Here is a 144,179-nt window from a genome sequence, read left to right on the forward strand (position 1 = left end):
AAGGTTGTCATTAGATTTGGGGTGGGTTCGCAAGAATTTCTGTGGGGGGGGGGGGTCCCCAGAAATTCTTGAGGAAAAAATGGTGTCTCTACAAGAAAAAGTATGATTAGCAAAACAATGTCAACCACCATATCTCCCCTGCTTTTGACTGAATCTTCATGGTGCTCGTGCATTCCCTCCAAGGAAGAATGACGAGTCAATATGGAAAAGGACCATTAATGTCACAGTGCTCTGCTAAACGTGTCTGTCTCTTTGTAAGGTACAATCAGATTGTTTCTGCAGTGATATCAACGTACAATCTTTCCATCTTCTCTTTACTGGAGTCCCTTTGACGCATAAACGTGATCTCTACACTACTGTTTATCAGTGATACTACGTAAGCCCCCAGTTGCCATAAGCTTTGGCTTTTGATATGGTGATAATTCAGTGCAGTAATGTTTGCTGAGACAACAGATCATGTTAAGTGCACTTCAGAAATGCACACCCAAGCTCCTATGCTTTGAGCCACAGTCAGTTCAACTGTTGTATTATCACTAATTGCATTCTTTATTGAACACAACAGAAATCTGCCCCCAGCTATGTTGGACTGTCTGCAACATACCGCTGAAAAATCCTAACATACTTGTTCGGGGATAAGGGTCTGTCAGTGGTCTGTCAATGGTTGGTACTTTCTTGACCAGTTGCAGCATTTACAGTGCCTTCAGAAAGTATTCAGGCACCTTGACTTTTTCCACATTCTGTTATGTTACAGCCTTATTCTAAAATGTATTAAATTGTCCCCCCCCTCATCAATTGGCACATATTACCAAAGCAAAATCAGTGTCTATATATATATATTTTTTTGCAAATGTATGAAATACAGAAATTTTACATTAGTATTCAGACCCTTTACTCAGTACTTTGTTGAAGCACCTTTGGTAGCGATTACAGCCTCAAGTCTTCTTGGGTATGACGCTGCAAGCTTGGCACACCTGTATTTGGGGGAGTTTTCCCATTCTTCTCTGCAGATCCTCTCAAGCTCTGTCAGGTTGGATGGGTAGCATCGCTTGCACAGCTATTTTCAGGTCTCTCCAGAGATGTTCAATCGGGTTCAAGTCTGGGCACTGGCTGGGCCACAACGACATTCAGAGACTTGTCCCGAAGCCACTCTTTCATTGTCTTGGCTGTGCGCTTAGGGTCGTTGTCCTGTTGGAACGTGAACTTCCGCCCCAGTCTGAGGTCCTGAGCGCTATGGAGCAGGTTTTCATCAAGGATCTCTCTGTACTTTGCTCTGTTCATCTTTCCCTTGATCCTGACTAGTCTACCTGTCCCTGCCATTGAAAAACATCCCCACAGCATGATGCTGTCAGCACCATGCTTCACCATAGGGATGGAATTGGCCAGTTGATGAGAGGTGCCTGGTTTCCTCCAGACGTGACTCTTGGCATTCAGGCCAAAGAGTTCAGTCTTGGTTTCATCAGACCAAAGAATCTTGTTTCTCATAATCTGAGAGTCCTTTAGGTGCCTTTTGGCAACTCTGTTACAGTTGAAGTCAGAAGTTTACATACACCTTAGCCAAATTACATTTAACCTCAGTTTTTCACAATTCCTGACATTTAATTTTAGTAAAAATTCCCTGTCTTAGGTCAGTTAGGATCACCACTTTATTTTAAGAATAATAGTAGAGAGTGATTTATTTAAGCTTTTATTGATTTATTTCATCACATTCCCAGTGGGTCAGAAGTTTACATACACTCAATTAGTATTTGGTAGCATTGCCTTTAAATTGTTTAACTTGGGTCAAACGTTTTGGGTAGCCTTCCACAAGCTTCCCACAATAAGTTGGGTGAATTTTGGCCCATTCCTCCTGACAGAGCTGGTGTAACCGAGTCAGGTCTGTAGGCCTCCTTGCTCGCACACGCTTTTTCAGTTTTGCCCACAAATTCTATATAGGACTGAGGTCAGGGCTCCAATACATTGACTTTGTTTTCCTTAAGCCATTTTGCCACAACTTTGGAGGTATGCTTGGGGACATTGTCCATTTGGAAGACCCATTTGCGACCAAGCTTTAACTTCCTGACTGATGTCTTGAGATGTTGCTTCAATATATCCACATAATTTTCCTCCCTCATGATTCCATCTATTTTGTGAAGTGCACCAGGCCCTCCTGCAGCAAAGCACCTCCATAACATGATGCTGCCACCCCTGTGCTTCACGGTTGGGATGGTATTCTTTGGCTTGCAAGCCTCATCCTTTTTCCTCCAAACATAACTATGGTCATTATAGCCAAACAGTTCTATTTTTGTTTCATCAGACCAGAGGACATTTCTCCAAAAAGTACGATCTTTGGTCCCATGTACAGTTGCAAACCATAGTCTGGCTTTTTTATGGCTGTTTTGGAGCAGTGTCTTCTTTCTTGCTGAGCGGCCTTTCATGTTATTTTGGTATAGAACTCGTTTTATTATGGATATAGATACTTTTGTACCTGTTTCCTTCAGCATCTTCATAAGGTCCTTTGCTGTTGTTCTGGGATTGATTTGCACTTTTCGCACCAAAGTACATTCATCTCTATGAGACAGAACTCGTCTCCTTCCTGAGCGGTATGATGGCTGCGTGGTGTTTATACTTGCGTACTATTGTTTGTACAGATAAAAGTGGTACCTTCAGGCATTTGGAAATTGCTCCCAAGGATGAACCAGACTTGTGGAGTTCTACCATTTTTGGCAGATATTTTTGATTTTCCCATGATGTCAAGCAAAGAGGCACTGAGTTTGAAGGTAGGCCTTGAAATACATCCACAGGTACACTTCCAATTGACTCAAATAATGTCAATTAGCCAATCAGAAGCTTCTAAAGCCATGACATCATTTTCTGTAATTTCCCAAGCTGTTTAAAGGCACAGTCAACTTAGTGTATGCAAACTTCTGACCCACTGGAATTATGATACAGTGAATTATAAGTGAAATAATCTGTCTGTAAACAATTTTTGGAAAAATTACTTGTATCATGCACAAAGTAGATGTCCTTAACTGACTTGCCAAAACTATAGTTTGTTAACAAGAAATGTGTGGGGTGGTTGAAACACTTAGGTTGAAAGTCATTAAAACTAGTTTATGTAAACTTCCGACTTCAACTGTATGTGCCTTTTACTGAGGAGTGGCTTTCGTTTGGTCACTCTACCATAAAGACCTGATTGGTGGAGTGCAGCAGAGATGCACACAATCCTGTCCCGGAGCTCTATGGACAATTCCTTCGACCTCATGGCTTGGTTTTTTCTCTGACATGCACTGTGGGACTTGATATAGACAGATGTGTGCCTATCCAAATCATATCTAATCAATTGAATTTACCACAAGTGAACTCCAATCAAGTTGTAGAACCAAGGATAATCAATGCAAACAGGATGCACCCGAGCTCAATTTTGAGTATCACAGCAAAGGCTCTGAATACTTACATAAATAAGGTATTTCTGTTATTTAAAAACAAAAAAAGATTGCAAACATTTCTAAAAACCTGTTTTCGGGGTATTGTGTGTACATTGAGGATTTTTCAAATTCATTTAATATTTTAGAATAAGGCTGTAACGTAACAAAATGTGGAAAAAGTGATGCGGTCTGAAAAATTTCGTAATGCAATGTAGTCCGTTCTGTATTATAGTCATGTGTGTCTGCTTTGAATACTCTCGCCTATAATCTGCAATCCATTCTGTACAGTTCTGATATTTGTCTAAATTAATAGTATGGTCTATAGTATATTCTGTTATAAACAGGTACCATATCAAAAACGTGTGACATTAAAGAAATATGTGTTATGGGCCATTGGCAATATGTAAATACACATTTATTTGTGGGAAGAAAAAAAACTGTATTTGTGTTTGTTCATAATTTCATATAATAATAATAATTATTATTGTATGTTTTTTTACTTTGGAACTGGAGAGATTTCATTCAACTGTATCTTCTGAATCCTATATCCCCGCTCACTCTGCTTTCCTATCGGATGGAAGGACCATATAGGTTATGACTGAGTGATGCTGTATGTCTGTGAGAAGGCCATAGACTCTTGGTCACCTGGAACGTCAAAGGACCAAATCCAGTAACCAGGTGACCCAATGGGGACAGAGGCCATATTTCCAACCCCCCAACCACTCGTCTCTATCTCTGACTGTAGCTTATTTTTGGTGTTCCTTCAGATGAATAACTGTGACTTTGCATCATGAATAGTGTATCATTTTGAATGTAATCTAGAAGGGATGGGACCTTTTTGAATGTAATCTATTTTGGGATGGGAGGAGTGTCAATGATTTATTTTGTAAATAGGAAAAAGCATAATAGATTTTTTTTCATCTCTGTGCAGATGACGTTTTACCTGCTGTCTGAATGATGTCGCGTGAGAGTCCGAGTGTATGCGTGCATTTGTATGTGATACCCCTGAGCTGCGGTGTGTGTGTTTTTCTTCTCCCGACGGATTCAATCCCACTGCTTAAGTATTAGTCGATTCTATCAATCAATTCTATGCTTTGTGCATCATAAGAGTAGCTTCTCTGCAGTTAATGGAAATGCTCCTTGTAATACTGTGCATTTAATAAAGGTGGTATGTCTTACAATATGTTGTCTCCTTTCAGAATGTCACTTTGAGTTATGCTTTAGAATACCAATCTCATACATTATCTTCTGTACATCTTATTCATAGAACCCCAAGCTGATTGAATTACATCTGAGATTTGGGCCTCCTTGAGCAGCTGTTCATTTGTTAGCTAATCATATGAAATCATATACCGGCTACAGGTATATGCCGATTTAATTTCAAATCAATTTACATGATTTATTGCATGTAGGCTACCAACCTGCAGCAGAATTTCAATACCGCGCTTCCAATCTCTCATAGAATTGCTGTCAGAGGTCATTTGTCATTGTACCCCAGTAGCCACGAGATAATGGACTCATCTGATCCACGTACCTTATAACTCGCAATGATTTACTGCTCCAGTGCCACCATCAGGGTTGCGTTAATTCAGGCACACCATACCAAAACGTTTTGCAACAGAAAACGAGTATTCCTTATTAAACAAGTTCAGATTTTCAGTCCGTTTTATTAAGTTTGGTACCTAATGAACATAACCCAGCTTTCTATTCGGCATCTGATAGGCAGAGTATCTGAACACTGTGTTGGGATGTCCATTGATACTTGACATGTAAACCCGCCATTGCTTCTGGTGGCTATTTTATAGAACCAGCCCTTGCAGTGTCGTGAAAGGCATCCCGAAGGGCAACTTTGGGATCTAAAAATAAACCCACAGTTAAGTGACAATGGCAGCTGGCCCGTAACAAAGACCCTGATACGCAGACAAACCAATACCAGTAATGCTTGCTGAGCAGGAAGTGGTCCCTAGGCCAAGGCCCTATCCACAAAGCATCTCAGAACAGAATCCTGTTAACCTGTGAAAAGTGAATCCTGTTAACCTGTTTTAAGACAAAAGAATCCCAGCTCAGAGTAGGTTTTAGAATGATCTTCAGGCAAACTCTGAGCTAGGAATGAAATCAACTCATACAAGTTTCTCAGCTGGTAATCACGACAGTTTGCAGTACCGCAAAGGAATGATGGTGATGACGCCATGACGCTTATTTACAGTGTTGCAAATGGGGAATAACCAACCACGGTGAGTCATTGCCATTCGCCAGCTGTGAGCTCTAGTCTATAGCACGCTTCAGACAACCACTGTGAGAGTGAAGAGGTCTTCACGGATCAACCTGGACCCTATCCGTGACCCGAGTGGGTCCAGATCCAAATTTCTAAATCAGGTCACGGGTCTGGTTCAGATCTGATATGATTTTCACAGGTCTCGGGTCTGTGTCATTTTAACTGACTTATCCGGAAGGACCCGTACAGTTCCGACCCCAACTGCTGCAGGAGAGAAAAATAAAGAGAAATTGTACAATTTACTGTATGCTGCTGCTCTTTTGGAGAGTGGTGTGTGGTACGTGTAGCTTGCTGTTGTGGGATAATAAGGATATATCTAATCAATGGAAGATGGAATTCAAATGATGTAACTATAAGGTAAAGGAGAAGGATAGGTTACAATGACCAAGAGCCATTTATTTGTAACTGTAGGGCGAGAAAGCGCATCCAGCCACAACTAGCCTAGCTAGCTAGCTAAACTAGCTTCTCCAGGTTTGAAGCAGTCAAGACAGGTACAACGTAGTCATATTGCATGATAAACAAACTAGCTATGGCAGCTGTCAGGGGCCATGCAAGATGGCGACGAGGGCAGCAGCATCCATGTGAACTCTGGGACAGTTATCGAGTACCACATTGATTTCCACTGATTTATTGAACCGCAAACCTATCTCCATTATGAAAGGAATTTAACAGTATGTCTTTTGAACCAAAATCAAGAAGATCTGCCTGTTAGTTGAGACCCAAAAAGGAACTTTCTCTGTGCACCTGTTGGCTATCCAGCCAGGTTCACTAGTTAGATAGCTAACTTTTTTTTTATAGCAATTGTTTAGCTGTCTGGCGAGTGACAGTACTGCAAAGGCCATGACTATGTTTACATAACTGTCTTTGATTTGTGACCAGTTGTTGGTATCAGGCACTTGATGGTTTTTGAACCCAAATGAAAAAGACTTCACTTGGAGCAATGCTAACAGAACTTTTCGTTTGCAGTTTCAGAAATCTCACACCATTGAGCACCTTTATCTAATCATAAGATGATAGTCCTTAGTCTTGTTGGTTCTAAAGAAAAGAGTAAAAGTATTTGTGGTTACTGGAAATTGAATAATAATTTATTACTAGATGAGTTATTCATTGACACTATTAAACCAGCTGCTAAGGAGATTCTTTGGGAACAAGCAAATGGTTTATGTACAAAGATACACATTAAGTTTAAAGTCACAGAATTGGCAATAAAGCATAGTAAGACACTCTTGACACCTATCCCAAATGGGAACTACGAATGTGGCTCATGCGCACAGTGCAATAGCACTATTAAAAACGTCTTTCTTCAGACCCCCACATACAGGTCGAAGAATCCCTGTTAGAGGTATCATCTCATGTAAGACCAAGGGAGTAATCCATCTCATCACCTGTTCATGTGGAAAAGCCTACGTATTACAAACGAAAAGACAATTAAAACAATGCATAACTGAACACCGCAGCTGAATCAGGTGTAAGAACATTGACTATCCAGTAGCAGCTCACTTTGTTGAAGCTAACCATTCAATCTCCTCCCTCAAATACACAGGCATTGAGCATGTTGCTCTACCAAGGAGAGGAGGTAACCATCGAGATCCAACTACTGCAAAGTGAGGCTTACAGGATATCCTACCTCAAAACATTGACCCCTAGTGGTCTGAATGTTGACTTTGATCTCAGGCCCTTCTTATGAACACATTTTTATTTTATGAACAAGTCTTAGAAATTGCCAATATGCCATGAAAAAATAGTTTAACAAGTTTCACTAATTCATTTGAATTAACTTAATCATTATGACACACCCCTCACTATTTTCATTGGTTGCACTAATTGCACTGTTTGTCTACATAACCTGGTTCAAGTATTCATGATATTACCCTGAGAAAGGCACAGTGGTGCCGAAACGTTGGTAAATACCCATTAAATTGCTGGGAGTTTATACATGGAGTATGTGACTTTATTTTGATAGAATTAAGCATAGTAAAATATTTTACTCAGCCAAGGAAGATAAAATCATGGAAAATCTGAATGATTTGCTTATAAAAGCTCATCTTACAGTAGAAGAAGACATAACACTTAATACATCTGCTGTAAATGCATGTTGACATGGCTAAATGTGCCTTTATAAGTTCAAGAGCCAAATGCCTGGAAGAAGGTGAAAATACTACTAGTTACTCGTTTGCCTTAGAAAAAAGGAATCAGAAAATAAACTGTTCTGTTCAGCTCTTAAGATAAATGACGATCTTAACACTAATCCTGTAGAAGTATCAGAGCATGTGAATTTATTTTATGGTAATTTGAACAATTCAAATTTCAATCTCAAGGGTTGTGACAGGTTTGCTGAAAAGGTCAAGGGCTTTATTCCAACAATTTCAGAACCATTCAAATTGGACTGTGAGGAAGATATCTTGAGTTATCTTGAGAGGTCTAACACAACTGAAGAAAAATATTCCGATTTTTTTTTCTTCTTGAAACTTCTTTATCGGAAATGTTTAAATAATGTATGGATAGAAAGAAAATGCCTACCACAATGAAAATAATTATTACCCCTTTTTCTCCACAATTTTGTGATATCCAATTGTTAGTCTTGTCCCATAGCTGCAACTCCTGTACAGACTCGGGAGAGGCCAAGGTTGAGAGCCATGCATCCCCTGAAACACACACTGCTTCTTGATAAGTGGACATCCCTTCAAATTAGTGGATTCGACTATTTCAGCCACACACATTGCTGACAGGTGTATAAAATCTAGCACACAGCCATGCAATCTCCATAGTCAAACATTGGCAGTAGAATGGCCCGTACTGAAGAGCTCAGTGATTTCAACATGGCACCGTCATAGGATGCCACCTTTCCAACAAGTCAGTTTGTCAAATTTCTGCCCTGCTAGAGCTTCCCTGGTCAACTGTAAGTGCTGTTATTGTGAAGTGGAAACGTCTAGGAGCAACAACGGCTCAGCCGCGAAGTGTTAGTCCACACAAGCTCACAGAATAGGACCGGCGATTGCGGAAGCGCATAGCGTATACAAATCCTATGTCCTCGGATGCAACACTCACTACCGAGTTCCAAACTGTCTCTGGAAGCAACGTCAGCACAATAAGTGTTCGTTGTGAGCTTAATATAATGGGTTTCCATGGCCTAGAAGCCACACAAGACTAAGATCACCATGCGCAATGCCAAGCGTCGGCTGGAGTGGTGTAAAGCTCACCGCCATTGGAATCTGGAGCAGTGGAAACGTTCTCTGTAGTGCTGAATCACGCTTCACCATCTGGCACCATCTGGCAGTCCGTCGGATGCCAGGAGAACACTACCTACCCGAATGCATAGTGCCAACTCTAAAGTTTGGTGGAGGAGGAATAATGGTCTGGAGCTGTTTTTCATGGTTCGGGCTTCATGGTTCCAGTGAAGGGATATCTTAACGTTACAGCATACAATGACATTGTAGACAATTCTATGCTTAAAACTTTGTGGCAACAGTTTGGGGAAGACCCTTTCCTGTTTCAGCATGACAAATTCCCAGTGCACAGAGGTCCATTCAGAAATGGTGTGTCGAGATCGGAGTGGAAGGACTTGACTGGCCTGCACAGAGCCCTGACCTCAAACCCGTGGATCAGCTGGTGATGAATTGGAACGCCGACTGCGAGCCAGGCCTAATCGCCCAACATCAGTGCCCGACATCCCTAATGCTCTTGTGGCTGAATGGGAGCAAGTCCCCGCAGCAATGTTCCAACATCTAGTGGAAAGCCTTCCCATAAGAGTGGAGACTGTTATAGAAGCAAAGGGGGGACCAACTCCAAATTAATTCTCATGATTTTAGAATGAGATGTTTGATGAGCAAGTGTGTCCACATACTTTTGGCCATGTAGTGTACTTTGTACATAAAGTATATGTTAAGATCAAAATAAATATGATAGCAAAGGACAGGTATAAAGTTAAGAGGAAAACCCGCCATGAAAACCTAACCTAGTGATAGTTTTATTTTTCACAATTACACAAATTCTAATGCCAAAGACACATCAGTGGTGTTGAGTGTCCCTGAATGGTCTAGTAGTCTCAGTCCTGACCACATTTTTGATATTGCCAATACATTTTTGATAATGCTAATACATTTTTGATATTGATAATTACATTTTTAACATTGATAAATCCTTTTTTTATTGAAAAAAAACAACAATTATTTACATTAATAATTACATTTATATATGTTAAAACAGCTTTCCATAGTTGGCCTGTATAACCTTTTTTTTAACCAAATCTGATGGTCGTTTAAAAGCAGAATTTTAGCCTCCCGGGTGGCGCAGTGGTTAAGGGTGCTGTACTGCAGCGCCAGCTGTGCCATCAGAGTCCCAGGGTTTGCGCCCAGGCTCGTAACCGGCTGCGACCGGGAGGCGTGGGGTGACGTCCGGGTTAGGGAGGGCTTGGTCGGTAGGGATGTCCTTGTCTCATCGTGCACCAGCGACTCCTGTGGCGGGCTGGGCGCAGTGCAAGCTGACCAAGGTTGCCAGGTGCACGGTGTATCCTCCGACACATTGGTGCGGCTGGCTTCCGGGTTGAATGCGCGCTGTGTGCGAAGCAGTGCGGCTGGTTGGGTTGTGTATCGGAGGACGCATGACTTTCAACCTTCGTCTCTACCGAGCCCATACGGGAGTTGTAGCGATGAGACAAGATAGTAGCTACTACAACAATTGGATACCATGAAAAAGGGGTAAAAAAAATAAAAGCAGAATTTTTACAATATTACTTTTACATCGTCACTCTTGTTTAATAACTCTTCATTGCTTTTGCATATGCATATTGTCTTGCCGACAATATTCCATACAATGTTGCTAGAAAGGTCTGTCATTTTCATCAACACAATTAAGGTTAACAAAAGCCCTAGATGCCTCCCATTGGCCAAATTTAGGAATGCGCTCCAAATGGATAACTTGAAATAACATGTTGTAGGTAATTAAATAATCGCAAGAAAAACCAATGTATTAGCCTAGTGGCTTGAAGTATTTAAGCATATCATGTGAAATAGGCCTTGTGATATCGTTGGGGATACTGTTGCATGTAGGTCAAGATTATTTATGGAGTGATCATATAAACTCAGCAAGAAAAGAAAAGTTATTTCACTGTCAACTGCGTTTTTTTTCAGTAAACTTAACATGTGTAGATATTTGTATGAACATAACAAGATTCAACAACTGAGACATAAACTGAACAAGTTCCACAGACATGTGACTAACAGAAATTGAATAATGTGTCAATGAACAAGGGGGGGTCAAAATAAAAAGTAACAGTCAGTATCTGGTGTGGCCACCAGCTGCATTTAGTACTGCAGTGCATCTCCTCCTCATGGACTGCACCAGATTTTCCAGTTCTTGCTGTGAGATGTTACCCCACTCTTCCACCAAGGCACCTGCGTGTTCCCGGACATTTCTGGGGAATGGCCCTAGCCCTCACCCTCCGATCCAACAGGTCCCAGACGTGCTCAATGGGATTGAGATCTGGGCTCTTCGCTGGCATGGCAGAACACTGACATTCCTGTCTTGCAGGAAATCATGCACAGAACGAGCAGTGTATGTCTGGTGGCATTGTCATGCTGGAGGGTCATGTCAGGATGAGCCTGCAGGAAGAGTATCACATGAGGGAGGAGGATGTCTTCCCTGTAACGCACAGCATTGAGATTGCCTGCAATGACAACAAGCTCAGTCCGATGATGCTGTGACCCACCACCCCAGACCAAATCAATCCCGCTCCAGAGTACAGGCCTCGGTTTAACGCTCATTCCTTTGACGATAAATGCAAATCCGGCCATCACCCCTGGTGAGACAAAATCGTGACTCGTCAGTGAAGAGCACTTTTTGCCAGTCCTGTCTGGTTCAGCGACGGTGGGTTTGTGCCCATTGGCGACGTTGTTGCCGGTGATGTCTGCTGAGGACAAATTTTTACGAATTATTTTTAATGACAGGGTCCTGAAAAAAGGACATTTCTTTTTTTGCTGAGTTTAGAAATATCAAAACATTTTAACAACCCCAAAGCAATTGCATGTGGCAATGGAACCACTGACTCACTGCATTTTTTCTATTCTCAAGACACCTGCTGACAACTCTTAACTGGTTAGGACATCTCATGAGATGCCCTAAATATCTGTCGACTAGGTGTGACTCTTATGACTGAAGAGGCTTCATGCATAGCTAGAATTGTTTTTTCATAAGAGTAGGAGTAAAATGTCTCTATTCTCAGCACTTATGACAAATGTTCTATTCTGAGATGGTTTATGGATACAGAACCAGTTCTTACATCTTATTGCACGATGGTGCAGCTGTAGAACATTTTGAGGATCCATGCCAAATCTTTTCAGTCTCCTGAGAGGGAATAAATTTTGTCATGCCCTCTTCACGACTGTCTTGGTGTGCTTGGACCATGTTAGTTTGTTGGTGGTATGGACACCAAGGAACTTGAAGCTCTCAACCTGCTCCACTACAGCCCCGTCGATGAGAATGGGGGCGTACTCTGTCCTCCTTTTCCTGTAAGTCCACAATCATCTCCTTCGTCTTGATCACGTTGAGGGAGAGGTTTTTGTCCTTGCACCACATGGTCAGGTCTCTGAACTCCTCCCCATTGGCCAGGGGTGGGAAACACCAGTCCTTGAGGGACTGATTGGAGAAAAAGTGACACACTATCCCTAGCAAACACAGCTAATTAATCTAATTGCATTCTAAACTGAAGATCATGATTAGGTGATTATTGGAGTCAGGTGTGTTAACTGGGGCAAAACTGTGACATCAATCAGGCCCTCGAGGTCTGGAATCGCCCACCCCTGCTATATGCGGCCTCATTGTTGTCGGTGATCAGTTCTACCACTGTTGTGTTGTCGGCAAACTTAATGGTGTTGGAGTCGTGTTTGGCCGTGCAGTCGTGGGCGAACAGGGAACACAGGAGGGGACTAAGCACGCAACCCTGAGGGGCCTCCGTGTTGAGGATCAGCATGGCAGATGTGTTGTTGCCTACTCTTACCACCTGGGGGCGTCCCATCAGGAAATCCAGGATCCAGTTGCAGAGGGAGGTGTTTAGTCCCAGGATCCTTAGTTTAGTGATGAGCTTGAAGGGCACTATGGTGTTGAACGTGTTCCTTTTGTCTCAGTGGGAAAGGGCAGTGTGGAGTGCAATTACCAAACCTGGTTGATGTGTCAACAAGCATCTGCAAGTTATGAGCAATCAGCTGTTCACACACCAAAATGTTGGGAAGACAGGCAACACTTAATAAAATAGGTGGCCCTAGCTCGCAAAAAGAAAGTACTAGACAACAGATATACAAAAATTATACTTATCACTCCTGGAGATATCAGCTGTCCTCCAGCTATAGAATAAGTACAGTGTTGCCCACTGCTGTCATACTGGTAGTAGAAAAAGGGAAGCCATTGCAGTGCATAGATAGAGGCAAGAGCTTAAAGGGATACTTTGAGAGTTTGGCAATGAGGCCCTTTATCTACTTCCCCAGAGTCAGATGAACTCGTGGATTCCATTTTCATGTCTGTGTCCGGTTTGAAGGAAATTAGCACTAGCGCAGTTGCTAACTAGTTAGTGCAATAACTGGAAGTCTATGGGTATCTGCAGTCATTACGCTAACACTAGTTAGCATTGGCTTGCAAAATAAACTAACTTCCTTCATACTGGACAGAGACATAAAAATAGTATCCACAAGGCAATCTGTCTTGTAAAAAGTGTTGGTCCCATGTTTCATGAGCTGAAATAAAAGATCAAATGTTCCATACCACCATCACCTCATGTTTCAGCATGATAACGCACGGCCCCATGTCACAAGGGTCTGTATACAATTCCTGGAAGCTGAAAATGTCCCAGTTCTTCCATGGCCTGCGTACTCAGACACGTCATCCATTGAGCATGTTTGGGATGCTCTGGATCAATGTGTACGACAGCGTGTTCCAACTTTGCACAGCCATTGAAGAGGAGTGGGACAATGTTCCACAGGCCAGCACGATCAACTCTATGCAAAGGAGAGGTGTCACGCTGCATGAGGCAAATGGTCACACCAGATACTGACTGGTTTTCTGATCCATACCCCAACCTTCTCTGACCAACAGATGCATATCTGTATTCCCAGTCGTGATATCCATAGATTAGTAGCTAATTTATTTCAATTCACTTTAACTCAAAATCTGACATCGTTGCATTTATCTACACTGAACAAAAATATTAAAGGGCCTCATTGTCAAAATCCCAAAGTATCCCTTAAAAGTGCACAGGGTCCAGTGGCGTCCGGGGTCCAGTGGTCTTTAGGTCCAGGGAAGTTGGTGCTGCACTAGAGTATTTTATTGAGCCTTGTACACACCCAGTTAGATAAAATATCTTATTATAGCCTTGAACATTGCGACACATACAGTTGAAGTCGGAAGTTTGCATACAATTAGGTTGGAGTCATTAAAACTAGTTTTTTAACCACTCCACAAATTTCTTGTTAACAAACTATAGTTTTGGCAAGTCGGTTAGGACATCTACTTTGTGCATGACAAGTAATTTTTCTTACAACTGTTTACAGATTATTTCACTTAAAATTCATTATATCACAATTCCAGTGGGTCAGAAGTTTACATACACTAAGTTGACTGTGCCTTTAAACAGCTTGGAAAATTCCAGAAAATGATGCCATGATTTTAGAAGCTTCTGATAGGCTAATTTACATAATTTGAGTCAATTGGGACTGTACCTGTGGATGTATTTCAAGGCCGACCTTCAAACTCTGTGCCTCTTTGCTTGACATCATGGGATAATCCAAATAAATCAGCCTAGACCCCAGAAAAAAATTGTAGACCTCCACAAATCAATCCCAGAACAACAGCAAAGGACCTTGTGAAGTTGCTGGAGGAAACAGGTACAAACGTATCTATATCCACAGTAAAACGAGTCCTATATCGACATAACCTGAAAGGCCGCTCAGTAAGGAAGAAGCCACTGCTCCAACACCTCCATAAAAAAGCCAGACTACGGTTTGACACTGCACATGGGGACAAAGATAGTAATTTTTGGAGAAATGTCCTCCTGTCTGAATAGAACTGTTTGGCCATAATGACCATCCTTATGTTTGGAGGAAAGAGTGGGAGGCTTGCAAGCCAAAGAACTTCATCACATCCGTGAAGCACGGGGGTGGCAGCATCATGTTGTGGGGGTGCTTTGCTGCAGGAGGGAATGGTGCACTTTACAGAATAGATGGCATCATGAGGGAGGAAAATGTAGATATTTTGAAGCAACATCTCAAGACATCAGTCAGGAAGTTAAAGCTTGGTCGCAAATGGGTCTTCCAAATGGGCAATGACCCAAAGCATACTTCCAAAGTTGTGGCAAAATGGCATAAAGGACAACAAAGTCAAGGTATTGGAATGGCCATCACAAAGCCCTGGCCTCAATCCTATAGAAAATGTGTGGGTAGAACTGAAAAAGCGTGTGTAGCAAGGAGGCCTGCAAACCTGACTCAGTTACACCAGCTCTGTCAGGAGGAATCGGCCAAAATTCACCCATCTTATTGTGGGAAGCTTGTGGAAGGCCACCCGATACGTTTGACCCAAGTTAAACAATTTAAAGACAATGCTACCAAATACTAATTGAGTGTATGTAAACTTCTGACCCACTGGGAATGTGATGAAAGAAATAAAAGCAGAAATAAATAACCCCCTCCACTATTATTCTGACATTTCCCATTTTTTAAATAAAGTGGTGATCCTAACTGACCTAAGACAGGGAATTTTTACTAGGATTAAAAGTCAGGAATTGTGAAAAACTGAGCTTAAATGTATTTGGCTAAGGTGTATGTAAACTTCTGACTTTAACTATATACCCATTTCACAATTATGTGCAGACCATAACCAAACTGTACTGGGTAAGGGTTTATTTTTATTTTTCCACATTGCCCTTTCCAGCACGGTTCCGGGGACTATGGTGGATGCACAACCAGTACAGCTTGGTACAGCTCAGCAGTGTGAAAAGCCCTATACAGTAGCCGAATAACACGCCATCATACAGATAAAGAGGGAGGTGCTTTGTTTCATCAAAAGCTGTGCGCAGTTTATTGTAGTATTCTAAATTTACATTAAAAAAAATAATTAAAAAAAAAAGTCTGCCCATGTCCTAGAACCATTATGAAAGTTAACGCACAAATTCAATATACATCTCATTGTATTTTACATAGAGTATAAGAGTATAGGCATGGAGGTGGCATGATTCATTACAAGGCTTTAAAGAATAAGAGAAAAAAAAAGGGAATAAATAGAAGGTGCTATCTTCAGCTGAAAAACAAAATCTGAACGTAATAAGTCGAACAAAAAACAATGGCTGCAATGTGGAGTCCCGAGCTCCCCTTCCTCAACAAAGAGAAGAAATACAACTGAATGCAGGCAGGGAGTCTGGGCCTACAGAAGCAGAGCAGAGTTGAGTGCGATTGATGAGAATGGGAGAGACTAGTTCTTCTGTACAGGTGCATAAATTAGAAACTACATCTGGTGGTTACACACTGCTTATCACTAAAACATCAACATCTAGGAAAAATGTCAGAGGCAAGATCTTGTTTTTCTGCTCCTAGTACTGTATTATTTTATCATCTGCTAAGTAGACGCAGACGTCTTGAGTTGACATTAGTGCCGCAAGTTGTTATATACAGACGATGGTGTCACAGAGAGGGAAGGACAAACCGGAGCTGAGAGACAAACACATTGCATTGTTTTCTTTTTAAAAGCTACAACAGATTCCAATAGGTTGCTTTTTTCGATTAATTTTTTTTTTTTTAAAGTTGTAAAAGTTCCTAAACTTTTCAGCGTGTCAGTTTTTTTTGGGTGATATTCAATTTTTCAGAAAAACTCAAATCATGTAACCCTTTTAAAATGGTTGAAGATAAAAAAGCATGGGGATTTATTTTATTTTTTGAGCTTTTTAATGACGATAAGGTCATTAAAAGTCATGCACGCTGCAAAGAACCTCATGCAGTAGTTATGGTAAACCATTCAAGCACTTTATTAGTTAAGTCATAAATACACACAGCAGCTTCATCAGAGGGTGTCTGATTCCTCTTCAGTTTTTGAATGTGGAGTATTTATAAAGGAGCCTTTTGCATGAGAACAGGAAGCAGAGGTCTGCCACGACTACCTAATGCTGACCTGCTAAAGAAAAATTATGTGATTATCAACTTTTTAATATATATTTATTTATTTTCTCTTCATCGCTCGCTCGGCGCTGCGCACTCATCCACTTGCACTTTCCCCAATCGCTCCCGCTCTCCTTTTTTATGGTTGTACACAATGTAACAAAGGTGACAGACCTGAAATTACAATCACCAAAAAACAAACCAAAATACAGCCTGCTGCACCGCCCGCCCATCACTGGCAGTGGCAGCACAGAGGACAAAGTCTGCGTGGTGCTGGGATATCATCAAAGAGGAGGCGGTGGAGGCTCCTTAGAGCTCCTCGAGCTGCTGCCGTAGCTGCCTGTACCGCTCTCCTTGAGGTTGAGATTCTCCAGGGCCACGTCTAAAGGCATGATATCCACGCAGCCCATGGCCCCAAAGCTGGCAAAATCTCGCCGCTCGTCCTCGTCCGAGGAAGAGCTCTCCTCGCGCATCAGCGTGCTCAGCAGCAGCTCCTGAACGAACAGGCTGCGGTCGGCGCGCTCGCCCTCCAGCACCTGCCGCTCCACCTCCGACATCTTGGGCTCGTTTAACCTTTAGCAGGACAAAGAAGAGGGGAACTGGTTAGCACCGAGCAGAGGCAGGGACTACTGCAGTAGTGTTGTCATAACAGAATTTAGACTTTGATACCAGGGTTAACATCACGATACTCGACCACACGGCAAAAAAGAAAGCGGGGAGAATGACAGATTTTTACACACTTCTTATTTTATTTTTTAAATAGAAAACAAAATTGAATGTTCTAAGTCCACAATGCTTTTTAGGTCTAGGAAAAAATCTAGCAACAACACGCACCACATGGACCGAGGTGATGGAAGACTGATTGATGGAGCTGTGGAGAGAACGTGGCTGCCTTTTCAAATGGGCAAGTTAGTTTTACATGGCCCAGTTTGCTCATTTTAGACCTTTCCATTGGTCCATAGATTAAATCTCCATGCAAAACATACTCCACCAATATTACATCTGCGAACTACTGACAGAAACCAAAAAGATAATATGAAATTAAGCCCATATTCTGTCCTCCGTAAATTTGTTGACGTTTCTGCAAATAATAATTTGCACACTAATAAAGCAGCTCAATGTTTGCGTGTCAGCATCCCCCCCCGACAACAATCGAGAAACGCAAGGCAGGATTAACTAAGGAATCATTGTGTAATGTGATCCCCCACATCCTGCGGTTGAGGGTAGACGGAATGAAACATTTAGGACAAGGAAATCAGAAAATGTGAGCACGTCCAAGTTGTTAGCATTTTAAAAGTCGTTTAGTGTATGCCCTGCATTACTTGTGGACTCGCAATGCTCCGCAGTGGTGGACAACTTGACTTTGAGCCAATCAAAGAGCATGAAACTCCACGTGGGAGAGCCGACAGGAGTGACAAGAAAAAGAAAAGAAAAAAAAGAGGGCACTTTACCCAGTGTAATCCACTCCCAGTTCATCAGAATTGTTTTAACTAAAAACAAAGCTACATAATGCACCTTTTTTCTAGAGCAAGTCTTTACATATTTTTTAAAACCAAGCTAGCTATCTAGCATGATGAATAAATAATCATTCTCCATTATCTCATACTGTCAGTGCCAGTTCGCTTACTAGCTAATGTTAGCTTAACGGTTAGCGTCGCCATATGCAATAGCACAACATAGCTAGCTCGCTTCTACACTGACTATTGGCTGCTTTCTAAAAAATGTATCCACTGAACAAAAATAAACGCAACATGCTACAATTTCAAAAATGAGTTACAGTTCATAGAAGGAAATCAGTCAATTGAAATAAACATTAGGCCCTAATCTATGGATTTCACACGACTGGGCAAGGGGGCAGCCATGAGCCTGGTCCACCGAACTGGGGAGCCAGGCCCAGGTAATCAGAATGAGTTTTCCCCCACAAAAGGGCTTTATTACAGACAGAAGTAGTCCTGACTACCCCCCTCCCCCTCCTCCGACTATCCCGCAGGTGAAGAAGCCAGATGTGTGGAGGTCCTGGGCTGGCGGGGTTACACGTTGTCGGCAGTTGTGAGGCCGGTTGGACGTACTGCCAAATTCACAAAAATAACATTGTTAGAAAAATTTAAATGGGACCAATACTTTGTTGCGTTTATATTTTTGTTCAGTATAGTTGTTGATACTAGCCAGATTGCCACAAGGGCTTACTAACAATTCTAGCTAACTAGCAAAAACATTTGCACAGCTTGCAATTTAGCTATCTGTTTTCTAATGCTGGCAAAATACAAAACAAGCTGCCACCACCTTGTGGTCTGGAGTATTTATTTGATCTGTGGTTAAACGGTTGTGTGAACAACAAAATGTTAACTGCCAACACTGGGTAGGGGTGCTAAGTACCTATAGATATTTAGATTTCTTGGTGTGTCTCTGACCCTTTAGAGGCATCGTCCTACTTGAGATGTAGAATTTTCCCTCAAAATGACATACTTCAGAAAAAAATGTATAATTAATATGCAATTCTGAAGAGTAATGACTTGCATTTCTAAATGATATTACACCGCATTTTAAAATACATATAGCCTATTAATAGCTGAATATAGAGAGAAGCATGCTAACCTATAGGCCAGGGGTGTCAAACTCATTCCACGGAGGGCCAAGTGTCTGCAGGTTTTTGTTTTTTCCTTTCAATTAAGACCTAGACAACCAGGTGAGTGAAGTTCCTTACTAATTAGTGAGCTTAATTCATCTATCAAGTGGAGTGGAGTGAAAACAGGCAGACACTCGGCCCTCAGTGGAAGGAGTTTGACACATGCTATATGCCCTGCATGATTTTTAAAAATGTTATATAAATTTTATTTTAAATCACACCACATCCGGGCCATTAGAAATTCTGTTCTGGCCATTAGATTTCTTGGCCTGTGAGAAAAAAAAGTTTGCGTTTGATCCTGTGATGGAGTTTGCAGAACAAATGGCCACAGGATTGATGCAAATAATCATGATTTTGCTAGGTAGGCACAGGCTACTTTGTAGTTAACTTTTAATTGAGAATGTTGTTGGGAAAGCCTTTCCATCTACCTGAAGACAGTTATCATTAGCATCGCTAATGGTAGTCCCAATTGTGTACACTCATTTACATAGAAAAAAAACTAAAAAGTCTCGCCTGTATACAAATATTGAATACATTTATATTTGAACTTACTCTGCCGATTGTCTGTGGGGTTGGGCCATCAGTGGGTTAAAAATTTGAGACAAATTTCCCACAAAAAAAGTATTATTAAACTGACTTCAAAACACAGGTCTCCAGATGAGTTTGCTTGTGACCTAAAACGTGTGCACAAGACAAAGTACAGTGCATTCGGGAAAGTATTCAGACCCCTTAACTTTTTCCACATTGTAACGTTCCAGCCTTATTCTAAAATGGATTAAATTGTTTTCCCCCTCATAAATCCACCCACAATACCCCATAATGACCAAGCAAAAACAGGTTTAGACGTTAGTTACTGCAAATGTATTAAATAAACCTGTGTTTTTTCCAAATCACATTTACATAAGTATTCAGAGCTTTTCCTCAGTACTTTGTTGAAGCACCTTTGGTAGCGATTACAACCTCGAGTCCTCTTGGGTATGACGCTACGAGCTTAACACACCTGTATTTGGGGAGTTTCTCCCATTCCTCTCTGCAGATCCTCTCAAGCTCTGTCAGGTTGGAGGGGAGCGTCGCTGCCCAGCTATTTTCAGGTGTCTCCAGAGATGTTCGGTCGGGTTCAAGTCCAGGCTCTGGCTGGGCCACTCAAGGACATTCAGAGACTTGTCCTGAAGCCACTCTTGCATTGTCTTGGCTGTGTGCTTAGGGTTGTTATCCTAATGGAAGGTGAACCTTCGCCCCAGTCTAAGGTCCTGAGAGCTCTGGAGCAGGTTTTCGTCAAGGATCTCTGTACTTTGCTCTGTTCATTTTTCCCTCAATCCCGACTAGTCTCCCAGTCCCTGCTGCTGAAAAACATCCCCACAGCATGATGCTGCCACCAACATGCTTCACCATAGGGATCGTGCCAGGTTTCCTCCAGAAGTGACACTTGCCATTCAGGCCAAACAGTTCAATGTTGGTTTCATCAGACCAAAGAATCTTGTTTCTCATGATTTGAGTGTCTTTAGGTGCCTTTTGTCAAACTCCAAGCGGGCTGTTATGTGCCTTCTACTGAGGAGTGGCTTCCGTCTGGCCACTCTACCAAAAAGGCCTGATTGGTGGAGTGCTGCAAAGATGGTTGTCCTTCTGGAAGGTTCTCCCATCTCCACAGAGGACCTCTGGAGCTCTCTAAGTGACTACTGGGCTCTTGGGTCACCTCCCTGACCAAGGCCCTTCTCCCCCAATTGGTCAGTTTGGCCCGGGTGGCCAGCTCTAGGAAGAGTCTTGGTGGTTACAAACTTCTTCCATTTAAGAATCAGAGGCCACTGTGTTCTTGGGGACCTTCAATGCTGCCGACATTTGTTGGTACCTTTCCCAGATCTGTGCCTCGACACAATCCTGTCTTGGAGCTCTATGGACAATTCCGACCTCATGGCTTGTTTTTTTTTTTTTCATTTTTAATATTCAATACATTAGCAAAAATGTATAAAACCCTGTTTCCTCTGTCATTATGGGGTGTTGTGTGTAGATTGAGGATTTTAAAGTAATAAAATGTGAATATTTTCCAAATACACTGTATATGCGATGCATGCATACAAACCGAAGTCTTGGAGGTGTTTACTAGGGCTGGGAATTGGCAGGGACCTCACAATACGATATTATCATGATACTTAGGTATGTATTGCAATTTTCACGATTCGATATGTATTGCAGTTCGACACTGCAAATTTATTGCGATTGACGTTCCAAACATATCGCACATTTTAGGTTTGCTGCAGAGAGACAAAGAGCATGAAAAAACAAGTTTGATCAGTCAGAGAAATAAGAGCTGAAAACATGTTGACTCACTATTTAAAAAGATGTAGAACAAGCTATCCATTTATAATATAGTCAAATATTGATATAATTTTGTCCCAAAACTTCCATCGATTTTCTTCACTATCGATCACTAGTGTTTACATGGCTTTGCACACGTGCCAGGTTTTCAAATTACGGCAGTACCGGCGCTCTAAAAAGTCGAATAATACATTCCTGTGGATATTTTGTCTCAAATTTCGACCCACTGAAGGACCAACACAGAATCTGTAGAGTAAGTTCAAATTGTATTTTATTCAACATTTTGGCTTGTAAGGACACTTTCGAAGTTGTTGCAGGCGTTATACCAAGAATTGGTATCACAGTCCGATTTATTAGGCAACACTAACGGATACACAAAGTGGTGAACACGCGCACCACACACAGACGGGTATTCCCATGCCGTTGCCTCTTCAGAAAGTTGCAGGGAATATGAATCACTGATGTATTCTGTTCATGCCTTATGATAAACAATTAGTTGATTTCCAAACGTGAGACATTTGATAAGAGGAACAAAAACAAACAAAATTCTAGTACCAAACTGTTTTTCACGTTGTGGTATCGAAAAAGGGTAGTAGGAGAGGAGACCTGTGAGTCTATGGGTGGGGAGAGAACAAGAGGAGGGAGACACCATGCAAGGGGGAGGGGGGGGCAGAGCAGATCCTACCACTCGGGGCATTCAACACCTGGAGCCTGATAGCAGTAACAGCGAACAGTGTGTGTGTACAGAGCCTTCCATTTATAATATAGTCAAGTTAAAAAAAAAATTTTTAAAGGCTCTGTTCACATGTACACCTCAGAGGGATCGACCAACTCACCGTGTGAGCAGGAACTGGGAGCTGTGGGAGGCCATGGGGTTGCTCTCGGCCACGCCGGCCGAGTTGGCGACGGCGCTGGGCGGGGGGATGGTGGCGCTGATGTTGCCGCCGGGGTTGGAGCGTCGCGTGGTGTTCCTGGCCGTCTCCAGCTGTTGCCGGGCCGCCTGGGCCTGCTGGCGCTCCAGCTGCAACTGCATCTGTAACTGCTGCAGCTGAGATGCGGACGGGCCCGACGAGTTGAGCTGGCCGCCCGCCGAGCGCCGCACGCCCGACAGCTGAGACAACAGCTCTGTGGGAGGAGAGATGAAGAAGTGTGTTCCGAGTTTCTTCTAGCGAGATGAATAGTTTCAAACTAGGCTCCAGTAGAGACAGGTGAATGTGACATACAGTAAGACTGTCACAGAAAAGAGGCACAGCACTAGGACTGCGGGTTATACTTCATACGAGATTCAGAGCCAGAGCCAGAGCCATTACATCTCACGGAAAGATAACCACTGAAGTCAACATTCAAGTGACTCCAGTGCAGACTGGTGAATAAAATATAGCAGAAGTGAACACAGATCAGGGAGTAAAGAGCAGACAACCAGATTCTCTATCCATCTCAATGGGAAAGACCCTGCTTGTCATTGACTACACAGACAGAGGCTGGTCAGACCAGGTGCACTGCTCACCTGCTATGGGGTCCATGGCTTCCCTGTTACTGGGTGAGTACGAGGAGCTCTGTGAGGAGGAGAGCCCCCCGGTGGAGCTGCTAGTAAAGTGCATGTTGGTCCTGCGTGCCCTGGGACCGCCCAGCCCGCGACCAGGGTGGAACATCCGACGCACGTGCCGGACGCCGCTGGACTCATCGTAAACCAGGCAGGTTAAGGAGCAGAGTTGAAAGGGTTTGCAAGTACTTGGAATAATCAGAAACAATACACACCCTGCCCACAATGGTGTACACACACGCGCAGAAGCAGACACACGCAGACAGAGAAGAGCTGCATTGAAAAGATATTAAATCTCTAGGTGCTCTGTGTTCAAGTGTGAGATGAGCAGCAAAGTCGTCGGTCACATGATTGGGGTCCCCGCCCGGCAACGCAGCACATATTGGACAGATCTGAAATAAAGCAAGCAGTAAACACCCTCTGGATATATTCAACTGACCACTCAAGTTATTTTAAGTTATTAACAAGCGTCAGTTGTAAAATAACCATTTGAGAATTGTGTTAATGCGTCCATGAGCCCTGGAATCTAATCTAACCATTCTTATAGGAGGACGTAAACGCCAAAAACATCCTATTTGAAACCAATGGAGGACTTTTTTTTTTTTTTAAGCAAAAGGGCAACAGAGCTAGACTGGGGGAACGGTCTTTCCCATCTTAGTAAAGCTAGATGAAACACTAGGATGATGTGTCCACTCACCACCTCTGTGGAGGTCTCTGTATGCTCGGAGGCGACATGCTCCTGTAGGGATGTCTCTGTGTATCCCATTTTACCACAGTAAGGACAAGAAAAGCTCTGGGGCTGCTCTACTGAGAACGCCTCACCGCCGTAATACAGGTCTGCAAAGAAAACAATCCGTCTTTAGAGTCGCTGTTATCATCATCATCATCATAATAACACAAACATTTTATATACCATACAATTAGGGCAAAGTGTTTTTTTCCTGACCACATGACCGGACCAAGAAGAACTCCAAGCCCAGTTTGGGCCCACGTGGTCAGGAAAAAAAACTCCTGTTATAAATGTCTAATCTACGCAGCAAATGTCCTTACCAAAGTCTACCCTGGTTAATATACACTGCATGGCGTGTTCTGTCGTGTGTCTCGTTGTGGTGGCGCCGCTCTCGTAGCACGACGCGCACAGGTCGTAGTCGTAGCAAATTAAACACTTGTACCGGCGCCCTCTGAAGTTCCCTTTTAAACACGCGTCACAGCTCACACCTGCAAAACAAGGGTGAGGACTGAATGTCAATGTATAGGCTAATTGCATACATCCAGAGAGAGAGAGGGAGAGAGAAAGTACAGTCTGCTCCGAGGCTGGCTGACACTCATCAGCCAGTCTTTGGCACTGACACTAATCCACAAATGTCAACCGAGAAGACAATCCACCTAAAAGTCAGTAGCGAGTCATTAAGGAATGCCAGTGTGTGTGCCTGGCTGGCACTGAATAATAATGCCCCATCTTATCGGCTCTTATGCATTTGTACGTATTCTTTTCCCATTTGTTGCCCGGGCTTTATATTACATAATAAACTAAGCAGGCCTAAAGAGAGACAAAAGAGATGATCTGGAGAACATAAACGGAGCACGTAGACAGTGAAAATAAAAATAACCATTTGAAAAAGGCACCCCATTGTCCGCTTCCTGTCCCTTTGTGCCCTTTCTTTGTCATCTCACGATGACGCCTGTCTGAAGGAGGACATTATCTAAACTACTATAACCACCACCTTCACTTTGTTGCTGCTGCTTTTATCAGACAATTTCACCACTGTTATAAAGCCAAGGCATTTATCACATAGCCCTTATCACTCCTTAGGCAACTGACAAAACGGATACAAAGTGTAGGAACTGAAAAAGGAAAAGGCTAGGCTGCTGTTCCTTGCTCACATACAGTCAAACATTTATGAGAACTGAAAACTTTGGTCATTCAATTGTCTGGATTCTCAACATTTTCAATTTGAGAATATGCCGTTGCTCTGTGATGATGACAACAGCAGCTGACTTCCCATCCTTTGATGACAACCAAGCACTAATGGGAAATGGTACCAAATGAATTACACCCCTTGCTACACTACTCAGAGGCCAGGGGCCTCATTTATAACCATTGCACACATTTTATACTAAATACCTGCAGGCGCTATTCCTGAAATGACTACATATGTTTCCCGTTATAAATCAGACCTGCCGTAAAAGTGTGCCCACGTGAACGAGCATAACACCGCCTGAATAAAGCCCATCATTCACCTTTCCAAGTTACAATAATCCCCCTTTTTGCTGAATACTTTGAAAGTACTGGAATTGGGCCAAGACAGAATTTTTATTTATTTGTCTTTTTTATTTTACCTTTAACTAGGCAAGTCAGTTAAGAACAAATTCTTATTTTCAATGACGGCATAGTGGGTTTAACTACCTATTCAGGCGCAGAACGACAGATTTGTACCTTGTCAGCTCGGGGGTTTGAACTTGCAACCTTCCGGTTACTAGTCCAACGCTCTAACCACTAGGCTACCCTGCCGAATATCTAAAGGAAATATCAATAGCGAACTTGATTAAATGTGTTGGCAGATTTTTATTTTTATTTTTTTTGCAGTGACATTTGCTGTTTCGGAAATACGAAAACAATTGCAAATTGCTGTGAACCTGTAAACATATAATTGAATTCAATCATGTTTTGGTATTTACTTTCTCCTGAACCTTAAATATGCTGCACTGCCCACGAATTCTTAAATATTGTCCACTCTGGAAACCTTTTTTTACTATAGTAGGTCTATTTACAGTTGTGGCCTACAATTTAATGCAAAAAAATATCAACTGTCTGTTCACCAGTTAAATTACACCATATGTTATAAATCCCTTTCAGGTGAAAAGAGGCTATTATCATTGAATGTTTTTTCTCCTATCTAATGGGCCCAATTAAAATGAGAGACGAGCATGCCAATCTGTTGTAGGGCTACTCCGAACATGCACTCATCGCGGCTAGAAAAGGTGCAATGGTCATGATATATTTATGTTTATAAATGAAAGTGTCTTGTCTGAATACTGTAATGTCAAATTTCTCATGTAGACGTGGTCTACAAAATGTCAAAGGAAAAGGAGAACCATCTGCTCTACCGTTAAACTGTGTTTAGGATCGCATAGAGCAAAATACTTTAAATACCGGTAGCTTATCTATTTACTGCTGTGAAGTGGGTCCAAATTACATGAGCGATGTTAGAATAGGCTACCATTCGTCCCCTGTTGCAGGCCTATAGGCTATTTCACGAGTATGAAACCATCACAGTCAGAAAAGGTGAGAATGTAATTATTTTAGAATGAATGTAAAGATAAAATAGTTTCTCACAAACAGCAAATTATTGCATCTTGATATTATATTTAGCTACCTGTTTTTTTATGTATAAGTCATCATTTATTCCCCATTTGCACTCATTTGCCTTCTTGCAAAGCAATACTTCAACCACTAGGAACTGTACGTACGCATGACCTAAAGTTTGTGGGAGGATAACCACATTCTCACATCAAGTTCAGTTTTTATAAATGCCAACTTTTGCGTGAAAACTGGTGCATGCATGTTCTGAGGCATATTTTGTACGTACGCAATCGTTTATAAATGAGGCCCGTTGCAAAACGTTTCTTAAACTGAAGCAAACGAAACGGGGAGGGACCTACCTGAATTTGCCCAATAGAAAATCTTGTTATACTTGCAAAACGGTGTCTTTCACACCACAGAATGACGGTTTGTGCCAAACTTTGATTCTGCACTGTTCCAAGTAAATGTTAAAGTTATTGGCATTTTTTCAAACTGACATTTTTGGTTTCAGTGTCACTCCTGTGGAATTGCCCCTATGCAATGCTTGTCTGGACTGTGGATAAAAGTAGCCTGGGTACCAGTCTTTTTAGCTAACGTTCCACTCCTGTCATTTGCCAAAGAGACTGCTGGCCTTTCGGCAATCTCAATACGCAGCCAAATTTATGGCACAGTTGCTGATTGGTAGACGGAAACATTAATATTTTCCATGACAATGTTATGAGACATGGGGTGCGCGCAAATTTGGTGCAATATAGAATTTGTAGAACAAACAGTCGCAGTCGGTATTCCCATAAGGAATTCCCCTCGACCACGCCCACAAATTGGGGGAAAACTAAATTATTTCCAATTGATCCCCATTATAAAAGTTTTTTTGTTGTAGAGAAATAACATGCCCGAAAAGCTGCTGTGTTGTTCAATGTACATGTAGCCAAGTAAAAATATCCCAACCTAAGGTTTGTAATACTCCCAAGTAGGGAAATAGAGCCTGCGAGAAGAGCCCTGTGGATTCAGACTATTCTGTGTGGGAAATGTGGGGATGCCGTGTTCAGGTAGGCTACACATAGCTATGTGTGTGGTAAACATATCACAGCTAAGACATTTAACGCCACTTACTACTTGTAGCTGTAAAGTCCATTTGTGTTGTTGGTCTAGGCTAACTTATCGTTCCGGTCTGTAGCCCTACAATATTACATTTTTCTAGGTCGTAAGAACGCTAGGGAGCAGGACATTTTCAAAAGTAATCTTTAGACATGTTGTACATTTCTTAAAATGTAGTTTTGTAATTGACTAAAACAAATGGATTACAAGAAAGCTTAACTTTTTAAAATGAAATTTTGGGCTGTGAGCCAATGGGGTAATCTAAGTAACGGGTTGATTTCCCCACTGGTAGGTAGGGCTGAAACATTCTAATACCGACTGTGTGAATACCGTTACAAACCTGCTGCAGTCATTCCCTTGTGAGAAGGTAGTGTCAATGCAAGATCATGTTGTTCAAAGTGGCTAGAGAGGACTCCGTAATGAGAGAGAAACGATGATACAAAAAATATTAGCCTACAAGATTAAAATCGAGCTATGTTTGCTTCAGTTGCATCCCGTACATTTTTTAAAATTCAATTTATTTAATTAGACAAGTCAGTTAAGAACAAATTCTTATTTACAATGACGGCCTACCCCGGACGACACTGGGCCAATTGAGCGCCACCCTATGGGACACCCCATTACAGCCGGATGTGATTCAGCCTGGAGTCGAACCAGGGATTGTAGTGACGCCTCTTGCACAGAAAGGCCTTAGACTGCTGTGCCACTAGGCAGCCCATTAATGGGGAAAGTAATGTAACTGGCACCTGTCGTCATTCCTCGCAAATATGCTGATTATCATGACTCCTCTCTTATTAAAAAGTGGAATTGACCGCATTTTAGCAACATGAAATCTTATTAACATCTGTTCAGTCACCCCCCAGGAAGAATTACACTTGTTCCTTCTTCTGACAAGCAAGCACTTACATAAGGTCATTTTCATAAATTCATGGAATGTTTGGGAATGAAGTATAGTAAGGCATTTACGAAAATTCCATAGCCATATAAAATGGGAAAGCGGCCGTGTGTTTTAACAATTAATAGACACTGCAGTAAATAAAACTGCAACTGAAGTGGACTTAACCTATGCGACGCATCAGTCTAATTTCATAAAGACTGTTGACTCATTTATATTCGCTTCTGTGTCCTATTCAGCCCGCGGGCCTGGTGTTTGACGGTGCTTCCCGAATGGGTGGCAGCAGCAAACAATGTACCAGGTCAGCTGATATCAATAGTTTGGGACTACCAAGACATGTATTAGTGAATTTTATACAATGGGTGGGTCTAATCCTGGACGCTGATTGCATAGCCGGAAGTCTATTTCACAAGTTACCACCGGCTAAAGCTATGACGTTGAAATGCCAATTTACTCTGTTCCATCTCACTGCAGAATCCACGGTTTCCTCAGCCCAGCCAGACAATTTATAAACTTGATCTCCACTGTAAAAAAGTATCTAGACATATTTCCCCATTTATTTTAGACTACCAGTTGGTTTTCAATAGTGAAGATGTGTATAAACCTTGTTGTTAGTCTCTGACATTTGCAACATTGTTTCAATACCATAGCAATGAATGTGTAGGGGTCGGGACAATGAAAACAGGCAGGCAGCTTTTCTCAGCCAATCGAAATCATTCATCAGCATAACCTTTATGGATATATACAAAGACATGTCAGTAGAAAATAGGTCAAATGAAATGAAATGCAGCTAGTTTGCAGTCTTTCCATCTTCAGTTTGAAGTTAGCTGTATTTTTGGCTAGCTCCTCTGAACAAGTGTCCTGAGGAGAGACCACATTTTCTATGCCAGGTGAAAACACGCATCATTAGCTCATTGTTATGGATAGGGTTGCAAAGGGTCGGAAACTTTCCGGGAAATTTCTGGGATTTTTCCATGGGAAGTTAAGCCTGGGAATTTGGGCAATTTTGCTTAAGTTCATCAAAAAGGTTAGCTTATAACAGTGAATCTTTTTTGTGGGATACACAAGGCAATTCTAGGTCTTATGGCATATTTTGGTTAAACTATCCCCAATTAGAATTGCAACCCTCTGCATGCACAGTGCATTCTTCCATCACATGTGCAGTGCACTCTTCCATCACATGTACAGCTGATTCTCAAGATCTTGCACACTAATGAGATGCTATTAAGCCCACAAAACTACACTGTCTGAGCCAAGGACTACATGCTTTCTGGTAAGTTTTGATTACAATACTGAGTGGGGTGAATAGTTATGACATACATGATTTCTTGTTAACTAGTAAATAGTAGCCTACAGCAAAGTGTTTTTAAATTATTTCTAACTATTTCTGCTACCATGTGGGTTTTTAGCTTACTTAATACCTCTTAGGGAGGCTGCGAATTTTCGCAGCTTTTTGTTAAAAATCGCGCAACATTTCAGCGTCCTGCTACTCATGCCAGGAATATAGTATATGCATATGATAAGTGTGTGTGTATAGAAAACACTCTGAAGTCTCTAAAACTGGTTAAATCGTGTCTGTGGCTATAACAGAACATGTTTAGGAGTCAAAATCCTTCGAAAAACTGGTCACCAAAAACACAAAAATAATATCCATCCGCCAGTCAATGTATTGTCTAAGGCGAAAGAAAATACTTATCAAGCCCCTGTAAACGCCTACAGCTTCCACACGATGTCGCCAATGCTGTCATTTTGTGCCTGGTTTATCCTTGGTTTGGTGACGTATAAGCACTTCCTTTCATCGAGTACACCACAGGATGTTATGAAACTGAAAACATGGACGATGATTTCAAGACTTGCTGCTATCGAATACAGATCGCCCCGTGATCAATCTAATAGACTATTAACGTTTATTAATACATAAAGTTGGTTTAGAAAAGTAATTTGAAGTGATTTGTAAAAGTATATAGGTAACTTTTGTAATTTTAAAAAGTGACGTTGCGTCATGTAAAGGGGCATTTTTCTGGATCAGACCGGTCGTCAGCAAATCACATTTTGGGTATACAATTACGGATTTAAATCGGGAAAAAGACCCAATTGTGATGTTTATGTGACATATAGGAGTGCCAAGAAAGAAGCTCGTCAAAGGTAATGAATGTTTTATATTTTATTTCTGCGTTTTGGGTAGCGCCGGCTACCGCTAAATCTGTTGTTTTGTTGACGGTCTGGTATTCGGGGGGTTGCATGCTATCAGATATTCGCTTCTCATGCTTTCGCCGAAAAGCATTTTACAAATCTGACTTGGTGGCTAGATTCACAACGAGTGTAGCTTTAATTCACTACCTTGCATTTGTGTTTTAATGAAAGTTTGAGTTTTATCGAAAACAATAAGTGGCGCTCTAAAATATCCGCTGATTTGATCCCGCCAGAGGGACATCCTAACTGAGTGTTAATTCACCCGTTTCCATAAATGTTTCATTTAAAAATATTTATTTTACAAAGTAGTTGTTTAATCTAACCTCTTCACTATTTATCTGTACATGGAATTGTATTTGGATTTTTTTCTAATCTTTACAAGAAAATGCCACGGGCACTATCTAATGTGTGGAGACATTTCACTGCAGCTAATGTAGAAGGAAAAACTGTGTACATTTGCAAATACTGTGCCAAATCATATGTGAATAATGCAACAAAGATGCAGAATCATCTGGCAAAGTGCATAAAGTTCCCTCAGCGCTCACAACAAGCAACCTCTGACAAAAGTCCCTTTACTTCTATTTGAGGTGAAAATGACGAATCAGACACCTTATCGATAGCAACAGCTCATGGTCCTCCTGGAATGAGAAGTTTATTTTGACTCAATGGAGGAACGTAGTCAGAAATGCTGATGAATGTCTTGCTCGAGCTGTGTATACAACTGATTCACCTCTGATGCTCACAGGCAATGTGTATTGGAAGAGATTTCTGAATGGTCTTTGCCCAGCATACACCACTCCAACCAGACATGCTTTATCTACTAATTTGCTGGATGCAGAGTTCAAGTGAAGGTCAAGCAAATTATAGAGAAAACAGACTGTATTGCAATCATCTCTGGTGGGTGGTCGAATGTTCGTGGGCAAGGAATAATGAACTACATCATCTCCACCCCTCAACCAGTAGTCTACAAGTCCACAGACACAAGGGACAACAGACACACCGGTCTCTACAATGCAGATGAGCTGAAGGCAGTCATGAATGACCTTGGACCACAGAAGGTATTTGCACTGGTGACAGACAATGCTCTGAACATGAAGGCTGCTTGGTCTAAAGTGGAGGAGTCCTACCTTCACATCACACCCATTGGCTGTGCTGGCATGCATTGAATCTGCTCCTCAATGACATCATGGCACTGAAAACAATGGATACACACTACAAGAGAGTCAAGGAAATGGTTAAGTATGTGAAGAGTCATCAAGTTATAGCAGCAATCTACCTCACCGAGCAAAGTGAGAAGAATAAGAGCACCACAATGAAGCTGCCCAGCAACACCCGTTAGGGAGGGGCAGGAGTCTCACCAAGAAATGGCCATATCACAGTCTGCCGATATGGACAGCCCCATCAAGAGGATCCTCCTGGATGATGTATTTTGGGAGAGAGTGGTAAGGAGCCTGAAACTCCTGTAACCTATAGCAGAAGCCATTGCATGGATTGAGGGAGACAATGCCAACCTGTCTGATGTTAAGACTCTGCTTACAGATGTAAGAGAAGAAATCCGTACTGCCCTGCCCACTTCACTGTTGCACCAAGCAGAGGAAACTGCAGTTCTGAAATACATCAGAAAGCGTGAAGACTTCTGCCTGAAGCCCCTACACACTGCAGCGTACATGTTGGACTCCAAGTATGCTGGCAAGAGCATCCTGCCTGGTGCAGAGATCAACAAGGTCTATGATGTCATCACAACCGTGTCTCGCCACCTTGGCCTGGATGAGGGCACGGTTCTTGGCAGTCTGGTGCAGTACACTTCCAAGCAAGGGCTTTGGGATGGAGATGCAATATGGCAGTCGTGCCAAAATTGTACAGATGTATGTTGAACATTTTTTGGGAGATGTGATGGATCATTGGGGATCATTCAATATTCCCTTTTGTTGTTCAGTGAAATCATCCCATGTGAAGAGTCAACTCATTTAATTAAAGTTCAATTTGTAACTACATTGTTTTTGTTTTATTGGAAGGATGTAATAATTTGCAATTATGTCTACTTATGATAAGGTAAAAGGTTTATGTTTCTGTCTCCATATGATACAGTAAATGGATCCAATGCAAAAAACATCTACATTTAAATGGCATTAATTTGCATATATTTCCATTAATTCCCATATATTCCTGTTAATTCCCATGGAAAGTTTCCACCTCTGTATATTCCCCAAAATGTGCAACCCTAGTTATGGATGTATCGAAATAAGCTGTTTTCTAGTGACATTTAAACAAATGCAAATGCAGCTACTTAGCTGTTATTCTGGCTGCACTGTTTGACATGACTAAGTTGGCAAGTTGGCCGTAGTTGACTAGCTAGCAAGCAAGCAAGCAATGGATAAGAAGGTTGCCAGCCGGTATGGCAATATAACATTTAGAACGAATGACTGGGTTGCGTTCATAGACACAGAACAAATAGACTTAATAACTGGGTCGTGTGTCTCTGGCAACCAAACCGATATACATCTTGTGGATGGATGAAATAGTATGAATAAAGTTTTGAATTAAAATATGTCAATCATTATTTGAACATTTTGGTAACCCGTTGTATAATGTGATAATGCCCTCGAAGTCTGTTCTCGACTTCCTTCTTGGGCCTAACAACACCCGTGCCATCATATCATTCAAACACCGGCTTCTCTGGCATCATCACTTAAATATTTATGTTTAACTGCATCCATCTATTCTGCCAACAATGCCTTACTGTATGTCATGAGTCAAATAAAACCTATTTTTAAAACCTCTTAAAGGTGGTTTTGAAGCATAAACTGGTCATTTATATTTTTTGACTTATATGATTGCAGATATGAAACAGACAACGTAGTTAAAACACTGAGGAAATCAAGTGACATATAGGGATATTATTTAACTATTTATTTTATTGTTTTGACAATATCGCAATATTATTTTTCCGCTAGTTGGCTGTACCTGCACGAAAACTCCAGTATTTTTCCCTCATAGCTTGTTCTCCATCTTTTTAAAATAGGGAGTCAATTTGTTTTCCTCACTTATTTCCATTACTGCTCAAATCTCGTTCTCTCATAGGTCTCTCGTCCCTCCGCAGCAGACATATTGAGAAATATGTTTGGACCATGGAATCGCAATAAAATCACAGTATTGAAATTGCAATACATATATAATCTAAATACATATCATATTGGCACCTAAGTATTGTGACAATATCATATTGCGAGTTCCCTGGCAATTCACTTATTTTGAGCAACTAAAAAATATAAACCTACTTGAGAGAAGAAAAAAGCACCTTGCAGGATATAAAATAGGCGATTCACAGTGAACTGGAGGAGAAGTTTGAACGCCGAGAGCTTCTGTGGTGATCACATTTGTAAAAATGCAATAAACAGGAATGCTGTTCTCCCAGCAACAAGAATGCCCAATGTTTGAATGTTTCCAATCAAATATATGAATTAAGTTGGAACGTTTTCCTATCAACCTAATTTGCATAAACATTGTGATTGGATGATAGCTGTGAGGGTTATCAAATTTGTATTAAATCCTCTGATCTCCTAGAGCTCATTAATGATAGAATGTTCATATTTGAAGATTTCCCGAAAGGCCAGTCTCTTTTACTAATGACAAGAGTGGACACGAGTGGAATGTAATAGATTAACAGAGCACAACCAGGCTAGGGATAAAAGGTGTGCTGCCTAGAAAAATATCCTATTTGGAACCTGTATGTCATTTTGACATAGCTAGCCAATGCACCAATTCACCGACTTCATAACAGGCCTTCATAATATTCGCACAGATCCTCTGCAGCAGCCCAGCTAAAATGAATTATTCTCCAAACCTCACCAGAAACGTGTCTAAAGTGAAAAATTGTGATCCTTAGTTAGCTACAACGTTAACTTCATTGGGGGGGGGAAAAGCCTGACCTGGCTGGTCATCCAGACCTAATATGGCACAAGTGAACAAATGTGTCTAGCAAGCCAGATAGAGAAGGCTAGCTATCAAACTGGTTGTTCTCCAAATCCGTGCTCTAACAGAGTTAACTTGGCTAACTTCACTCTGCTTACAGTTACCTAGTTTGCTGGTATACGGTACTCTTCTGCTCCGATAACCCTAACTAGCTAGCTAACGTTAATGAATTGAATTAGAATAGTAGGTAGCTAACGTTAGACTAGCTAGCTAGTTAGATACATGCCTAGGTTTGGCCCACTGTGACGGAGGGCCTCAAACTAACGATACCTTGATGACAGTGCATTCAATGACCAAAACCTTGGTGACTGAGTATTTCAGCACGAAGTCCAGTTAACTAACTAGCTCTGAAAACAATCTGTGGCCATGCCCAAATATACCACGCATTCACCCTTCCATTCACCAAAGTCTGGAGACTTCAAACTAGCTACTACTACTACCGTGTACAGCGTTGAAGAACGCTAGTTAGCTAGCTAGTTAACGACCTAGCTAACTAGTTAGCAACCGTCGGACCATCATCAGTTTAGCTAGCGTTAGCACGCTAATTAGCATTAGCTAACTCGCTATAAGAAAATGCCCCTGACTAGACCTATGACTTATTTGAAACATGACCGTTAATGAATTCGGAGACTGTCGTTAAAGAAAAACTGCCTGGTTCCACCCAGTTATCAGGAGGTTGGGAAAAGGTTGAAAATTCATGGTGGCCGCCATCATGAGCCCTGTCCAATGCATTGCAATACAAAACATGGCATGTTAGCTAGCAAGCTTCAGCGCTCAGTCTGCGACGCTAAGGACGTCTATTTTTCACTTACCCTCATGTCGGGACATCCTACAGACGATGACACAGCCCCCTCCTGGGGCTCCCAAGCACGGATCAGGAGGAAAAGATACCGTTTTTGAGGGATAACCCTGGGACGCGATTTCTCTTTCCTATTTTCTCTTTAAGATGGATACTGAGCTTACAGTTCTCTGCTTCCCCCTCCCCGTCTGTCATGAAGAAGTACTGAGACAGAGCATTCGCAGTCTTCTGAAAAAACACTAGGAGGCGCCCTTTACAATAATGTATTTTGTGGTTGTTCAACTGAAGATGGTAATTTTTTTATTTTTTATTAACTGAGACAAGAAAGTTATTCACCCAAGCCCTGACTAGTTTGATGTAAAAAATCAAATAATTCCCCATGCTGCAGGATCCTTTGATCATGCTCAGTGATCATGCCCATCACTCTTTCTTCACATCGACCTGTTACACTGGTGACAGCAGTGGGATGGCCTTTGGAGGAGCTTACAGGTTTGCATTCAGGGCTTGGTGCAAATGCAAGGACGTTTAGAGAGAGAGGGGTAATTCTGTAGAATGGCATAGCTATGTGAGAATACTATTGCCTCTGCCCTCGAGGCCAGGGCTTTCGTGGTACAGGGAGTAGTGCTTTCACCTTTGCACCACAAACAAGATCCATAGATCTCCCTTACAGCTCACTCTCTCTCTGCATTTACCTGTTACGTACATTATACTTACAAAACCATAGACATTGGTCAGTATAGGTGCATCCTCCAGTACTGGGAGGATAATGAATCTACAATTAATCGAAAACACTGGAAATGGTAGGTCAATAAAAAAATATGTTAAGGATACTGCCATTATTCTTTACTTGATAAAACTATTTGTTCAAAAAGTACATAAGCTGTCAGATATACAAAACCACTCAAACATATAACTTCATAAAGTTTAATTTTTTATCCTGCAGTCCATACCAAATCAATCCTAATGGTAACCATTTTAAGACGACACTGAATGATTAAATGTTCCCTTGAGCATATAAAATGAATATCAAGTTGACGTCTTGGGGCCTTCAGAAGGCCTCTAATACTTCACTGTTTAACACAGATTGCATCTGTCATGTGATGTAAGTAAACTAATGGGCATTTTAACAGACAACTGCAGCAGTTCAATTCAACATTCCCACATGCAAAAGGACAACCGTTGTTGAATACATTTCATATATTAACCACAACATTCCTTCATACTGCAGGCAAAATCATGCTAAAAATTCAATACACAGCCAACCTTTTTCTTTGTAGATTAACAAACATTCCACTACAAGGCATGTCAGTTAATGGATTAATGAGAGAGAAATATTCGCAACAAGAAAACAGCCTCTTCCATTGTATATGACAGAGGTGGGATATTATCGATTAAAGCAACAGACTCAACCAATTTTGGCACTGAATATCTACTCTTCCATTTCCATGAAAATGGTGTATTTGGCAATAAAAAAACTGGGGTGCCTTTTCAGTTGTACACAACCATTTTGGTATGCAAAAGAAAAAGTTCTTAATGGTAAAACAACTCTACACTTTTAAATAACATCACTTTTGTCTACCAATAACAGCTAGTTTTCAGTTTTCCCCTCCCCACTCAGATCACTCCCAGACAAGTCCTAGCAAAATTCTTGCTTGAGAAATTGGTCTTTGCTAAGAAGCAATTTTTGTTTCTTTTGACTATTTTAATTGATATTGTTACCCTGAAATTATTTGATATTCTGATAAAAACAGGTGCATTGGACCTTTAACAAGATACTCAATATTTCTTACAAAAGGAGTGTAAAACACAGTTAATAAGATACAATAAGGCATTCTCCTTAGACGTTGTGATAAAGGTTCAGTTTATGACCATCTGAAAAATGTGTCCAACCCGTTCTCCAAACAGATACTGTTGGCCTACTCAACCAGTAATGCAAATCAACCTAAATCAATTCTCCAGTCTATATTATATTCTGCCACCAGAGCAGCATGATGATTACCATCGTTATGAATTACTTTATAAACCGGCAAATTAATACTGTGAACACTTGGATGTCATTTTGCAGTTATGACATGGTATAATGGAATAAATAAACCATCCAGTGAAGTTACTTGTTGTGTGAGGTAAGAAATGGGCATGCGCAGTCGTAAACTCTGATTTCACGTGTACTTAAAATACTTGTGGCATGTTGTTGCAATGTGCTGAGTCAGTATGGTTGTACATCCTTTAATTAATCAGTCACATGCAATAAAGCCAGGCGGAGTATCTCCAGTATAGGTGAGACCATATATGGTTCCTCTCAGAAACTTCACAGTCCAACAGGAGGGTAGAATGGCTTCACAGGGTGACATGCAACAGAGGAGATCCACAGTTAGGATCCTTCCTGGATCTGTGACTGATCGTTCTGTGGCTGCTCCTCTTGTGCCCCTTCCTGATTGGTGGCGCTGTTGCAGTTGCTGTTCTTGCGGTTGTCAGCGTGGCCGTGACTACCAGCGCTGCCCAATCGTGACGAGGCCACCACGGCCTTTACTGCAGCCTGTCAACAAACACATCATTCATTGACATAGTTTAGGATTAACGTGCAGGCCCACTCTGACTGTGCAGATAAATAAACAAATTATAGCAATCATTTACACTGAGTATACAAAACATTAAGAACACCTGCTATTTCCATGACATTGATTGATGAGGTGAATCCAGGTGAAAGTTATGATTCCTTATTGATGTCACTTGTTAAATCCACTTCAATCAGTGTAGATGAAGGGAAGGAGACATGTTAAAGAAGGATTTTTAAGCCTTGATGCAATTGAGACATGAATTGTGGATGTGCCATTCAGAGGGCGAATAGGCAAGACAAAATATGTAAGTGCATTTGCACAGGGTATGGTAGTAGGTGCCAGGAGCACCGGTTTGTGTCAAGTACTGCGAGGCTGCTGGGTTTTTCACGCTCAACAGATTCCCGTGTGTATCAAGTATGGTCCACCACCCAAAGGACATTCAGCCAACTTGACACAACTGGAGTCAACATGGGCCAGCATCCCTGTGGAACGTTTTCGACACCTTGTAAAAGTGCATGCCCCGACAAATTGAGGCTGTTTTGAACGCAAAAGGGGGGATATAACTCAATATTAGGAAGGTGTTCCTAATGTTTGGTATACTCAGTATATGTTTGTATCTGCTTGCATTCCAAATATACATTTGAAGTTGGAAGTTTGAAAACACCTTAGCCAAATACATTTAAACTCAGTTTTTCACAATTCCTGCCATTTAATGCTAGTAAAAATGCCCCAACTTAGGTCAGTTAAAACTTCTTCGGGCTGCAATCCCATTAACGGGATGATATGACAACAGCCAGTGAAAGTGCAGGGCGCCAAATTCAAAACAGAAATCTCATAATTAAAATTCCTCAAACATACATGCATCTTATACCATTTTAAAGATAACCTTGTTGTTAATCCCACCACAGTGTCCGATTTCAAATAGGCGTTTACAGCGAAAGCACCACAAACGATTATGATAGGTGACCACCAACTCACAGAAAAACACAGCCATTTTTCCAGCCAAAGAGAGGAGTCACAAAAAGCATAAATAGAGATCAAATGAATCGCTAACCTTTGATGATCTTCATCAGATGACACTCATAGGACTTCATGTTACACAATACATGTATGTTTTGTTTGAAATAGTTCATATTTATATAAACAAATCTCAGTATAAATAGGCGCGTTAAGTTCACTAGTTCCAAAAACATCCGGTGATATTGCAGAGAGCCACATCATTTTACAGAAATACTCATTATAAATGTTGATAAATATAGTTGTTAGACATGGAAATATAGATGTACCTCTCCTTAATGCAACCGCTGTGTCAGATTTCAAAAAAACTTTACGAAAAAAGCAAACCATTCAATAATCTGAGACGGCGCTCAGAAAATAAAATTATCCGTCATGTTGGAGTCAACAGAAATCAGAAATCGCATTATAAATATTCCCTTACCTTTGACGATCTTCATCGGAATGCACTCCCAGGAATCCTAGTTCAACAATAAATGCTTGATTTGTTCAATAATGTCCATTATTTATGTCCAAGTAGCTACTTTTGTTAGCGCGTTTAGTACACAAATCCAAATGCTTGTGCAGGTCCATCCGAACGTTGGACGAAAATTTCAAGAAGTTATATTACAGGTCGAAGAAACATGTCAAACTAAGTACAGAATCAATCTTTAGGATGTTATCATAAATCTTCAATAAAGTTCCAACTTTCCTAACTTTCCTAGAATTCCTATGTCTGTACAGAAGCCATGGAACGCAGGTTGCTATCATGTGAAATGCGCGTGACCAGGACCTGGCTCTCTGCCAGACCACTGACTCAAAGAGCTCCCATCCGGCTCCATAACACAGTAGAAGCCTCATTCAAGTTTCTAAAGACGGTTGACATCTAGTGGAAGCCCTAGGAAGTGCAACTTCATCCATATCCCACTGTGTATTCAATAGGGGCTGGGTTGAAAATCGACCAACCTCAGATTTTCCACTTCCTGTTTGGATTTCTTCTCAGGTTCTTGCCTGCCATATGATTTCTGTTATACTCACAGACATAATTCAAACAGTTTTAGAAACGTCAGAGTGTTTTCTACCCAATACTAATAATACTATGCATATATTAGCAACTGGGACTGAGGAGCAGGCCGTTGACTCTGGGCACCTCTGGGCACCTTTCATCCAAGCTACTCAATACTGCCCCTGCAGCCATAAGAAGTTTTAAAATAAAAGTGGTGATCCTAAGAATGTGAAATGTCAGAATGATTTATTTCAGCTTTTATGTCTTTCATCACATTCCCAGTGGGTCAGAAGTTTACATACACTCAATTAGTATTTGCCTTTAAATTGTTTAACTTGGGTGAAACGTTTCAGGAAGCCTTCCACAAGCTTCCCACAATAAGTTGGGTGAAGTTTGGCCCATTCCTCCTGACAGAGCTGGTGTAACTGAGTCAGGTTTGCACACCTCCTTGCTCACACACACTTTTTCAGTTCTGCCCACACATTTTCTATAAGATTGCAGTCAGGGCTTTGTGATGGTCACTCCAGTACCTTGAACGTTGTTGTCCTTAAGCCATTTTGCCACAACTTTGGAAGTATGCTTGGGGTCATTGTCCATTTGGAAGACCCATTCGCGACCAAGCTTTAACTTCCTGACTGATGTTGTAAGATGTTGCTTCAATATATCCACGTAATTTTCCTCCCTCATGATGCCATCTATTTTGTAAAGTACACCAGTCCCTCCTGCAGCAAAGCACCCCCACAACATGATGCTGCCACACCCGTGCTTCATGGATGGGATGGTGTTCTTTGGCTTGCAAGCCTTCCCCTTTTTCCTCCAAACATAACGATGGTCATTATGGCCAAACCATTCTATTTTTGTTTCATCAGACCAGAGGACATTTCTCCAAAAAGTACGATCTTTGTCCCCTTGTGCAGTTGCAAACCGTAGTCTGGCGTTTCTATGGCGGTTTTTGAGCAGTGGCTTCTTCCTTGCTGAGCGGCCTTTCAGGTTATGTCGATATAGGACTCGTTTTACTGTGGATATAGATACTTTTGTACCCGTTTCCTCCAGCATCTTCACAAGGTCCTTTGCTGTTGTTCTGGGATTGATTTGCACTTTTTGCACCAAAGTACATTAATCTTTAGGAGACAGAACTCATCTCCTTCCTGAGCAGTATGACGGCTGCGTGGTCCCATGGTGTTTATACTTGCGTACTATTATTTGTACAGATGAAAGTGGTACCTTCAGGCGTTTAGAAATTGCTCCCAAAGATGAACCAGACTTGTGTAGGTCTACAAGTTTTTTCTGAGGTCTTGGCTGATTTCTTTTGATTTTCCCATGATGTCAAGCAAAGAGGCACTGAGTTTGAAGGTAGCCCTTGAAATACATCCACAGGTACACCTCCAATTGACTCAAATGATTTCAATTAGCCTATCAGAAGCTTCTAAAGCCATGACATAATTTTCTGTAATTTTCCAAGCTGTTTAAAAGCACAGTCAACTTAGTGTATGTAAACTTCTGACCCACTGGAATTGTGATACAGTGAATTATAAGTTAAATAATCTGTTTGTAAACAATTGTTGGAAAAATTACTTGTGTCATGCACAAATTAGAGGTCCTAACCGACTTGCCAAAACTATAGTTGGTTAACAAGAAATGTGTGGAGTGGAATGAGAGGAGTTTAATGACTCCAACCTAAGTGTATGTAAACTTCCGACTTCAACTGTATTCAGTCAAAGGATATTGACACAAGCACACAATCATTACTTTAAAATGGTGAGACATCAATAAATTATACATGGTACTACTTGCCCTCAACTACTGTACAAAAAAAAGACAGAATTTGTTTTTGTACCTACCTTGAGTTTTCGGCGTGCATTGAACTCCTGCAGTTTCTTCTGAGCAGTGTCCATATGGGCTGAGTTAACTGCCTTCCCAGTCACCCAGGGGTGCTGCAGTGCTTGCAAGGTCGTTAGCCGCTTCTTTGGATCCTGGACAATCAGCTTTCTCACCTACAGGACAGCAGCACATACAGTAGCATATGGTTAGTAACTGGGTCACTGAGACTGTGAGTCTGAATTCATTATTTGCTTAGATGCTGTTTATGCAGTTTCCTTTTGTCCCCATAACAAGTCGGCCCAGTTCATAATTTGGAGATAAAATGCAGAAATACAGTAGGAGATGGATGTAGTCTAGTTACCCTCCTTTTTATCTTATTTTATGAATCAGACACACCTACATGGACACACTCCCACTGACCCTTCAGCTGGGAAACAGTTCACCTGACCCAATGCTACAATGCAGCACGCAACCATATGCCTAACCAAAAGCAGAGGTGCATAAAGATGGAGGTCCATGCACTTACCACAAATTCCTTGTTTTGCTAAGTTCACCTTATTGTACATGGCTCTCTGTTATTAAATTTTTTTATTTTTATGTATGGTCATTAGCAGAGTATAAATTATCCCAATTTCATCTCCAGGACGGCGGCAATTTGAAAAACCGAAAGAGAAAAAAAAGTAGATTGTGTTGATTTATTGGCACATTGAACCATATTGCGTGCCGCAGTTTAAAAACTCAGTGTCGATAGTGCTAAAACAATGACGTCATATCGGAATTCTGCCATCTTTATGCATGTTCACCATTGTTTAACCCATGGTCTAAGCGATCGGACGCTAAAGTGCAGGCATAAAAGTCTGAAAGTACAGCACACTATGTTTTTTCAGAAGCCAAGCCAGTAGTCGACAAGGCAAGAAGAGAACCCTCATGCTGGTTAGGTTTGCATTCTCAACCAATTACGGATTTATCAATTAGGTCTAAGTATCAGAGGGGAATGTCAACCCGGCAGCTGAACTGTGGTAACCTCTGGACCCCTGGTAACAGTACATAGAACTCACCAGATCCTTGGCATTGAGGGACACATTGTCCCACCAGGGGGAGACAAACTCATATTCACAGTTAAGGATCCTCTTGAACATGTACTGGTCCCCTCTATCATCGAAGAACGGTTCAAAGCCACATAGCCTGTCAGAGGGAGGATGAAAAATGAGGTATACATCAACCACAGACAGCTCCTGTCTATTGATTCACTGGCTGGTACAGTCTGACAGTCTCTGACAGCCGCAGGGGCCTGAGCTACAACTCTATTGGAGATGGCAATCCTCCTCGCACTAAGGTTTGCCTTTAAATGTTGGACAGAATAACAAGAAACTCACTCTCTTTTTCTCCCAGATTGATGTGCCTTCAAAATATATGTTATTTTTTACAGTTTAATATTAATGAACTAGTAGTCTGTACACCACTGTGCTTCTTCTGAATGCTGTTGCTTGCAGTTGAACTACCATTGCCCTGCTTGCTGTATAACGGGGAACGCACACCCACATACTATGTATACCAATCAGTATGTGAGGAGATAAAAAAACACTCAGCTGCTCTTAAACATGAATGCACCAACACCCTTGATCCAGAAACCAAAATGTCCTAAAATGCAATTAAAAAAAGGGTCTGTACTTCCTCTTATCAAATAAAGAACACACATTCTTGATGCATTTTGTTGTTGTTGTTTTCTGCTAACAAAAGAACAAAACTGTTCAGTGTCAAAAAAATCTGATGTATTTGCAATGATGTGATTCAGGGTCCCAGTACACTTTTGAGGGGCTGGTGTCACTTACAAGATGTAAGTGATAACGCCCACCGACCACATGTCAACCTCAGGTCCATAAGCACATCCTCGCAGGATCTCTGGGGCTGGAGGGAGGCAGAGAAGGATAGAGAGGGAGGGAGGGAAAAGAGAAGCAGGGGGGGTGAGGGGGGCAACACATGGAGGAGGGAGAGGAACAGAGATGAAAAACATAGTAAGGAATTTTTATTCACTAATTAATCCAAGGAAGAACTTACCATGTAGTATGTGGATAAATATTACAATATACAGTGCAAACTATCCTCAGGGTACTTATCTCTGCTCAAAACTTGGCAGGTAAAGCATGCATGACCAAAACAACAACACTCTGCTATGTCTGAAATGGCACTGTCTATTACTTTGTTCCAAGTGAATGAAATAGCATCACAGTAATGGGTTACAACTCACCACAGTATCCTGGTGTACCACAAACTGTCTTCATTGTGACTTGATCGTCAATGATCTTTGACAGTCCAAAATCAGCTGCAAAAAGAAAGAGAGCTGTATTAGAGATCATGCCTATTTCTGGAAGTTCTCATTATCTGGTATTAGAATAAAATAGTAGAATATAATAAAATAAAATAGAACACCTGTACAATAGAATGGAAAACAAAAGAAAATAATAGAATAGAATCTTTGGCATTGATTCCCCAATTATCTCAGTTCTGTATCTGATAGCACCAGCAGAGTCTGTTCAGGCTCAATGGATGTTCTTTGGGATAATCGTAGTGAATCCCACAGTGTATTGACTTACGCACCCACCTATTTTGAGGGGAGCATCTGGTGCTGAGGTGGCATATAGGAGGTTCTCGGGTTTCAGGTCTCGGTGCACCACGCCGTTCTCATGCAGGTACTGCCCAAAGACACAAGACAGCAGCATAACTGACTCCTATACACACATAGTGTTATTGATCTGTCTGGTGGTGAGTATGGAGCTGGACTGTTAGGGATTTTGGGGGCGGTATCTACCCCCACAGTTCGTTTTCCACGCAGAACTGTAACATTCCTGCATTATAGCGCACTGTTAAAAATGTATAAGCAAAATGAAAAGTTCAACTACTTTTCACAACCTCTTTCTTACTGTTGCCAAACCAAACAGTGTATTCCACTGTTAAACAATGTTCTATGATACTCTGTACTGGATGTAAACATGTTTTAAACTGTTTTTGGGGTTCAGCGAGGACTTTCACCTGTGTTACCACAGTAACTCATCAAACAAGGCAGCGTGGGCCATGGAATTCTGCACAGTTACAGAAAACAGCAGCACAAGGCAGCTGCCTTGGTAACACTGGTCATTGGAAAGACAAAGGTGGGATTTGAGTGAGGGAAAGCAATGTGTTCTCAGACTTTGTAGTGTCATGGATGTAGACCTCCTCTGACAAGTCTATGGCTCACTGTCTTGATAATGATACCGGTTTGTAAAGCAACCTATTGTAGAACTTTATATCATCTGCACACTGTGGGTGGGTGTATATCCAAATCCCTGGTTTCTTGTGTAAACTCTTAACATCAAGCTGTTAAAGAAAACCACATTCCATTCCACTGGCACTGACAATACATTTCAAAGCATCAAAGTTGGCACTGAAGGAGCAACAAAACAGACATATTTTCTGCTTGTGAATGACTGAGTTGAACAGACGTTATTCACAGTGAACGAAGGCATAATTTTCTCCCCACACTATGTATTGTGACCCCCCCCCTCCCCCGGTGTGATCTCTCTATGATGTCAGAGGGGAATTCTCCTCTCCTCTCATCCGATACGTGGAGTGTCGGAGGGAGGAAAGGAGGGAAGAAGAGAAGGAGGAAAGGAGCGAAAACAGTAGCCTCCACCACACTGCACACATCCCACGCCTCCCACGGATGCCACCGCACCACAAAAAAAAAAAGCTATTCGTACAGTACTGTAACCCAACTACACAGCTGTGTATTCTCATTGACTGTGGTACTCTTCTGCCAGAGAAAGTAAAGCAGGGCCTACCTGAGAGGTGGGCCAGCCGATGTATTTGGCCAATGAGGACAAATATTATTTCGAGATGCATAGGCTCTCAATGGTAAAATATCAATATCAAGAACCTTAGCCTAACACCGTCTTTTGACATAGTAAAAAAAACGTCACAAAGAATCTCCGGATTATCCGTTATCACAGCATAACGTGTCCAAAATAATCAACGTGTTATGATGCTAAAATAACACCAAATGAATGGCCTATAATGAAAGAATCTGTCACAAACAGAGTGGGGACTTAAATGTAGATGTGTCAGTGAGATTGGCGGGAAACGAGGCTACCGCAATGCTCCACTGGGACGTTTAGCTAGATATCCAGAAGGAGTTCGTCATGTAACACAGACTGCAGAAGCTCTCTGCTGTCTTTCAAGTGGCCGTGTACAATGCAAAGGAATCACTCCATATCAACACGGAACAAACACTTTCTCAGCACTTGCTCAACAACACACGGAAACTTTAAGAAAAGCCCTGTTGTCCTCTCGTGAGTCGACCCATTGGGAAAACAGCATCTGTTGCGTCATGTAAACTGACTACAACACCAAGTCCTAGGCTGGTTTCGATGTTTTAAAAATTCCCTGTCTGTCTCACTATTTAATCTCCTTGGCAACATCAATTTGTTGCTAACTGAGGATCATGGAAGGAGATCTCTTACAAGACACTAACAAGTTCATGCCATATGACATATGGCTCGGTCCATGTGGATATAAGATGTCAAAGATAGCTCAGTGAGAGACGCACGCTTGGTTATGCGATAGCTTAATGAAGTGAACTTAAACCGTGTCCACTGTTGATCCAACAGTGCTGGTTCAAATGACAGTGAATTTGGGATTTGATTATGGAAAAAGCCTTCCATTTCCCTTTTGCCCTTTATAATGTATCGATAAGGAGACAGGCGGAGTGAATGTGTGATGGTTTTACAGTATGTCAAGAGCTTGCTAGACATTTATTGGCCTACTTTTTGACAGGCGTCAGAGGAAGGAAGTCAACTCACTGCAACGGCTTCTAGTACTTGTTTGACAGCATCAGCAGCATCCCGTTCAGTGTAGAAGCCCTTTTCCACAACCCTGAGAGAATAAAATGTGTTGTGATTGTTGTAACAGAGGAATGGTAAAGAGAGTATGTGTGCGTGTTTTTTTGTGTGTGTGTGTGTGTGTGTGACCATTAGGGCAGTTAACTAACCTATCAAATAGCTCTCCTCCAGTCACAAGCTCTAAGACCAGACTGATCTCTGACGGGGTCTCAAATATCTCTTTTAGTTTGATCTGGAAGAAGTAAAACAAAACAAACATAAATTCCGCATTGATTAAAAAAAACACAACAGCAATTGTTAATTCCATGCAAGGACAGCCCAAAAGTGCTGTAGAACACTCACAATGTTTGGGTGAGAGAGTCGAAGTAGGACACCTATCTCTGTCCTCACTATCTTCTTGTCCACCTGCAGAAACAAAACAGAACTGGGTTAAGGAAGGACCTTTAGCGTGTTGTAGTCTCTGGGTAAAATGACTACACTAAGACTCTATGGCGAATATACAGCGAGAACTCACTGTCTTCTTCAGCGTTTTCACCGCAAACGGCTTCTGTGTTCCCTTCTGTCGACATCTGCACACCACGGATGTCGCTCCCCTAAATGCAGAGGGAATACACAGTTAAGATACAAGAGCAACTATCAAGTGGGTAGGGACACGATGTGCAAACAGCGCAAGGAAATGGTGAATAGGCTTTGATGAGGTTCTTCTTTACTTCCATTATGGCTGCGTACAGTGCCTAGAGTGTTTGTCTGAAGCGTCAGTTGGCAATTCTCCCAAAGAAACTCAGCGTTGTATTTTCTCTGTACTGACACGTTCAAATCTGAGCGCTAGGTAGACAAATTTCACCACAATCCCATAGGCCTATAAATTATAACAGTAGTAGGCAAACATGGAGATTAGATCTATATTCCTTCAGGATTTAAGCAACACCTATGTAAGAATGCTGTTCATTGACTACAGCTCAGCGTTCAACACCATAGTGCCCACGAAGCTCATCACTAAACTAAGGACCCTGGGACTAAACACCTCCCTCTGCAACTGTATCCTGGACTTCCTGATGGGCCGCTCCCAGGTGGTAAGGGTAGGCAACAACACGTCTGCCATACTGATCCTCAACACTGGGGCCCCTCAGGGATGTTTACTTAGTCCCCTCCTGTACTCCCTGTTCACCCAAGACTGCATGGCCAAACACGAATACAACACCATCATTACGTTTTACTTTAGTTTATTTGGTAAATATTTTCATAACTCTTCTTGAACTGCACCGTTGGTTAAGGACTTGTAAGTAAGCGTTTCACGGTAAGGTCTACACTTGTTGTATTCGGCGCATGTGACAAATAAAGTTGGATTTGATTCGATTTTTACATTGTCATGTGTTCAGCGGTTCGGTCACCTTGGCCACTGGCTCGGGGTCATTAATTATGTTTCCTTTGTTATTAAGCCCTGGGCTTGCGGAATACGGTTATATGGACAGGGGAGGATGATTCTAGATAAGCACTTTTGAAATGAGGGCCCTGAGCTACAAAGCCAACTAAAGATCTACTTTGTATTTATTCAAACGTAAGTAGTACTGTTAGTTCTGAATAAGAGCTCCACTTTGCATGTGACATCTTTTACAGGTACAACATGACCCTGCTATTGTCAGAGGAGTTGATATGACATTTTAAAGAGAAGATTGCTATAACGGCTTCAAGAAAGCAAGAGGGATACATACTGTGCTGCCTGCAGTATAGAGAAAGGTAGGCTATTGGAGCGCCTCCAATGTGCAAATAAATCAAATTTGGTAGCACAGCTTACAAATTAGTGGGGAGAGGGAAGAGAGAGAGAAAGAAAGAAAGAGAGAGAGAGAGAGAGAGAGAAGCAGCTTCTGTGTTCAGAGGAAAGCACTTGGGCTCTCATTAGGTGTCCAGACCTCGATACTCACCATTACACCAGAAATACAGAACAGATTTTCTTCCCTCTCCCTCTCTCTCTTACTCCTACACACATCCTCTCTGCCTCTCTGCCCCTACCACACATTCTCTCTCTTTCCCTGCCTCTCACCCAAACCTCCTCTCTCTCTTTTCATCTCCCACATTCTCTCTCTCTCCCCCCTCTCCCTCCCTGCCTCCTGTGGGAAATACCCTCACGGCAGGTCCATGTGAGCAGACATAAGGCAGGCATGACAGCCAGCTCACAGCTTCAATCCAACCACAACAACAGCCAAGAGTCTTAGGAGAGAGAATTCAAGTGATAAACTAGACTTGGACTGTACACTATTGTTATGCAGGGGCAAAGGACTGTACACTATTGTTGTGCAGCTCAGGGGCAAAGGCAAAGGCCTACCTAAGCAAATAACACAAATCTAATAAACACTAATAAACAAAATATCATTAAATTGTTATCAGGTTGACGAGATGACCTCATCCTAGTGTACCCTCCTCGCTCCACTTTGGATCCATCCGTGTAATTTCTACAATGCCTCATTTCATTAAATCATGCAATCTTAATGTCGTACAGAAAAGAGGGATCTATATTTATGAGTTTGCCCTGCTTTCTTCTCTGTGATAGATGAGAGCACGTGTAATGACCACTTTCCTATCTGACGTCAAAATGGCCACTCATTGGCAAAGGAGTAAGAGTTTGAAATACGCAGACAGGCCACGATACAACGAAGAACTGAAAAAGTTACAGCAATACATAATTAGGCCTATAGTCTACTATGTGCCCTCCTTATGTCTAAATATCTGATTCAGTTCTTGAATAAACTACCAATTTATTCCATTCATTTATTTTAGTCAACGCATGTGTTAATCCACTTTATAAATCCACCTCCCAATTCAACTTCTCCCTGCATTGTTTCTGTCATCCTTATGCCATGATTTCACACTTGAATTTTATAGCATTGTGTTGAGCCTCTCAACTCTTGGAGAGATAAGCGTTATTTCATTCGAAAGTCATTGTACACACAGCATATGAATCAAGATGCTAGACCATTTAGCCTCGGAGGCTGACACCCTGAGAATGAAGCTTATTGTTGGTCTGACACCCTGAGAATGAAGCTTATTGTTGCTGTCTGTTCTAGCACTAAGCTCAAGAGGGACGGGAAAAAGAGATCTGCATATAAAGCTGTACTGCGATCTGCATATATCCAGACCCTGGTCTGTCCTGCACTCCTAAAGGGTTCTTCAGCTGTCCCTATAGGAGAACCCTTTTGGGTTCCATGTAGAACTCTCTGTGGAAAAGGATATACATGGAATCCAAAAATGGTTCTTCAAGGGGTTCTTCTATACGGACAGCCGAGGAACCCTTTTAGTTTGTAGAGACCACCTTTTTTTTCTAGATGTGCACACGCACACAGGGAAATTAGCTACTGCTATCATCAGATTTAGTTGTGGGATTTAATTAACAGATGGGTCTTCTACATCAAGGCCAGAGAGATCCATCCCAGATCATCAGTGATGAATTCCACTAATTGACTAACGGATCATATTCATCACTCTGGAATGGTCATATCCAACCACAGCACTAAGACAAACACATCATTGATACTAAAACATTTAGTATCAATGAACAACACAAGCTCATATAGCTTTTCCCACAAATGCTGACATTTAATTTTGCAGCCAAATGCAACAATACTTTAGGTGGGACAATATTGCTTTACGGAAGGAATTCTTTAGGTAGGCTAAATTGTTTGAAATGTCCGTGTTTGTCATACTCATTTACTGTTACAATTCCACTGTAACGGACTCAAATTTGTACTTAAAATGTATCTCAAATAAAAACAATTTCAAAGTTTAACAAAATCACATTTACTGGAAGAACTGTGCAGAATTTCGGTAAAATCTTTTTATGTGCCATGTTTTCCTAAAACTCAGTTAAATATTTGCTCCGAATTAAGATTCAATGATGTCTGCAGAAAGAATGGGGTTTCAGCGATGACATGACACATTGACACATTGACTAAAAATCTATTTTGGTTATTGAACTACAGTAGGTGAAGTGGATTTATACCATGTAATGGAATTGCGTAACGGAGTTTCATCATGGGTCCCTGATCTACAGAAATGTATAATTATGGATATGAATGTCATTCTCTTCATGGTGATGTATCCTAAATAGGTACACAAAAGGTATAAATATGTAACATCCTCCTTTGCATATTTGAGTATTAATTCTACACACTGGCTTTTATTTTAATGAGCTCTGCCCCAAACAAGATCAAATTTGATTGGTCCAGACAAGACCAAATCCTACCAAATCATAGATGTCTATGTTTCACAAGTTTGGACTTCAAAGTACAGCATAGTAGAGTTCAGTAAAAGTACAACACAGTACAGAAGAGTATTTCATTGTAAAAAAAAAACAATTTCACCTTTATTTAACTAGGTAAGTCAGTTAAGAACAAATTCTTATTTATAATGACGGCCTACCCCGGACAAACCTGGGCCAATTGTGTGCCATCCTATGGGACTCCCAATCCCAGCCTGATGTGATGCAAGATTCAAACCAGGGACTGTAGTGACGCCTCTTGCACTGAGATGCAGTGCCTTAGACCGCTGCGCCACTCGGGGGTAGCGAGTGATACAGTAGAGTAGAGTTCAGTGCAGTACAGTCTACTCAACTCTAGTGTACTTTAATGAACTCTACTTTTCTTTACTGCACTCTGTGCTGTTCTGTACTGTCCAAACTTGTGTACCCAACTGTGATCTGTGACTACTACAGTATGATTTCCATTGCAACCAATTCAATTGCAGAAATTCCGTTACCAATTTGGTAATGGAATTTCGAGTTTTAATCACTTAATAAACAAATTTGATACCAGTACAAACACTAACTAATTGACAGGTCTACCTTTACTTGTTACTTCTGTGAACTTTCATTATCCTCCCTCCTCATGAGGGAGAGAATTGTTTAAATATATTAAAGATATGTGGGTTGTTGGTTACGGAATTTCAAGTCACAAGGCAATGATTCTTAAACATACAGACGGCAGAAACATTTCACCAAAACTATAAGTATATTGATATTAGTTGGCAGCGGTCTTTACTTCAACATTATTGTGTTTTGCTGTGTTGGTAATACCTTGTAAGACTTTCTGGTAGACGTTTTCCAAGACTACTTTTCCATCTGTTTGACCAGAAATCAAAGCCTTTGCTTATTCCAGATGTTATATATGCCTTTATTTTTTATTAACTCTTAGCTTTCATTTGACACCCAGTTAGACATGTTCTTATGAACTTCACGTTGGTGTTCAAGGGTCCTTTTACATCTTACTCTAATTCTCTACAAAAATCTTAATATGCTGCAAATTAGATGAATAAAGTTAACTGTCCCTGGAGAGGATGACACAGATGAGGGTAATAATAATAATAATAATAATAAGCAACTGCCCTCTGAATGGCACAATAGGATTGTCCCCTGGAAACCACACTGACCTCGTCCTCTTTAATAAGTAACAGGCAAAATCCAATCACTTGTAACATCTCCAGCGTCATGCTGTGTGACAGATGTAGAACAATGTAGGATATTGACAAGCTTATTTCAGATGGCAAAGATGTCTATTTTTGCACATCTGAAGGTTGTCCTCAAAGAGCCTAGGTATCAGTGTCCGTCACGTGGCTTTACACAACATGGATGGAAATAACAAATTAACTTCAATTTAAAAACTACTGGGTCTTTTTCCCAATCCCAGTGATTACAATAACCCTCAAGCTTTTCTAAACCAACGAAACAAGTCATCTGAGTGAAGGCATCGCTCTGCTGATGCAGCTCAATGCTGCCTGCCTATATATTACACAAGCTGCTCGTTTTAGTTTTGCACTCACACAACATTATGTCATCCCAGAAGAGATGCTGCTGCTACTCTCAGGAGCAAGACACGCTACAGTACATTCAGCTACATTATGCCTTCATCTGGGGCTACTGCCTGTCTGCTTAGACTCAGGGCCCAGTAGCTCACTCTGGACTCTGACTGAGAACACTCAAAAGTCGAAAGCTTTAAAAATGTGCCTGATGGTATAACTAGGGCTAGTAGTTATTCCAGACCATGTGAATTGAGCAGGAAAAAAAACATACAGTTATGACTAACTACTGATCTCTGAAGGAGGGAAATGGGGTGTTGTACCTCGTTTCCCTCCTTCAGGGAACAGTAGTAATGGTCATAACAGTACGTTCCCTTTCAGTCGGTCAACTTGGTACAACACAGCGATGGGGATATGATATCACGTTCAAAGCCGACCCCAGCGGAGACCAAATGAAACGGCCCACCGGACAGGAAAACCTGCTGTACCCGGGTATTGTGCAATCTGCGTGCTGCCTAATGACCTTTTGTCCCAGCTGTAAGCACACTGTGTGCTACATACACTGGGGGCAGCGAAATTCAGGCGATAAAACCTCACAAAAGTCTGTGGTGATTCCCAGCTTCCTGCAGCACAAATACACTGAACAAAAATATAAAATGCAACATGCAACAATTTCAAAGATTTTACTGAGTTACAGTTCATAAGGAAATCAGTCAATTGAGCCATTTTAAAGTCATTAGGCCCTAATCTATGGATTTCACATGACTGGGAATACAAATAAGCATCTGTTGGTCACAGAAACCTTTTAAAAAAAAGGTAGGGACATGGATCAGACAACCAGTCAGTATCTGGTGTGACCACCATTTGCCTCATGCAGCGCAACACATCTCCGCATCAATAAAGTTGATCAGGCTGTTGATTGTGGCCTGTGGAATGTTGTCCCACTCCTCTTCAATGGCTGTGCGAAGTTGCTGGATACTGGCGGGAACTGGAACACGCTGTCGTTCACGTCGATGCAGAACATCCCAAACATGCACTCTGTTCACAACGTTAACATCAGCAAACTGCTCGGCCACACGACGCCATACATGCTGTCTGCCATCTGCCCGGCACAGTTGAAACCAGGATTCATCCGTGAAGAGCTCACTTCTCCAGCATGCCAGGGGCCATCAACGGTGATCATTTGCCCTCTACAGTCAGGTCAAGACCCTGGTGTGGACAACGAGCACACAGATGAGCTTCCCTGAGACGTTTGACAGTTTGTGCAGAAATTCTTTGGTTGTGCACAGTTTCATCTGCTGTCCTGGTGGCTGGTCTCAGACGATCCCTCAGGTAAAGTAGCCGGATGTGGAGGTCCTGGGCTGGCGTGGTTACACGTGGTCTGCAGTTGTGAGGCCGGTTGGACATGCCATGGAAATTCTACACAGGGACACTCAAAGTCAATCTTAAATTAATCATTCTTTATTATCAGCATGCTGGAGAGGTTCCAACCAACCTAATGCACCAAGATCAGGAGCTCTTCCGGGGCAGTCAAGTTAGTTCTCTTATATACAGACAAGTTACATTAGCATAATTTAGCTTATTCATCATTCATAATTAATTCATCATTAACATTTGCTTCATTCATGTGACCAACCAATACTGGGTCATCCATGTGACAGACCAATAACTCACAAGGTTTCTTCTAAGTTGAGACCTAGAAACTGAGATATCTTTCATTCTCAAAACAAGGGTCTGGGCATGCTGCAAATAGCAGATACAGATAGTGAGAATTCAGTCAGTCACTTGCATGAACACATACATTGGTTATTAGAAAATAACAAAAAAAATCATCAAAGACGTACTGCCAGATTCTCTAAAACGAGGCGGCTTATGGTAGAGAAATTAACATTAAATTCTGTCAACAGCTCTGGTGGACATTCCTGCAGTCAGCATGACAATTGCACACTCCCTCCAAACTTGAGACATCTGTGGTATTGTGTTGTGTGACGAAACTGCACATTTTAGAGTGGCCTGTTCCCAGCACAAGGTGCACCTGTGTAATGATCATGCTGTTTAATCAGCTTCTTGATATGCCACACCTGTCAGGTGGATGGTTTATCTTTGAAAAGGAGAAATGCTTACTAACAGGGATGAAAACAAATTTGTGCACAACATTCAAGAGAAATAAGTGTTTTGTGTATATTATGGAACATTTATAGGATCTTTTATTTCAACTCATGAAACATGGAACCAACACTTTTACATGTGGCGTTTATATTTTTACAGTATCTCCTGCAGGCAACCCTTTAATTGAGTGGGCACATACACTGTTAGCTAATTCCTGCCTTTTGCCATAGAAATAGCCTGCACAATCCTGTGGGAAAGACGCTGCTTACAAAGCACTCTACCACAAGCAGGATTAGCAAAAGGCTGGAAAAGCTGCCATATACACTTTCAGGGGGTAGAATGAAAGGCCCTGCACGAAAAGCCCCAGGAGGAACATTCAAAATGTCCACCAGAGCTCTGAAAAAGGGACCATTCCTTTATTTTGGCACCAAAGCTCAAACACCCGCCACTTACAGAACATGGCAAAAAGTATATGGACGTCTGCTCGTCGAACATCTCATGCCAAAATCATGGGCATTATTATGGAGTTGGTTCCCCATTTGCTGCTATAACAGTCTCCACTCTTCTGGGAAGGCTTTCCACTAGATGTTGGAACATTGCTGAGGGGACTTGCTTCCATTCAGCCACAAGAGCATTTGTGATGTCGGTCACTGATGTTGGGCGATTAGCCCTGGAGCACAGTCTGCGTTCCAATTCATCCCAAAGATGTTCGGAGGGGGTTGAGGTCAGGGCTCTGTGCAGGCCAGTCAAGTTCTTCCACACCGATCTCTAAAAAGCATTTCTGTATGGACCTTGCTTTGTGCATTGGGGCATTGTCATGTTGAAACAGAAAATGGCAATCTAGAATGTCAATGTATGCTGTAGTGTTAAGATTCCCCTTAACTGGAACTAAGGGGCCAAGCTCAAACCATGAAAAACAGCACCAAACCATTATTCCTCCTTCACCAACTTTACAGTTGGAACTATGCATTTGGGCAGGTAGCATTCTCCTGGCATCCACCAAACCCAGCTTTCTCCGTCGGACTGCTGGAAGTGTGGTTCATCACTCCAGAGAACGAGTTTCCAATGGTGTCGAGCTTTACACCACTCCATCAGATACTCGGCATTGGGCATGGCTTACGGCTGCTCGTTCATGGAAACCCATTTCATGAAAGTCCCGACGAACAGTTCTTGTCCTGACGTTGCTTCCAGAGGCAGTTTGGAACTGAGTGAGTGTTGCAACCAAGAACAGACGATTCTTAGGCGCTGCGCGCTTTACCAATTGGCGGTCCCATTTTGTGAGCTTGTGTGGCCTACCACTTTGCGGCTGGGCAGTTGTTGCTCCTATACAGTACGTTTCAACTTCACAATCACAGCACTTTAGTAGCGATAAGACAAGATATACTAAAAACTTTAAAAAATATTTATAAAAAAAGTTCAGTCCCTGTACTTGCTTCTCGTCTCTCAGCGTCTGTCCTCACAGATTTGATACAATGTTTCACTTCACTAGAGATAGCTCAAGACAGATTAAAAAGGGAGTCAAGACAGGTGGAGTAGATAGATGAATGCAATTAAAAGAACCTGCATTTTCATCAGGATATTTTATACTGTTTTTATTTATTGGCTTTAGGCCTATGTACATGTATTTTATTTAGTTCACGATGGCAGTTATTGGTCTATAGGTTGTCTCTGTTCCATTAGCTAATTTCTTTAGCTGCCAATAGATCACGGTGCATCAACGTGTCCATATAGCAGAGGCTGGTGCTTTCGCATTAGTTTAATTTTTACTTTTAGTTTTAATTTTTTTAAATTCAGATGTTTGATTAACTTTGAGACAATGATTTTGAGAAACTAAAACGTTATTATTGAAATGAAACTGTTCCATGAACATTCGTATAAGCCTATAAAATAATCATAACTGCCACTCAGATTGGTATAAATGGTAGGATAAATTGTAAGCTTCCCCAAACTTGAAACTCACACACCGCCTACGATATTTACTCCCATGTGCACACGCTTGCACACATAGGAGGTCCTGTGAAAGAAATGTGCCCCCCTATGGAACCCATTGTCCAACTGATTCCTTCTGGCACCGGCCCTACCTCTGAGCCATCAGATATGGATAGCCTATGTTCAGCCCTAAATATAATATCACCTATTTCATCTTACCAAAATCAATTCCCAACTTGAATTAACTCAAACTCAACAGGCCACCATCTCCCTGCTCACGACCAACAGCAGCATGGGCAGAAGCAGGTCCATTTTGGGACTTCTGTAGATGGCTCTAATTTCCCTGATTCTATGCATTAGATTCCCTCTCTCCATTCCATATCCCTGATTATGGCTCAGTGGCAGATCCTTGAGTGCAACTGTTGTCCCGATGCTATCAGACTGCCTTGTATAATACAATTAGTTATGAATATGGAGTAGTGCTCTTCTCATGTGATTGTGGCGGCACAGCCAGAGCCATGTAAAGCAGTGCCAGCGCATGATCAATACCGCTCCTTTAATACTGTAGTTTATTGTGTGACTTTCCCTGTCTATCAGTGTATGAGTGTTATGTCATGTCATGTTTTGTGTTTTTCGTGGACCACAGGAGGAGCTGCTGCTTCTGTAAAAACTAATAGGGATCAAAATAAACAAGTAAACAAACATACACCTCAGTCAGGCGTAAAGGAAATAAATAAAAACACATGCACCAGTCCATATCATGTCACCAGACCACCTACTGAATGTGTTATAATCTGCCATGAAATCTGCTGTTTATTTCCATATCTGGGGGGTTTTTGTTCTACAGTGCGTTTTTGTTCTACCTTGTTATTTTTAGTATTACATTGTTATTGATTACTGCATTGTTGGGTTTAGAGCTGGCAAGAAAGGCATTTCACTGTACTTGTGCATGTGACATGAAAACTTCAAACTTGCTGCTGTTGTCTCACAATGTCGTTGCCTGGAGACTGTTTTGGTATGTGACTTGCTTTATGTAAGCCACAGAGTATCTCAAATCATGTTAATTGTACCTCTATAACTCACAAGAAAAAGTGATGAGCAAAACTTCTTTGTATCTATTTTTCATGCTTTGGAAGTGTTTACAGTTGTACAGAAAAGTGCTATGAGGATAAACATAACCAAACAGAGTTGTGTTTTTCCCAGTGGACCATGGTCATAAAAGGACACTTACCAGTATGACAGCCTGGTCTCAGAGCTTTTCGTATTAATCTGTATGCAAATCCAAGACACTCCATTTAGTATGATATGTTACATTTGGTATGGTTAAATAAGACAGATGGTTACTTAAAGCAAAAACAAAAAGGTCAACGTCTAGCAACCCAAAGATTGCGAGTTTGAATCTCATCACGGACAACTTTAGCATTTCAGCTAATTAGCAACTGTTCAACTACTTACTACTTTGCAACTACTTAGCATATTAGCTAATCCATGCCCTAACATTTTAGCTAACTTTTCACCTAACCATAACCCTTCCCCTAACCTTACTCCTAAACCTAACCATAGCTAGAATTTGTAAGATTTCATATGGTTGCTAATTCGTAACATATTGGACATTTAGCAAATTCTTAGCATAATAGGTTATGTGAATTCGTAACATATTGTATATTTTACAAATGTAGAACTTAATATAATACAAATTGTTATTCATAACATTTCAAAAAAACACTTTTTGCTTTGCAATTTTGATGGATTGTGTGTAGATTGATGAGGGGGGGAAAAAACGATTTAATAAATTTTAGGCTGTGAGGTTTTTTAAACGCATTTATTTAACTAGGCAAGTCAGTTAAGAAGAAAGTCTTATTTACAATGATGGCCTAGCCCGGCCGATGCTGGGCCAATAGTGCGCCGCCATATGCAACTCCCAATCATGGCTGGATGTGATACAGCCTGGATTCGAACCAGTGTGTCTGTAGTGACGCCTCAAGCACTGAGATGCAGTGAGTTAGACCCTGTGCCATTCGGGAGCGGTATTGATCATACTTTCCGAATGCAAGGTATCATACGAAATGGGTGATGGAAATCCACAAATGAATGCATACCATACAAAACGTAACACACTAAATAGAAAGTATCGTATTTACGTACAGAATATTACTAAATGCTCTGACCAGGTTGGGTATGATGGAAATTGACAGTTATATTACATAACTTTTTATAGCCTTGTCAATTATTTGTATATCAATTATTTAGATGACCATTATTATTTTAGATTGTTTCTAATAATCGTTTTCTTTAGCAAAAACATCAGGGGATTCTAATCTAGGCAGGAAATTGTGGTAACCGAATGCATTCTCTCCTGTGTTGTATGCAGAATTTATTTCCATTGAAAACAAGTGTTTATATAATAGATGCAATACCATTTGCTGCATGTCCTTCGATCACTAACTAATATATTATAAAAATTATAGCTTAAAAAGACCAGAAGAATGCGACTCCTGGCGATATCAAGGCAGTGAAAACACGAGAACACTCAATACAGTAGTACTGTAGAGAGGATGCTCACCGTCCCAATTCGGACTCCAACTCATAGTAGTCAGCCAAGATCTCCTTCTTCGATCCATCTATCCAGTAGTCTGGAGCTGGGGTTGCCCCTGCTCTGGACGAGAGCATAGTGACTTTAAGCATCACCAGCTATCCAAACGGATTTAATAAGTATCTTGACAGCTCGTCTCCCCTGCGGCGATTCAAGGCTTGACTCAGTGACAGTGGTTTGAAGAAAAGCGAGTTGTATGCCGTCAAGCTGAGATAGAGATGCGCGTAAGACCGTTATCTTCTCCAAAGCAAAAAAAACACAGCCTTTCGTAAGAATCTAAAATGCTTTACAAGACCATTTAAAGGACCGGGTAGCGTAATGAGCTTGGTCCTAAATGCATATTATTCACAGCCTCCAGCCCAGCATTGCTACCATATTGCACTCAGTGTAAAGGAAAGTGTGCAGACAGTGGAGTCTGCGTTATAGAGGGTTTCCACCGGGTCTTACTGTCGCTGGATTAACATACAAAAACAATTGAGTTACCTTTACCTGAGGTCACAATCAAGCACGTCATGTTACCATAACTACCAGACATAATTGTGTTGCTTTTAATGACATGAAAATAGGCCTACCATATACAGTGTATTCAGACGCCATGACATTTTCCACATTTTGTTGTTACAGCCTTCCTCTAAAATGGATTCAATTGTTTTTCCCCCCTCAAACTACACACAATACCCCAAAATGACAAAGCAAAACCTGATTTTTAGCAATTAAAAAAAATAAATTAAAGAAAAACGCCCGGGAAATATCACATAAGTATTTAGATCCTCAGTACTTGGTTGAAGGACCTTTGGCAGCGATTAGGTCTTGGGGACCTTCAATGCTGCAGACATTTTTTGGTACCCTTCCCCAGATCTGTGCCTCGACACAATCCTGTCTCGGGGCTCTACGGACAACACCTTCGACCTCATGGCTTGGTTTTTGCTCTGACATGCACTGTCAACTGTGGGACCTTATATAGACAGGTATGTGCCTTTTCCAAATCATGTCCAATCAATTTACCACAGGTGGACTCCAATCAAGTTATAGAAACAGCTCAAGGATGATCAATGGAAACAGGATGCACCTGAGCTCAGTTTCAAAGCAAAGGGTCTGAATACTTATTTAAATAAGGTATTTCTGTTGTTATTTGTAATACATTTGCAAACAGTTCTAACAACCTGTTTTCACTTTGTCATTATGGGGCATTGTATGTAGATTGATGAGAGAAAAAAACTATTGGAATAAGGCTGTAACGTAACAAAATGTGGAAAAAGTCAAGGGGTCTGAATACTTTCTGAATGAACTAATATATATATATATATAAGCAATAAGGCACGGGGCACGGGGGTGGTATATGGCCAATTTACCACACCCCTTCTGGCCCGTATTGTCTAAAAATATGTACACTGTATATGGCTCTGGGCCTACCATTTGAACTATGTAATTACGCTGTAGCCTTAATATTCCCGCAAACATATATGTTGTGGGGCATATAATAAAAAAATACTGCCCTACAATTAAACACTGACAAATCACAGAAATGCAATTGATGCCCAGTAACTCACATTATCATTATTCAATGACAACACTTTCATATGTAAAAGATGCAGTAAGATGTAATACACTAACAAAAAGTTACTCTATTGCTTTATTTTCCATACCATAAAAATGACAGGCTTGACTAAAACCCCTATCCCAAGCCCCATGCGTGGCTGGTCATCCTCTAGGACTCCAACAGAGCCTAGCTACAGAGAGAGGCACACAGAGACACCATCTGCTCCACTACCTGCTCCGTCATGAGACAAAAACTATTATCCCCAACAGCACTGAACACAATGAAAATACAGTGCATTCAGAAGGTACTCAGACTTGAGTTTTTCCACATTTCTTACGTTACAGCCTTATTCTATATAAAAGGTCCCACAGTTGATAGTACATATTAGAGAAACAACCAAGCCATGAGGTAGAAGGAATTGTCCGTAGAGCTCCGAGACAGGATTGTGTCGAGGAACAGATCTGGGGTAGGGTACAAAAACATTTCTGCAGCTTTGAAGAACACAGTGGCCTCAATGATTCTTAAATGGAAGAAGTTTGGAACCACCAAGACTCTTCCTAGAGCTGGCCGCCCGGCCAAACTGAGCAATCGGTGGAGAAGGGCCTTGGTCAGGGAGGTTCCTCTGTGGAGATGGGAGAACCTTACAGAAGGACAACTCTGCAGCACTCTACCAAACAGGACTTTATGATAGTGGCCAGACGGAAGACACTGCTCAATAAAAGACACATGACAGCCAGTTTGGAGTTAAGACAAAAGGCACCTAAAAGACTCAGACCATCAGAAACAATATTCTCTGGTCTGATGAAACCAAGATTGAACTCTTTGGCCTGAATGCCAAGCGTCACATCTGGAGGAAACCTGGCACCATCCCTACGGTGAAGCATGGTGGGGGCGGCATCATGCTGTGGGGATGTTTTTCAGCGGCAGGTACTGGGAAACTAGTCAGGATCGAGGGAATGATGAACGGAGCAAAGTACAGCGAGATCCGTGATGAAAACCTGCTCCAGAGCGCTCAGGACCTCCAACTGGGGTGAAGGTTTACCTTTGAACAGGACAACAATCCTAAGCACACAGCCAAGACAACACAAGAGTGGCTTCGGGACAAGTATCTGAATGTCTTTAAGTGTCCGAGCCAGAGCCCGGACTTGAACCTGATCGAATATCTCTGTGGAAATCTGAAAATAGCTGTGCAGCAACGCTCCCGATCAAACCTGACAGAGCTTGAGAGGATCTGCACTGAAGAGAAACAGGTGTGCCGAGCTTGTAGCATCATACCCAAGACTCGATGCTGTAATCGCTGCCAAAGTTGCTTCAACAAAGTACTGAGTAAAGGGTCTGAATACTTATGTAAATGTTTTGTTTTTATTTTTTTTTAAATCTAAAAAACCTTTTGCTTTGTCATTATGGGGTATTGTCTAGATTGATGATGGGGAAACTCCACAGGTGGACTCCAATCAAGATGTAGAAACGTCTCAAGAATGATCAATGGAAACAGGATGCACCTGAGCTTTATCCCCTTATCTATTGAGACCGCAGGGAACAAAGAAAACTAAAGCAGACCAAAGGAACAAACAAAGTGAACAAATACAATGATAACAATCAAGGTTTATTTTAAACGGTTACATCAGGTTTTCGATCAACCACAGTTTCATTGAACTTCATATTTTGTTAAGACCATTATGAGAGCACTTCATATAAAATGTGACCAATTTGTCTTGCATCAACTGTGAAACATGCGCCGAGAATACTGTATAGAGATTTATACATAACTTTTATGGTGAAAAACAACACTGGGAGAGGTACGCTTCAAAGCAGTGCACTCTTGGTGTATGACAGCAAACACAGGCTCTGATTGAAAAGTGTCTGCATGGATGTCCACGTCTCCTCCAGTTTCTCTGATACTTTAGACGCCTCCTCCATCAGCCCTGGTTCTTGGGAGATCAGTCTAAGATGCAGCTAGAGAGAGAGACGAACCAGAGTTAGCGATGGATGTAAGTCTAGCCATACATGAACACGCACTTATTATTTGCCCTCAGAACGTGCCTGTGAAGACAAACACATCATTCTTCATGTTCTGTAGAGATGCAATTTGAATGAAGGTACTCAACTAAATAGATTGTATTTTAAGAGGGAAACAATAGAACTGCGTATCAAGTCAAACATCTTTTCTTGTTACATTTTTATTGGACTTCTACAGGGAATCTGGGTATTAGTTTTGATAGAATAGGGCGTTGTGTATCAGAGAATTTTTACGTTTCTGTTTTTTTTCTTTCCAATCATAATGTTCTGATGCCATCTGCTGGCTGCAGATGTAAGTGGATGACAGTCAATGCAACAGAAAACAACTTTCCCCTTCATCTAGTGGCATCTGGAGTTGATACCATTAAGCTGCTCTTATACCTTTGTAACAACGATACAATTACTGTCGTAATAACATTGGACGAAAACGTAACAATAAAAACAACTAAATCAAATGTAGATTAAATTTAAAAAATCAACTGTTTTTACACAGGTATACAGTGGTTGCATTAACGCAGAACTCTGTATTTCTCACCCAGAAAAATAGATCAAACGCAAAAATAAATATCTTGCTGTGTTTTGTAAACCAGATCTAAAATGCTCCTTATTGTAATTTCTGCTCGGCATCAGACTGATTTTGTGCTTCAGTTGCACTTCTCCACTCAGATGAGAATTCACGAATGGGCATTCTATCAGCAGACAGCACTCTGACTGTTGTGTAGCTATTTTTTCTCTGGTACTTTTCTCGGTTTCTCCTGTAAAATGAAGATTCACTTCAGGCAAAACATTAGGAAATGTAGCTGGCTACATTCTTTCTATGATAAATATGATGGCCATGTATAATTTTTTTGCAAAAAAATACCCTTCTCATTTACGACTAGCCAAATAGCATTGCACTTCTGTAGTCATCTGATGAAAATGAAGCTATTTTCCATGGAATATGTCCCACTAATGTATTTTCTGTGATGGTAAACTATAATTGCACGGCCTTGATCACTATGTGAAACAACAACAACAAAAAATGCGACTTTCAATATTAAACACAGGCATTTAAAAAATAAAACTAAATTAAATACAGCATTTTGAAAATACAGTTGTGAACTAACGCGACCCTTGGTATAACAGCAGCTGATTAAACGTGCAGTGTTAGTGACTATGATATTTATGTGGTTACCTTTAGGAAGAGAGCCAGGTAGGCCTGTGCCAGATCAAAGTCTCTCTTGGAGTCCAGCATGCTGGCAACCATCTTCAGGAAACCTTGTAAGACGGAGACATCTCCACCCATATCAGGGGCCAGGCCTCGGAGTTCAGCATCAATCCCAGACGGACCCATCTCTTTCAGCAACCCCACAGGGTCATTATCTGGAGGAAACGATGACGAGGATGGGTTATTCATTGTATTGGCCTGAGGTACATGCCATTTGAAATGCAAAGTCGTGCCAAATAATACTTTAGTTAGTGCCCATGCTAATGACTTGACTTCATAGCAGTAGGCCCAAGTATTGTGATTCCAAAAGATATTCTTGAGTTTTTATGGCCTCAGAATTGATTTGGGGTTAGAGGAATTGCTATGCTTGCAAGCGGTGCGGTGAGTAATAGCTAGGTAAGTGAGATTCAGACTTACATTTGTTGCTGAGCATAGCAGATTCTAGCTGTTGGTAGAAATGGGACTTCTGTGCCAGGACTCCAAAATTCACAATCTTTGACTGTGAAAAAAGTAAACAAAAGAAGCATTGTTTAAACCAAATAACAGTTGTTATGGGAGGGGGGATAATATGAAAAGCAAACAACCTTTTTTAATAGTTGGAATCAGTAGTAGGGGAAACAGCGCCACTGTCCACCCTACAGCCGTTATTGTTCTGTTGACGAAGCAGAGGTGGAGAGGGTCGCCTAGAGCCCTGCACAGGCATGAATTTCATGTCGAAGCCCTACCCATTCCAGAGACGTTCAGGCCCTACCCTACCCAGGTCTGACAATTTTAAGGACCGACCCTGCCCGAAATCCAAAATAACTTCCTCTGTTAGCAAATGCATTAACTACTCCTCGCTGCCTGTCAGTCGCTCCTGCATGCTGCTCGCTCTGCTCATGGTGGTTCAAATCAAATCAAATTTTATTTGTCACATACACATGGTTAGCAGATGTTAATGCGAGTGTAGCGAAATGCTTGTGCTTCTAGTTCCGACAATGCAGTAATAACGAACAAGTAATCTAACTAACAATTCCAAAAAAACCTACTGTCTTATAAACAGTGTAAGGGGATAAAGAATATGTACATAAGGATATATGAATGAGTGATGGTACAGAGCAGCATAGGCAAGATACAGTAGATGATATCGAGTACAGTATATACATATGAGATGAGTATGTAAACCAAGTGGCATAGTTAAAGTGGCTAGTGATACATGTATTACATAAGGATGCAGTCGATGATATAGAGTACAGTATCTACGTATGCATATGAGATGAATAATGTAGGGTAAGTAACATTATATAAGGTAGCATTGTTTAAAGTGGCTAGTGATATATTTACATAATTTCCCATCAATTCCCATTATTAAAGTGGCTGGAGTAGAGTCAGTGTCATTGACAGTGTGTTGGCAGTAGCCACTCAATGTTAGTGGTGGCGGTTTAACAGTCTGATGGCCTTGAGATAGAAGCTGTTTTTCAGTCTCTCGGTCCCAGCTTTGATGCACCTGTACTGACCTCGCCTTCTGGATGACAGCGGGGTGAACAGGCAGTGGCTCGGGTGGTTGATGTCCTTGATGATCTTTATGGCCTTCCTGTAGCATCGGGTGGTGTAGGTGTCCTGGAGGGCAGGTAGTTTGCCCCCGGTGATGCGTTGTGCAGACCTCACTACCCTCTGGAGAGCCTTACGGTTGAGGGCGGTGCAGTTGCCATACCAGGCGGTGATACAGCCCGCCAGGATGCTCTCGATTGTGCATCTGTAGAAGTTTGTGAGTGCTTTTGGTGACAAGCTGAATTTCTTCAGCCTCCTGAGGTTGAAGAGGCGCTGCTGTGCCTTCCTCACGATGCTGTCTGTGTGAGTGGACCAATTCAGTTTGTCTGTGATGTGTATGCCGAGGAACTTAAAACTTGCTACCCTCTCCACTACTGTTCCATCGATGTGGATGGGGGGGGTGTTCCCTCTGCTGTTTCCTGAAGTCCACAATCATCTCCTTAGTTTTGTTGACGTTGAGTGTGAGGTTATTTTCCTGACACCACACTCCGAGGGCCCTCACCTCCTCCCTGTAGGCCGTCTCGTCGTTGTTGGTAATCAAGCCTACCACTGTTGTGTCGTCCGCAAACTTGATGATTGAGTTGGAGGCGTGCATGGCCACGCAGTCGTGGGTGAACAGGGAGTACAGGAGAGGGCTCAGAACGCACCCTTGTGGGGCCCCAGTGTTGAGGATCAGCGGGGAGGAGATGTTGTTGCCTACCCTCACCACCTGGGTGCGGCCCGTCAGGAAGTCCAGAACCCAGTTGCACAGGGCGGGGTCGAGACCCAGGGTCTCGAGCTTGATGACGAGCTTGGAGGGTACTATGGTGTTGAATGCCGAGCTGTAGTCGATGAACAGCATTCTCACATAGGTATTCCTCTTGTCCAGATGGGTTAGGGCAGTGTGCAGTGTGGTTGAGATTGCATCGTCTGTGGACCTATTTGGGCGGTAAGCAAATTGGAGTGGGTCTAGGGTGTCAGGTAGGGTGGAGGTGATATGGTCCTTGACTAGTCTCTCAAAGCACTTCATGATGACGGATGTGAGTGCTACGGGGCGGTAGTCGTTTAGCTCAGTTACCTTAGCTTTCTTGGGAACAGGAACAATGGTGGCCCTCTTGAAGCATGTGGGAACAGCAGACTGGTATAGGGATTGATTGAATATGTCCGTAAACACACCGGCCAGCTGGTCTGCGCATGCTCTGAGGGCGCGGCTGGGGATGCCGTCTGGGCCTGCAGCCTTGCGAGGGTTAACACGTTTAAATGTCTTACTCACTTCGGCTGCAGTGAAGGAGAGACCGCATGTTTTCGTTGCAGGCCGTGTCAGTGGCACTGTATTGTCCTCAAAGCGGGCAAAAAAGTTTAGTCTGCCTGGGAGCAAGACATCCTGGTCCGTGACTGGGCTGGGTTTCTTCCTGTAGTCCGTGATTGACTGTAGACCCTGCCACATGCCTCTTGTGTCTGAGCCGTTGAATTGAGATTCTACTTTGTCTCTGTACTGGCGCTTAGCTTGTTTGATAGCCTTGCGGAGGGAATAGCTGCACTGTTTGTATTCAGCCATGTTACCAGACACCTTGCCCTGATTAAAAGCAGTGGTTCGTGCCTTCAGTTTCACACGAGGAATGCTGCCATCAATCCAAGGTTTCTGGTTAGGGAATGTTTTAATCGTTGCTATGGGAACGACATCTTCAACGCACGTTCTAATGAACTCGCACACCGAATCAGCGTATTCGTCAATGTTGTTGTCTGACGCAATACGAAACATCTCCCAGTCCACGTGATGGAAGCAGTCTTGGAGTGTGGAGTCAGCTTGGTCGGACCAGCGTTGGACAGACCTCAGCGTGGGAGCCTCTTGTTTTAGTTTCTGTCTGTAGGCAGGGATCAACAAAATGGAGTCGTGGTCAGCTTTTCCGAAAGGGGGCGGGGCAGGGCCTTATATGCGTCGCGGAAGTTAGAGTAACAATGATCCAGGGTCTTTCCACCCCTGGTTGCGCAATCGATATGCTGATAAAATTTATGGAGTCTTGTTTTCAGATTAGCCTTGTTAAAATCCCCAGCTACAATGAATGCAGCCTCCGGATAAATCGTTTCCAGTTTGCAGAGAGTTAAATAAAGTTCGTTCAGAGCCATCGATGTGTCTGCTTGGGGGGGGGATATATACGGCTGTGATTATAATCGAAGAGAATTCTCTTGGTAGATAATGCGGTCTACATTTGATTGTGAGGAATTCTAAATCAGGTGAACAGAAGGATGAGTTCCTGTATGTTTCTGTCATCACACCGGTTCTGAGCAGTAGACTGTTAGCTACTTAGTCACTCTGACAAAACTCAAGGAACATTATTATTTTCTGTGAAATAATCTCTCCTGTCTTATATTTGATGAGGTTGAAGCACTTCTGACACCATGTTATGATCTTAGTCAGATATGACAGTACCCCACTGCAGATCACGAGCAAATAGCTCAGCTTCAAAATGTTAGTGATCAATTTAGTGATACCCGGGCTCTGCCCGTACCCTCGTTATTGATGAAAAAAAACAAAAAAAACAGACCCTACAAGGCCCCTAACCAAATTTATAATGTCAGGTCCCACCGGGTAGTTGAGCTCTAGCGTCGCCCATGTCAGAGAAAAAAAAAACAGTGTTCGTTGTTTGCACTAACTTCATTGTTGTGCCTTGTTAGGATCCGTCGCCGAGAGGATAATCTACCTTTCCCATCGGTCCCATTAGCCAACGTACAATCAATCGATAATAAAATAGATGACCTCGGATCACGTATATACTACCAATGGGACATCAAAAACTGTAATATCTTGTGTTTTACTGGACGAGTCGTGGCTGGACGACGACATGAATAACATACAGCTGGCGGGTTTTAAGCTTTTTGGCAGGATAGAACAGCGGACTCTGGTAAGACAAGGGGTGGCGGTCTATGTACAGTTTAAGTTGGAAGTTTACATACACCTTAGCCAAATACATTTAAACTCAGTTTCACAATTCCTGACATTTAATTCTAGTAAAATTCCCTGGTTTAGGTCAGTTAGGATAACCACTTTATTTTAAGAATGTGAAATGTCAGAATAATAGTAGAGAGAATGATTCATTTCAGCTTTTATTTCTTTCATCACATTCCCAGAAGCGAACATATACTCAATTGGCATTTGGTAGCGTTGCCTTTAAAATAATTTAACTTGGGTCAAACGTTATGGGTAGCCTTCCACAAGCTTCCCATAATAAGTTGGGTGAATTTTGGCCCATTCCTCCTTACAGAGCTGGTGTAACTGAGTCAGGTTTGTAGGCCTCCTTGCTCACACATGCTTTTACAGTTCTGCCCACACATGTTCTATAGGATTGAGGTCAGGGCTTTGAGATGGCCACTCAAATACCTTGACTTTGTTGTCCTTAAGCCATTGTGGCACAACTTTGGAAGTATGCATGGGGGGTCATTGTCCATTTGGAAGACCTATTTGCGACCAAGCTTTAACTTCCTAACTGATGTCTTGAGATGTTGCTTCAATATATCCACATAATTTTCATCCCTCATGATGCCATCTATTTTGTGAAGTGCACCAGTCCCTCTTGCAGCAAAGCACCCCCACAACATGATGCTGTCACCCCCGTGCTTCTCGGTTGGGATGGTGTTCTTCCGCTTGCAAGCTTCCTCCTTTTTCCTCCAAACATAACGATGGTCATTATGGCCAAACAGTTCTATTTTTGTTTCATCCGACCAGAGGACATTTCTCCAAAAAGTACGATCTTTGTCCCCATGTGCAGTTGCAAACTGTAGTCTGGCTATTTTTAATGGCGGTGTTGGAGCAGTTGCTTCTTCCTTGCTGAGCAGCATTTCTGGTTATGCGAATATAGGACTCGTTTTACTGTGGATACAGATACTTTTGTACCCGTTTCCTCCAGCATCTTCACAAGGTCGTTTGCTGTTGTTCTGGGATTGATTTGCACTTTTCGCACCAAAGTATGTTCATCTCTAGGAGACAGAATGTGTCTCCTTCCTGAGAGCTATGGCGGCTGCGTGGTCGCATGGTGTTTATGCTTGCGTACTATTGTTTGTACAGATGAACGTGGTACCTCAGGCATTTAGAAATTGCACCCAGGGATGAACCAGACTTGTGGAGGTCTACATTTTTTTCTGAGGTCTTGGCTGAGTTCCCATGAGGTCAAGCAAAGAGGCACTGAGTTTGAAGGTAGGCCTTGAAATATAGCCACCAGGTACACCTCCAATTGATTCAATTTATGTCAATTAGCCTATCAGAAGTTTCTAAAGCCGTGACCTAATTTCCTGGAATTTTCCGAGCTGTTTAAAGGCACAGTCAACTTAGTGTATGTAAACTTCAACTGTATATTTGTAAACAGCTGGTGCACGAAATCTAAGGAAGTCCCAAGGTTTTGCTCATTTGAGGTAGAGTATTTAAGCTGTAGACCACACTATCTACCTAGAAAGTTTTCATCTATATTCTTCGTAGCTGTCTATTCCCATTTCAAACCAATGTTGGCACTAAGACCACACTTAATGAGCTGTATACAGCCATAAGTGAACAGGAAAACATTCACCTAGTAGGCTTCTAGTAGCTGGGGACTTTAATGCAGAAAAACTCAAATCCGTTTTAGGAGAAAAAAAAACTTGACCACTTTTACTCCACACACAGAGAAGCATAGAGTACACCACATCTGTCACTGGCTTCATCAATAAGTGCATTGATGACGTCGTCCCCTCAGTGACCGTAAGTACATACCCCAACCAGAAGCCATGGATTACAGGCAACATTGAGCTAAAGGGTAGAGCTGCCGCTTTCAAGGAGCGGGACTCTAACCCGGAAGCTTATAAGAAATCCCGCTATGCCCTCCAACGAACCATCAAACAGGAAAAGCATCAATAAAGAACTAAGATTGAATTGTACTAGAGCGGCTCCGATGCGGCAGGGCTTGCAAACTATTAGACTTACAAAGGGAAGCACAGCCGCGAGCTGCCCATTAACACGAGCTTACCAGACGAGCTAAATTACTTCTATGCTCGCTTCGAGGCAAGTAACACTGAAACATGCATGACAGCATCAGCTGTTCCGGACGGCTGTGTGATGACGCTCTCCGTAGCTGATGTGAGTAAGACCTTTAAACAGGTCAACATTCACAAGGCCGCAGGGCCAGACAGATTACCAGGACGGGTACTCCGAGCATGCACTTACCAACTGGCAAGGGTCTTCACTGACAGTTTCAACCTCTCCCTGCCTGAGTTTGTAATACCCATATGTTTCAAGCAGACCAACATAGTCCCTGTGCCCAAGAGCACGAAGGTAACCTGCCTAAATGACTACCGACCTATAGCACTCACGTCTATAGCCATGAAGTGCTTTGAAAGGCTGGTCATGGCTCACATCAACACCATTATCAAAGAAAACCTAGACCCACTCCAATTTGCATACCGCCCCAACAGATCCACAGATGATGCAATCTTTTTGCACTCCACACTGACCTTTCACACCTGGACAAAAGGAACACTTACGTGGGAATGCTATTCATTGACTACAGCTCAGCATTCAACACCATAGTGCCCTCAAAGCCAATCACTAAGCTAAGGACCCTGGGAAGAAACACCTCCATCTGCAACTGAATCCTGGACTTCCTGACAGGCCACCCCCAGGTGTTAAGGGTAGGTAACAACACATCCGCCACGCTGATCCTCAACACGGGGGCCCATCAGTCCCCTCCTGTACTGCCTGTTCACTCATGACCGCATGGCCAGGCATAACTCCAACACCATCATTAAGTTTGCCGATGACACAACAGTGGTAGGCCTGATCACCGACAATGACAAGACAGCCTACAGGGAGGAGGTAAGCAACCTGGCCGTGTGGTGCCAGGACAACAACCTCTCCCTCAACACGATCAAGACAAACAAGATGATTGTGGACTACAGGAAAAGGAGGACCGAGCACGCCCACATTCTCATCGACGGGGTTGTAGTGGAGCAGGTTGAGAGCTTCAAGTTCCTTGGTGTCCACATCACCAACAAACTAACATGGTCCAAGCACACCGAGACAATCGTGAAGGGCAGGGCACGACAAAACCTATTCCCCCTCAGGAGACTGAAAAGAGTTGGCATGGGTCCTCAGATCCTCAAAAGGTTCTACAGCTGCACCAAAGAGCATCTGACTGGTTGCATCACGGCCTAGTATGGCAACAGCTTGGCCTCCGATCGCAAGGCACTACAGAGGGTAGTGCGTATAGCCCTGTACATCACTGGGGCCAAGCTTCCTGCCATCCAGGACCTCTACACCAGGCGGTGTCAGAGGAAGGCCCTAAAAATTATCAAAGACCCCAGCCACCCTAGTCATAGACTGTTCTCTCTGCTACCGCATGGGAAGCGGTACCGGAGCACCAAGTCTAGGTCCAAGAGGCTTCTAAACCGCTTATACCCTCAAGCCATAAGACTCCTGAACATCTAATTAAATGGCTACCCGGACTATTTGCATTGTTCCCCCCTTTACACTGCTGCTACTCTGTTTATTATCTATGCATATTACCTCGACTAACCGGTTCCCTCGCACATAGACTCTGTACCAGTACCCCATGTATTTTTTTCTTAACGGCATTGTTGGTTAAGGGCTTGTAAGTAAGCATTTCACTGTACGGTCTACACCTATTGCAGACCTGCCAAACCTGTCCAACTTTTTAGAGTACCAGACGCACGCGGCAAATTGGAGATTCAACTCGCGCTCGTAGTACTCCCCGAATTGGGTTTCCTTCCCCCGCAAGTGTGCGCGCTGTTCGTGAGTCTGATCGCAATTATAGAGTTGTTCCAAATCAAGTCGATAAAAAGGTTGGAATACTTTGACAGCATTCCAGTTACACATATGGTAAAAGTCACTAACAAAATGTCATTAGAAAAAACACAAAGGGCCTTTATTCTTGGAGTAAAAAATAAAATAAACAAATAACTTGTTATTATATGCTTATGTACAAAATATACAAACGTCTTATCCATGAAAAAAAAAAAAAATGATAAGAACAACAAATGTTTGAAGCAGAGAATCAGTATCAAATAAACATTAAAAGGAAAAGGCTATGATAGGAAGCAGTGGGTAAGAACAAATCTTCTGGAGAGCTTCAAATGTTCAGGAAATCATTTCCTAGACAGATTTGCCTGGCAGCTAGCAGACTTAGCCTCACGCAGCAGGGCATCAGGATAGACTTCTCCGTGGCAAACAGTTCCTCTGGCAATCATTGAAACCTTGGTAACGAGGGCACTCAGCATGTCTGTACTGGGGGAGGCTCTGTACTGGGTTTTGTCCCTGGAAATGAGACTGAATATTCGTTCGCAGTCTGCATTGCAGTGAAATATGACCAATATGCACAGCATCACAGTCGAAAGGTGGGAATAGACCAGGCTGCCCCGCCTTTTCATTGTGCAGATTTCTCTCCAGGCCTGATCCGTGCGCATGTTGACCAGACTCTGCTCAAAAGGTTGCTGCCTGATAGAGTCTAAACTCATCTTCCACCAGATCAACAGAGGCTCCCTCAGAAATAATGCAGGGATAGCATGCCGTGAAAAAGTTGAGGGATGAGATCTTGGCAGTCGGCCTGTTGGCAATGTTTCAGCCTATGTGAAGGTGCCCATTGGATTTCTTTGCAGCACATACATCATTTCAGATCTTCGAAATAGATCAAATCTCAAATCTAGTGCAAAGACCTTTTAGAAGCATTGCCTCTATAGCTAATACAGGACACTCATTCATTCTTCATCGCGCCGTCTTCTAAACTCCCGACTCCCATTTGATGCCAAGATATTTATATTTATTTGGGATTATACTTTTGTAAATGCTTTTTCTGACATGGATCATCATTTCAGTCACAGTCCATCAGGTTGCGTGATCCTCGTAATGTTACGTGGAAAATGCAACGCAGAATTGAATGTCTATCACTCTCACAACAAATGCGACCAGTTCTTTTTCACATTTGCATTTAATTTCTTTCGCAAGCAAATGCGAGTGAACTGCTGGCACTTTAGAGCCCACTGAATGTCCATCCTATGTTCGCTAATGTTAGCTTGAAACAATTAGTGTTTACCTTTCCACAACAACACAGAGTCGAAAAGAGACTTGTCCGTGTGTTTACGTACAGCTGACAGTCGGCAAACTCAGCATCACATCAAACAGGAGGGGCAGACACGGGGTAGCTACGTCCAATAATGATTTTATTAATCTCCGTGTCCGTTGACACAAACTCCGTAGACGCCTGTGTGTTGCAGCTCAAGAATAGGTTAGATTTATTCGGGTTTATTTGTTATTCAAATGTTGTTTAAAAAAAAATATATATATATATATATATATATATATAATAATCAGTCCCTATTCATTTCTGCGTACTTTTAACTCGGATCTCGTACATGGACAGAGAATTGCGCAGCTGGTACGCAAAATGCGTGCATGTTGGCAGGTCCTGCTATTGTATACGGCGCATGTGATAAATACAATTTGACTTGATTTTTGATTTAAACATCGCAAACAGACATGGCAGTTTCAACATTAAGGATTCCAGCTCCTGTAATTTACATTAATGTTAAAAAAAAAAAAAAGTTTATAAAAATGGATTTTACAGTGTTGTGGTTTCAGGGTCATTCATGGAGTTCTGTTTATTATCAGAACTTGAAGAAGTAGCTAACTTCTCTCACCTGTTCCCCCTGGTTGGAGCCTTCAGAGGGGGCGAACTGTGGTATTAGTCCTGGGATGGTGGGCATAAAGAAGGGGGCAGCCTTTGGAACCTTGGGGGGCTCCTTTGGTTTGTTCCGTTTCTATATGTGAAAGTGGAAAACACCAATCTCATTTCAGTCCGACATAACAAAAACAAAATATATGAGCACTGTGAAAGTCTGTCTTATGAAGCGATGACAATGATATTACCACACGTGTCGTCAGTCACTGCAAGTGTAAGGAGAAATGTGTTGCCTTGGGTTTAGCTCAGAGGGCTAAGACAGTCTTGAGTAACACAGACAACCTGGGCTTGAGACCCTGTAGGTGACCCGTTTTCCCTCCGCAGACAACCACAGTGTGACATGCTCACCTTGATGATGTCGAGGTGCAGCAGGTTCTTCCAGCGAGAGTCGGCCAGCAGAGAGAGGGTGACCAGCTGCTCGTCCAGTTGCTCAGGAGACTCATATTCTATCATCTCAGTGTTGAGATCAGCATCTCCCTCTCCCTCTTCATCTGCAGAAGAAAACTAATGTTTCTTTGGCAATGGATACCATCAACTACCATCTAATATTGCTTAAGCTCCAGAAAGGCTATTTCAAGCATTTGAATGTTTGAATGTATAGTACTCTGCCACACACGTTACGGCACAGTATTGTTTTTCTACACCAATATCTAGAAAATATTCAAAAGGACCACTTGAATAATTGGACTGGACTGTTACATGTGCCAGTCCAGATGGTGTGGGGGACTTTCGAGCCCCCCATGCCCGGTACAGAGTAAGTGCTACATGGGTACAGTGGCTGTTCAGTCGGTACCTTGGCTGGAACAGGTTCCTGGCAGCATGATCCCGGTGGGCTCGTAATCTGCAGGCAGGGGGCGCAGCGACACCATACTGCACAGCGTGTTGTTGGACCTGGAAACACAACCATATGGAATTCACTCAACATGGGATGCTCACTCAACAATAACACTAATGTAGTAATGTTCAAAATCAGGAAGGCTGGTCTGAATGCTCATATATACGTCATCCAGTAAGCATAACAGAAGTCACTTTATTTCCTATTCTAGGGGCATAGTGGGAATGAATACAAAACTAATCATCATCAGCATAGTGTCTCGTTTCTCCTCTTCCCTGTTAGCCATATGTGGAATGTCTATCACCTCCTGACCGTAGAGCCTATAACCACGGCACAATGATGCACATTCCTCACACATGCCGTCTAACCTGTGGGCTCAATCTCGCACGTATCACCTTCCTCTCTCTCGACCAATAGGTGCAAATGTTGGGATGTATTTATATATGTCAACTTAACCCCGTTCGCTCACGTGTAGTTTTCAACAACCATCTGCCACCACTAGCTACTATAACCTTAAGGCCCGTCACGGGAACTCCTTTCCTCCAGCGGGAGAGGGCTTCGATGCCAGCTGCCCCGCATAGGGCAACCCGTCATCATGTCATCTAGCTCCGAGGATCTTCCCCCGAGACGAAACCATTTCCCCCAAAACTATTTCAGAAAATGTCATATTGCTTTCGGTCTTTATTGTTCATTCAGCTGGGCCTGTACTCGATTGAATTACTAATACTGAATACTACTATGATGTTGTGCTCTGTAGCTCAGTTGGTAGAGCATAGCGCTTGCAACGCCAGGATAGTGGGTTCAATTCCCGGGACCTGCCGTACGTAAAATGTATGCACACATGACTAAGTCACTTTGGGTAAAAGCGCCTGGTAAATGTCATACATTATTATTATTATTATTGCTGAATACTATGAGTTACTATCCTGAATAGTATTATACTGGATGTGACACTACTACTCAATATACATGCAACACACTGCGTCACTGCAAACTACTTGAATACAAGGAAATAACTAAAATCCTTAATAAATAACAAATAAATCCTTCATAAATAACTATTCAATTGAATAGATGCTGTAACAATTGACCATATGACTACTAGTTTACTGGGTCCCATTTATTCAAAGACTAAGCAAATCAAGATTGTTCCTTTATCATCTAATACTTGGTTGCCTGTTAGTGTGAACATTAACCAGCAGGTTAGGTTCCGTAATAATGACATAACCTCAGATAATCATTGACTCCACCCGCCACACAGTCTTTCTTTGATGTGGTGGTGACTCTTACCATAAGTAGATCCCCAAGTTGTCGACATGGGAGGAGGCTAGAAAGTCCCCTGTGGGTGACATGGTCAGACTGACTGCAGCAAAGTCGACCAAGAAGCAGTCCACCAGGCTAGGAAAGAAAGTTAACAGTGACAGAAAAAAAAGAGAATAAATCAAGTCAATTACTGAAGGCTGAGAGGGAAATTCCCCTGCAGAGCACTTGAAGGAGATTCATTGATAAACTACATTTTTGATAAAGCCCCCTTTGTTTTTAAAAGAATCTGAACAAAAGTAATCTTAACGATTTTAGGTTATGGCAAGAGGAAATGACGAGAAGCTGCTCCAGAAGCGGAAGGATTAGTCTTACCAGCCAGAGGGAAGGTCCCATGTCCTGATAGTACAGTCCATGGCTGCCGTTATCAACCAGCGACCATCTGGACTGAAAGCCTGAGGAGAAACGTCAGACAAGAAAAATCATCAGTAGTCAAAAAGATATTTGAGGGAAAGAGGGGGCGAGATCAAAATCGAGAGTAAAACAAACAGAAAGGGAGATCAAGAAAGATAACGACTCACCATGTCATTGACCTGTCCTCGATGGCCAGAGAACTTGCGGACAATTCTCTTGGTCTCCATGTCCAGAACATTGAGAGTGAAGTCGTCCAGCGCGATGGCAAACATCCCACTTTACCAGGGACAGAAAAGACTACAATCAGACACTTTCCTACAGCTATGTTATAACCACGTGAAAACTAATAATCAGTTGGAAGACTGCAGTCGTGTCAGTTATTCCTCCCTGTGGTGTTATCTGTTCCGTACCTGTCCCGGTGCAAGTGTGTGGTGGCGGGCGAGGTGCCCAGGTCAATGGAGAGGACCAGCTTCCTAGATTTGAACTTCCAGATGTTGACCAGTTTGTCAGCTCCGGCACTCACGGTCAGCTGGTTGAGTCCATCCACCGACACGCCGCGCACCGCCCCACTGTGAGCTACAGGGTCAGAGATGGGACGAATGAAGCTGAATCTTTCACGGAAAGCACGAGCCAAATATACATCGGTAATTGTCTTTCTGGGGGTAATTACCTTTGTCCTCTCCATATTGACCTCTATGCATGCCAGACTGCATGTTGTAAACGTCAATATGTCCAGATGAGAGTCCTATCACCACGAAGTTACCACAAGATGTGATATCTACCGCCTGAGGCGAAAGTACACATTTTAACAACATATATAGCGCATACATGATGTTTGTTTCAAAATGTGTAATAAACTTTGTGTTATAAACTAACTCATCAAATAATTTGGGTTCATTTGACACTAAAAACAACACATTTGACACATATTTAGCTACCGTAGCATGGACGCTGAGAGCGCGGTTCTTGTTGAAGCGTTTCGGCTCCAGCTTGTGTGCTCCCATGCTGCCCTTCTGATAGTTCCAGGTGGTCGTCATGAGGTACCCTCGATGACATGCCACTATACTGTCCCAATCACTCTGGCGGGCACTTTCTACATCCCACAAAGAATCAGAGAAAACAAATGTTTTAACAAATTAAATCCCATTCAATGATAAAAGTTCTACAGGAAAAACTGACTTGTTTCGAGTTTGTTGTTGTTGCTAAACATACCTGAGGCGAAAGTGGTGATGGCAGGAAGCTTTAGTTTGTCATACCTCAAGCCTTTCTTTTTGGATTTCTTCTTGTTGATGGAACCTAGTTACCAATTGGTTTATTGTCATGAAGAATAGAGCAAACAAGGATTCATGCAGGTAAACAGTACTCAAATTGACAGCTCATAGTCCATAACAGCAATTTTTCCGACAACAGAAAAAATGTAATCGTACCATGTCCTAAACTCCTGTTGAATCTCTCATGAACAGTGGAGAACGACTGCAGAGTACCATCTTGACCTTAGAAAAAGAAAGAGTACAGCCGATTAGAGAGAAGAAAAAGCCCATAGATGCCTTATACAACTGCCTGATAAAGCAGATCACACATACCAGCACTGAGAATGTGATGTCCGTTCAGGCCGTGGTGCCGGACCTTAGTGGGCGGGGCGCTGTGTCCCAGACGACTCCTGAGTAAACGGCCTCCTCCCCCCGCCGTGTCAAAGATCCACACCTGAGGAATATGACTGATCATTCAAAACTCTATGGTTGAATACCAAATACATTCAGTCTACAAAGATGTCCGGGGGGAGCGCATTCGGTTTTCAATCTTTTAAATTTTCGATGCTCCCTGACTGTCAAGCTTTCATTGTCAGTGACTATTAGCAAGCTGGACACAGTCAAGAAATTAACGTAGACACAATCATTTCCACAGTTTCAAGTGAAAATGTGGCAGTATGTTTGACACCTTCTTTAAGATTAAAAATTAAACTTTTTACAGCAATTGTACAGTGCCGCCCTCTAGTGAATGACAATTTAAGTAACACAATTTAAGTAACACTAACCCGAATGCCGTTATCAGCCCCATTGGTGATGAGAAGAGGCTCGCCATGGAGGAATGTTAGTCCAGCGATAGCTGTGTTGTGGGCATCTCTCATCTGACAAACAAGCTTCTTCTCCTCCAGATCCCACAGCCCAATATGTCCAATAGGACTACCAACCGCCATTACTGGATGGCCATCTAGAAGACAATCACAAAGTGTTAAAGAGGTGAGTAAACATTTTATTTATTATATTGGACGCAAAGCAGTGATGCACCAGACACAAAATGAAGCCTCACAATGTTGTGTTTATCATTATAATCATTAAGACAACACCTCGTTCAATTGGGGATGTCACCTGTTCTGAAGGAAAGGGAAGTGACTGGGCCCCAGTCTTGCTGGAACTTCATCAGTGACTCATCAAACTTGATGTTGTGGATGATGATCTGACCCGATGATAGGCCAACTCCTACAACGTCCACAGCTGGGGTCTGAGGGGGCGGTTTAGAGGAAATGGGTGAGAGAGAGATAAGCTCGACAGGAAACACATTGATTTTTTAATTTAAAAAAAACTTAAACCCTTTTTCCTCCCCAATTTTGTGGTATCCAATTGGTTGTTATAGTCTTGTCTCATCTCTGCAACTCCCGCACAGACTCGGGAGAGGCGAAGGTCGAGAGCCGTGCGTCCTCCAAAACACAACCCAACCAAGCAGCAATGCTTCTTGACACAGTGCCCACTTAACCCGGAAGCCAACCGCACCAATGTGTTGGAGGAAACAGCGTGCACCCGGCAACCGTGTCAGCGTGCACTGCGGCAGGCACGCCACCAGGAGTCGCTAGTGCGCGATGGGACAAGGATATCCCTGCCGGCCAAACCCTCCCCTAACGACGCTGGGCCAATTGTGCGCCGCCCCATGGGTCTCCTTGTCACAGCCGGCTGCGGCAGAGCCTTAGAACACTGCGCCACTCGGGAGGCCCACACATTGAATTTCTGATTGCACACTAGCCAACTTTTCTACACAGTAGATCCCAAACATAGTGTATACCAGGGATCATCAACTAGATTCAACCACAGGCTGATCTTTTCTTGAGAGGATGGTTGGGGGGGACAATTAAAAGTAATTGTAAGACTGCAAATTGACCGGAAGAAGTCAAAACCAATATAATATTTGACTGACACATAATCATTTCAAACCTTGCTTACATTTGTATACAATCACTTCTTTCTATTATGCGTGGGAATACTTGGGAACAGATTTCCCAAATAAAAATCACTTGGAGCTGATTTTCTGGTGTTTTAAAATGTTATAAAAATGTTTTGCTCATTAAACTTAGGAGGCCAAATAAAGCCACCCGCGGAACAATGGTGTCACATCGCTCCCATACAGTTCCAGACACATGTAGAATCTATGCCAAGGGCCAAAGGTTGAAGCTGTTCTGGCTCGTGGTGGCCGTTGGGGTTTCCTTTATTTTGGCAGTTACCTGTATGCGGGGGCTCAGGCACAGCACCCACTGGGGAGCCAGGCCCACCCAATCAGATAGAGCATTTTGCTCTAAGACATTATTTGTTTTTAAACTTAAGCACAGTACTTGACTTGGTCAGGGGCTCACAGGAAATATATATCAGCACCTCAAATTTTCTTCTGCTTGAGTTCCTGCACCTCTTATAGAATATTATCTCAAAAGTACTGAGGAGGACCGGCACCCAAAATGAGTACCGGGACTGGCCTAAACATGCATACACCATCAGATGAAATTCATAGCAAGCAGTAGCTATCGCTGTGTAGGCTACTAACCGTTAGCTAGTTAGCTAAGACTCACTAAACAACTTGGCTAGCAAAAACATGTAAAACTGCCAAACAAAGCATACCGTAAAAAACAAAAAAAACAAGAGACTGTGTATAGAAGAGGACATGGAGCATTTTCCAAGTCATTTGATATAAGTATTTAGCCTATAAGGGCCTCAAGTTCCCCTCTATATCAATCACTGATTGCATTGATCTAATCAAGGGCCTTAAAGACAGTTTGAGTACAGTCAGAGACAATGATCAGCACTAGAATGCTGTTTTTATTCAACACTTTTAGAAATCATGAAACACCTCACTTCGCACTTTAACTCCGCTAAGACATTTTTATTTATTTAACTAGGCAAGTCAGTTAAGAACAATTTCTTATTTACAATGACGGCCTAGGAACAGTGCTTTGTTCAGGGGCAGAACGACAGATTTTTACTTGTCAGCTCGGGGATTCGATCTAGCAACCTTTCAGTTACAGGCCCAACACTCTAACCACTTAGCTACCTGCCGCCCCACATGACCATCGGTCCAGTGAAATGGAAAAAATAGAAAAGGGATTTCTATTTAGTCTGATGTGCCTCGCAAGTAATAGGCTACAGCAACTGACCTATTACCAGGGTTATCATATCTCCTAGCTTGTGACTTGAGTTTTCAAATACAAGGGACTGTACGTTATTTATAACAAGGAGTAGGCCTACATGGAGAAATCAGACCTCTTATTATATATGAAAAGAGGCAAATGGATGAAGTATTTATTTCCAGTCAATGTAAATAGCCTATCATTTTTAAGAGCTTCATTTAATTGGAAATAGAACTTTGCCCTGTGCTTCTCCGGCCATATCCTACTGATCATTTCATTGACATCACACAACACATTGTAGGCGCACCCTGCTTACATTTTCACTCAAAGTGATCTAGACCAAGAAAAAGTTGGTGACCGCTGTTCTAGTCTACGGCTGCCTATTGTGATTATTAACGCTACATAGGCCTACGGTTTATTATGTGTAGAGTCGCATGGTAAAATGCAAGAGTCGTGGATTTCCGTAGGTCTACAAGACTATTTGGTCTGTAATGTTGAAATCACATTAGATGGTTTGTTATGGGTGACTGAATACAGCAGGGTATAGCGTAGACTATGCTTTATTGATAATTGAATTATGGTTTGAGTGCCCAGATATGGGCACTACCACCTACATTTTTGCTGGCCCTGCCGTCATCAGATTTCTGCCTCTGTCTGCATGTCTTCCCGAGTCAGAATGTAGGCTACACAGTACCTTCATTCTATACAGTATTTGAAAGGAGTTGAACATGTGTTTGCTTGACTGTTCCTCAACCTAAAAACTTTCAGCTTTGAGAAAAGTAAAATGGTATTTTAACCAACCTGCTGAAGCACTGTAACTCCTGATGGCCACCCAGTGAAGGTGTACAGAAGCTTGCTAAGACACAAAAGAAATGCACCTAATGAGCACAGAGAACATGGCAAACATTCCTACATTTAAGACCAAACTTTGACAAAGCACACTATAACAATTGCAGTTGCATTAATGCAGATCTTTGGTTGTTCTGTCCTTCCATCAGTTTTATGATTTCACAAACAAATTATAATTAAATTATCAACCAATACTTTTTTAGTTCAAAATATTATTATTTTTTTGGTGAATTTTACTCCCTTTTCATGGTATCCAATTGTTTTTAGTAGCTACTATCTTGTCTCATCGCTACAACTCCCGTACGGGCTCGGGAGAGACGAAGGTTGAAAGTCATGCGTCCTCCGATACACAACCCAACCAAGCCGCACTGCTTCTTAACGCAGCGCGCATCTAACCCAGAAGCCAGCCACACCAATGTGTCGGAGGAAACACTGCGCACCTGGCAACCTTGGTTAGTGCGATGAGACAAGGACATCCCTACCGGCCAAGCCCTCCCTAACCCGGACGACGCTAGGCCAATTGTGCGTCGCCCCACGGACCTCCCGGTCGTTGCCGGTTACGACAGAGCCTGGGCGCAAACCCAGAGTCTCTGATTACACAGCTGGTGCTGCAGTACAGCGCCCTTAACCACTGCGCCACCCGGGAGGCCCCTGTTCAAAATATTTTAAAACTACATTAATGACCGTACTTGGATTTGACATTCCAGAGCTGGAGACCTCCTTGGCTACTCCCAAACAGGATCTTGTTCAGGTAAGTGCTTGGGTGCATTACAGCAGACACCTCAAATGACACTTTGTCAAATGTTATCTGCAGGTACTCCTCTGTGGGACAAACAAGCACAAGAGAACAAAACTATTTAATTGACTTCACAAAAACTGGTTTGACTGGAAAATGAAAAAATACTGATCATCATTTCAAAACAATCAATTTACCAAAACATGTTCAACTCTAGGTTCATTGGAACAGATAAACTCAACAATGATCCCAATGATCAGTTCTGCAACACAAACCCTCTGACTCCACATCCCAAACAATGACAGCATTGTCCCGGTCTACAGAAATGATGTGATCCCCAAAAGGCAGCAGGAGATGAACATCAGCTCCATGGCCGGTGTACATGTGAACGACCTGGATAGACGCAAGAATCTCACAGTCAGTTTACTATAAGCAATGTCATTCACTCTACGTCAACGTAACATTTAAGCTAAAGCGAGTGTGTGCCCTCAGCTAGCCTCGTGTCATGACAAGTAGGTGGCCTCAATAGTTTGATATCATTGTCTTTAAAAAAATATATATCATCTAATATATTCATTATATAAGTGATGGAATGGATACTTCACCTCTTTGTTCCTGGCAAATGCTGATACTTTTCCCCCAATTGCAACATAGACCAGCATCCGATCAGCCGCTAGGCATGATATGTCCTCTGGAAGTGCATTACCTTGAGAAAATTCATACATTCCTTAATCTACAGTAAAATTGTTTGAAACTGTAACACAGGTGAATTAATAAGGGAGCTAGACTTAGTGATATGAGTGATCGTAATACACAGTCAGGAAACTCTTACAGACATCAACAGAATCCAATCTTCCCGGTGTATGCCCTCCCTTGACACATGCCCACATTAGGAAGAGCAAACAGTGTCTCTTTTGGCAGATATGCATTTGATTGCTGTTGATTTCTGTAGGGAGGATGTCCCACTGTGTAAGATGATGTCATCATATCACGAAGGCTACCTTTAAATTACACTACATAAATATAGATGGAGTCCTACTTACTGACAGCAACGATTCCAAGTTTCTTGACCTGTAACATTGCAAATGGTTACCAAACAAAACAATGGACAATGGAATGTGCAAAAAGGTGAACTGATGATAACTTGTCTTTTTAGTCACTGTTATGGCTACAGAACTAATGATGACCAATAGGACCACTGAACACTCCGATTATAATATGAGAATTAGCGAGCTATCAAATAACTAAATGTACTCTTACAAAAACATCTAGCAGTTTTGAAACTACAGTAAGTATGCAGTACTCTGAAGTCTACTGTGGTATTTTGGGCGCAGTATTTGCAGCATACTGTGCACTCTGACTGCAATCTTTTTTCGTAGGGTAGATAACGTTATTTTAGAAAAGGCTGCCCTCAAAATCTGGCATTGCATTCGTGGCACATCCTTTAGCTATGTTGTTTCATCGATCTAGTTGACATCAGGAAATGGCAAAGAGACTATCATCATATATGTTTTAAATGATTGCTATGTGACAAGTAAATAGCTAACTTTATCGTTACATTTATCAACATAAGTACTTACATTGTACGTGTGGAAACAGTTTCCCACGGCTGTTACAATGTAGAATTCTCGATGTTTCTTATGGTACCGTACCACGTGTGAGAGGTGATTCGAATACAGTCCCAATGCTCTGAAGCCTGAAAATATAACGCTTCCCTTTTTACTACCCACAGGCATGTTTTTAGGTTGATGTATATCAAGTAATGCTTTATCAAATGTAGAGACCTTTTTCGTAATCTATTTAAAAACGGCAGGCAGAATAACGTTGTTCCTGTAGTTCTTCAATGTTTTCAAAGCGTGAACACATCTTGTGTAACACTGAAATGTGTCCGATAGACTGGATTTAAGAGAATTATAACTTCCGCGTGATAAATTCTCTGATATTCCCTCCATAAATATCTACCCCTCTCAATCTCTATTATATTGTAAATAAAAGTATCAACAAAATCTTGAAAACGGTCTGATAAATTATTAGTATAGTAAAGAATATATTGCCGTGTGTGTCTATTGAGAATAAAATAATGAATTAATCCACCACCCCATATTTTGTGTTGTAGCTAAATCAAAATACGGTATTACAGTGTTTATTATCAAACGTGTATTATTTATTTTTTAAATACAGAAATAAGACATCATTAATCAATCCTGAAATAACCAAATAAAAAATACGTTGAAATGAAAAATGTAATATCTGAAAATAAGCAATCATATAGAACATAGGTAGATTTAACCAAAGAAGGTTGCATAAGTACTTTTACAGAAAATACTTGATAAACAATTACAGCGTTGATTAATATTTGATTTATAAAACAATATCAAACAGATTTTCTGCTGCTGGTTTTAAATGTGGCTATGATTTAAAAAAAATATCAATCAGGTTTGCAGATACAAAAATTTGCCAGCATTCCAAGAACTTGCATGGAACTTGTGCACGTTTACATGGCCGTTTCGGAATGCCCTTCAGATTCCCACACTCTTCACCCTGTGAAAATCAAACATACAATCAAAGACAATACTATTTGTACCTTTGATTTCAGAGAAACCCCATGTGATTACTGTCTGTCATAATAATAACAATGACAGACAAATATGGAAAATATGACAGATAAGAATGTTCAACATACTCACCTTTGCAGAAGATGCCAAACTATATTGTATCATCCTCAATTCCTCCATATTCATCCTTGCGTAATTAACACATTTTCCACTGGGCAGTGTGCAGTGAGACCATTTGAAAATGCAATTAGGCAGGATTGTCTGCAGAGTGAAATGAAATGTATAATATGATGGCTTTAAGTCATTGGAAAAAAAACATTTGGTCTAAGTCAAATCCAACCGATAGGATATTAAGAGTTTACCTTGTTATAATGCTTCGGTCTCCAACTTCCACAGTGCGTTTTCCACATTGCCTGCAAATGAAACCACGTAGGTGTTTCAAACCTCATGGAATCTCAGAATGTACAAACCTAATATCAACAAGATAATTAATACACTCAAAGAAACAAACTTTTAGAAATCTGACTTACATCCATGTTATATTTTGGTATGATATAATTTATAGCCTCATCCTGCATTTTTTGGAGACATCCCTTATGCATTGTTGAAATGCTGTCAGCAAGGTACACTGTAAAAGCCAGTGTGACATAACCTGCAAAAAATGAATTCGACACACAGATCAATACCACAATTACAACATGTCAGAAAGAAGCCAGGAAAGCTGTCAAAGTCAACATGTGTTCAATTGAATCAGTTACCAATCAATTGTAAAATTCAGTCATTTACCAATCAGTGCCTTGCTCATCTTTGTGTTAATTTGAGAACTGAACATTTCAGTGATCGGGCATCTTTTATACTCTCTCAAATCCCCTTAATTTTTTACCCATAATGTCACTCCATAAATGAAAAATTATCACATGAACAAAATAAACTGTGACTCACAGTATGAATCATATAGGCATGTACTTTAAACTAATGGTCAATTCATCTAACATAGAAGATATCTCAACCCACTCACCACATTCCATAAAATCTCTGATCTCAGTTTGAATAACCACTATGTACTCAGATTGAAAAGGGTACACCTCTGATTGACAACACACCAAAGAGTTATCATACAAATTGATAAAATCAAATAGATAATTTCACTTTTCTCAAAAATGGAGTTCCCACAACTGTGGCCATTACTGACATTTGAGCTTAGTCAGACCACTTTATCATAATGAAGACATCGGTCTGTGTGTGAGGGTATATTCTGCACTGGGCAGACTAACACATGCAGCCTGAAGCATACCTTACACTTGACCACCATACAGTCCCCTCATCTAGCCTCCCCTGGAGAGAGAGCAGCTCTTGTCCTTGCTAGAAGCATGTGTTTCAGACATAAGGAAGTGGATGGCTGCAAACTTTCTACTTTTAAACTCAGACAAAACAGAGATGCTTGTTCTAGGTCCCAAGAAACAAAGAGATCTTCTGTTGAATCTGACAATTAATCTTAATGGTTGTACAGTCGTCTCAAATAAAACTGTGAAGGACCTCGGCGTTACTCTGGACCCTGATCTCTCTTTTGAAGAACATATCAAGACCATTTCAAGGACAGCTTTTTTCCATCTACGTAACATTGCAAAAATCAGAAACTTTCTGTCCAAAAATGATGCAGAAAAATTAATCCATGCTTTTGTCACTTCTAGGTTAGACTACTGCAATGCTCTATTTTCCGGCTACCCGGATAAAGCACTAAATAAACTTCAGTTAGTACTAAATACGGCTGCTCGAATTCTGACTAGAACCAAAAAATTTGATCATATTACTCCAGTGCTAGCCTCTCTACACTGGCTTCCTGTCAAAGCAAGGGCTGATTTCAAGGTTTTACTGCTAACCTACAAAGCATTACATGGGCTTGCTCCTACCTATCTCTCTGATTTGGTCCTGCCGTACATACCTACACGTATGCTACGGTCACAGACGCAGGCCTCCTAATTGTCCCTAGAATTTCTAAGCAAACAGCTGGAGGCAGGGCTTTCTCCTATAGAGCTCCATTTTTATGGAACGGTCTGCCTACCCATGTCAGAGACGCAAACTCGGTCTCAACCTTTAAGTCCTTACTGAAGACTTATCTCTTCAGTGGGTCATATGATTGAGTGTAGTCTGGCCCAGGAGTGGGAAGGTGAACGGAAAGGCTCTGGAGCAACGAACCGCCCTTGCTGTCTCTGCCTGGCCGGTTCCCCTCTTCCCACTGGGATTCTCTGCCTCTAACCCTATTACAGGGGCTGAGTCACTGGCTTACTGGGGCTCTCTCTTGCCGTCCCTGGAAGGGGTGCGTCACCTGAGTGGGTTGATTCACTGATGTGGTCATCCTGTCTGGGATGGCGCCCCCCTTGGGTTGTGCCATGGCGGAGTTCTTTGTGGGCTATACTCAGCCTTGTCTCAGGATGGTAAGTTGGTGGTTGAAGATATCCCTCTAGTGGTGTGGGGGCTGTGCTTTGGCAAAGTGGGTGGGGTTATATCCTTCCTGTTTGGCCCTGTCTGGGGGTGTCCTCGGATGGGGCCACAGTGTCTCCTGACCCCTCCTGTCTCAGCCTCCAGTATTTATGCTGCAGTAGTTAATGTGTCGGGGGGCTAGGGTCAGTTTGTTATATCTGGAGTACCTCTCCTGTCCTATTCGGTGTCCTGTGTGAATCTAAGTGTGCGTTCTCTAATTCTCTCTTTCTCTCTCTCTCTCTCTCTCTCTCTCTCTCGGAGGACCTGAGCCCTAGGACCATGCCCCAGGACTACCTGACATGATGACTCCTTGCTGTCCCCAGTCCACCTGACCATGCTGCTGCTCCAGTTTCAACTGTTCTGCCTTATTATTATTCGACCATGCTGGTCATTTATGAACATTTGAACATCTTGGCCATGTTCTGTTATAATCTCTACCCGGCACAGCCAGAAGAGGACTGGCCACCCCACATATGCTCTCTCTAATTCTCTCTTTCTTTCTCTCTCTCGGAGGACCTGAGCCCTAGGACCATGCCCCAGGACTACCTGACATGATGACTCCTTGCTGTCCCCAGTCCACCTGACCGTGCTGCTGCTCCAGTTTCAACTGTTCTGCCTTATTATTATACGACCATGCTGGTCATTTATGAACATTTGAACATCTTGGCCATGTTCTGTTATAATCTCCACCCGGCACAGCCAGAAGAGGACTGGCCACCCCACATAGCCTGGTTCCTCTCTAGGTTTCTTCCTAGGTTTTGGCCTTTCTAGGGAGTTTTTCCTAGCCACCGTGCTTCTACACCTGCATTGCTTGCTGTTTGGGGTTTTAGGCTGGGTTTCTGTACAGCACTTTGAGATATCAGCTGATGTACGAAGGGCTATATAAATACATTTGATTTGATTTGTGGTCGCCTGATATCTACAATGAACAAAAATATAAACGCAACATGTAAAGTGTTGGTCCCATGTTTTATGAGCTGAAATAAAAGACACTAGACATTTCCCATACGTAGAAAAATATTATTTCTCTAAAATGTTGTGCAAATGTTTTTTACATTCCTATTAGTGAGCATTTCTCCTTTGCAAAGATAATCTACCTGACAGGTGTGGCATATCAAGAAGTGGATTAAACAGCATGATCATTAAACAGGTGCACCTTGTGCTGGGGACAATAAAAGGCCACTCTAAATTGTGCCGTTTTGTCACACAACACATTGCCAAAGACGTCTCAAGTTTTGCAGGAGTGTGCAATTGGCATGCTGACTGCTGGAATGTCCACCAGAGCTGTTGCCCCGTGTAACCACACCAGCCCCTCCACATCCGGCTTCTTCACCTGCGGGATCGTCTGAGACCAGCCACTCGGGTATCTGATGAAACTGTGAGTATTCACAACAGAGGAATTTCTGCACAAACTGTCAGAAACCGTCTCAGTGAAGCTCATCTGCGTGCTCGTCGTTCTCACCAGGGTCTTGACCTGACTGCAGTTTGTCAATGTAACCCACTTCAGTGAGCAAATGCTCAACTTTGATGGCGACTAACACACTGGAGGAGTTTGCTCTTCATGGATAAATCCCGGTTTCAACTGTACCGGGAAGATGGCAGCCATATTGCTGTATGGTATCATGTGGGTGAGCGGTTTGCTAATGTCAATTTGTGAACAGAGTTGACATCATAAACTAGGGAAAATGAACACCATAGCATTTTATCGATGGCTATTTGAAAGCACAGCGTAACCGCGACGTGATCCTCCTGAGGCCCATTGTAGTGCCATTCATCCACCGCACTCATCTCATGTTTCAGCATAATGCATAGTCGCAAGGATCTGTATACAATTCCTGGAAGCTGAAAATGTCCCAGTTCTTCCTACTCACCAGACATGTCACCTATTGAGCACATTTGGGATGCTCTGAATCTACGTGTACAACAGCGTATTCCAGTTCATGCCAGAGTGGGACATCATTCCACAGGCCACAATCAACAGCCTGATCAACTCTATTCGAAAGAGATGTGTAGCGCTGCATGAGGCAAATGGTGTTCACACACTAGTGCTCTGGCGGTCCTGATAATTTATCAGCTGGCTCTTGTCATGCAAGACTTTCGGTCTCATGGTAATTGACCAATAATTAACATAAACACATTTAGCATCTCCAATAAATCCAATTTAATAATACATTAATTTAATATATAACAATCCATGATCTATTTTAGATAAGTGTGGCAGGGTAGCCTAGTGGTTAGAGTGTTGGACTAGTAACCGGAAGGTTGCAAATTCATATCCCCGAGCTGACAAGGTACAAATCTGTTGTTCTGCCCCTGAGCAGGCATTTAACCCACTGTTCCTTGGCCGTCATTGAAAATAAGAATTTGTTCTTAACTGATATGCATATATCTTGCCATTATTGGATATTTTATAGTAAGAAGAATATAATTAAATTTAGCTGAATGAAAAAATATTTTTTTTCCATTCCTGAGTGAGTTACACTAGATTTAGATTTATTTGGCAACTTTAGTTGTGTTGATTCAAACCTTAGAATGTCTTAGAAATCAATACATAAATAGGCTGCATGATGCAACTATAGGCTATTGATGACATGAGAAAGTCACAAAAAAAGCTTGCCCACTGTTCCTTGCCTCAGGCTGCACACACTGTTCTCTCATAAAGTGATCATATTATCACCCATCAGACTATTCTCAATGTAATATTGTCTTTACTAATACTGTGTTAAATTAGTTTTGATTTCGAATGGCCCACTATCAAATAGCGAATGGAAGGCGCTTTCCCGACTTTTGGGTAGGATACTCTTATTTCACTCCAAGCATCCACCACTGTTTGAGGAGCATGCGGCCTCTTGCTGCGAAAGGTGATACTGCGGTCATGACTCATGACTGCCAGTGTGGCGGTAACACGTCACCGCAATAGCCCCAGTCACACCTGAGACTGGTTTTCTGATCCACCCCTAATTTTATTCTTATTGTATCTGTGACCAACAGATGTATATCTGTATTCCCAGTTGTGAAATCCATAGATTAGGGCCTAATGAACTTATTTTAACTGGCTGATTTCCTTATATGAACTGTAACTCAGTAAAATCTTTGAAATTGTTGCATGTTGCGTTTATATTGTTGTTCAGTGTAACTGCCCCAGGTAAATCCCTTCGTACCTAGAGCAGAATTCTTCATACCTCCCTTATGATGGCTGATACAGTACTTTTTGCCTACCTATGATTTCCACTATAATTATTAGTTGAATTCCAAAAAGCTTTTTATTGGGAATATAATATATCTACCTGTGTGTAGAGCTGGCTGGTAGACGAGACTAGTGTGGGTGGATGGAACATTGTATATAACAATTAAAAGCCCTATACTAAAGGTCCAGTACATGTAAATCAGAGACATATTTAAATATACATTGAGTGTACAAAACCTTAGGAACACCTTCCCAATATTGAGTTGCACCTCCTTTTGCCCTCAGAACAGCTTCACTTCATCGGGGCATGGACTCTACAAGGTTTCGAAAGCGTTCCACAGGGATGCTGGCCCATGCTGACTCAAATTCTTCCCACAGTTGTGTCAAGGTGGCTGGATGTCCTTTGGGTGATGGACAATTCTTGATACACACGGGAAACTGTTGAGTGTGGAAAAACCCAGCAGCATTGCCATTCTTGACCCACTCAAACTGGTGTGCCTGGCACCTACTACCATACCCCGTTCAAAGGCACTTAAAACTGCAATCCTTTTAATGGAAGGTGATGCCAAAGAAAAATGTCCATCCTGGATGGACAATAAAGTCCTATTCTACTCTAGCTTGTATCTCGCCCATTCACCCTCTGAATGGCACGCATACACAATCCTTGTCTCAAGGCTTAAAAATCATTCTTTAACCTGTCTCCTCCCCTTCATCTACACTGACTGAAATGGATTTAACAGGCGAAATCAATAAGGAATAATAGCTTTCACCTGGTCAGTCTGTCATGGAAAGAGCAGGTGTTCCTAATGTTTTGAACAATTGGTGTATGTCTCTGAGGTAAACTATCTGAATGCTGGTTGGTATCCTACTGCATTTGGAGTCAATGATGTAGCTACTTTATCGCTGTCAGTCCTTGGCTTTGGAGAACTCATTATTCAAATTACACAAACGCACAACAAATATAAGTCAGCCATTTAATTTTAGCAAGGTTCTCAAGCGATCTTATACATTTCCCTACTCTGAAAGTAAAGTCCTTAAACACTTAGAGGCAGTTCAATAATTTAAAATCCCTGAACTCAATCATCCATCTGCACAAATTATACATTATCTGCTCATGTTCCTAGTCTCGTACTAAATATTTTTAAATTGTTCCTAAATTTACAATGTACTGTACTCTGTGGATTCCAAAATGTGAACAACTTGATACATACCTAGACACACAACATTATCACTCCTAAAGCAAATAATAATTTAAAGACATTCTGTACATACATTTCTGGCACAATCCATCATCTGCTAGTGCTAACACAAACCCAAAACCAACAGAATGTCACATTCATACAAAGCAGAAAAGCGCAAAGAAAGAGTGTGTCAACATGATTTGCAGAGAAGACTACTGACTGATACTTCACATAAATGATGCCAGGATGAGTTTGTTTGACAGATAGAAGGAAATATACACTTAACTTCCATGACTATTTGGGGATATTTGTTGATGCCATACATTATAGAACATATCAAGTGCTTTGTGACACAGTGGAAGTGGTGACAATTACGTGAGGAACACCACTCTCGGCAAACACTTGAAATGTGCTTCTGGACAGAAAAAAACAAGTCATCTTTTGGTATTTTCCTTTTTTCCTCCTTTTTTTTTTTAGGACATCATCCACTGCAGTGAGCACAACCCTGACTCACGTGAAAAAAAAAAACAGGTTTCAAAGGGGGGAAGCACCTCCCCTAAAAACATTTAGGAATATATTCCATTGTTTTGCTTTAAGCGTTTTTCAGCAAGGTGGAATAGATCACCTTGGTGATCTGCAGCACGGCGGCGTGTAGCGAGTACTGCACCACGATGGAGCCGAAGCCTTTGTAGAATCCGAGGGCTCCCTCCTCTCGCCGGATCACATTCACACAGTCCCTGATACCCTCATACTGCGTGTTGATGGGCAGGACCTCAAAGCCCAGGTCCGTGTTGTCGATGATGGTGCGCGTGCCCTGGATGTGGAGCCTGTGCATCACCGTCTCCAGCGGATAGAGGAGGACGTCGGCACACAGACTGGCCACGAAACTGGCCATGAGTTCAGGGAAGTAGGCGTCCAGCATGGTCTGGACGGTCTCCGAGCCGTCTACGGGCTGTTTGGCCGGGCTCCTCCGGCGCAGGAGGAAGAGCACTAGCTTCTGCACGGTGGAGCTCACCACATAGTGGAGGACCCCGTGGAGCACGGTGGGGAGCATGAGGCCCCACAGGGGCAGCAGGCGCTTGCTGTGGGGGATGCCCATGCCCATGACCCGGCCCACACCCTCCTTCACACAGTCCAGGATGCCAGGGTTGTCCCGGATGATCTCACTCTGGGGACACACAACAAGGGACAGCATTGGTATGGTATGGCAGAATAGTTAAGAACGGCCTGAAATTACATTTGCTTGTGTGTTTGGATTGGAATGACCAGATCTGCAAAGGAATCGTAAAATGTACTGATTCTTTGATACTGACAAAGGTGGAGTTTCCCAAAAACATAAAGATCATATTTATCTTTGGTAGACAATGGAAGAACGATAATCTTCACACAGTGGTAGGAAATTACCCAATTGTCATACTTGAGTAAGAGTATAGATACCTTAATAGAAATTTACTCAAGTAAAAGTGAAAGTCACCCAGTAAAATACTACTTGAGTAAGTCTAAAAGTATTTGTTTTAAAATATACTTAAGTATCAAAAGTAAAAATCATTTCAAATTCCTTATATTAAGCAAATCAGACGGCACCACTTTCTTGTTTTTAAAATGTACCGATATCCAGGGGCACACTCATACACTTATACATAATTTACAAACAAAGCATTTGTGTTTAGTGAGTCCGCCAGATCAGAGGCAATAGGGATGACCAGGGATGTTCTCTTGATAAGTGCATGAATTGGACCATTTTCCTGTCCTGCTATGCATTTTGGGTGTAAGGGAAAATGTATGGAGTAAAAAGTACATTATTTTCTTTAGTAAACGTAGAAGTAAAATTTGTCAAAAATATAAATAATAAAGTAAAGATACCACAAAAAAACTACATAAGCAGTACACTTTAAAGTATTTTTATTTAAGTACTTTACACCACTGTCTTCACGCTCACGATTATCTTTATGTTTTAGGGGAAGTCAGTTAGAAAGTGGAGGGGAGTTATAGATGCGATACCGATGGACAAGATAAGGGTGGCCAAAATACAACCGACCACAAACGGATCATCATTCATATAAGTATGGACTCACTGACCTGCACAGTTTCAATGAGACTAGCTGAGTAAAATGGCATGGCAACCATATAGGTCAAACTGTAAGAAAGAGAGATACACAATGACTGTTCAAGAGATCAAAGCATTCTACCGAAATAAAGATATTATCAACACCATCTGATACCAGCATTTACTAAGGGTAAAGTCCCTTCAATTACACTGCACCGTTTTGAGAAATATATCCATTGGCAATCAATAGTTATGCAACTGAATCCCCACTTTCACCAAACATACTTTGTCACTACTTTTTACAGTATGAAAACCATCCATTATAAAACAAAGCAAATAAATGTTATTACCCTTTCAGAACCAAATGCCCAATAACTTGCTTGGGGTTCCATTTGTGGGAGAGTTCCCTGAGGAAACAAACATAGTCAGACCTCTATCCACGGTACCAGTTCATATTAGTTTATTGCATATGTTCAAATAAGGAGATTCAACAGGATTGTGATTGTTAAGAATTTAAAAAGATTGGTTGAAACTAGTTTTTGTGTTGCTTGAACAGTTACTGTTGAAGTATGTGCAATATTTGTTCAGACCCGTTAGCTAGGTTTCTTGCGACCTGTAAGCTAGGTTTCTTGCAACCTGTTAGCCAGGTTTCTTTTCGAAAATATAATCCATACCGTGGTAGTGGAGTACATTCACTAATGATGCCTTCTGTGCCCAATGTGACTCCTTGTACCACAAAGGTGCTGCCCATTCCTTTCCATAAGGCCTTAGGACCCTGCGAGCAGAGAATTCACAACAATATACCGGCATAAAAACAAAATGCCAGCCCCGAATTCACATTTTCAATATCCTTTGAACGTTTTCTTGCGATACACTGTCTGTTAGGACTAATTGTGAATGTTGGGTTTTTGGGATCATGAAACATGAAAAACATTTATTACCTGACTCTTGGTGACATTATACATCACACTAACAGCAGTCAATGGGGACAGATGGTAGCACCTGGCATGATAATTGACCTGGAAGCCACAAAAAAAAAAACAGAATTAGGAATAATGAACATTTAATATTATTACTTACTTCATTCATACTTACTTCAAGCGCACTGGAGCATTCTAATGGACAACTGTGATATACCCAGGAAGATTGATATATTGTATGGTAGAAAAGTCTACAGACTACACCTGAGGTGGAACACATACAGTATCTAACCTGACCGTATGCTTACCTGGCACTGACGACGGAACACAATGCAAGGGTGAGCCAGGACATTTTCAGTAAAGAGACTGGAAGAAGAAGTCATCGTGTGAATAAATGAATATTACACTTCTACTGTATGGAATGTTCAATGAAGTAAATTTATTTTCGTAGAAACGTTTTTTTCTCTTTCTTATGAATTCAATGTTGGATTATAGTCATCTCTTGACATTACTGGTGAACTACCGTCGTGGATAGGCCAAACACTGAATTACCTTGCAAGCCCGATACCAAATCCAGCAAATCTGTTCAACTGCTCTGAAAGAGAAAGAACAAATACATGTGAATATCAAACAGCAACATTTAATCGCAAACCTTATTTATTGCTCTATTTTAATAAGTAATAGTCACTCAAGTGACTATAGTCACTCAATAAGTAATAGTTTCTTAACTATTTTGAGTGTCACAGATTGAGTAGCGTAGCAGCAGACTATTTTAATTGTGTTTGTTGTTTACAAACCGGGTATCTGGCACACGTATTAGTCAGATGTGGGCAATTCCACAGTATGGGAATTGCGCTGAGACTCTGAATTTTTCACTTGAAATCAATGCCAAACAAAAAACATCTACACTGAACATTTTTCAAAAACACATTTACTGGTAGAACTGCGCAGATGCCAAATTTGGTAACAGAATTCGCATTCGCACCGCATTTCCCCAAAAATATTAAATATCCACTCAGAATGATGATTCAAAAGATGTCTGCAGAAAGAATGGGGTGTCAACGATGACATATCTGATCTTAGAGAAGCTGTCGTTGAAGAATATTCCCTGGGTTCTATTGGATAAATAACTATCCAACCATGTGATAGCAGGTTATTTTCCATTTATTTTAACCAATCATGTGTCATCTGGGTCAGTGCAGTACAAGTTGAGTGCACTTCTCTATACGCATGCTGAAAGTCAGCAGTTAACTTGTTCTCTGAAAAATAGCATTGTATTTGGTTAAACACAATTCTCTCCATCAGTTTACTAAGAACAGGCAGCAAATTGATTGGGTGGCTGTTAGAGCCAGCAAAGGGTGCTTTACAATTTTTAGGCAGCGGAATTACTTTGGCTTCCGTCTACGTCTGTGGACACACACACTCCTTTAGGCTTTGGTTAAAGATATAGCAAATAATGGTGGCAATACAGTCTGCTACCATTCCCATCAAGGTTGAGAATACCTGGTGGCTTATCATTATTGATAAATACCCTTACAAAATGAGATTGAAATGTATAAACTGCAGTAAAAGTGCAGTAAGTGCAGTCAACTGTAGTATTTTGAACACAGTAATTTCAGAATAACTGCAGTTACACTGCAAAATTACTGAAGTAAAAAAAAAAAAAGTGTTATTTTGGATGCAGTATTTGCAGCATACTGCAATTAGACTGCACTCTAACTGCATTGTACTGCAGTTATACTGCACTCTGACAGCAATCTTCTTTCATAAGGGATAACAATAGTTTTTCCAACTCTCCTACACGAACTAGATCAAATTCTAAACAGGCAATCCTTCACTTTCATTATTAGATCTTTTATACGAAGATATAATGGTTCACTGTTGTTGTTTCCCTTGAGTTTTTCCATTTTACTAGTGAAATGGTTCATTGAAATGATTGGCAATATTGAAAGGTTTTGTTATAAATGAACCATCAACTTCAATGAACGATGGAGATGAACTGTACTGTGCTGTCCAAACTTGTGAACATAGACGTCTTTACGGATCGGACCAAATCTGAACCAGTCTTGGACGTCTATTTTTGGGCCAAATGAAGGCTGGTCCAGACGTCTGTGGACGTTGAAATCAAGGCTGGACAAGGCAGACTGACCAAATCTCAAGTACTTTTAAACGTCCATGGACATCCGGTGTCGGTCGATGCGCAGTGGGTGAGGATGCTGGTTACAGTAAATGGAAAGAGAGGGGGCTCATGGATAGGTCTCATTAAGAGCCGGGGGAAGTTACATTAATTGGAGAGAGAAAGAGATGAGAGAGAGAGGGAGGGGTTGTCTAGACTTTTCACACTATTGCTTTGACCACCAGACGACAGAAAAAGAAAACAGTTATGAGCTGAACATAACAGAATGCCAGTGGAAGGGAAGACAGTAGCAGCAAACCAACTGTGGTTTGTGACTACTATGATTTCCCAATGTATCCAATTCAATAGTAGAAATTCCATTAACGATTTTTCTGAAATTCTGTTACCAAAATTGATATTAGTAAAAACACTAATTGAAAGGTCTACCTTCACTTGTTGACTCTATGGGATGGGAAAATGGTTGAAAAATGTATGTATGCCTTTTCTCAACAACAAAAAATATAGACACTATGCTTTCATCTGACATGCTCCTATGAACTTCATATGTTGTTGCTCATGGTCCGTTTTACATGGAAATGACCATTGTTAAAGACACCCACAATATACTCCCTCCTGAGCTGTCAACAATATGCCATTAGCTGTAGTGTAAGCCTAATTGACATCAATCAATGTTCACAAATCCACAACTAACCTAAAAGGTACAAATAACCAGAAAAGTGACTTTATAATATATGAATGATAGGCATTTAGATTTCTGTTGCACTCTACAGATGTTCCAGTAGGCCATGTTGCCTACTTGAGAACTGCACCTTGGTCTACTCTAGCCTCCCTCTCTCTTGGTCTTGTCTGACAACATAAATGGCTGTCAGCCATCTTTCTCTGGACTTGGTTGGACACTTAACGGCCCAATTGTACATGCAATAAAGAATAATGCCTCAGCCATAAAACTGTTATTTATATATATATATATATATATATATATATATATATATATATATAAATAAATAAACGTTATAGGCCTAGTTTGTGCTCTGTACTTCAATTTTGTTGTACTTCAATGTCACTGAATCCCTATATTGCACACATATCAGCTGTGACTGGTAAATTATTGTAAATATAGATTTCAAGGCGAAGAAGAAAAGCGTCTTCTACTGACACGGACTCTGCTAACATTTAAAAGCTAACGTTAGCTCGCCAGCTGAAATGTGTGAATGCTTTCACTTTCGAAACACTCATGACCCAGTGATGATACTGTGTCGTTGCCGTTGCTGTTGCTGTTAATGAAAAGGGCCAGCATTGCTGGAATGATCATGATGTCGATCCCCTACCGGATGGAGGAGCCGTGGGCAGGGTATCTTGAGCACCAGGCGCTGCAGGGGCCGCCTCAAATGGGGGCGTGCGGTCATCAAAATGCAAATTTCGGCTACCTGGAATATCTGGCGGTGTTGTTACCCAATTCTGTAGGTCAACACTAGAGGAATTATTAAATGACCTTCCACTGTAACCCCCACTGAAAGCCGTATCCTCCCTACCCCTGTAACCTAAGCCATCGAAATTGTCCGGACGCCGAGAAGTCATGCTGCCTGAGAGCTAAATAGGAGTGACAGCTCCCTGGTATCACGATTGGTCAAATGTGTGTAACTATATCGCTCTCAAAATCTACGAGGAACACATTAAATATAAAACTAAACCACTGTATAACATCAATTTCGCCCGCTGGCAAGCTAGCCACTCTAAATGACGTCGTTAGATAGCTAACTATATAGCTAGCAAAACAACGCGAATGAACTGTCAACTGATCAACCGGAAGTGGTTTCGTTCTATTCCGCGTCCAAATTGCATTGTGGGATATGAATTTTTTGTTTACTTATTTGACATCGCTGTCATGCGTCCATGGAAACACAGCAAACAAACGAGACAGATGTACACGAGATGAGAGTGAAATTCCATAGACGTAGGCGAGGAAAACAGGTGTCTACAAAATGATGAAAGCTGCCAATGTTGTCATTTTGTATTTATAAAACTGTGCAAAATGCCTATAATTAAAGTTCCAGTTGTCCATAATTTGGGTATAATTTCCCAAACACACAAAGAGGATTTGCAAAAAAGACTTTTCAAAAAAGCTCAGAAAATAACAATCACAACCAATTCAAAGGCTACCAGGTAAGGACTGAGTTTACTGCACTGTCCCTTTTTGATCTTAATTAAGTAATGTAGCCTATATGTGTGTAAAGGTCTGGACCATATGGCACAGGTGGTGGTGAACTTGCCCAATAACCTCAGTGTTGCTGGTTCAAGCTCTGTCTCTGCAAAATGAGCTAGACTGGGGGAGCTCAATTTAGGCGACTGCCAGAATGATGTTTTACTGTTTCAATCTCGATATATTTTTGTAAAATGTATATACCCATACCCCTTCGTAAAAAATATGCATAGCCTACTACTGTATAAGTTTGTTGTCTTCACATATGCCTACTGTATGGCAAAATGTATCTATTTTACAGAAACCCATTTGAAATAACAGAGGAGTTTATCAGAAAGTACAACAATTCCCATGGCTCTGAGGAACAAGAAAAGTATAGTGAGCTGGCACGACAACTACTTAGCCGAAGCAAGGTGTTTACCTGGACTTATCTAATAAGAAATGCTCATATTTTAATTTTCAAACGATCCAGGGGTGCGTTCAGTTCGTTTAAACGTTTGTTACATTACACCTTTATTTTAACTAGGCAAGTCAGTTAAGAACAAATTCTTATTTTCAATTACGGCCTAGGAACAGTGGGTTTAACTGCCTGTTCAGGGGCAGAACGACAGATTAGTACCTTGTCAGCGGGGGTTTGAACTTGCAACCTTCCAGTTACTAGTCCAACGCTCTAACCACTAGGCTACCCTGTCTAGTGGTTTGTACTGAACAACACATTTCTCCAAAACGTACCTTCAAATTTCTTGGACAGACTTTGAAGGTACGTATTTAAAGGGGAGCGGCCATGCTGACAGCGTTCCCCAACCCTCCCCCTTTCCCGTTTAATTGGACGTACCATAATGTTTTTCGTACTGAACGCAGCCCAGGTGTCAATGTCCCGCATTCATTTCTCAACCATTTTCCGTGACAGTTCACAGAATTCCCAGCAGATGGTGACAAAATCAAATATGTGTGGCTATTTAACTGGACACTACGGTTGGGGCCAATTCCATTTAAATTCCAGTCAATTCAGGAAGTACATTGAAATTCCAATTCTCTTCTTGCGTTTCAATTAGGAAAATTTGGCATAGGAATTTGGTTTACTTTCTGAATTGACTGGAATTTAAATGGAATTGACCCCAGCCCTGCTGTACACCTCACGGTAATCATATTTTTCCTCAACAGCGCAGAGCTGGACTGAAATGCATGGGTGAGGGCTCCCACGTTCAGCTTCCTCTGGCATGGGCAGAGCTGCTGTTGCTTGGTTTGTGCCGTGGTAAAATTCAAAATGGTAGGTTATTATTGAGAGACCTAATGTGCATAGAGTGCACTTTTCAATAACTGTACTGTAATGATTGGGCCGGGCCCTGATTTCTTTCCTGACCATTTGACCTGACCATTAAAAACCCAGGGCCCTATAGATTACTATAACTATGTAATTAGAGCCTAGAGGATTTCCTGGTCAGGTCACATGGTCAGGAAAGATTTAGGGCCTTGGTAATTATAATGATTATGAATAATATGTTAATGCCATAGCTGTTAACACATACTGTTTTTGTTTAAATCAAGACAAACATTGCGTTACCTCTTTAGATTCCCTGGATTCCCTTCTGATGTCACTGGACCATGCTCCAGTGCATGCAGAACAGATTCCCGCCCTCTTTTACCTGGGAGAGTCAGTCTTGTACTGGGTCTGTACTGATACGTCCCAGAAGCCCAATTTGTACACCTGCGAAGTGAAGATATTGAAGGTAGAGTGGACAGATCTAGGTTTCTTTTAAGTACGTGTCACTGTGTGGGAAAATGCCTTATGTAACAAGTTTACAGAACAGCCATACTCCTAAAACAGGGTAAGAACTTGAATTGTATTATATTTAGTTCACCTTTGCAACTTTATTGTGCTCCTTTAGCTGGGATATTTGGTCTTCTTGAGACTATTTCTCTTTCACATCTCTGGAAACCTGAGTGGATACCAAAGAAGCAAATCCCATCTTCACGTTTTTTTAAAAGGTAGAGTACTAGATGGATAAATAGTGATTCATTCTACTTTTGCATAGCAATATCCTGTAATAGTGTAATTATTGTGTGTGTTCCCATGCAGGTTCTACCAATTGATGTGAACTGTGTTGTTGAAAAACACAACTAATGGCTGTAAACTGTTTCCCTTTTTAGCTCTGTCTCAGTGTGAGCCATGCTACCAACCGTATCCAAACATCTTGCTCTCAGTGCACTTCATGTTACGTTCAGGGGAGATCATTTGTGGACTGGAACCTTTTGAAGATGATTCAGCATCAGTAAGAGTTACATACAAATTCTAACAAATCTCCTCAAATATTTATTTTGGTCCTGATGGAACAGTTGTTAAGAGCGCTGCCCAAAGTATATACACTTAATCAAGTAAAAGTACTTTAAAGTACTACTTAGGTCGTTGTATCTGTACTTTACTTTTTATATTTTTGGACAACTTATACTTTTACTTCACTACATTCCGAAAGAAAATCATGCACTTTTTACTCCATACAGTTTCCCTGACATCCAAAAGTACTCGTTACATTTTGAATGCTTAGCAGTACTGGAAAATGGTCCAATTCACACACTTCTCAAGAGAACATCCCTGGTCATCCCTACTGCCTCTGATCTCACTAAACAGACGTGCTTCGTTTATAAATTATGTCTGAGTGTTTGAGTGTGCTCCTGGCTATCCATAAATTTAAAATAAAAAAACAAGAATATGGTTCCGTCTAGTTTGCTTAATATAAGGAATTTGAAATTAATTATACTTTACTTTTGATACTGAAGTACATTTTAGCAATTACATTTAAGATGATATAGCTTTAGACTTTTACTCAAGTAGTATTTTACTGGGTGACTCACTTTTACCTGCATAGAAAATGACTAATGTATCTTAACTTTCACTCAAGTATGACAATTGGGTACTTTTTCTACCAGTGCTGCTGGTAGAAAAAGTTGCTTTGGATAATACTCTTCTAAGTGGCATATATTCCTTTAAATCCAGTCTATCCCAAAAATGATTTTGGTTTAAGATTAGTGTAAGATTAACATTGGAAAAGTGTATTCACGTTCATTCAAATGCATGTCAATATGTGTAATTTTGCACTGTGTCATAACACAACATGACTTATCTAGGTGACTAATTAAGCGATAATGCCCTCGAAACCGGTATTTGGAAGAAATATTGGCACGGGTGTTGTTAGTCCCGAGACAAAGTCGAGTGCTGGCAAACCATGCCAATATATCCTCCAAACACCGGCTTCGAGGGCATTATCACTTTTATACAACGGGTTACCAACATATTCAAATAATGATTGAAATATTTTCATAAAAAAATGAATTTTGATTCATTTATTCATACTATTTCATCCTTTCAGGAGATATAGTCCCGACACAAATCTATGGTTGCTACCCAAGCCGGCTGGTCGTTCGTTCTATCGGTTTGGTTGCCAGAAACGCGACCCAGTTGTTAAGTCTTTTTGTTCTGTATCTATGGACGCGACCCTGTTGTTCATTCCAAATGTTCCATTGCCATACTGGCTGGCAACCTTCTTATCCCTTGCTTGCTAGCTAGTCAACTGCAGCTAGCTTACAGTCACGTCAAACAGTGCAGCCAGAATAACAGCTAAGTAGCTGCATTTGCATTTGTTTAAGCTGTTTTCTAGTGACATTTATTTGGATACACCCACAGGCCTGCCAACTTTTGAAGAAAGCTCGGAGTGAGATTTGCTATGTGAATTTCATTGCCCCCTGGACGAGGGACTGGGGGGGTCCTCCTCCAGGAAAATGTTACTTTTTTAAAGCTAATGCAATGCTATGTATTTTGACATGGCTACGACCTATGACCAGGGTGGAAAATTAAAAACCACAGTTCAGGTGAAAAAAAAAAGAAAGAAGGAAAGCGCTGCTGAGGTTCACAATAGTAGGTTTTTGTAGACAGAAGGTGCTAAGGTTCACAATAGTAGGTTTTTGTAGACAGAAGGTGCTAAGGTTCACAATAGTAGGTTTTGGTAGACAGAAGGTGCTAAGGTTCACAATAGTAGGTTTTTGTAGACAGAAGCTGCTAAGGTACACAATAGTAGGTTTTGGTAGACAGAAGGTGCTAAGGTACGCAATAGTAGGTTTTGGTAGACAGAAGCTTCTAAGGTTCACAATAGTAGGTTTTTGTAGACAGAAGGTGCTAAGGTTCACAATAGTAGGTTTTGGTAGACAGAAGCTACTAAGGTTCACAATAGTAGGTTTTTGTAGACAGAAGGTGCTAAGGTTCACAATAGTAGGTTTTGGTAGACAGAAGCTACTAAGGTACACAATGGCAGGTTTTGGTAGACAGAAGGTGCTCTTTGGTAAAAGGTGTAAATTGGTCATCAAAAGAAAAGGAGGACCAAGGCACTCTTCATATAATTAATTAAAATGCCTTTATTTGTATGGCATGTTCAATGGAAACAAAGTTTAAAAACTCTGATGCGTTTTGGCTGCATGGCCTTCTTCAGGGAGTACAAAGATATGATAATACAATGTCCTCTTTTGAACAGCTTTTTCCAATCAACCCTGATTTGAAGAGGTAGTGGTTACAGAATTCACTGGACAACCCTAGTAAGCAATACTATACACATACATTTAAAAAAAAAGTTAAATACTGTAGATATGTTATCAAAAATGCTAATCAAGGCTTAAAGCATCAGAACACCTAGAAAGGTAGTTCTAACCTTGAACATGACTGGGCAAAGTGTTAAGAATAGGAGAGCCATCTATTTTATAGTACACTAGCAAACGGACCACAGCAGTCTAAACATAGCTGAGGGTAGTTGAGCAATATGTCCACTAGATGACAACAAAGGGACCTCTCACGACCCTACAGGAAAGGTGAGAAATCCATATCTTCATTTAAACCAGGGTATTTAGTGGCCAGTCGTTTGTAAATTCCAAAAACTTTCCCTTTGGTTTAGTTGTTGAAGACGGTCCCCTTTTCTAATTGAGGCCCGGAACATGATCAATACCCATAGCTTATAGGGAGGCAGGGTTGTTATGGTGTAAGGACTTGTAGTGTCTTGCCATGGGGTAGTCTTCATTGCCTACCCAAATGGCGTACTTGTGTTCCGCTAAGCGGTCTTGAAGGCTTCTCTTTGTCCGTCCAATGTAGAACACCTTTCACTGTGGACATTCCAATCTGTAGATGACATGAGTGGTTTTACAGTTAATGAAATGCTTGACGTGATACTCCATTTAGGAAGCTGTGTCAACAAAATACTTCTTCTGTGCAATATTTCTGCAATGGTTTCACTGGTTACATTTAAAAGAGCTCTTGGGTTTGTGGTTTAGCCAAGTTTTTTGAGAATCACCAGGAAGATAGCTGTGGACTAATTTGTCATTTAGGGTAGGACATCTCTTAAAGCTTATGACTGGTGGCTCAGGGAAGACTTGGCATAGTAGCATATCACTTTGGATGATTCCACAATTCTTTTGAATGATTATTTTCATGTTCCCTGCTTCAGTTCTGTATTTTGTAACAAAGTACACTCTCTCTGGTACATCACGGTGTGCTTAGCAACAAGTTCCCCCTGTCAAGTCGTCCGGCCCTTATACATGCATCTTTCAGGACCTGAGCACTGTAACCGAGATTCAAGAAGCAATTTTCTAATTTAGCAATTTGACACTGTAGTGTTGACCCTGATCGCAAATTCTGCGGACTCTTTGGAATTGGCCATATGGAATGTTCTCTTTTAGCCTTTTGGGGTGAAAGCTGTCTGCCCTCAGAATGGTATGCCCATCTGTAGGCTTCATAAAGATTGATGTGTGCAAACAACCTTTGTCATTTTTACTGATGTCAAGGTCCAAAAAATGAATGTCTTCCTTGCTGTACTCCATAGATAGTTTGATGTTGGGGTTAATGAATCTCTTCCTTGCTGTACTCCATAGTTAGTTTGATGTTGGGGTTAATGAATGTCTTCCTTGCTGTACTCCATAGTTAGTTTGATGTTGGGGTTAATGAATGTCTTCCTTGCTGTACTCCATAGTTAGTTTGATGTTGGGGTTAATGAATGTCTTCCTTGCTGTACTCCATAGATAGTTTGATGTTGGGGTTAATGAATGTCTTCCTTGCTGTACTCCATAGTTCGTTTGATGTTGGGGTTAATGCTGTTAAGGTATTGGTGGAAGGAAATAAGTTCATCTTCTGAGCCAGACCAGAACAGGCAAATATCAATATAGCGTCCCAAACATATAATTTGGTCAAATAACAGTTTTTTAGAAGGATCCAAAATGAAGTCATTTTTACCATTTACATAAGTACAAACCAGCGTAGGAAGGGCTGTATAGCAAGCTTCCATGGCACATCCTTTGACTTGTTTAAAAATATGGTCCTGAAAGACAGATGTTATTATTAAGAGTCCATTCAGTCAGTGAAACAAAGAATTATGTGGGAGGCATCTTAGTTTCAGGCCAGGTACTCAATGGTACATAGCTGCCAATCCTTGTCTGTGTTTAATGGTGGTGTATAGAGACTCCACCTCCATGGTGACTAAAAATGAAGCTGTACCTATATTGTTCAATTCCTTAATGTTGTTCAATACATCTGTGTTGTCTTGGTTAGTGGTGTTTGGTTAGAGTAAATTTGACCTTTTAGTGTGGTATTCTGGAAAATGGGACAAAAGGTGAACTTGGGCTTGAAAGGTGTTTTTGAGGGCACAGAAACTGCCTGACCTGAAACACCGGTGTCTGTAGTTGGAGAAATGTTTTGCTTGTACCAGGCCTTCAGATGTAGAAACAAAATAGGTAAATCTTTGTATTGAATTCATTAGTTGAGTACGTGGCTGCAAAGGACAGTCCTTTAGACAAGACTCTTACACAGCCAGCAGCATACCACCCTGCATACCACTGCTGGTTTGCTTCTGAAGATAAGCAGGGTAGGTCCTGGTCAGTACCTGGATGGGAGACCAGATGCTGCTGGAAGTGGTGTTGGAGGGCCAGTAGGGAGGCACTCTTTCCTCTGGTCTAAAAAAATAAATAAAAAATATCCCAATGCCCCAGGGCAGAGATTGGGGACACTGCCCTGTATAGGGTGCTGTCTTTCGGATGGGATGTTAAACGGGTGTCCTGACTCTCTGAGGTCATTAAAGATCCCATGGCACTTATCGTAAGATTAGGGGTGTTAACCCTGGTGTCCTGGCTAAATTCCCACTCTGGCCCTCAAACCATCATGGTCACCTAATGATCCCCAGTTTACAATTGGCTCATTCATCCCCCTCCTCTCCCCTGTAACTATTCCCCAGGTCATTGCTGCAAATGAGAATGTGTTCTCAGTCAACTTACCTGGTAAAATAACGGATAAATAAAATAAAAAATATTTTTAAAAAACAGCATAAAGGGGTTCTCCAGAAATGTTGATCACAGCCTTGTTCTGGTCCTGCTTTGTGTGGTTGGATAGTCTTGATTTCTTCCTCCGTGTTGGCCTCTTCCGCGTCCTCTCCCTCTCTTGTTGGGGAACCTGCGTGGCTCCTCTTCCTGGTCTAAAAAAATCTTGGGAGGAGCCAGCCTCTGAGCATCTGGGGTGATCCTCATCATTGCTGCTCTAAAATTTGATCTAGGCTTCCTCCTCTGTGGGTGTGATTCTGAATTCTTGCGGGTTGCGGATTCTCCAGGTCAATGGGATGGTATTCTTCGGCTTGCAAGCCTCCCCTTTTTCCTCCAAATATTATGATGGTCATTATGGCCAAACAGTTCTATTCAGACCAGAGGACATTTCTCCAAAAAGTACAATCATTGTCCCCATGTGCAGTTGCAAACCGTAGTCTGGCTTTTTTTATGGCGGTGTTGGAACAGTGGCTTCTTCCTTGCTGAGCGGCCTTTCAGGTTATGTCGATATAGGACTCGTTTTACTGTGGATATAGATACTTTTGTACCTTTTTCCTTCACACGGTCCTTTGCTGTTGTTCTGGGATTGATTTGCACTTTTCGCACCAAAGTATGTTCATCTCTAGGAGGCAGAACACTTATCCTTCCTGAGTAGTATGAAGGCTGTGTGGTCCCATGGTATTTATACTTGCGTACTATTGTTTGTACAGATGAACATGGTACCTTCAGGCATTTGGAAATTGCTCCCAAGGATGAACCAGACTTGTGGAGGTCTAAAAAAGACAAATCTGAGGTCTTGGCTGATTTCTTTTGATTTTCCCATGATGTCAAGCAAAGAGTCACTGAGTGTGAAGGTAGGCCTTGAAATACATCCACAGGTACACCTCCAGTTGACTCAAATGATGTCAATTAGCCTATCAGAACCTTCTAAAGCCATGACATTGTTTTCTGGAATTTTCCAAGCTGTTTAAAGGCACAGTCAACTTAGTGTATGTAAACTTCTGACCCACTGGAATTGTGATATAATGAATTTTATGTGAAATAATCTGTCTGTAAACAGTTGTTAGAAAAATTACTTGTCATGCACAAAGTAGATGTCCTAACCGACTTGCCAAAACTATAGTTTGTTAACAAGAAATTTGTGGAGTGGTTGAAAAACAAGTTTTAATGACTCCAACCTAATTGTATGTAAACTTCCGACTTCAAATGAAGGTGGTAAGGTCCTGCAATAGACTTACGTCCTGTCCAGGGGGTGTACTTTACATCAAGATGCCTCACGCTACAGAAACAGGAGATCGGCTCCTGCCCAATGAGCTGTTCCGGCTCTCACAAGCCAAAGCTCTTACATTGCTACTTCCTTACTACTTATGCCTACTATATTGTTGAAGATCCTTTCCATCATCTTACTCTAAATAGACAAAATATGTGTTTATGAGTTGTAAGACCCCTACCATCTCTGCCTAGCTTGCGCACGTTACTAAAATATCAAAAATGATTTTGGATTCCTGGAGCATTTAATATCCAATGCTTATTTGTATGACTTATTCAAAACTGTCCCAAGAATGGCTGCAATAGTAATACAAATATTATACTTTTTCAAAGACACAAGTACGCATATCAGATATGTGATTACACTGGCAAAATTGGGAAGAAGTGGAATAATAGAATAAGTGTGGGGAGTAACGGTAGTGTTCCTGGTGACAAGCACAGTAACTACCCTCTATTTTAGCCAATTGTTAAGAATGAAAATTGTTCCACTGATCAGACTAAATAAAGTAAATCGATAATAAAATCTCCCAATGACAAGATTACATGAATCTGACCCTACAACCTAGCCAAGGAATTGTTATATTCATTCCCCCCTCTAGAATCAACTTACACTTTTCGGTTCAAAACTGTTTTTACAAAATTATTTTCATTTTCATTTTTAGTTACAAATAAGTTCACCCTACCAAACTTCCCTGCTAAAACATACTGTAGGTCAGTGGAGGCGCCTCAGAGGAGGACCATCCTCCTCAGTGAATTTCATAAAAATGGTAAAACATTAAAAAAGCTATTTAGATAAAACTATACCAAATATTTTCACATATCACCAAATAATTTATTAAAACACACAGTAGCCTCAACAGCACTCTGTAGGGTAGCACCATGGAGTAGCCAGAGGACAGCTATCTTCCAGCCTCCTTTTGGTACATTGACTTCAATACAAAACCTAGGAGGCTCTTGGTTCTCACCCCCTTTCATAGACTTACACAGTACGTCCTCCAACCTATCAGAGCTTTTGCAGCATGAACTGACATGTTGTCCACCTAATCAAATGATCAGAATCTAGTACTGAAAGCATGAGCTACAGCTAGCTAGCACTGCAGTGCATAAAATGTGGTGAGTAGTTGACTCAAAGAGAAAGACAATAGTTGAACAGTTTTCAACATATGAATTTATTCAAAAATGAAGGAGAAGCGAGAGAGGGCGTGAGAGTGTAATTTTTTCATCACTTTTAGTTTCACTTACTTAGCTAGCAAATGTAGCTGGCTTGTTTAGTTACTCAACACCTGGCTAAAACAGAGGAATGCTATGTTAGCTAGGTGGCTATGACTATCCAACACATCACTGGAACTCTTCCATGTCAAGGTACGCTTTTTGTTTAATTTATTTATTGCCACCGGCACCTGCCGTTGTAACTGCTTACTGACTGTACACTGTGACCTTACTGCATGATTGTAGTGGGTTTACTAATTGATTTGTTTTATTAGCTATGTTTATTAGAATGTTACTTTAGCTAATATAGGTACAACGATGTATGCTGTGTGTAGCGGTTATGACATGGTTTGGCTTGGAAAGGTTTTTTCGCCTGGTCACATAGAGCTGATGTGTTGTTTATTGAAGTCCACAAACAAAGGGAAAAGGTGAGAGAAGGAGAGTGCATAGAGGCGAGAAGGAATACAACGTGGCTGCTATGAAAGTGAACTGTGTTTATGCATGATCAGGTGGGTATTCATTCCACCGATTCTGTTAAAAAGAAATGTCTTAAACGAAACGGGGAAAAATTACCAGAATTTGTCCAATAGAAACTCGTTTGCAACTGTTGGACAAATGATTACACCCTAGATAACCTAGGAGCAGGCAAGCATGTGCAAGGCGGTATTGAATGGGTCACTGTCGGTCCATGTGTCCATGTGTCTGTCATCTCAAATTTTTCTCTCAACCTGTGTGCACCTATGTTGTAAACTTTCATTCAGGCTAGGTTGTAGCAACCTCGTGATGGGTATAGGGAAAATTTGATCATGCAGTAGCCTAAACCTATCGATGTTACATTGAATTGAGTGAATGGAATATGAATGACAGTCATCAAACATGCTGTAATAGAAAAAAGAAAATCGTCACCCGTCATCATAAACGGCAGTGACCGCCACTGCTGTAAATCTGTCTTTGTAAATCTGTTTTTGCCAATTCGAGGGGAGTAGGGACTAATGCGAGTGTGGATTAAATCGATTTTAGTACATGCTGTCAAAAGGCTGCATTCTGCAATAATAGTGACGGGAGTAACAGCAAAAAAAAAATGTTGCCATTGTACATAAAACAGCACTACCGTGCTGCTCCTTTTACAGTTTTATAAACTCAGCGGAGAACATTCTCGTCTGCATTCAGCTACACTCTAATTTTGAGGGGCGTTTCTTGAAAACATGCATTCAATCCCCTTGATCCCTTACATAACTAGACCAATCATATGCTTCAATGTGCCGCTGTTCACTGTGCTGTTGCAAAACAGGACGGTAGAGGTTCCGCTCGTGATGTTAAATTGCAGGCGCAGATGCTCCGATTTCAAAACTATTTGGAGCACAGTTGAAAATTTAACGCGCTGACTATACAATTAACTAATTCGAAAAATACAAGCAGTACTTTTCAATGCGTGAGAAGAGGGTCAAATATGTGTGTCCATCTGCCAATGTGTGAGAGTTGGCAGATCTGCATCCACAACAATGAGTTTATGATGGGCGATTTCGCCTGGCATAGAAAATGTGCTCTCTCATCAGGACACTATTGTTCAGAGGAGCTAGCCAACAACACAGCAAACACAATCACTTCAAACTGAAGCTGCAAACTAGCTGCATTTTGTTTCGTTCGACCTGTTTTCTATCGACCATTCTTTCCCTATAGTCATACAAATTATGCCAGCTGATTCATGATTTCACCTGGCTGAGAAAAGCTGCCCGTCTGTCATTCTCATTCCGACCCTTACACAGTTTATTACTATGGGACAGCTAGAGGTCGAATTTCAATACTGAAACAATGTTGCAAATGTCAGTGAGACAGAGTAAGGTTTATACAAATATCTGCTATTGAAAACCAGTTGCTAGTCTAAGAGAAAACGGAGATAATGTCATGATGCTTTGTACAGTGGAGATCAAGTTGAGCAATTCATATAAATTGCCTGGCTGGGTTGACGAGACAGTGGATTGCGCAGTGAGATGGAACAGAGTAAATAGGCATTTCAGGTCATAGCTTTAGCCGGTGGTAATTTGTGGAATAGACACAGCCTGGAATAAAGTTTCAACCAATAAACGTCCAAGATTAGACCCACCCATTGTATGCTGTTTGCATATCCCATAGCTACGTCCTGATGCTTTCCATATGTGATCTGTTGTGTACTGTAGGCTCAGGCAGACTGTCAGGAGTATGACATGAACCAGGTGCTCTGGCATTGTCTTCTCAGTTGGTACTGCGTACAAAACAATGTCCGCCAGCTCTCCCAAGTGGCACAGCACCTCATCATGCTGAGAGAGGAGCTGCAGAAAGACAACTGGTTGGTTTGGGCTGTGTATTGTAATCTTGTTCTCTCCAACAGTCAAACGTTTTCATTAGTGCAACATTAGTCCCTACATTACTCCTGACGTATCATTCTTCATAAATATATGAATGTTTATTTTATACCAGTATCAAGTCATAAATACTTGTGTAATCATCCAAATCAAAGTGTTTTATTGTAAATGAATACATTTTATTTAATCTTTTTTAAATCCAGGGTGGACTGTGCTTTGGGATTAATGGTTCTGGGTGAGGCTGCAAAGTCCAGCTTGTTGTGTCTTCAGATGTTGATGAGTCTCCACATCAACCCAAAGACAGAGCTGGATGAGATTATAGAAGAAAACGTAAAACTATTAACTGCCATACATATTACGGGTGGTTACCCAGACCAAGATTAAGCCTAGTCCTGGACTAAAAGTTATTTTAACTGGAGATTCTCCATTGAGCATGCCTTTTTTTAGCCCAGGTCTAGGCTAAATCTGGTTCTGGTAATGCCGGCCCATAATCCACACACTAAATTAACTTCTCTCTCTTTTAATTTCTTTCATTCGTGCTAAAAGTATGTAATTCTCTTTTCCAGGAAGGTATGTCTCAGAGTGGTTGCTGGCCATGGCAGTTGGAACACATCTATACCACTGTGTTAGCAGACATATGCCAGCATAGCAGCAATGCAGAGATACAGAAAACAGCTCTGCTGGGCAGTCAAACCCCTCCAGGATATCACAATACTGATGGACTGCTTAAACTTCTGAACCACTGTAAGTCCAGGAAGTGTCATGACGGATGGAGATAGTGGCAAACAAACACTGAAACATGAGCATTGTACAAAAATAGCCACATTTGTTTTGGTTTTGGTTTGTGGGAGTTATAGAGTTTTCATCATCTTCAGATTTTATGCCTATATGACTTATAAACCTAAACTTCCATTGCATACATTACAGTTTAAAGCAAGAGTACGATCCAATGAAACAGCTTGCGTTAGCCATTATCTTTACACCAAAAGTCTAAAGCAGTAATTCCCTATCCTGGTCTCCAGTTTGTCAGGGTTTTCACTGAGTGTGGCGTCATCTGTTCATTCGCTAGCTGGCGCCGAGGCCTGGCAGCTGCGCTACAGTGCTGTTCAGGCTTTGGTGTGCGTATGCCGAGGGCTCAGCGGAGCTGTGTTGCAGGAAGGGCTGAGGAATGTGGCCTGGATCACTCTGCAGGAACACCTGTGCCAAGAGACTGACCAGAGAGTCGGAGATGCCGCCCGGGTTATAGAGGTGGAGAGTTGTTTTTGATATCTCTTAAGGTGCAGATCTTTTCCTGGTCCGGGCACATGGTCAGGAAAAAGTCTGGGCCTTATTCCTCTCAAATGTCAACTTACTCTCAAAGAAAAGAGATGTCTTTGACTTTTCATATACAACTGCTATGTTGTCACAACTGCTTTTCCCTTTACAAAGTATTGTTTAAAGCACAAACATATCTGCTTACCAGGTTGGAGCTGAATAACATCATTAGGAAAATCCTGAAAGTCCTGAAATTTGTCACAGTCTATATATAGTATGGAAGATTCTGAAAACGAATATCAATTACCTGTAAACTGAGAGGATTCAGTCTTAAAATCCAAACAGAATCAGCAACTTGGCTTCTTATTCACACATTTATTGTTAGCTGAAATATAATTTGCATCAGAAAAAAATGTAAAACTGGTTCTTACTTGTGATCGAAACGAAGGGAACAAAGGCAGTTTTTGGTGATTTATGGATCCAATTAAAGATTAGCATATTTTATCATTACTGTGGTTATTACCATGGCATTGTTTAATACTCTGTCCAAGTTTTTGCAAATGAAATGCATAACTACTAAATGACTTAACTTATTATTATTTTTTAAACATAAGTTAAGGCACTACAATATATATGTGCTCTTTTATTTGTTTCCTAGGCTGAAATGAATGTTTCAGAGAGCAGTCTTCTCAGTGAGGGAGGGAAGCCATCATCATCTACCTCTGCTTCTAGCGTACCTGCTAGTCTACCTGGCCAACTGATCACCTGGAGGTTAGCATGTACCCTCTCTCAGCTCTACCTTCCCCCCACGCCTCTCCAGCTCACCCCCCACACCAAGGCCAAGAAGGAACCACCACCTCCCTCCAACAGGCCTAGGCTGGAAGCCTGTCCTCCACTGCCTAAAGAAACAGTCCCTGGCCCTGCCAGTAACACGCAGCATCCAACCAGACATCCAGAGGAATATCAGAGTGCCCCGGGGTACAGGAAACCGATTTTGGCTAAATTGTTTTACGTTATGACTACAATACTTGATGTAACTATGGAAAAGAAGTGAAATGTAATTGAACATGATGTCATTACATTTATCCTAGAAAAAGTAAGAAACATCAAACTTACATGGACTTCAATGCACGTACAGATGTTGACTTGATGAGAGTTGTGGAGGACCAGGTGAGAGCATTACATTAAGGCATACATAAAAAGTGATTCACGCAAGGTATTACAAACCTGATACATGCAGATTACAATTATGAATGTCAATTTTGTATTGATAATGTCCCTTGCATAAATAGAGATGTGCCAAAAACAAATCATAGAGTGTAATTAGAAATGAATGTCCTTTTCCAGTGTGTGTGATGTGTTCCTTATGGTGGCATTGTGCCTGGGGATATACTGTACCCTGATTGCTTTTTGAGGATGTTCTCTTGCTAAAAGTGTATTAGCCAACCCTTACTGTGCATGGTTTAGTATATTAGCAGTGATAACTTAATCAAAGTCATTGTAATTTCTGATGATGGTTGAAAAATAACTATGGTTGGGATGGAAATTCAAGTCAATTGTATTTTCATTTCACTACAGTGGCAAAAAGAACTACAGATCAAAATGGCAGAGGAGGAAGATGCTGAACAAAATGAATTAGAGAAAGTACAAAAGGAAAAAGAGGAACAATTCAAAGAGATTATGAGGAGGCGGGTGGAGAAAGTCAAGAAGGACACCAAACCATATGAGCTGCCAGAATATCAACAAACGGGAGGTCAAATCTGAATCTGAAAGAGACATACATGACTTGTGCCATGCTCTTTGTTATGATACTGATCCAAAAACATTTTTACCATGGTGATTGCATCTAGCATTATTTTGGAGGGAAATAGTGTCTTACAACAAGTGCAAATTGTTTTATGCACTTTATTTCATTTAATTGGCCAAGGTAACTTGGGTTTCATCCTTTTTTAATCTCACATTATATTTACAGAAAGATAGAAAAAAAATTGACAAAATGTGACTCTTAGCGAGCAACATTGGTAGAAATTTGTGTGAACATTCCAAGTGAACTCGCAGTGCAGTTTCCCTTTACCTGCAAGTGATTGAATGGAACAAAACATCCGACTTGTGTGCTCTACCAAGAGGAGCTTCACAAAACGACAGTAGAGGTGGCGTAAGTGAGGACGTTGCACATCTCTGTTGAAGCAGTAGATATACTGCACTGAGGTTATCATAAGATGTGATTTAAAAAAAAAAATGTGGTAGCTGTGTAAAGCAACAAAAAATGTTTTATCACTCACCACAGTACATATACAGTGGGGAGAACAAGTATTTGATACACTGCCGATTTTGCAGGTTTTCCTACTTACAAAGCATGTAGAGGTCTGTCATTTTTATCATAGGTACACTTCAACTGTGAGAGACGGAATCTAAAACAAAAATCCAGAAAATCACATTGTATGATTTTTAAGTAAATAATTTGCATTTATTTGATCACCTACAAGTATTTGATCACCTACCAACCAGTAAGAATTCTGTCGCTCACAGACCTGTTAGTTTTTCTTTAAGAAGCCCTCCTGTTCTCCACTCATTACCTGTATTAACTGCACCTGTTTGAACTCGTTACCTATATAAAAGACACCTGTCCACACACTCAAACAGACTCCAACCTCTCCACAATGCCCAAGACCAGAGAGCTGTGTAAGGACATCAAGAATAAATTGTAGACCTGCACAAGGCTGGGATGGGCTACAGGACAATAGGCAAGCAGCTTGGTGAGAAGGCAACAACTGTTGCTGCAATTATTAGAAAATGGAAGAAGTTCAAGATGACAGTCAATCACCCTCAGTCTGGGGCTCCATGCAAGATCTCACCTCGTGGGGCATCAATGATCATGAGGAAGGTGAGGGATCAGCCCAGAACTACACAGCAGGACCTGGTCAATGACCTGAAGAGAGCTGGGACCACAGTCTCAAAGAAAACCATTAGTAACACAATACGCCGTCATGGATTAAAATCCTGCAGTGCACGCAAGGTCGCCCTGCTTAAGCCAGTGCATGTCCAGGCCTGTCTGAAGTTTGCCAATGACCATCTGGATGATCCAGAGGAGGAATGGGAGAAGGTCATGTGGTCTGATGAGACAAAAATAGAGCCTTTTGGTCTAAACTCCAGTCACCGTGTTTGGAGGAAGAAAAAGGATGAGTACAACCCCAAGAACACCATCCCAACCGTGAAGCATGGAGGTGGAAACATCATTCTTTGGGGATGCTTTTCTGCAAAGGGCACAGGACGACTGCACCGTATTGAGGGGAGGATCGATGGGGCCATGTATCGCGAGATCTTGGCCAACAACAACCTTCCCTCAGTAAGAGCATTGAAGATGGATCGTGGCTGGGTCTTCCAGCATGACAACGACCCGAAACACAGCCAGGGCAACTAAGGCGTGGCTCTGTAAGAAGCATCTCAAGGTCCTGGAGTGGCCTAGCCAGTCTCCAGACCTGAACCCAAGAGAAAATCTTTGGAGGGAGCTGAAAGTCTGTATTGCCCAGCGACAGCCCCGAAACCTGAAGGATCTGTATGGAGGAGTGGGCCAAAATCCCTGGTGCAGTGTGTGCAAACCTGGTCAAGAACTACAGGAAACGTATGATCTCTGTAATTGCAAACAAACGTTTCTGTACCAAATATTAAGTTCTGCTTTTCTGATGTATCAAATACTTATGTCATGCAATAAAATGCAAATTAATTACTTAAAAATCATACAATGTGATTTTCTGGATTTTTGTTTTGGATTCGGTCTCTCACAGTTGAAGTGTACCTATGATAAAAATTACAGACCTCTACATGCTTTGTAAGTAGGAAAATCAGCAAAATCGGCAGTGTATCAAATACTTGTTCTCCCCACTGTATGAAGGTCACAATAACAGACCCATATCAATTAATGTACCACATGTCAATCTTGTGACATCAACTATGAAATGCATTCATTTTGCATCGACAGCAAATTGTAAGTGACAATTTTCTCCCAAGACCAACATACAAAGATATGTACATAAGGCTCATTATAAAACTGTGAAATAAGGCACATTTCTTGCTCTTTGGAACGAACAACAAAACAAGATCTCACTTGCAATTAACAATTTATCACATATAAATGTTGACCGCTAAAAAAATATTGAATTAATATTTAGAATCAGTTGGCCTTCAAATCTTTTTTCAGGCACGCCAAGGACATGAAGCAATATTCACTATGATTGAAGCCATACCTCGGTATAAAGAAAACAAAGAATCACATTGTACAAAATCATATCTGTGGAAAAAGGAAATCTGAACATGTGGTCTTCCCAATAGAGTGAGTTCATGTGAAATTGCAACACAAACGTTCCCAACACATACAGAACCTGAGACTGCAGCATAACTAGGTATACTGGACTCAAACAATATAATATTGCACTTGTAGAATTAAGCTTAAGCAAGTTCCATTTACTTCTCCTGCCTCTCTTTCCTTCTCCACCTCTCTCCTTCCTTCTCGTCCTCCCTCTCTTCTTCCTCTTTCCCTCCTTCTGTCTGTTCCAAGGATGTCCTATGCATTTCAGGCTTCTGCATAGCCTCGCTGACTATGTTTTTTCGGCACAGGAACAGAGGCCGGATGTTGGGCATGTTCCGTGGCGATCACCGACTCTCTGGCCAGCGCTCATGTCAGCTGCACACGGTATGTGCTGATCTCCATTGGCTTAAGGCTGATTTCCTCTTGGTTCGACCCTTTCTCAGGCGTGTGCATCAGAGTAAGAGACGCAGGGGTGATGCTCTGGAATTTCAGTTCAGAAAACAGCTTCCCCATGCGGATCTGTGAGAAAACCAATCCAAACATGAACAATGGCATTATACCCGCATGTTTGAATAGGAAAACCCATTATGAAAGGCGTTGATGGATAGGTTTAATAAAAAATATTGACACCGATGATAACGATGAAATACCCTTTCCTTTTAGAAGCTATTAATATAACTGGACACTTAACAGGCTTATTAAATATATTAAGATTAAGTGCCTGGGTCAACAGAGATTTCACCATCTACTCTGGCCATTTTCTAATGAACACACTCTTGGTCATAACAGCCTTGATTTTCCTCTTGGAGAGAGATAAGTATTCACTTAAACTGATTATGGTTGCATTGTTACAGTTGTCATGACATTGGAAAAGGAGGAAATGTAATGAAAGGAATTTCCTTCCTCACTGCACATTTTCTGTGGCAAGTGACTCTTGAGCTTTTTTGCTGGAGGGGAAGTTAATTTCTGTAACACTACTAGCTGCTTGAATAAAGAGCATTGCGTGCAACCCTCAGGTTCAAATTCCCTTTAATCACTAATTAATAAAGTGTTTGATCACAACTTTCATTTGTGTGTGTGTGTGTATAACGTGTGTGTTCCTGTGTGTGCTAGTGTGCCGGCATGTGTGTGGCAGGCCTTACCTTCCCCTGCGTGGTGGCACACAGTAGCCCTGTGTTCCTATTCGAGAGGGCGCAGTCAAAGCCTTTTCTGTGCAGAATCAAAGCCGCCTCGTCCGACGGCCCACCCCCTTCCTCCTGTAGGACCAGTGAGAAACTTCAGTCCCCATAAAGACCCCTCCTGTTCTACCCCCCCCTTCAGCCTAAACACTGGGGCAATTATAGAGACCACCCTTTCACAGGTCAGCTGCATTTCCACAGCCATGTTCGAGGTGCTGCTTCTGCAACAGACCTGGGTTCAAATACTGTTCTACATAATTTCAAACACTTTATCAGTGCTTTATTGAGCTAGTCTGGATGAATGGACCAATAGAATAGTCTCAATACCGCAAACCCCACCCCACCTATCTGGAATACCAGGCAAGAAAGAACAAAAGATTTTAAATAGTATTTGAACCCAGGTTCGGACTCTGAAACAGGGTTACTGCAGTCAATTTCATTCCCATTTCAGAAACAGTTTTTTTTTGTTTTTACATCCACAGTTCCTGGCTGAGTATATGGAGATGCCACAGTGCATACTAAGTGTGTTAGTAGTAGGTAGTAGCGGCAGTGGTGTCATCATGTGAGTATTTGTATAAATGAGTACAAAGCCCTCGTCGAAAACACATTCAACGATTCTGCCCGTCTCCTCTTTTGATTTGTTCTCAGAGTCAAATTGGATGTCTGAGCGTGCCTGTACAATCGATAATCGAGCAAATTGGTCGGCGGATCCCCGGAACAATTAGCTCGATCTTTGACATGATAGACGGCGGTGTCATCAGAGTTGATGGGCCATGCAACAACAAAGAGGAGATCATAGAAGACTTACAACATACAGATGTAGTGTATATTTACAGAGATTATATAAGGAAATGAATGGAGAGCCCCTTGGAGGAGTGCTGAGTGTGTGTTTTGTTCTAACAAGCAATTAAGCCAGTATTCCATACAGCCAGGGTAATCCATACAGTCAGGGATGCGCTTAATCATATTAAAGACAATGACTATGAGAGCACAGCGGTGCACTCATCACTTTAGAAAACCTGGTAACTCTTTGTAAGGAGTTGCTCCTATGTAGTACCACTGTAAGTACTGTGTCAACAGCATTGTATTAACATGTTACATAGTAATTCATCGTTTGAATACAGTAGCAAATGACGCGAGCGTTTCTTTTTTGGGGAATAAGGAACGGGTTCATTCGAAAAATGTCCCGAACGCCATGAATATGCAAGTACAACGCAACGATTAAATCACTAGGTAACAACATGTTAACGCAACGTAAATGAAAACATTACTACACAGGTAAAAGAGTAACAGGATGTGCGGCTTGTTGCGGCTCCACAGAGAGAAAAGAGAAGAAAGTATTATGTAGCAATACGAAAACCTTCACCTTGGACTGGATGGTGCGTAGGTTGACCAAGTGGACGTCACAAGGCAGTGATGAGGCCAGAGGGCTTAAGGGGGATAGAGACCGGGACTCTGCCTCCGTGCTCACAGCCATGGGGATCAGAGGGTGGTTCAGGTACAGCGACGACACGTGACTCAGCAGAGACGGGTAGCTGAGGGTAGAGAGTTTCTCCCCCTGGAAATATCAAAGCAGAGACATGGACGGGTTAGGGCAATACTCTGGTGCAAAAGTAACTGGGAAAAGAGAGGATTGATCATAATGTACTATAATGACAATGTTTGAACCTTAATCGTCTTAATCAAGTCTCCATGGTCAGTGAACCTCAGTAAACCTACAATAGAGCTACACTCTACAGTAACTACGAAAAGGACAAAATTGCTTCAAATTCCTGGTATTAGTACCCCATCGGTCTTGGCCCTCTTCTCCAGTAGCAGGCGGAAGGAGCTGGCAGTAACTTTGTTGTCCAGGACGCCCTGGCCCATCCCGCGGTTATCATCCTGGTTCAGCCGACGGTCCATGATCACCTCCAATTGGCCTGGAGGGGAAAAGGTCAAAGTTGATCACATTCAATATCACATTGCCTTCTGTTTACATAACAGAAATGTGTATATACATGTATTGCTTGGCAAGAAACAGCACGATAAAAATTGCACTCATTTTAAATCAAGTCATATCTCTCCTTCTTTTCACATCCTGGTGCCAAAATAGCAGATGACACTATGTACTGTACAGATGGTAATCTTAGAACCGAGCAGGGATGTCATCTTTCCTGGACAATTAAAGTACTGATGCCCTCCTTCCAATAGACAACAGAAAACAAATCCCCAGGCCTTCACTCACCACTCTTGAGGCTGGCGGAGCCCAGGGACTGTGCGGTGAGGAGGGTCAGTCTGGTGCCGGGGTCCTGAAGGTAGGCCATACTGGTCATGGGGTAAAAGTTTGCCTGGAGGGGAAGTTTGGCCATGGTTTTTCTAGACTGGATCTGCAAGAAAATCACATCAAAGATGGTGGATAAATGAAGATGTCCCACTCATGTGCTGACCAGCTGGCAAGTATCTTCACTGACATTTTCAACCTCTCCCTGACCCAGTTGGTAATTTAAATTTTTAAATTTTACCTTTATTTAACTAGGCAAGTCAGTTAAGAACAAATTCTTACTTTCAATGACGGCCTAGGAACAGTGGGTTAACTGCCTGTTCAGGGGCAGAACGACAGATTTGTACCTTGTCAGCTCAGGGGTTTGAACTTGCAACCTTCCGGTTACTAGTCCAACACTCTAACCACTAGGCTACCCTGCCACCCCAACAATGAGACAGCCTATAATGAGGATGTCAGTATGTCAGTGACCTGGCAGTGTGGTGCCAGGACAATAACTTTACCCTCAACGTCAGCAAGACAAAGGAGCTGATCGTGGACTACAGGAAACAGAGGGCTGAGAACGCCCCCATCCACATCGACTGGGCTATAGTGGAGCAGGTCCAGACCTTCAAATTCCTCGGTGTCAACATCACTAAAGAATTAACATGGTCCACACACACTAACACAGTTGCGAAGAAAGCACGACAATGCCTTTCCCCCCTCAAAAGGCTGAAAAGATTTGGATGGGCCCCCAGATCTGGAAAAAGTTCTACAGCTGCACCATTGAAAGCATCTTGACTGGCTGCATTATCGCTTGGTATGTCAACTGCTTGGCATTCGACCGCAAGGCGCTACAGAGGGTAGTGTGTACAGCCCAGCACATCACTGGGGCCGAGCTCCCTGCCATTCAGGACCTCTATACCAGGCGGTGTCAGAGGAAGGCCCAAAAAATTGTCAAAAACTCCAGCCACCCAAGTCATAGACATTTCTCTCTGCTACTGCATGGCAAACGGTACCGATGCACCAAGTTTGGAACCGACAGGACCCTGAACAGCTTCTACCCCCAAGCCATAAGATTGCGAAATGGTTAGTTAAATAGTTAACCAAATAGCTACCTGGAGTATCTGCATTGACCCTTTTTGCACTAAGTCTTTTGACTCATTACATACGCTGTTGCTACTGTTTATTATCTGTCCTGTTGCCTAGTCACTTTAACCCTACCTATATGTACATGTTTACCTCAAGTAATTTGTACCCCTGCACATCGAATCGATTATGGTACTCTCTGTATATAGCCAAGTTATCGTTACTCATTGTGTATTTATTTATTGTGCTATCATTTTTCCCCCTGTAATTTACATTTTTTCTCTCTGCATTGTTGGGAAGGGTCCGTAAGTAAGGATTTCACTGTTAGTCTTCACCTGTTGTTTTTTCGAAGTATGTGACAAATAATTTGATTTGATTACTTTTACCATTGAAAAAAAAAATGTCACAGGTCTGCTTAAGGGGTGACTCTCCCATAGGCACCATTGCGATAGCAGCTGGGTCTGGTCTGCTTAGTTCATTGATTAACCAGAAAAAAAGCTGTCTCACTTCCTCTTCCGTCTCTGGTCACATATCAAGGTGATGTTGAGGAACCACGTGACCTGACTAGGAAAACCTTAAGGCCCTAGTTAGGGCTAGGCCCCTTTTTTCTCCATTTCTGCCTGAATGACGTGCCCAAAGTAAACTGCCTGTTGCTCAGGCCAGGATATGCATAGAATTAGTACCATTGGAAAGAAAACACTTTGAAGTTTGTAGAAATGTTAAAATAATGTAGGAGAATATAACACAATCGATATGGTAGGAGAAAATCTAAAGAAAAACCAACCAGATTTTTTTTGAGAGAGACAAATGGCAAGTAAAAGGTCATATTGAAAATTAGCTCTCTGGATGCAATTCATATGGCTTCCACAGGGTGTCAGTAGTCTTTGTTCAATGTTTCAGGCTTGTAACTTCAAAAACGAATAAGAAATATCAGTTGTCGTACAGGGACACAGTCTTGGAAATTCGTGTTTGCGCGCCCCATGAAGACAATACCCCACTGCTAAAATCGGTTTCCTATTGAACATACTTATTTCCGTAAGAAGTATTATAGTTTGATTACAATTTTAGGGTATCTGAGGAATAAATAGAAATGTATTTTGACTTGTTGAAACAAAGTTTAGAGGTAGATTTTCTCTGCACATTGAACGACTAAACATACTTTTTGGGATGTAAAGTAGGATTTGATCTAACAATCTGACACTACATGTTACAGCTGGGACCCTTTGGATGAGAAATCAGAGGAAGATTTTCAAAAAGTAAGTGAATATTTAATCGTTATTTTTGAATGTATGAAACCTGTACCAGTGGAAAAATATCTTGATGTGGGGCGCCGTACTCAAACAATCGCATGGCATGTTTTCGCTGTAATAGCTACTGTAAATCGGACAGTGCAGTTAGATTAACAAGAATGTAAGCTTTCAGCCGATATAAGACACTTATATGTACCTAAATGTTTAATATCCATAATTTTTATGATTATTTATTTGAATTGCGCGCCCTCCAGATTCACAGGAAGTTGTCCCGCTAGTGGGAAGCCTATCCCTAAGAAGTTTTAAAGGCTTCAACAAGGACCCACAGTTTATCCTACAAGGGAAAAACTACGGGCCCCACACATACTGTATCACCAGTGAGCAAGTGTGTTGAGTGGGATCTTAAGCCGACCGTCTTTGTTTTGACTACAATGGGTATGGGAAGCTGTTCAGCTGGGTTGTCTATTGTTTGTTTGCATGAAGCGTTGATGTCGGAGAAAAATATATTTAATCTCTGATGGCAGTAAATCCCTCTTAATCACTGAAAGTAAGGTCCGACTGCCAAAACCATGCAAATGGAGATTTTGAGGGAAAACACTGCCTCTCACTAGAATTACGGCAGAGGGTCTAATTGGCAAAGGAGCTCAGACACTGATCTGTCGAAAGATTCTCCCCTGAACAAAATGTAATCCTTTAAATCTGCATTTCTGACTTCGTTTTCAATTCAAAACTTTGTCATGACAAAATGGAAGACGTCCAAGAAGTCATTTATACGAATTTGGACATCTAATATACCCCCATTCAGCCAGTTCTATGTACATTTGATGTCAAGCTAATGCTACGAGCCATTTGTATCATAGTTAATTGCTCTTGTCGTAACTGTTGACATGCTCAATGTCCATGCACAGTCTCGCATAGAAATCTCCAGTTCAGAAGCAAGAAAAGCAGTATTTGCTCTGGTATATGTGGCTCCGTTATATTGTGGAGTGCTTTCTCACAACGGGATAGCTAGGGACTGGGCTGTAATTGTGCATTCCTACTAGAAATGAAAATGAAAATGTTCCACCGTGTTTAACTTGTGTACGGTTGCTCTTTGTCCGTGTTTTCTTCACTCTATGCATGTGTCTGTGATATCTTAAATATCAGGGGTGACTGCAGGGCTACATTTCCTTTCAAAGTGGCCCTCGAAGAGCTGTGACCGTTTTCCCTGTACACGTATCCTTCAGTGTGTACAAAATAAAATTCTCATTCACTCATTGAATGATCTGGGGGCAGTGCCTGAGTAGGGAGGGGAGGGGATGAGAGAGCGAGTGAAAGGGAGAGAGAGAGAGAGAGCCAGGTCATACAGTAACAGTACCTGGAATCCGTTGAGGTCTGTGAAGAATCGATCCTTGCTGTCCACATCTGATGTTAACCTCATTGTAATTTCACGGTTGAACTCCCCCCTTATATCTACCGAGTTACAGATCTCCACCGACTGGCCCTCCACACCTAGAGAGAGAGAGAGAGAGAGAGAGAGAAAGAAAGAGAACACTAACACAATCACAGAGCATATTCACAGCACATATTTATAAGCTTCCTTCCTCTTTTGGCTTGATTTCGAGGTATTAATTATACTCCTAGTGAGTCTCCGAATACATACAGTACCAGTCAAAAGGTTTGGACACACCTACTCATTCAAGGGTTTTTCTTTATTTGTACTACTTACTACATTGTAGAATGATAGTGAAAACATCAAAACTATGAAATAACACATATGAAATCATGTACTTACAGTCATGGCCAAAAGTTTTGAGAATGACACAAATATTAATTTCCACAAAGTTTGCTGCTTCAGTGTCTTTAGATATTTTTGTCAGATGTTACTATGGAATACTGAACTATAATTACAAGCATTTCATAAGTGTCAAAGGCTTTTATTGACAATTACATGAAGTTGATGCAAAGAGTCAATATTTGCAGTGTTGACCCTTCTTTTTCAAGACCTCTGCAATCCGCCCTGGCATGCTGTCAATTAACTTCTGGGCCACATCCTGACTGATGGCAGCCCATTCTTGCATAATCAATGCTTGAAGTTTGTCCGAATTTGTGGGTTTTTGTTTGTCCACCCGCCTCTTGAGGATTGACCACAAGTTCTCAATGAGATTAAGGTCTGGGGAGCTTCCTGGCCATGGACCCAAAATATTGATGTTTTGTTCCGAGCCACTTAGTTATCACTTTTGCCTTGTGGCAAGGTGCTCCATTATGCTGGAAAAGGCATTGTTCGTCAAACTGTTACTGGAAGGTTGGGAGAAGTTGCTCTCGGAGGATGTGTTGGTACCATTCCTTATTCATGGCTGTGTTCTTAGGCACAATTGTGAGTGAGCCCACTCCCTTGGCTGAGAAGCAACCCCACACATGAATGGTCTCAGGATGCTTCACTATTGGCATGGCACAGGACTGATGGTAGCGCTCACCTTGTCTTCTCCGGACAAGCTTTTTTCTGGATGCCTCAAACAATCGGAAAGGCGATACATCAGAGAAAATGACTTTACCCCCGTCCTTAGCAGTCCAATCCCTGTATCTTTTGCAGAATATCAGTCTGTCCCTGATGTTTTTCCTGGAGAGAAGTGGCTTCTTTGCTGCCCTTCTTGACACCAGGCCATCCTCCAAAAGTCTTCGACTCACTGTGCGTGCAGATGCACTCACACCTGCCTGCTGCCATTCCTGAGAAAGCTCTGTACTGGTGGTGCCCCAATCCCACAGCTGAATCAACTTTAGGAGATGGTCCTGGTGCTTGCTGGACTTTCTTGGGCGCCCTGAAGCCTTCTTCACAACAATTGAACCGCTCTCCTTGAAGTTCTTGATGATCTGATAAATGGTTGATTAAGGTGCAATCTTACTGGCAGCAATATCCTTGCCTGTGAAGCCCTTTTTGTGCAAAGCAATGATGAAGGCATGTGTTTCCTTGCAGGTAACGATGGTTAACAGAGGAAGAAAAAAGATTCCAAGCACCACTCAGCATCAGCATGACAGCGTGATCTCCATCCTTGTCCTCGTCAACACTCACACCTGTGTTAACGAGAGAATCACTGACATGATGTCAGCTGGTCCTTTTGTGGCAGGGCTGAAATGCAGTGGATTTTTTTGGGGGGGGGGATTCAGTTCATTTGCATGGCAAATAGGGACTTTGCAATTAATTGCAATTCATCTGATCACTCTTCATAACATTCTGAAGTAAATGCAAATTGCCATCATACAAATTGAGGCAGCAGACTTTGTGAAAATTAATATTTGTGTCATTCTCAAAACTTTTGGCCACGACTGTACATGATTCCATATGCGTTATTTCATAGTTTTGATGTCTTCACTATTATTCTACAATGTTGTGGCGAAATCTGCTCGGAGCCTTCACCGTGCGCTGCCACTTTAAGAGCGCATGAGCAGTAAGGAAGGAGGAGATAAAGAGAGCTCGTTCAGCTTTTTGGGGAGGGGCTCTTGGGTGGCGCGACAGTTTGATTGTGTGTGCTGTGCTGCAGAAGTTTTGTTTGTTTTCAGCGTGTGTAGTTTATAGAGTATATAACTCAATCATCGGTGTAATCGCTCTAGGTCGTGGTTGTTTTCGTTTGGGACCGCGCCTGTTATGGATCGCATGGATTAGTAGCAACATTGTTGCGAAGCTTTAACATACAAACCAACAAACCATCGGACAGTCAGACAGTACACCTGCACGCCTGAAGACCACAGCTAAGATCTCTCTTATCTTTTTCTCTTTCTCTTCCCTCTCATTCCAGTGCTTTACCCTGCAACAGACTCTCTATTTTTCAAATGCACTTCCCATTGAAGTTCATTAGAGCTGGACTATTATTTCCCTGCCAGAAGTGTTTGGAGGGACATTTTAGTAGGTTGCTTGCAAGTTGTATATTATGTGAACTGTATTGAGGTGGGGTGTACTAATGACATGTGGCCGTGAAGACTGTGGACATTTTTAAGGCCTTTGTTGTGTCGATGAACACCCCCACATTTATACCCTCTGCACTCATCCACTAGAAAATAATACAGATTATTGCAAATCCTATGTTGATGACTATGTTCGTTCTTGTATGAAGTTGCTGTGGAATTGTTCTGCCATTATTAGTATTATTGTATGAGGTATTCTTGTTTGGGTTACCCCTGTGTTGTGATGTGGGTTTTATATGGTGTGTATTCTCTTTTCTCTCCACTGGCTATCTGGTAAACAGGCTACCCTCTAGGCAGTCTCTTCTGCTGATGTGTGTGTGTCTGGTAGTGGTACTCTCTCTATTCTACTCTTTTCCTTTCGGCATGGTTAATACCTGCCTGGCGCCCGAACAAAATCTTTCTTTACCCTCTCTAATAAATACCGCTACAGAATTGGCGCCCGAACAGGGACTTGAAGAGAAACACCCATGACACCATCCACACAAGGTTGAATCATGTCTTTTGTTGGAACCCCATACTGTGTCAATGTGGACACACCTGACGGTAATCATGCTCGGGATTCTTTCATTGTGGAAGGACTCGATGAACTAATGGAGTTGGATAGCACTGCCCCTAATCCCCAGGCTTCTGGCTCACCTATAACATCTCCACCATTACCCTCCCCTCAAACCCTTCCGGTTACCCTGTCCAGAGAGACTGGGAGAGGTGTCTCTGTGATCACTGGACAACTGGAACATCAATGGACACACACCAATCATAGTTTGACAATGCAGGAGAATGCAATTCGCAAACTCAGTGAATGTGTGGAGGCTCATCAGACAGATGTGCAGCGGAGGTTGGATTACCTTCCCTGTCAAATGGAGGAAAACCAACAACAAATTGTTCAGAGGCAGAAATATTTACAAGATTCTCTGAAGCAGGATATTCAAGGAAAACTGCACCGGTTCAAAACACAAATGGAAACTAACCATCATCAAGTCATACTCTTACTTGAGGACGAACAAAAACAGAGAGCAGAAGAGTCAGCCTCTGTTGTGAAGGGAGTGTGTTCTTATCTGAAGGAAGTTATGGAGGACATGAAGAACTCTCTCACAGCGGAGCTACGATTTTTGATTGAACAGACTCAAAAGGACACCGTTAATGAGATGGAAAAAGCACAGAAGGCCACAGACCTTCAACTGGAAGGGCTGCACCAGGAGGTAATGCAGTGCTTTTCCCTTCTGGACAAATCTTCTGCACCTCCCTCAGGTTTTACCTCTGCCACTGGCTTGGCCAGTAAGGGAATAGGAACAGGTAGTACTACAAAAACCCCTCTGAAGATATTGTTAAACAACAGAACTCCCGCTGCCATTGTCATGCCTCCTCTAGAGCGCTCCCTCCCTATCAAACTACTTTTCCCCACTTTTGGCAGCCCAGAAGATGATGTTGATCCACTGTTTTTCTTATCTAAGTGTAATGATTTTCTTTCTATCCGGCCCCTTACTGACTTGGAGGTTCTTGCTACCCTCTGCAGTGTTCTCCATGGTACAGCAAGAGACTGGTGGGAGATAGCCCGTGAACATGTGTCAACCTGGGAGGAGTTTAAAAAATGTTCCTCTTAGCCTTCCTCTCAGAGGACTATGGGGATGAACTGGCGGAACGTGTTCGTAACAGAGTCCAGGGTGAAGCAGAGCCAATACGGGACTTTGCCTTCTCCTATCGAGTTCTATGTAGGAGATGGAAGGCTGACATTACTGAGCAGGAGATGGTTAAACTCCTTCTTAAGAACATGGTTCCCCGCCTTGCTAGTCAACTTCGAGAACGTGTGGAAAATGTGGATGATCTGGTGCGTCTTGGGACTCATTTTGAGAAGGACTGGAAGCACCACCTCCAAACTAAAAACCCCGTTCCCTCATCCCAGTATACCCATAACTCTCTTAGGGCTAAACAGTCTCAGATATTTGTACCCAAGATCCAGGACAAATGTCCAGTTGTGTGTTGGAGGTGTAAAGTCCAACATCCTCCAGATTCTTGCCCGCTCTATGTCCAGCGTCAGGATTCAGGAAAAGGTCAGAAAGGACCGAAGACTGAAAGTCTAGACAGGCGTGGTGGCTTGCATACAATTGGGTCAGCCTTAATGCCCACCATGAAGCTTTTAGACAGTACAGCTAGCGGTCTTATTCCTATTCCGCAACAACTATTGGTTCCTCTGAGTGTTAGAAACTGGAGAGGGAAGGCCATAATCGACACAGGGGCATCTTACACCCTGATGCAAGAGGCCCTGTGGCAGAACATGGCATTACCTCATGAGGAGCTACGAACATGGGAGGAAGGACCATTGTACTTGGCCAATGGAGAACCTACCACTCCCTTGGGCTGGATTAGTATAATAATAAAACTGCATGGTGAGACTATTAACCTTCCTGTGGGAATACTTGCAGACTCAAGCCTTGCATTTGCTGTAGTCCTTGGCCTAGACTTCCTGTTCTTCAGTGGACTGACCATCTCTTTATCTCCTCCTTCCTTCCTGGCGCCCGAACAAAATCTTTCTTTACCCTCTCTAATAAATACCGCTACAATGTAGAAAACAGTAAAAAATAAACCTTGAATGAGTAGGTGTCCAAACTTTCGACTGGTACTGTAATTTTTGGGGGAATACATCTTGCATTGTTTGATATCATTTTACATACCTAACTTAATTAATCCACCGAGAGGAGAAATAAAAAAACAGTTGAATTTTTTTTGCCCCAGTTCTTCAGATGAAAAAAATAAATAAACATAACCCCAGAAATAATGCAAAACATGAATAAATATATCTAAGGAGAAAAAATCCACAGTTACAGTACATAGACTTTAGTTGAATGCAAAAGCAGTAAAAAGTAAATTGGGTCTCAACATTGAGCCATTAAATATCGTAAATACATTAATAGAGGACCAATGTCACAGTGAAAAATTCCAAATGGGTAAATTACAACTATAGTGATACTTCTCGCAACATGTAGACTGTATCTCTATATACTGTACCCTCAGGTCAAAATATGCAATGAAACCATTCTTCAGTAAGAAATCTGCATGCTGGGTCCAATTAAGGCCTGTTTGGCTGTGTGATGACATGCAGCCCTTCAGGGGCTCCCTGGGTAGCATGACTGCAGCTTCCTTTTTATCGACGAGCACGCAAACAAAACAACACACATTTTCTCTTCGAAAGCAAGCCACTCAAAAGGTTTTTGCACTGACTAAACCGTCTCTCTCCCTCTCTCTCGACTATCCTAGTAAGCTCACTGAGTGAGTCTTCGCGTGGCTCATCTACAGACAGGGTTTTGGATCTTCTCCCATTTCAAAGACAAAACATTACGTTTCAGGGTGTTTTTGATATTTCAACGTTCTGTTTTTCTGATTTTGATACATGCAGGCTATGAAGGTCGCATGCATGTTTGTACAACTGCTTTTAGTTGATCACTGATCAGGTGCAACAGTGTATGGAGTCAATTGTAGATTGGCCACACATGCGCACGCACACACATTCCATCATTACCTTGAACATGATAGAGGCGTAGAGTGTGCGTCACATGATCGAAGGTAGTGGTGATCTCAGAGAACACAGATCCCTTGGTAACCCTTATCACTGGAGGCCGAGCGGGAGAGTACATCTGGAGGAGCACAGAAAACCAATGGGGATCAAATCACTCATACCCACCACACACACCCTCTCCCATCCATCCTCTGCCAATAATACCTCCTACAGAGAGTGTGCCGGCAAGGGAGCACAAATAAGGGAGAAAAGAGAGGGAAACTGGGGTAACAGAACTACTCTCTGATTCAGTGGTTGGGTTAAATGCAGAAGACACATTTCGGGTTGAATGCATTCCGTTGTGCAGCTGACTTGGTATCTCCTTTCCCTTTACTGTAAGAGCTGAAAGCACTCTCTTCTTTACAAGGTTTCAGTGCCGCTGTAATGCTACACGTTGACAATGGAGAATCAATCACGTTTAATAAAGTTGCCGAGTTACCTTGGCTTCCCCGTCAGGCAGGAACAAGTAGGCTCCGCTTTTATCTCGGTTGCTGGTTGTGCCGTACCACGCAAACTCCACCTTGATCTGGTGTTCTGAGCCGTCCTCTTTCAGCTGCAATCTCTGCGGATGTCAGTCAGAAGAAGGTCGGATTCAACAGTTGCATCATCACCATTACATTGGCAGCTTGGCATGAATAAAGAGAGCTAACGGATATACCGTTGTAATACTACACTAGTTGAGGTGGTTTGGTGAACAATGTGATGAGCTTGTGTGACGACTAATCCTGCCTGAAGACCTGAAGACTTGTTTTGTTTCCGAGAACCCATGCCTATGCTTTAGCTCAGAGGAATAATGTTCTGACAATGCTAACATCTTTTCAGCCGAATCTCAGAGATCTAAAACCAGGTTGAGCAACTTGGCTGCTGCGCAACATTAATAGCTAATTAGTAGAAGGCTAGCAGCTGAAGCTAGCTAGCTAACACCAGTTGGATGAGAAACAAAAAGAGGGTGCTAGGTATATTTTGCGATGGAAGGTTTTTCATATGGCTGAAGTCATCTGTGTAAACTTCTGACCTGGACACTTGTGTGTAATCAGAGCACAAACAAATAAGCTAGCTAACAGGGACCGTAGCGTACAGGTTAGCGTCACTGCCCTGATATTTTGACCATTCTCTTTTGTGTATAGTTTTTGACATTCCCCTCCCTTTCCCGACACACACACTAGTGCTAATTTGGATTTATTAGGGGTCTCTTAAGAAGAAGATTTGGGGTTTGTTGGACATTTTTGAGTGGCAAGGGACAGGGAGTGTGACATGTATGTAGTACTAGTGTGTGCGTCATTGCTACTACGGTGGAGAGACCAGCTCTCAATCTCTCAAGGAGGACGTCGTTGCCCTCATCCGTCAGATGCATGCCATCCCTACGGTACATCCCAGGGACACACTGCTTAAATGGCAGACTTACCAGCTCTGCAGTTGAATTGTTAAACAAGCATTTGATTACCCCCTCTCTTGACATGCACACAAGAGCAGTGGACCTCTACACCAATCTTCGTGCTGCAGGGAATGCCCCAGCCTGCTTAATGGCCAGGATAGATGCCATTTATAAATGTGGGAATGTGTTCTCTTTTACTGGGGTTGGACTGCTGTGTACAGCGTTACTAAGAACATTTGTAGCTAAAGGATTTTGACCGCCTATCCAACGTCAGATTTGTAAATATGTATTCTTAAAAATATTTTGTACAGGTGTGGTAGAACTGTGCTTGAACAAGAAAGCCTGCATAACCTTGTAGCTCTTCAAGAGCAATTGTGGCCATCCCTGAACTGTATGTACAACGTTGACTATATCTGATGAATGTACGTTTGATTGTAAATCTTATATTTTGCAATAACTCATTATTGTTTACAGGTAATGTAGTACTATGCACTTCTTCAGTAGTTGTCACCTTCCGGTGTAAAAACCATGGAAATTAAAAACAAAAAAATTGTGTTTTAGGTGAGAAGTCGGCATTGATCTGAAATTCACCTGAGCAACACAATGCGTACTTCACCCATGCTCTACCAAGGTTTTGCAGCACACATCTTTGACCTACTACGGTAGCTAGGTTTGTCTATTTTACTTCCAGCAGTGTGTGGGCAGGTTACTCTGGATTCAAACCTTTTCAAACAGCCTAATTCATACTATTCAGAGGGATAATGGACTTTGCAGTGTCCTGCTATTAAAATAATATATATATATATATATATATATATATATATCAGTATGTATGTATTTTTCAGATGCAGGCCTATTGTAAATGTGTATTATTGTAGCGTCATCAACTGTATTGCAAAAATAAATAGAAATACACATATAACTTTAAGCTACATAGTCTTTTGACAAAGGCGATAAACTTCCCATTGATCACCACAGCAGTTGATAAAACAGGGCCATGTTTGAAAAACAAGTGGTTCTGAGCTTATGTAAATACGACACAGGTAAGCTAACGGTGACAGAAATCAGGAATGCAGACCTGCTCTATAGACCTCTATATCTATATGAGTGACTGAGTCGAACACACCACCACCTCCTGTTCTTATGTTGGGTACCTACTGACCCAAAAATATGTTATGAAATATTTGTATTTTTCAATGACATGTATTGTTAAAATAAAGGTTTAAGGATATACAGGCAGGCACCACATTACTACAAGACAAAATAGCTCAATCAAGCCTGATGGTCTTGTAAGTATAAAAACAAAGCTTGCTTTCATATAATAAAACAAAAGCATGAAAAGGTAGTGGAATGGGGGTCTTAGTGTGGGGTGGGAAGAATGCAATACATTAGCTTGTATTTGGTACAAATACTAAGCTATGCTTTACTAAGCTATGCTTTACTTTACTAAGCTATTCTTTACTAAGCTATGCTTTACTTTACTAAGCTATTCTTTACTATGCTATGCTTTACTAAGCTATGCTATGCTTTACTAAGCTATGCTTTACTAAACTATGCTTTACTAAACTATGCTTTACTAAACTATACTTTACTAAACTATACTTTACTAAGCTATTCTTTACTATGCTAAGCTTTACTAAACTATGCCATGTTATGCTTTACCGTGCAATGGTATGCTTTGTTATGCTATGCTGTGCATGTCTCACCTCCATCAGGCCGGTGATGGGGGAGCTCCAGACCTGGAGGTGGGGGTTGTGGATGCTGAGGGGGGTGGAGGCGTCCTGGTGGATGTTAACTGTGAAGTGCTTCACGTTGACGGAAAGCTCGCCGCTCTGCCTGAAGAAGACGTATTCTGCAGTCTCCGCTCTGCCGCTCGCAGCCTCACCTAACAGGTACACCCCAAGACCCAGCGCTGGCACCTGCGCTATGAATGACAACTGACCCCAAGAGAAAACACCATATGAAATGATATAATGTGGGGGAAAGCATACATGAACATAAAAAATAAAATCACAATGAACTGGTAACACATTGGTAATCAATCTCCAGTTAATCTCCAATTAATCTCTGTGGTAACCTCATAGTCCTACCTGATACTGCCATTATAAAAAACTATCGATAAATAACATTCACATGGATAAATAAAGGCTAAATACAAACACTAACAACAAAAAATGGACAATTGTACCTGGAAGGCCTCTGTGGAGGCTGTGGTGGGTTCGCTCCACACCGCGCTGACTTGAGCGGGGACGGGACGACCGTGGTCTGTGACCACACGTACGTGGGGAGTGTTCACATACACAGTCACCACTGACGTGCGGTCCTGCTCCGTGGGGTTGTAGACGACCACAGGCCTGTAGGAAAATAGACAGGTTGGTGCGAGTTGCTAACGCTTTGAAAAGTCTGAAAGGCAAATTGGTCATAAAGAAAAGATTCCACAGCTGTTGTCATCAGGTTTAATATTGTTCAACCTGACCAGACTATTACGTCCTGTATTTATTCTAAATCATGTTTGCAATGTGAAAGGGGTCATAATATCAGGCAGAATGTGTAAGGGAAAAGGGAGGAAGATTTGTACAGTGCCTTACCTAGGCTGTGAGCTGATTTTCAGAACTGTTTTTCGAGGCAGGGCATCTTGAGCAGGCTGGATATCATCCTGAGAGAAATGAGATTAGAGTTGATTTGCAAAAGAACACCAATCTTGTATAGCTACACCAACACACAGTCCACGGGCTATATCCAGTCCTTATAGACTAGTTTTCAAAAAAATATATTTAATTAGAGTTTTTCTGGTGTTGGTAATGCTTTTCAAAACAGAAAAGCTATTTAAACATCTAAGGCTCATTCACTTGAACACAATTTTCATTAGGTTTGGGTGAGTGAGATGCATATCGAGCATCTTTTCAGCTGCTGCAGCGAAACCAGGAAGTGGAAGAGGATACTTTACTCTGCAAATTGATGTTGACTTCCTGCCCGGACAATTTGCATATTCAAATCCTGATGTTGTGCCTCCTTCAGGGATTTGGCCGAAAGTAGAGTCTGATAAACACTTCAAATGTAGCTATGGCACGCATTTCTCTCCCTGCACCACCACCATAAACTGTCACCATTTGAAAATCACTATACTAATCTGAAATGTTGCTATGTACAATCAACTACCTTGTGTTTCAACACTAAAATTAAAATGCCAATGTTTTTTTTTACTCACCATTTGAAGGAAGGCCTTTGAGGGATTGTAACTGTATGCACTTTTGTCCTTCAGCACCAGCCAGTGAGCGGAGTTGACGATCACTTGTTTCAAATTCAAAATGGAATGAAACAATCTGAGAAGGGAGATTTGTTCTAATTAAATGCCCAGAGGAAAGCAGTCAAAGTTCTGAGTCAAATATATAGTGTTTCACTTTCATTTAACCAATGTCTACAGCACGATGCTGGTACCAGTGCCATGCGAAAGTATTCGGCCCCCTTGAACTTTGCGACCTTTTGCCACATTTCAGGCTTCAAACATAAAGATATAAAACTGTACTTTTTTGTGAAGAATCAACAACAAGTGGGACACAATAATGAAGTGGAAAGACATTTATTGGATATTTCAAACTTTTTTAACAAATCAAAAACTGAAAAATTGGGCGTGCAAAATTATTCAGCCCCCTTAAGTTAATACTTTGTAGCGCCACCTTTTGCTGCGATTACAGTTGTAAGTCGCTTGGGGTATGTCTCTATCAGTTTTGCACATCGAGAGACTGACATTTTTCCCATTCCTCCTTGCAAAACAGCTCGAGCTCAGTGAGGTTGGATGGAGAGCATTTGTGAACAGCAGTTTTCAGTTCTTTCCACAGATTCTCGATTGGATTCAGGTCTGGACTTTGACTTGGCCATTCTAACACCTGGATATGTTTATTTTTGAACCATTCCATTGTAGATTTTGCTTTATGTTTTGGATCATTGTCTTGTTGGAAGACAAATCTCCGTCCCAGTCTCAGGTCTTTTGCAGACTCCATCAGGTTTTCTTCCAGAATGGTCCTGTATTTGGCTCCATCCATCTTCCCATCAATTTTAACCATCTTCCCTGTCCCTGCTGAAGAAAAGCAGGCCCAAACCATGATGCTGCCACCACCATGTTTGACAGTGGGGATGAGGTGTTTCAGGGTGATGAGCTGTGTTGTTTTTACGCCAAACATAACATTTTGCATTGTTGCCAAAAAGTTAAATTTTGGTTTCATCTGACCAGAGCACCTTCTTCCACATGTTTGGTGTGTCTCCCAGGTGGCTTGTTGCAAACTTTAAACGACACTTTTTATGGATATCTTTAAGAAATGGTTTTCTTCTTGCCACTCTTCCATAAAGGCCAGATTTGTGCAATATACGACTGATTGTTGTCCTATGGGCAGAGTCTCCCACCTCAGCTGTAGATCTCTGCAGTTCATCCAGAGTGATTATGGGCCTCTTGGCTGCATCTCTGATCAGTCTTCTCCTTGTATGAGCTGAAAGTTTAGAGGGACGGCCAGGTCTTGGTAGATTTGCAATGGTCTGATACTCCTTCCATTTCAATATTATCGCTTGCACAGTGCTCCTTGGGATGTTTAAAGCTTGGGAAATCTTTTTGTATCCAAATCCGGCTTTAAACTTCTTCACAACAGTATCTCGGACCTGCCTGGTGTGTTCCTTGTTCTTCATGATGCTCTCTGCGCTTTTAACGGACCTCTGAGACTATCACAGTGCAGGTGCATTTATACAGAGACTTGATTACACACAGGTGGATTGTATTTATCATCATTAGTCATTTAGGTCAACATTGGATCATTCAGAGATCCTCACTGAACTTCTGGAGAGAGTTTGCTGCACTGAAAGTAAAAGGGGCTGAATAATTTTGCACGCCCAATTTTTCAGTTTTTGATTTGTTAAAAAAGTTTGAAATATCCAATAAATGTCGTTCCACTTCATGATTGTGTCCCACTTGTTGTTGATTCTTCACAAAAAAATACAGTTTTATATCTTTATGTTTGAAGCCTGAAATGTGGCAAAAGGTCGCAAAGTTCAAGGGGGCCGAATACTTTCGCAAGGCACTGTAATAATCACAAAACCATGTCAGTGCCAATCCATTAAATTATTGATTAATCCTTGTGTTCATGTTTGAACTGCATCTCTCCCCATCAATTAAGACAATGAAAACTAATAACTACTAAAGCAAGCAATAAAAAAAAGTGATACCTGATACCGTAGTCGATCACTACCAATTCCTTGCCGGTGCCTGTGATGGCGTCATGGTGCTGGAACAGGCCCAGGTTCCTTCTGGCTTCAGTGAGCAGTCTGTAATTCTCCATTGCTGGAAAATCATTCCGCTTCCCAGACCTCCTAATATTGGCCAGGGTGAGGGAGTAGATGATTTCAGCAGCCCTGAAGGACAGACAGAGAGAAGAGTTATTTTCTTCAGTATGCCTTTCCATGACACGAAGATAGACATGGGTCGTGTTCATTAGGGGGGAAACGTTTTGAACAGGGAGATGCTACAGTGCCTTCAGAAAGTATTCAGACCCCTTGAATTTTTCCACATTTTGTTACGTTACAGCCTTACTATTCTAAAAAAATGTTTTTTTTTAAATACTCAGCAATCAACAGCAATCCCCATAATTCCAAAGTTAAAGGTTTTTAGGAATGTTTGCAAATGTATTAAAAATAAAAAAACAGAAATCCAATATTTACATAAGTATTCAGACCTTTTGCTATGAGACTCAAAATTGAGCTTAGGTGCATCCTGTTTCTGTTGATCATCCTTGAGATGTGTATACAACTTGGAGTCCACCTGTGGTACATTCAATTGATTGGACATGATTTGAAAAGGCGCACACCTGTTTATATAAGGTCCCCCAGTTGACAGTGCCTGTCAGAGCAATAACCAAGCCATGAGGTTGAAGGAATTGTCCGTAGAGCTCCAAGACGGGATTGGGTCGAAGCACACATCTGGGAAAGGGTACCGAAAAATTTCCGCTGAATTGAAGGTCCCCAAGAACACAGCGGCAAACATCATGGAAGAAGTTGCACGCATGACCAAACTGAGCAATCGGGGTAGTTAGGGCCTTGGTCAGGGAGGTGACCAAGAACCCGATGGTCACAATGACAGAGCTCTAGAGTTCCTCTGTGGAGATGGGAGAACCTTCCAGAAGGACAACCATCTCTGCAGCACTCCACCAATCAGGCCTTTATGGTAGAGTGGCCTGATGGAATCCACCCATCAGTAAAAGGCACATGACAGCCCGCATGGAGTTCGCTAAAAGGCACCTAAAGGACTCAGACCATGAGAAACAATATTCTCTGGTCTAATGAAACCAAGATTGAACTCTTTGGCCTGAATGGCAAGCGTCACTTCTGGAGGGAACCTGGCACCATCCCTATGGTGAAGTATGGTGGTGGCAGCATCAGGCTGTGGAGATGTTTTTCAGCGGCAGGGACTGGGGGACTAGTCAGGACCGAGGCAAAGATGAACGGAGCAAAGTACAGAGAGATCCTTAATGAAAACCTGCTCTAGAGCGCACAGGACCACAGATTGGGGTGAAGGTTCACCTTCTAACAGGACAACAACCCTAAGCACACAGCCAAGACAACGCAGGAGTGGCTTTGAGGCAAGTCTCTGAATGTCATTGAGTGGCCCAGTCAGAGCATGGACATCTCTGGAGAAACCTGAAAATAGCTGTGTAGCAACGCTCCCCGTCCAACCTGACAGAGCTTGAGAGGATCTGCCGAGAAGAATGGGAGAAACTCCCCAAATACAGGTGTGCCAAGCTTGTAGCGTCTACTCAAGAAGACTCGAGGCTGTAATCGCAGCCAAAGTTGCTTCAACAAAGTACTGAGTAAAGGGTCTGAATACTTATGTAAATGTGATATTTCAGTTTGACATTTTTTTTAATTAGCAAAAATGTCTAAATCCTGTTTTTGCTATTTCATTATTGGGTATTGTGTGCAGATTGATGAGATAAAAAAACAAACAATTTAATACATTTTAGAATAAGGCTGTAACCTAACAAAATGTGGAAAAAGTCAAGGGTTCTGACTACTTTCCAAAGGCACTGTATATGATTTGTCCAATAAGACTTTTTGTTTTCCATTGCAAAAAGTTTTGCTTTGTTCACTCATGTCAGTGCATTCAGTGAAGTGAAAAATAGTTGTTGATATATGGGTCATCATGGGCCAAGAGCATAAGAAAAGTACTCCAAATTGACCACAGTTGGAAATCTCCCGTATTTGATTGCAATCAGAGTCTCAGCTTGTGTTATGGAACCCATTTAACCCCCGAGCCACAACAATGAAAACTGAGTTGCTCTTCTCCCAAAATAGATGTCTTTTCATTTTCCCTAGATAGGGCTGTGGCGGTAATGACATTTTGTCAGTCGGTGATTATCAAGCAAATAACTGCCGTTCTCATGGTAATTGACCGTTAATGAACATAAACACATTTAGCATTTCCTGGCTTCCACGCATAGTGACATGACTGCCCTGTGAGGATCAGAATGGGTCAGATCAGCTCGGCGGTGGATGACAGTAGCCAGGCCCTCTCTCACCCACAGAAGGGGGGAGGGAGCTGCTGGGGGGTTGACAGTTCACACCCTCTTGTAAATTATAGGAGGAGAGGACTCTCTTTTGTCCCCTCCAATATTAACCAAAGGAATCCCTTTGTTAACAGACAGTCTTCCTGCCGAAACTCTAACAGTTTCTAAAGCGAATAATGGAACAATATTTCTAACATAAGAACGTGGGGAATAATCATTTCAAATGGATTGTTCTTTGTGGTGTCATTAAAAATGTATAAAGGAAATACTGTAACTTGGAAAGTATATCCCCTTTGTCTGTCAATTTTCCATCAAATACATGCATATAATATGAAAAATGATGAAAGTATTAAGTAGGAATGTGATTTTAGGAGCCATAAGATAATCTATCTCCTATAAACTGTGCATAAGTAAACACCCCCCGAGTGAGGTCAGAGAGCGTGTCAGTGTCAGTGTCACGTGTGCTCCCTCTCCAGTCTCTAGGTCACCAGGCTGCTTGTTATGGCGCACACCTGTCACCATCGTTACGCGCACCTGTGCTTCATAAGATTCACCTGGACTCCATCACCTCCTTAATTACCTGCCCTATTTATGTCACTCCCTTTGGTTCCTTCCCCGGGCGTTATTGTTTCTGTTCCTGTGTCATGTCTGTGCGTTGTTCATGTTTCTCATTTTGTATTATGTTGTGTTTATTTATTAAAAAACTCACTCCCTGAACTTGCTTCCCGACTCTCAGCGCACATCGTTACAGTCAGACTGACGGAACCATCCACTTCGGCCAGAGTGCATAAAGGGATTGGTAACGAAATGAACATTAGACCAGAAAAACGGTAGCCTACACGTTTGAACCTCAACATGAGGTAAAGAAAAAAGAAACTCACCTCCCAGACTAGACCAGAACATTGCCAGGCTGCAGCTGTGCATGTAAAGTGGTTCAAACTCGGACTATTAACACGAGGTGGAGAGAGGAGAAAACTCCCCTCTAGGACAATCACTGGTACGGCTGATTAGCTGTCCTAAGTCAAATATCTAGAAATGTTCATTTAAGTGGGACCATGCTATTACTCTTCAAATCATCCAACTGTACTACTCTCCTCAAACCATCATATTACACTACTCTCATCACCCCACTAGGAACCATCGACACGGCTGTCTAGCCTATCTTGAAAGAAGCAGCTTCAGGAGCGAATGGAACAGAGTGAACTCTTTAGTTCTGTTCAGGACTACATGACGGACAAAGACAGTCACACATAAATACAATCATGATTTATTTTTCCAAAAGGGTGGTGGTTTGTGTGCAAAGTATATGATTACTGTGAGAATAGTTTTGAAAATGTATCAATGATGTGTCTTTTTCTCTGTCTTTTTCTCTCTCTCCCTCTCCATGTTGTTATGTAAAAAGCCACCATATTGTGTCAGTCCACTAGGGACCTTTAATTATGTATGAAGTGTGTATGTTTAATCTGTGTTATTATTCAGTTGGCTAATAAATAAATAATTAAACCAATTTATGTAGTACTGAATCATAAGTAAGGCTGGGGGGTTTGCAGATCCAAGAAGGTTACGACTGTTCAGAATGACGATATGATAAAAGGTTATCATTAATATGTTGACTGTTTTAGGGATGTGATAGGTAAAGATCTTCAGAGATCTTAATATGGGAGATGGTAACTCTTTAAACAGTTGTCCTTATGTTAGTCCCTGATCTGGCTATGGCTGTGGGCTACATTAGTTAATTTAGCAGAAAAGATTTGCTTAGAATTCCGTGGCACTATTTTATATGATTTTATAGAATGAAGAATACAATTGAACATTGATGTATAAAATAGATAGGGTATTTTCTCTAAACGATTTGAGGGAGTGCGCACATGCAGCTATTCTGTGTTGAGGGGTTAACAAAGAAACAGGTCCTCCTATATGCTTAATTTAGAGTTATTTATGAAACTGTGGTTGTGATACAAACATTAGGCTATATGTTTAGATTTGTAATACATTCTAAGGCTGCATGATGCAACTCTAATGAGGATTTGAAAAAAGTTGCATGAAAGGCATGAGCTATGCTTTGTGTTTTGAGCAGTACACACACTTAATCAGTCTCTCATTGACAATTTGACAAGCACTTGATAACGCCTCAAACTTCTCGGCGGCATCCCCCATTGTGTGGCAGTAATGCCCCCTAAAAAAATCCATGCCTTTTGCGGCCAGTGACTGTTGAGCCCTAGGGCCGAATATATTAAATATAATTCCATTCTCCTGGCCGTGTGCTCCGAAGCACCTTTCACTCACATGGCTCTCTCAGATAGCTACATTTTTAGTAGCCAATGCCCGTCACGTGATCAGGTCTTTTTCACAGGCTACATGTGAAGACGGACACATCGGGGACGGAACGGCCCGTGTCCTTATCCACTTCCGAGGCGTATATTGACGACATTGAAAGAACTGGCCACATTTACTTTTCGTCAGCCAACAAGATGAGTAGGCCTAACGAATAGGAAAAGAACTAGCCTATGTCAATCTACTGTCCAGCAAAAGAACTAGCCTATGTCAATTTACTATCCCAATAGTACAAAAGTTGACCTATTATATTCTGTGAGAGAAAGAAATATTCAAAACATAGTCTGAGACAGTTGTGGGATGCGATAGATCCCAAATTAATACAACCATTAGCATCCAAAAAACGTGTTTAAGCAATGAGGCTGACGCAACAGATCAGAACGTTTAGCTTAAATGTTGATCAACTATTAGGCTATTTCTTTACATCATAAGTGCAAATGTTCCAAAATGTAATCAATTAGCGGGGAAAGTGACCGCAAATGCTATTCTGCATGTAATGTTTTTATTATAAAGGTTTGCATTTTCATGGTGAAAATTATCTTCCCCAAACTTGATACTCACGTGCTGCGTATGTATGCCAGTTAGGCCTCCCGAGTGGCGCAGCGGTCTAAGGCAATGTTAGGGGAGGGTTTGGACAACTGGGATGTCCTTGTCACATCGCACTCTAGCGACTCCTTGTGGCGGCCTGGCGCATGCACGCTGACTTCAGTCGCTAGCTGTATGGTATTTCCTCCGACACATTGGTGTGGTTAGCTTCCGGGTTAAGCGAGCAGTGTGTCAAGAAGCAGTGCGGCTTGGCGGGGTCATGTTTCGGAGGACTCATGGCTCTCGACCGTCACCGCTCCCGAGTTCGTACAGGAGTTGCAGCGATGGGACAAGACTGTAACTACCAATTGGATATCACGAAAAAGGGGTAAAAAGTACCAAAAAAACTAAAAACAAATGTATACCAGCTCTACACCCGTGGTAAAGAGGATTAATATGCTTAATTTTAAGAAGTTATTTGGCCACTTTAGGCGTGATACAAACCTTACCAAAACTACATGAGGTGTGTGATTATGATTTGAAAAAGTTGCAAAAAAAACTTACTGAGCACAAGCTGGGCATCATTCACAAGTGATAATATATAATTCACAAGTGATAATATATAATTCACAAGTGATAGGCTAATATTGTCACCCATTAAACTATTATTGATTTAATCTTGTCTTTACGTGTACAAAAACATACATGTATGAAATTGGTTTTGATTTAGAATGGACCATTATCATGCACCTGTCTAGAAACGGGCAGGGGATTAAAAAAATTAAAAAGCTTTGTAGCAAGAGCAATTTCTCCAGCAAGATGTTTGCCAGGAATGTCTGGGAGTGGTCTGAGTGGGGAGGGGAAAACTGAAAACGAGTTATTATTGGCAGAGAGGTTTGGAACTCTTTCTATTGGACTAATAACTAATTTACCGCATGGTGATGTCACCATGGAAGATTTGAACTCCAACCCACCAAAAACAGACAGAAATTTCAGGCAGTCTTTTCAAACAGCTCTTACACTAAAAGGGCATTATTATTATTTTCACAATATTATTCCAAACTCATGGTGCGGAAATATACTGTATATATTAAAACCCAGGAACTGCACTGGGCCTTTAAAATCACAATTCTGAGTTCGTGTTTCAGCTAGGGTTGTTATGGTGACTGTATTACCGCCGCACCTGCGGTCACACAGTCAAATTCCACGTGACCGTTTAGTCATGGTAACTAAGGCTTCTCCAAATCTGTGCTCTGATGCTGCTGAAGGTCATTAGCTAATGTGCTAACTGCCAGTGCTAATGTCCTAGTACTCATCAATCTATTGCCCCTCTAATCACTCTAAAATCAACGCAAATGCATTCAAATATCGAATTAAACACTTAATGAGAGCCCATGAGCACATGTCACACAACATTTCTGTAGGCTATGCAATTGCGTGAGAAAACTGAGTTTTTATGGCCTCTATTGAAAAGAGGAGGATCCCATCAGCTTTCTATAATATTCAAATCAAATCAAACTTTATTTGTCACATGCGCCGTATACAACAGGTGTAGGTAGACCTTACTGTGGAATGCTTACTTACAAGCCCGTAACCAACAGTGCAGTTCAAGACGAGTTAAGAAAATAATGATCAAATAAACTAAAGTAAAACATTATTAAAAAGTAACACAATAAAATAACAATAACGAGGCTATATACAGGGGGGGTACTGTATAGAGTCAATGGGGCGGCAGGGTAGCCTAGTGGTTAGAGTGTTGGACTAGTAACCAAAAGGTTGCAAGTTCAAAACCCTGAGCTGACAAGGTACAAATCTGTTGTTCTGCCCCTGAACAGGCATGAAAGGCATTGAAAATAAGATTTGAGAGCCTAGCAAAACACGTGTTCTTATGTGACAACAGAGATTTGACTGGCAACTATTTAAAGAAAGGATACCAGCTTTCTCGTGCTGCTATATTTATTGCTCAATTCTTAACTTTAAGCACATGAATCCACTTTACAACCTGGCACACATAGGTGGCGTGTGAGCTTCAAGTT

General features: G+C 41.7%; 6 protein-coding genes across 8 annotated transcripts in view; 1 reads left to right on the forward strand and 5 right to left on the reverse strand.

Moving 5' to 3' along the window:
- Positions 1–16,454: 16,454 nt before the first annotated feature.
- LOC112214469 (E3 ubiquitin-protein ligase KCMF1) lies at positions 16,455–35,776 on the reverse strand. The gene is made up of 7 exons (XM_024373227.2): positions 35,565–35,776; positions 24,341–24,508; positions 23,988–24,127; positions 23,581–23,682; positions 23,255–23,432; positions 22,584–22,872; positions 16,455–17,381 (listed from the first exon to the last, which is right to left on the reverse strand). The coding sequence occupies exons 1-7, from the start codon at positions 35,578–35,580 to the stop codon at positions 17,093–17,095; spliced, it is 1,182 nt and encodes a 393-aa protein (XP_024228995.1). The 5' UTR covers positions 35,581–35,776; the 3' UTR covers positions 16,455–17,092.
- Positions 35,777–36,372: 596 nt separating this feature from the next.
- camk4 (calcium/calmodulin-dependent protein kinase IV) lies at positions 36,373–59,648 on the reverse strand. The gene is made up of 11 exons (XM_024373226.2): positions 59,189–59,648; positions 47,318–47,396; positions 47,146–47,208; positions 46,953–47,035; positions 46,765–46,837; positions 44,532–44,622; positions 44,178–44,252; positions 43,762–43,837; positions 42,988–43,114; positions 41,950–42,102; positions 36,373–38,087 (listed from the first exon to the last, which is right to left on the reverse strand). The coding sequence occupies exons 1-11, from the start codon at positions 59,308–59,310 to the stop codon at positions 37,923–37,925; spliced, it is 1,107 nt and encodes a 368-aa protein (XP_024228994.1). The 5' UTR covers positions 59,311–59,648; the 3' UTR covers positions 36,373–37,922.
- A 2,697-nt stretch (positions 59,649–62,345) lies between these two features.
- wdr36 (WD repeat domain 36) lies at positions 62,346–84,580 on the reverse strand. 2 transcript variants are annotated; one of them, XM_024373223.2, is made up of 24 exons: positions 84,476–84,572; positions 84,272–84,387; positions 83,735–83,762; positions 83,297–83,397; positions 82,967–83,084; positions 82,645–82,777; positions 81,908–81,962; positions 79,089–79,221; positions 78,755–78,930; positions 78,303–78,423; positions 78,147–78,212; positions 77,932–78,015; positions 77,658–77,812; positions 77,390–77,504; positions 77,130–77,295; positions 76,887–76,995; positions 76,681–76,760; positions 76,336–76,443; positions 75,004–75,101; positions 74,559–74,701; positions 74,170–74,289; positions 64,402–64,483; positions 63,952–64,139; positions 62,346–62,714 (listed from the first exon to the last, which is right to left on the reverse strand). In XM_024373223.2, exons 4-24 carry the CDS (start codon positions 83,351–83,353, stop codon positions 62,565–62,567), a joined length of 2,457 nt encoding a protein of 818 aa, XP_024228991.1. In that variant the 5' UTR covers positions 83,354–83,397; positions 83,735–83,762; positions 84,272–84,387; positions 84,476–84,572; the 3' UTR covers positions 62,346–62,564. The 2 variants fall into 2 exon arrangements, with proteins under 2 accessions (XP_024228991.1, XP_024228990.1); XM_024373222.2 differs by having other exon boundaries at positions 84,272–84,580.
- Positions 84,581–91,874: 7,294 nt separating this feature from the next.
- Positions 91,875–98,986, reverse strand: LOC112214464 (solute carrier family 25 member 46). The gene is made up of 8 exons (XM_024373219.2): positions 98,528–98,986; positions 95,615–95,657; positions 95,371–95,428; positions 95,084–95,161; positions 94,817–94,917; positions 94,493–94,549; positions 94,175–94,232; positions 91,875–93,263 (listed from the first exon to the last, which is right to left on the reverse strand). The coding sequence occupies exons 1-8, from the start codon at positions 98,775–98,777 to the stop codon at positions 92,688–92,690; spliced, it is 1,221 nt and encodes a 406-aa protein (XP_024228987.1). The 5' UTR covers positions 98,778–98,986; the 3' UTR covers positions 91,875–92,687.
- Positions 98,987–99,021: 35 nt separating this feature from the next.
- Positions 99,022–115,146, forward strand: tmem232 (transmembrane protein 232). Its single transcript, XM_024381281.2, has 13 exons — positions 99,022–99,362; positions 99,701–99,812; positions 100,564–100,669; positions 100,972–101,129; positions 101,289–101,388; positions 101,551–101,672; positions 111,396–111,544; positions 111,764–111,890; positions 112,127–112,338; positions 112,568–112,808; positions 113,473–113,792; positions 113,906–113,984; positions 114,393–115,146. The coding sequence occupies exons 1-13, from the start codon at positions 99,232–99,234 to the stop codon at positions 114,576–114,578; spliced, it is 2,043 nt and encodes a 680-aa protein (XP_024237049.1). The 5' UTR covers positions 99,022–99,231; the 3' UTR covers positions 114,579–115,146.
- A 1,769-nt stretch (positions 115,147–116,915) lies between these two features.
- man2a1 (mannosidase, alpha, class 2A, member 1) overlaps positions 116,916–144,179 on the reverse strand; it is a 71,607-nt gene continuing 44,343 nt past the window's right edge. For both annotated transcript variants that reach the window (XM_024373217.2, XM_024373218.2), the window contains exons 10-22: positions 136,952–137,137; positions 134,949–135,063; positions 134,329–134,396; positions 133,929–134,094; positions 133,447–133,677; positions 130,805–130,927; positions 130,330–130,444; positions 124,234–124,367; positions 120,523–120,664; positions 120,084–120,217; positions 119,665–119,856; positions 118,263–118,376; positions 116,916–117,639 (exon numbers count right to left, since the gene is read on the reverse strand). In XM_024373217.2, coding sequence (XP_024228985.1) covers positions 117,487–117,639; positions 118,263–118,376; positions 119,665–119,856; positions 120,084–120,217; positions 120,523–120,664; positions 124,234–124,367; positions 130,330–130,444; positions 130,805–130,927; positions 133,447–133,677; positions 133,929–134,094; positions 134,329–134,396; positions 134,949–135,063; positions 136,952–137,137 — 1,873 coding nt within the window. In that variant the 3' untranslated portion in view covers positions 116,916–117,486. The remainder of the gene's footprint in view (positions 117,640–118,262; positions 118,377–119,664; positions 119,857–120,083; positions 120,218–120,522; positions 120,665–124,233; positions 124,368–130,329; positions 130,445–130,804; positions 130,928–133,446; positions 133,678–133,928; positions 134,095–134,328; positions 134,397–134,948; positions 135,064–136,951; positions 137,138–144,179) is intronic.

Source organism: Oncorhynchus tshawytscha, linkage group LG20, assembly GCF_018296145.1.
Source record: "Oncorhynchus tshawytscha isolate Ot180627B linkage group LG20, Otsh_v2.0, whole genome shotgun sequence".
Lineage (NCBI taxonomy): Eukaryota > Metazoa > Chordata > Actinopteri > Salmoniformes > Salmonidae > Oncorhynchus > Oncorhynchus tshawytscha.

Excerpts from the sequence above, each read along its gene's own strand:
- LOC112214469 (XM_024373227.2), bottom strand. Across the intron at positions 24,128-24,340 it reads ATTAACCAGGGTAGACTTTG|ACCTGTATTACGGCGGTGAG; the intron begins GTAAGGACATTT and ends TTTTCTTTGCAG. Across the intron at positions 17,382-22,583 it reads TCCCAGTTCCTGCTCACACG|GTTAAACGAGCCCAAGATGT; the intron begins GTGAGTTGGTCG and ends GTCCTGCTAAAG.
- camk4 (XM_024373226.2), bottom strand. The coding sequence starts at position 59,310 with ATGCTTAAAGTCACTATGCTCTCGTCCAGAGCAGGGGCAACCCCAGCT. Across the intron at positions 42,103-42,987 it reads CCCTCAATGCCAAGGATCTG|GTGAGAAAGCTGATTGTCCA; the intron begins GTGAGTTCTATG and ends GCTGTCCTGTAG. Across the intron at positions 38,088-41,949 it reads ATGCACGCCGAAAACTCAAG|GCTGCAGTAAAGGCCGTGGT; the intron begins GTAGGTACAAAA and ends GTTTGTTGACAG.
- wdr36 (XM_024373222.2), bottom strand. The coding sequence starts at position 84,427 with ATGCCTGTGGGTAGTAAAAAGGGAAGCGTTATATTTTCAGGCTTCAGA. Across the intron at positions 83,763-84,271 it reads ACTGTTTCCACACGTACAAT|GTCAAGAAACTTGGAATCGT; the intron begins GTAAGTACTTAT and ends GCAATGTTACAG. Across the intron at positions 62,715-63,951 it reads ACCTGGCTCTCTTCCTAAAG|CTGCATCTTAGACTGATCTC; the intron begins GTAACCACATAA and ends CTCTCTCTCTAG.
- LOC112214464 (XM_024373219.2), bottom strand. The coding sequence starts at position 98,777 with ATGACTTCTCGGCGTCCGGACAATTTCGATGGCTTAGGTTACAGGGGT. Across the intron at positions 95,162-95,370 it reads TGTTCCGTCGTCAGTGCCAG|GTCAATTATCATGCCAGGTG; the intron begins GTAAGCATACGG and ends TGTGGCTTCCAG. Across the intron at positions 94,550-94,816 it reads GAATGTACTCCACTACCACG|GGAACTCTCCCACAAATGGA; the intron begins GTATGGATTATA and ends TTGTTTCCTCAG.
- tmem232 (XM_024381281.2), top strand. The coding sequence starts at position 99,232 with ATGCCTATAATTAAAGTTCCAGTTGTCCATAATTTGGGTATAATTTCC. Across the intron at positions 112,809-113,472 it reads ATGCCGCCCGGGTTATAGAG|GCTGAAATGAATGTTTCAGA; the intron begins GTGGAGAGTTGT and ends TTTGTTTCCTAG. Across the intron at positions 113,793-113,905 it reads GAATATCAGAGTGCCCCGGG|AAAAAGTAAGAAACATCAAA; the intron begins GTACAGGAAACC and ends CATTTATCCTAG.